The following is a 144,179-nucleotide window of genomic DNA, read 5'->3' on the forward strand; positions in this document are numbered from 1 at the left end:
TCCATTGAGTTAATATTCCTTCCTTACATGTTTTTATACTATTTTCTTTTCTTTTCTTGCTTTGTAGAGACAAACTGATTAAAAACTAATGTTGAGGGGGAAAAAAGGAAATTCCATGTTAATAAATATTGTGAAATATTTATGTAAAGAAACAAAATAACCAATATCCTTTTATGACTATCTGTATACATAGTATCAAAATCACAGAACTAACAATACTTTTTATTTTTTCTTTCCTCAACTTTGTTTTCAGAACTCCCTTGAGTTCAGTTCTTATGTAAGCATATCATTTAGTAATATTCCTTTAGCAGGAGTCTGAGAATATTAAACTTTCAGTTTTTGACTGTCCAAACTATCTTTATTTTGTCTTAATCACTGAGTAATATTTTAGCTGGGTATAGAATTCTAGGACAAAAATTATTTCCTTTCAGAATTCAAAGGTAAGAATCTGACAGAATGCTATCATCAGTCTAACAATAATTCCTTTTATAGTGTTTGTTTCCTCTGTTTACTTTTAATATTTTATTTAATGTGGTATCATGTCCCTCAGCTATGCCTAACATGACTTGATTTTAGTTCTGTTGTTTATAAATCAATGTCCTCCTCCTTTGATTCTTTGAGGATTTACATTTTATTTATTTATTTATTTATTTATTTGAGAGAGAGACAGTGAGAGAGAGCATGAGCGAGGAGAAGGTCAGAGAGAGAAGCAGACTCCCCATGGAGCTGGGAGCGCAATGTGGGACTCGATCCCGGGACTCCAGGATCATGACCTGAGCCGAAGGCAGTCGTCCAACCAACTGAGCCACCCAGGCGTCCCGAGGATTTACATTTTGTAGATCACTCTCTACCCAGCTGTAATTGAAAACTCCCTCAGCTGGTAGGCAGAACATACCTACTTTCCATTTCTAGGACAAAGCAGTCCTTCAACAGTTCTGGCTTTACAGTGATTGATCAATTTCATCTATGCCTCTGGGCCAAATGTCTTTTTCTTGGTCGAAGACGCATGAAGCCTGTTCCTAATTACTAAGGTTTTTATGGTTTGGATACTTTACTGAGTGATTGGACCTCAGGTCTCTCACTTTTGTGGCTTCCTGTGCTCTCTGTATGTCACGGAACTGATACTTTTCCATCCAAAGTTTTGAACATATATATTAATTTAAAATAAATTCTATTTCGTCTTACCCAGAATTTCTAAGTGTTTGTAGGACAGGGTGGCTCTGTCATGTCATGAGAGCCTGACATATTAACTGAAAGCGAACACTATCTCTATACTTCCTATGAAAATAAAAAGAGAATGCTGAGCAAAAGTATAATCTCCATTTTGTAGATGTCTGAAGTCCAGCTGAAGATATCAGGCACTTAGAAGGCATAGAAGGAAACACAGAAGGAAAAATGTTATTAGGCGGCACCGCATAATGATTCAAGCAGTATAGATTAGCGATTCGGAGCCTTGGCTCTTAAGCTAGGATGTCTAGATTAGGATCAAAGCTCTATCATTTGACTAGAATGTGAAAATTGTTTGTAAAAAGGTCACACACTGGTTTCAAAATTAACCTATTACAAGGGAGATTTGGCAGACAGTAGCTTTCGTAATAAATATTTACTTTTAAACAAGCTGCACTATGATTCAAACCCAGCCCAAAAGTGAAGGTTGTGAGCCTACCTTTCTCTCACTATAATCACTCAGAGACTGGTAATTTCCCATGTAATGTGGGAAGCATGCTGGATAGGTGTCCAATTCAAATGTGAGAACTAATCAGATAAAGGACTTGTCAGAGAGGACTAAAGGAGCTGAGCAGCTGTGTCTGGAAACAAAGTTCCAGTGGCAGTCCAATAAACCAGTGAGAATCCTCAGGAATACATGTGGGAACCACGGCAGCAGGTAATGCTGGACTGGAGCCAATCAGTCCTTGTCCAAAAGAACCACTGGGAGATAAAAGCAGATTAACAGAGTATTTCCTTACAGTGTGTTGCTAAAAGGCCATGGACCAAGGAGATCCAGCCACTGGAGAAACAGAAGACATTATTTCACAGGAGTTGCACTCAGAAGAATCAAGCAAAGGAATTTTGTATGAAAGCAAAACAAGCTTAACAAATCTGCCAGTCCCAGAGACTTTGAAGGTATTTTACAATAATATCAGCCAAACATTAACTTTCTGCTTCAACATATTTCACAATAATATCAACCAAATATGAACTTTCTGCTTCCAACATTACTGTGGCAAGTGGAAAAGGAGGTAATAAAAAAAGGGGGAAAAAAGGCGAACCCCAGCCTTTTCTAGTACTACTGGTTCTCCCTTATACAAGTGTTTGTGAAGTTGTATTACCTAGGGTGAAGAAAGATTGCCAGATTTTAATTCAGTGGCAAGAGGAAAATATTTCCTAGCTGAATGAAATTTAAAGGGACAAATGTAAAGATTTTTCCACACTTATTTCAAAGGCATTCCTTTCTTCTGAATCTTCTTTAATACAAAATGGCTACCCACTATTAATTTTATAATTTCTTTCCCAACCCAAATTTTGATTTTTTAAAAAATCCATAATATACAAATAGGAAGATGAGTTATTCATTACAAGTATGGTGACACTAACACTGTTTTTCTAAACTAAGGAGCTAGGCCTGTCTTCTTTTATTAGAGGCATTAATTCAAGATATTGTATTCTGTAATTTAATTTGCTGTATTTCACAATGTTTTCCCTGGATCCAGGCATTATTTAGGAGTGTCCTATTATTATTGTCATTATTGTTTCTATGGATATTTGAGTATTAAAGGAGAATTGAGCTAGAAACCTATATATCATTCTAACATTGCCATATATAATGAATTACAAATAAATTTCCAAAATACGATTTCCTGAAAGACAATCATGCTGTGCTGTTTTCAGTCCTGAATATTTTACTTCCTCCACTTGAAGAAGTCACTTTTGAAATCCTACAGCTTTGCATTAAGTCTTATATGTAGTCAAAACTAGGAGTTTTCAAACTGTTTCCAGGCAAGCCTTAGAGCTCCACAACTTGCTTCACATTCCAGTCCCACTCCAGTCTCTGAGTGGGCAGGAATCTGGACCTCAGCCCTGTTTTACTCAAAATAGATTATTTTTGATAAGCTTCATATATAATTTGGTTCTTCATAGGTTTTTATCTGAAAAAGGAAGCATTCTTTCCTAAGAAAGAATTTCAAACCCACCAGTTTAAAATGCATATAACTCTCTTTGATCTCTCCCTATGAACTGTTAAGAACATCTCAAATATAGTCTTAGAGGAGGTCAAATAAGAGTTCCACACTTTCTTAAATAAAGCAGTCACACAATAGCTCAAATCAGCACATTTTGAGTTCAAAACTCTCTGCCCACCACAAAGACAGATATACATCTTAAATCCAATGACAAACCAAAAGCCAAATCCACTCAATTGTTTGCAAAATGTAACTCATCATCATCATCATCAGGTTCCTCACCAAGACAAATAAGATATCCTGAAGAAGAAAAATTTTGTTGTATGGGCAAAAAGCACTGTGGGAAATTCTCTGGAGTAGCAAATTGGCTCTTAAAACAAACTTTATTTTTTTAATGAAAAATAATGCCCACTAAATTCTTCATAAGAAAAAATCTCCAGCTCTGAAAATATTTAAGTATTTTATTCTCTGTTCTCAGAAAAAAATCTGATGTTTAGTGCTTAGAATACAAAGATAACTCACATAACACAAAAGATAACTCACACTATGTGAGAAATATAACAAAGAAATGTTAGAATAGTTTTGTAGTTTTATAAATTCCAAACAAATGCTTGCCAGAGCCCGTTACAGATAATGGTAAATGGTAAATAGTACATATTTACCTAAAGATAAAGATGTTATGCTATCATTGTCTATCCTAAGATCATACTATCCAAAGAGCTAACGATACAAGGAAATTTGTATCAAATATGTATCAAATACATCAAAATATATCAAAATATAAATCAAATATAAAAATATATTATCTTCTATTACATATCTTCAAAATCCTAAATAACTTTATAATTTCTGCATAATTCCCATCATTTAGGTCCTCCATCTTTTGGTTTAGTAACATCTTACTTTAAAAACCAAATATTTGGAAAGAGCACTCACTGTGTTAACCAAACTAAGAGAAGAGAATCTTGATTTGGGGACCATTCCTTAGAACTGGATATGGTTAATTCTGATGCTTCAGAAACAATGTCAGAATTTTCTAAATTTTAATACTCTATTTCAGGGTTTTCTAAAACATATTTGAAAATGACATGCCATGTGTTTTCATTTTTTTAGTCGGAAAAAAAAAAGAAAATAAATACTGAATTCTCCAAGTGCTGGGCTCAGTAGAGGAAGGGGAGAGGAGGGCCACTCATAGTGAGAGTGAGGTGTGACTTCCAATTTAGGGTTACCTTCTGGGCACCTACTGGTTTACTCTGTTGGGAGCTCTTCCTAGGCACCAACATAAATGTGTCCAGCTGCAAATATCCCCCAACCAGGGCAGGCTGTACTGAACTGTGTTGGCTTTTTCCTTTCTTTTTTCTATTTCTTGCTTAATTTTTCCTGCTTCTCTGTGTCTGGGCTTCATTATGGATCAGATGTTTAATGAAGACTCAGTCCACAGCAACAGTTGCTTCATCTTAATTCCTCTCATACTACCCAGCGCCCTATCCACTTTGGTGTTTGTACATGGACTATATTACTATTATTTTAAAAATTGTTCTAGTCTATAGGGTAGCTGTTAAGAGTAAAGGCTTTGAGTACAAGTTATTCTTGACTGTGGGTGCAATGTTTTACAGTGAATCTCTAGAGTTTATTCATCTAGCTTAACTGAAACTTTATGCCCATTGATTAGTAACTCCCATTTCAGCTGCAGCTCTTGGCAACCACTATTCCCCTCTGCTTCCATGAAGCTGACTCTTAGATATCTCATATAAGTGGAATCATAAAATATTTGCCTTTTGTCCATACATAGATGGCTCATTTTACTTAGGATAGTATCCTCAAGGTTCACCTACATAGTTGCAGAATGTAGAATTTCCTTCTTTTTGTATGAGTTTGACAAAATTCATAATACTGAAAGTGTTTTGGAACTAGATAGAAGTGGTGGTTACACAGCATTGTAAATACACCAAATGCCACTGAAATTATTCACTTTAAAATGGTTACTTTTGGGGCACCTGCTTGGCTCTGTTGGTTAAGTGTCTGCCTTTTGCTCAGGTAATGATCCTGGGGGTAGGGGTCCTAGAATCCAGCCCAGAGTCAGGCTCGCTACTCAGCTGGGGGTCTGCTTTTCCCTCTACTTCCCTGCTGGTGTTCTCTCTCTCTCTCTCTCTCTCTAGTGAATAAATAAAACCTTTTAAAAAATGGTTAATTTTATTAGACAAATTTCATCTCATGGAAAAATGAAGAAATATTAAAAGATTAAAAAGAAGAAACATTAAAAAGATTTTTAAAAAATCCAAAAGGTGTGGATTTTACTGTATGTCTGTTATACCTCAATAAACATGACTTCAGCAAAAAGAAAAAATATTAAAGTCTTTAGGGTCAGATGACCCTGGGTTCAAGGTCTGCCTCTGCCATGTGTAAGCACTCTGTGAGCTTGGGCAAATTATTTAAATTCCCTGCTGTTCAGTTTCCTCATGTGTAAAATTGTAATACTAATACTGTTGAGGATATGTGAATTGTGGTGCAATTAAAATGGCATCATGGTATTTAACCAGAACCACAAACCCAAATCCTCCCTTAACGCACTCACCTCTCCTCACAAAGTCCTGAAATTTGCACAGAGCCAGCTGGGGTTTCAGGCCCAGACTCCAGGGCAGACCCTGATGATGTAGGCTGAAAAAGTGTGTTTTTCTTTTCTGACCTCAAACAAAAAACAGACTTGTTCAATTTATATCTACCCCAAAGTCTAAATTCCAATGCCACATTTCTATGTTGGAAAAAATAATAATAAAACTACACCTCTTAATGACAAAGGGAGACGAATCCATTTCATTTGGGGATAAATGGATTTGGGGATAAAGGAGATAAATCCATGTGTTTCAAAGCTTGGAATGGAGCCAGCCCAGGCCACTATCCAAAACATGGTTACTGAATCAGAACGCATAGAGAGCACTTCTAGCTGTTAACTGTTCTATGCTGGTGTAGATCCTTACACATTAGGACTGAGAGGTCCAGTACAAAACCTGAAATCTGACAGGTCCAAATTTGGATATTTTCTTGAGGTAGGGTAACTTGACCTTGATCCCAATTCATTTTCAGGGAATGACTACAGACAATATAAAAAGGGAACAGAGAGGAACCCTGCCTGCCTTTCTTTGAAAGCCAGCAAATACCATCTTCATTGGTTCATTATAGTCAGTGAAATTATCTATGGAAAGCACAGATGACAATGCTGAAAATAAGCCCAGCTATTATAAATAGGGGAAGTATCTGTTGAATTTTGACTATGTCATTTTGTTGAACTGTCTACTCTGCTTTCTTTGTCTTCACTGCAGATGGCTGAGTTTGGGGCTGCATCATGACTTTGTAGGGGAGTCCTGCATTTTCACCCCTTTAGAAGCATTTCCCTTTGAGCCTTGTGCAATCAGGACATAAAGGTAGAACGCTCTGTATCATTACCTTCAAAAGCTCACAACTGTTCTAATTGCTTAGCAGGACAGGGACTATGCAGAGGGCTTGAGCACTAAGACAAGCTGTTATGAAAAGGGTTGCATATATCTTAGCTCTGTTGGTTCTTTGAAAATCAAAAACTCTGACAATGCACCCTAGGGAGGCAACTGTGCCTGTGCTTTTCAGGCAGATGAGCTTAATACTTGCCACACACTGCCTTTCTGGAAATGAGACTGTATCTCAAAAGAACTGGCTCTTGTTATGAATCTCTTTTCTTCCAAAGAAGAGTGAAGAAAAAAAATGCTATCTTTGAAAGAGGATTTTAATACTTACTGTCACTTAACATGTTTGGAAATGTAGGACTGACTCCATAGTTACTGATCATTTTTTGACCTAAGTGTTGGGCAGTACAGTTCTGAAAGATGTCAACTTAAATCTGAAAATGCCTACAATAGAGATTTTCCTTAGGCGGGACCACAGGATGCATGAAAAACAATAAACAATTCCATTCCTGATGCTCTTTTTCTATAAAATCTAACTTCTAACTAGGTAAACATTTATTTTGGACATATAAAGACTACTTTACAAAGAGGCGTCTGGCTGGCTCAGTTGGTAGAATGTGCAACTCTTATCTCGGGGTTGAAGTTTGAACCCTACATGGGGTATACAGATTACTTGAAAAATAAAATCTTATATGCCACATATTAGTGAAACCATATGATAATTCTTTCTCTGCTTTAAGCAACAGCACAGAGGACCATAGGGGAAAGGAGGGAAATCTGAAGAGAGAGAAATCAGAGAGGGAGAAGAAATATGAGAGACTATGGACCCTGGAAAACAAACTAAGCATTTCAGAGGGGAGGGGGGCTGAGGGAGGCAGTAACAGGGGGATAGGTATGAAGGAAGGCATGTGTTGTGTTGAACACGGGGTGTTATATGTAACTAATGAATCACTGAACACTATATCAAACACTAATGATGTACTACACAGTGGCTAACTGAACATAATAAAAAAAATTTTTAAGTGTTTTATTTTTTATTTATTTATTTGCGAGAGAGAGAGAGAGAGAGAGAGAGAGAGAGAGAGAGAGCGCGCGCACAAGCAGGGGGAGGGGTAGAAGGAGAGGAAGAAGCAAACTCCCTGCTAAGCAGAGACTGACTAAGCCACCCAGGCGCTCCAAAAAATAAAATCTTAAAGAAGAGAGAAGGTTTTACAAAGATGTCATTTGAGAAAGACTGAAAGGAGCAGAAAATGTAAGTATAAACTGATACCTCAGAGATACTAAAGCCTCTTGCTGCCGCTTACAAATAATCTCCTAACTGAATTTTGGTTTCTTTTCTCTTTCTTGTGAAACTTTGACTTTCTCTCATTATAGACTTTGGAAAGACACATGTCTGACCAGTCAGTTACTTACACTTTGGGTTTTAAAAGTTCTATCACACTTACTTCAGCTTGCTTAATTGAAAGTCACTAATGTCAGGGCTTCTTACTGGTTTTCATAATCGCTTAATTAGTCTGCTCTGTTATGCAAGAGAAATTAATCTTCTATTTTTTCACTCTTTATGTTCCATATTTCTTGATTTATCCAAGACAGAAAATATATACCACTTATTTTTTGATGTACATAAATTTTCTACTCAATTCTATGATAACTTTTTGCCTATAAGAAAAAGTTAACTTATCAACCAACTTGATTATTAATTCAGTGAACTACCTCTACCCTTCCTCATCAGTATTCAACTAACATTCCCTCACTTCTTGGCCAGGGCCCACAGTTCAACACTGCTCAGACCGTTCTAAGAAAGCAATGATGTATCTTTAAATATGTTCAATACCTTTATACAATACTTCTTAAAATTATTTCATGCTGATTGTGAGAAACACAGAGCATGTTAAGTAAAAAGGAAATGGTTTTTAAATGACAACCCAGAAAATTCAGATTTGGTGTTCTGTGTTGCCATATCCAAAATATTTGCTTAAACTGCCTTTTGGACACAGCATATAAATATGCCACTCCTTTTGTGTCACTTTTTTTCCTTCTAGCTTCCAAGAGACAACCTAGGAAATAGTGTATTGCCAAACATTTTCCAAAAAAGGGGAGAATGTATGTAACATCATTGCTCTTATTTATTTAAAAATAAATAAGCCTCAAAAATCTTTGATCAAAATTACATTTGAATGGTTTAAGACAGGTTTGATATCTCATATAATTTGTCTGTCTTATTTGGATATCTATTCTCAGTCTTGTATAGATATTAAAAACATGTCTTAGAGGAGCATTAAGTCTGTGAACTGAGCAAATGGGTATGAAAATCTCAACCTTTAATGTAAGTACTTCATAAGCATGAAAATGTGGCAAAGAAATCTTCTTTCAAGTTGAAAAGGGTCGAATTCTTTAAACTGTCAACACAAGAAAATGAATGACCCTTATATAAGAATCCAAGATTATACAATTTTTTTAATCGTTGCATAGCCATTTGTTGATATGTTTCATCTATTCAGCGATTCATGTTTCGGATTAATAAAAGAGAAACCAGCAAAGAAGAGAAAGGGTGGGGGGAGGAGAGAATATCAGGTACACACACACACACACACACACACACACACGCACACGGAGAGAGAAAACAAAAACCAAGTCTTCAAATATCTTCTTTGGAGTATCACAGCGTGACTGAGACTATCTCTGTTTAGCTGACAACTGTTGAACAACTCCAGAGAAAACATTCTACTTGGCTGTAATCAGGTCATGTTTTCTCAGGCAGCAGAGAAGAGTGGTTATCTACTCATGAGACCCACAGATCTGGTTTCAATCTTGAGAGGCTATTTAATCTCTCATACCTAAGTTTCTTCTATATAAAATTAAGATCATAATTCCTACTTCATAATCTGTTATGGGAATAAATGAAATGTCATATTAAAATGGCTTAACATAAATCCTAGCACTTGTAATTATTTTATTTATGCATTACAATTAAGTTCCTACTGTAACACAAGTTGTAAGTCTTAACGGCTATTCTGGTCCCTGTTATCAATGAATAAGCAAGGCTTAACAACTACTAAGAATAAAACTAAATATACTAGAGTAATTGACTATGTGAATATCAACATAGATACAGATGACATATATGCAAAGAGACAAAGTGAGAACAGAGAAAGATGCCTTCTGGAGTGGCAGTGTAAAGAGCCTTGAGGACCCTCTGCACAGAGGAACAACATAACTGTTAAACATTTCTGTGGGCATTTTTTAAAATAGTAACAATTTAAAATCTTTAAAAAAGATAAAGTTATCATTTGTCCAACAATTCCATTCTAGGCATATCTGTGAGAAATAACAGTTCTAGCTACACAAAAGTTTACCAATATTTATAACACCATTACTCATAATAGCCAAAAAGTAGAAACACCTTATGTGGCCAATGACTGATGAACAGATAAATAAAATATGGCATATCCAAACAATGGAATAGTATATAGCAATACAAAGAATGAAGCACTGATGTATGTTACAACATGAATGAACTTTGGAAGCATTAAGCTAAATGAAAGAAAATTCATTAAACTAAATGAAAGAAAGATCACTATATATATATTTTTTAATTTATTTATTTTCCATGTCTAGGAAATGTCCAGAATAGACAAATCTATAGACACAAAAAAGATGTTTGCTAACAGCTGGTGAATGGGGAGCAAGGATAAGTGGGATGGGCAGTGACTTACTAAGTTTACAGCATTTTTTTATACTAAAAAAATGTACCAAAATTAGATTCTAGTGATGATTGTATAACTCTATAAATACCCTAGATGTATGTATGTATGCTTTATTGTCACTTTCTAGGCATCCCTTTACTATAATAAATAATACTAACTTCATTTTATCTGTCAGTCAAAGAGACAAAATAGAACAAATAAAAACTGATGAGTATCTGTACTTAGATGTGCAGGATTAAACAGGTAACTATTTACTGCAATACCATATTAAAAATAATATTTAGTATTTACTGTTCTAAGTAATTTATGTGTTATTTATCACTTATATTCATAGCAATACTTAGAGAAAATCCTATTAATATCTTCGTTTACAACTAGGGACACCAAGGCACAGAGTTATTATTTGCTCAGTCACAATTAAGCACATTTTTAGTTATTTTAAAACATTTTAAAATAGAACAAGTAGATTGAGAAAGAAAACCCAAACACTCAAAATAACTGGAAAGACAAACCAAGCAACTGTTATTATTTCCTGCTTATTCTTTTAAATATAAGTAAATTTTCAAATATACATAAATGTAGTAAGAACAGTCCACTGAATCCCCATTCCTCCATCATCCAGCCTCTACTTCCATCAACTCAACACCTACCTTGCTTCATTTTACCTTTTACTCACACCCCCTTGAATATTTTGATACAAATCTCACTGATATCCAATACTTCTTCCTTAACATTTATTAATTATCTCTCAAAGATAGAAGTGTTTTTAAGATAATCACAATACTCTCTAAATACCTGAAATAAACAATATCCTTTTAGTACCATAAAATGTACAATTACTGTTCAAAATTCTCTAATAATTCCTTTTTTTGACCGTTTGCATGAACTGGAATCCAAGTAAAGTATGTATGTCACAATTGGTTAATGTGTGTCTTAATCTACAGATTTCCCTTCCATCATTTTTATTTTATTTTGTTTCATTTTATTTTATTGCAATTTATTTGTCCAAGATACCATTCCCTATGGACACAGAGCATCTCTTCCAGAATGTGTTTTACAGACAACATCACAGTGGTATATTTCAACAGATCTCTCTCTGCACTGGTACTCTCTGTACTTTCTGTAGTTAATTCCAGAGCCTTGACCCCTTTGGGGGTGGTGGGGATTTTTTAAAATAGAAAAGTACCAGTCTTTTTAGAGAATTGAAAATGGAAAGAAAAATCTACTGTCCGTATCAATTAAGATTAACATAAAAATGAATAAAGAAAAAAAATTGCCTGAATCCAACATCCAAGATAATCTCTAGGATGTGGAAGAACAGACTAAAAAATAAATATAATTAAGTAATTCCCGAAGCTTGGTCAGAGTTTACAGAACCAATCAACAAGGATGAAGAACATTCCAAGCCTTAATTTGAAATATTTCAAACTGACTCACAAGTTACAAATAGGTACGAGGCTTTGTTCTTTGTTCTTTCCTGGTTTGTGTTCTAACATTCACTACTAGAGTTAAGACCAGATCCATTTGTCACACATTGCTCAGTGACACTGTTTAATTTCTATAAAGGAGAGCATGAAATCAACTTTGAAAAGTAGTAAAGACTATTGGCAATAGGAGCAATTCCAAGCTTTCCTGAGGAAAGAAGAGACTAGAGTAAGATAGTTTTTTGACAGTATCACAAAATGAGATTTCTTTTTAACTTTTGAAAAATTATAGGACAAAGAAAGTCTACTGCCACTTAATTCTAAATCCAGTTGTGTAGACTGCATTGTAAGAAAGAAAACCATCAGTTGTAAATTTTGTCATTTCCCATCTTCATGCCTCAGAGGCAGGCAACTCCTAATTTTAGGCAACCTGCATGTTGTTAAGTCTCAGATTACTGGCTTCACAAAATGGCAAAAGACAAAAGAAAGTGGGATTAAGACATGATCTAGGGGGAAAAATACACTTGCAGTATATGAGTGGTTTTGCAAGTCATGGTTATTTTTTCCCTCTCCTCATCCAAGTTTCACGTGGAGCTCTATTCATGCCATCTCTTTTAAAAGTGGGTTGGCAAGATACAGATTTCTATGCAGGTTTGTATGAAAATCGGCTATCTATTAAAGTCTTCCTTCTACTCTCTACCATGTTCTTTCATTTGTGTGCTTCATGTTAGAAGATGACTCTCAAACTTAATTCTGCCTTTTTATTATACCATTAGGAAATGCTTTACATTTTTTAGTAGCATGGAGCTCTCTGCTATGTGAACCCGATTAGCTGTGTAAAATTAAGTCCATATTCAACTTTTTATCCTGAGTACATTATAGGTACAAGAGGGCTTATAGTTAGAGCTATCTACAATTTTGATGGAATAAAATCATTACAGAAAAAGTACAATATTCCAGGACATGGAATTCTTCATTCAAAACATACGATGGCTACTTGAAATGGTAAAGATAGTAGTATTGTAGGCCATCTAGCCTAGATTTAAATCTCAGATCACTTTGCCATCCACATGATTTGGCATGTCTCTTACTCTGAGAGATTTCCTCAAAAGTAAAATATGTAAGGAAATATCCTGTTTTTCAAGCAAGGTATTAATATTTCTATGCTTATGAGTACCTCTGAAGATGTGGCCTGAATTATACTTCATAGGTGATTTCCATAAGTGATTCTGATGCATATGCAGATGTGGTAAATACTGCTCCATACCACTATTTCATTACTGTTTTAGTATGTGTCCTTGATAATTGAAAACATTTCCATAAGCTTACTAATCATTAAATTTTAGTTTTTTTATGGTACCTAACTGATGTGCTTTAGCTCATTTTTCTATTCAGCTCCTCTATGTATTTCATTGATCTCTAACTGTTCATTTTATGCTAATAATATTAACCCATAGCATACGATCTGAAAGTTTTTTCCAATTTTTTGCTCACTTTCTAATGATGTATTATGGTGAAGTTTTTTGAAATAATGTTCATAAACATTTGGTAATCAATAGTTGTTTTATTGGTGTTTCTATTTTCGTGATCAGAGCATTTCTGAACCATGAGATCACATTCATATGCCTGGGTGGCCCAGTCGTTAAGCATCTGCCTTTGGCTGGGGCCATGATCGAAGGGTCCTGGGATCAAGCCCCATTTCTGGCTCCCTGCTCCGTGGGAAGCCTGCTTCTCCTTCTCCCATTCCCCCTGCCTGTGTTCCTTCTCTCACTCTCTCTCTCTCTGTCAAATAAATAAACAAATAAATAAATAAAATCTTTTTGAAAATGTATATATAATATACAGCAGGTAACATACAATATAAACTACAACATATAGACTGTCAATCCTAGCTTTGCATGGTACTGCAGGACCACAAAACATGCAAGATGAATCAGAGGAAATAATACTTAGGGAAAATTACAATTGTTACCTTTAAAGTTTTTTTGTCAAAATATAAAAACTCCCTTATTCTTGGCTATAATTATATAAGAGAATGAGAAAATAGTAAAGCTAATACTTGCTTTACAAGTATTAGCTTTACTATTTTCTCATTCTCTTATATAATATATATCAGAAACAGTAATTATAATATATATTATATATTATATATATAATATATATATAATATATATTATATTATAATATATATTAACTTATTATAATATATATCAGAAACATTAAGACTGGAATGTTTTATTTCTTTGTTAAAAATAATTGTATCAAGAGCAGACTGAATAGTCCTAGCCTTCTTGTATAACATAGGACTCTGAGTATCTTTTCTACACTGTGGTCAATACTCATCCTCCTTCCTAGGTTTGGATTAGCTTCCAACATTTTTTCCTTTGTGCTTCCAGTATTATGAACTATCTCAAAGAATCCTTTTAACGTGAACGTTTTGCCAGTGTCACCTGCTTTGGGATACTTATACCCTTTTTCATTACAATTACTTTCTTTTTTTTTTTTTTTTACCATTATCACTTATCATCTTTAGGCTACCTTTTTATTTTCTTGACCAAATTCGTCTTTTGATTATCTACTTTTGTAGAATGTCATTTGAGTTCATCACTGGGAGACAGAATGAAATGCAACTAAAAACTTCCATCTCTATGAACAGATGTGTAATGACAAACTACCTATAAACTCTGAAAAGAAGGGACACCATTGGTCACTGATCACTTACGTGGCGATGTGTTAATCTGTGTACTGGAGAGCTAACAGTGAAGATTGTACTTTATGCCATTACAGTTGTAACTAAAATTTGAACTGTGCTGTTGGGTAACAATTAATGTATATCAAACAATGAAAAGTGAGGGCTGCCTTTATGTAATATAATAACCAATAGCTTATTTCTTTCAAAATATTATTTATTACATGTCACTTTATTAAGTAGGACTTAAAAATTAATTGGCCTTCAGAGACCAGGTTGGTACTGTAAGAATACCAGTAACACAACAGAAAGTTCATGTGAGGGATGCCTGGATGGCTCATTGGTTAAGCATCTGCCTTTGGCGCAGAACATGATCCCAGTATCTTGGAATTGAGTCTGGCATGAGGATCCTTGCTCAGTGGGGAGCCTGCTTCTCCTTCTGCTTGTGTCTCCTCCTGCTTGTGCCCTCTCTCTCACTGACAAATAAATAAAATCTTTCCCCACTTATTTTTTTTTAAATATTTATTTATTTATTTGACAGAGAGAGAGAGAGAGAGACAGTGAGAGAAGGAACAGTGGGAGAGGGAGCAGGGAGCCTGATGCGGGGCTCAATCTCAGGACCTCAAGATCATGACCCCCCAGTGGAAGGTAGATGCTTAACAACTGAGCTACCCAAGTGCCCTCCCACACTTACTTTAAATAATCCATACTTTTTGTTATATTTGTGAGGACAAGGAAAATTGTTATTTTTGTAGAAGATCATCTTTTTAAAAATATAAATAAAAATTACAATTTTATTTTTAGACATATCCAAACTTATTTATAAAAACACAAAGTTTTAAGCACATGTTATGAATATTTTCCTAAGTATTAATTCTTACTATTATTGATATGGAAAAACTTTTTTTTTTTTTCCTATTTGAACTCTCTTTTAGTTTGAATAATTCTCAGTTGCTTTTTTTTTTTTTAAAGATTTTACTTATTTGACAGAGAGACACAGAGAGAGAGGGAACACAAATGGGGGGCGTGGGAGAGGGAGAAACCAGCTTCCAGAGTCCCAGGACACTGGAATCATGACCTGAGCTGAAAGCAGACGCTCATTGATGAACCACCCTGGCACCCTAAGATCTTAGTTGCTTTTAATGATAGTTTTCCAGTTAGACTGTCATTCTTCTTTAATGAACATTTAATTTATATTTTATCTAACTGTATTAGGCCTATTTTACTGATAACAAATATCCTTGTCTAATTCTTAACTCTCCTGAGAATGTCTCTAATGTTGGAGATTTGAACAGTATGTCACATCTAGGACCTTAATAAAACATTAGTCAATTATTATTATGGCATTTTATCAAGTAAATATTGAGTGTCTGGCAAGTATCTTTAAGAGCATGATGGTATATACAAATGGATTTCCTCAAATTAAACTATCCTTGCAATCCCAGAATAAACCATACTTGTACATGTATTTTTTTTACTATATAGAACATCTGATTAGTCTTGTATTTGCTGGGTATTTGCATTTTTAAGAGCTTTCTTGGATTACTAAAATGTTTGTAATATAATAAAACAGGTAAGTATATTATTTATTTCTTCCTTAGAAGAATTTAAAAGAGAATTTCTTCCCTGACAATTTTTTTTTTAAGATTTTATTTATTTATTTGAGAGAGACAGCATTAGTGGAGGTGGGGGGGGGTAAGAGGGAGAGGGAGAAGCAGAACCCCCACTGAGCAGGGAGCCAAAAGAAGCTTGATCCCAGGACCCTGAGATCATAAATCTGAGCTGAACGAAGATGCTTAACTGACTATGACATCCAGGTGCCCCTCTTCTCTGACCATTTTAAAAAATCATCTAACAACCACCCCAGAGCATTTTTAAGTTATAATTTTGTAGGATGTTTTAAATTCTTACCATATTTACTGTCCTTGTCAAACATTTCTATCTAATCTTAATAGCTGTATCACCTAATGCCTGAGTTATCTGTTTATCAGAGTTTTCACTTTTGCTTACGTTTTATAACTTTAAAAATCATCTGAATCATTTAATACCCTAAATCCCAAAATTTATATATTGTACTTTGACTTTTTTTGGTCATAGTTGCCAGAATTTTCTATCTTATTAACTTTGCCAAAGAACTAAAATTTGGAATTAATTTTAGTGTTTTTTCCCCTCTGCTGTAATTCATTCACTTTTACTTATATTACCATAAAATGAGAACATGTGACACGCTTTGAAAAAGATTTGAAAGAATATGTATATGAGAGGTGGCTGGGTAGCTCAGTTAAGTGTCTCTTGATCTCAGCTGAAGTCTTGATCTCAGGGTTGTGAGTTTAAGCCTCATGTTGGGCTCCACCATGAATGTAGGGCCTACTTAAAAAAAAAAAAAAAAAAAGTAAAATGTATCTGATAAGAGACCTATGCCTAGGCTATAACTCCTACAACTTAAATATAAGAACTAAACAACCCAATAATTTTTTAAAAAGCAAAAGATTTGGACAGAAATTTTACCCAGAAAAAAAAATGATATAAAGATGGCACATAAGTATATGGGAAGATTTCCAATATTATTACTCATTACGGAACTACAAATTAAAATTATAATAAAATACCACTACATAGCAATAGAATAGTTTAAATTCGAAAGACTGGCATTACCAAGTACTAGAGAAGATGCAAGTTGGGAATAAACTGAACTCTAATACATTGCTGGTAGGAATACAAAATGGTACAAGTGAACTCTGGCCTCTGACTCATTCTCTTTTCCACAATAGATGGTGCACATTTGCAACTGAGTAGCTTTTTCAGTCTTCTTCCTGCCTTTTTATTGTTGAATATGTCTACTAGGCATGTCCATAGGATTCTCAGAAGGAATCTGATCCTGCAGAAAGGTCTAAGTGATGAATTTATTAATATTAGCTTTATAACATATAAAATATGATCTAACTTGGTGATTATTTCATGTGCACCTGAAAAGAATATGTACGCTGTTATTCACTGGGTTGTTCTGTAAACATCAATTAGATTGACAGCTGACTGTATTAGTCAGGTCATCTATATGTTGACTAATTTTCTGCCTGCTTGTTCTACCCATCACTGAGAAGTCTGGAGTCTTGAACGGTCACTGTGGATTTGTCCATTTCTACTTCCAGAGCCATCTGGCTTTGCTTCATCTATCTGAAGCCCTGTTGATAAAGACCTACTTCTTGGAGAACTGACCACTTCATCATTACATGGCGTCACTTTTTATCATAACTTGACAATTTTCCTTGCTCTTCATTCTACTTTGACTGAAATTAACACAGCTACTTCAGCTTTCTTTTGGTTGGTATTTGTGTGCTAAATCTTTCTCAAACCTTTTCTTTTTAACACATGTACCTGTTTATATTTAGAGTGTCTTCTTATAGATAGCATATAGAGGTATCTTGCTTTTTTATCCAGTCTGATAAATTCTGGCTTTTTAATTTCTAAGTTTAAATTAATCATACTTAAAGCAATAACTGATTTCACTTAGAATGAAATGTACCATTTTCCCCCAGCTGTTTTCTAATTTTTCCACTTGTGTATTCCTTCTTTTATCCTCTTTGTCTGACTTCTCTGAATTTCAATGAACATTTTAAATTACCTTATTTTATTTACTCAATTGATTCATTCTTTGTAACTCATTTGTTAACAATTTCAGTAACTGTGTTGGGTTTTACAACGTAAATATTTCAATAATCTGCATCTACCCTCAAATAACATTATAAGGTTTCCATGTATTGTAAAAGCCTCATAATAGTGTCTTACAAATCACTCCCTCCCATCTTTTATGTTATTGTTGTCATACATCTCACTTTTTAAACTATGAAGATACAATGCATCATAATTATTTTTGCTTTAAATATTGTTATCTTAAACTGTCTTAGTTTTAAAAAGGCTTTATTTTACCTTTACTTTCCTATTTTTGGTACTTCTCATTTTTTGTTTAGTTCCCAGTTTCTAACCTACCTTATATTCCACCTGCTTAAAGAATTTTCTTTAATATCTCCTGTGCATTACTATGCTATGAATATATTCCTTTAGGGTTTTTTGCTTGTTTTGTTTTTTATTTTTCTTGTTTCAGAAGTCTTTACTATTGAAGAATATTTTCAGTGAGAACAGAACTTTGGCTTGAGAGATTTTTTTCTTTTGGCACTTTGAAGATGTTACTCCTCTGTCCTTTTGTTGATACGGTTCCAGATGAGCAGTCTGCTATATAATTCTTAACCCCTGTTCTTCTGTAGACATGTGTCTTTTTTTATGGCTATCTTCAAGATTTTCTCTTTTAGTTTTCAGCTTTGAATATTATGTGTCTAATTGTGGATTTTTTTAGTGTTTATCCTGGTTGGTGTTCTGTGAGCGTCCGGCATCTGTGGTTTCAGTCTGTCATTAATTTGGGAAAATTCTCAACCATTATTTCTTAAAATATTTTTTCTTCCTAGTCTTTCCTGGTTTTCTTTCTGAGATTCCAATTACTCAAACATTCCAATAACTCAATTACACATTAGATTGCCTGATAGTGTCCCAGCTCTCAGATGTTCTATTCTTTCCCTCTCTCCCCTCTCCATCTCTGCCTCTCTCTCATGTCTCTCTCTCACACACACACACACACACACATACACAGACACACATATTCACACATTTCAGCACAGGCAAATTTCTACTGACCTATCTTCAAGTTCACTGATTCTTTCTTTACCTCTGTTAAGTCTTTTAATGAGACTTTTTCAAGCATTATCTCTGTTACCAGTAATTCCATTTGATTCTTTTTTAAAATTTCTATCTGATCTGCTTAAGTTTCCTATTTAGTCTCATATATTTGACTTCTCTCAGTGGCAAAACATGTTTTGCTTTTTTCTTTTTCTTTCTTCTGTTCCTCTGCCCAAGCTGGAGTTGGTCCCCACCAGCTCTCTCTGGTGAGTTTTTGTTCTCGTTCCCTCTCAGATTAAGGCTTTCTTTCAATCTCCAAAGGAGATAGAGATGTGTCCAGATGGACTTTGTAGTGGCTACAGCTGCTCTCTACCAACCAGCACCACAGGATACATGTTTCTTAATAATCTTACTGGTCTTCACTATGAGCACCTGATGTAGTTCCTGGAGGAAAAGTCTGAAAAGGGGTGTGAGACACTTTCTCAGAGCATTCACACTTTCATACTAGCTTTCAGCAATCTTTTACAAGTTTGTAGTTGTACTTTTCCCTGGCCTAAAGGACAACAAGTAGTACTTGCCCCAAATAAGCACATGCTGTGATTCTGTTTCTCCATGCAGGCTCCCATCTCTTTCCAGAATTTGTGTTAGGTTTCTGCGCTGTGATTTAAGTTCTCAAGTAGGTCAATAATATTATTAATTTGGGAAAATTCTCAGCCATTATTTATTAAAATTTTTCTTCCTATTCTTTCCTGTTTTTCCTTCTGAGATTCCAGTTACTCAAATATTCCAAGAAGAAACACAGCTATACAGCAATAAAATGAACAAAATATGTTTATATGGATATAAAATTGATAGATTTCAGAAATGTATCTTCAAGTGAGAAATGAGATCTATGGAAAGGTACTTAGGGAACAAATCATTTGAAGTATAGATTGCAACAAATACATACATAAGATGACATTAGATACCTGTTTTTGTTTCATGTAAGGATCTATGTAGCACTAAAAACGTTAAGGACTGGGAGGTCACATACAACTTATTTATACATTTTATAAAATTAACACGTTGATTTCATGGATCTTTCAAGACTGAGTTGATTTCTAGGAAATGAAACACCAAGAAAGAGATTACCTCAACTTGTATCCCTCCAGCTACATCCTGAGTGCCTAGAAAGTCCATGTTTTCCTTTTCCATTCTCTTGATTTGGCTTGGAATCTTCCATGTTCTTCCACCATTCTTTGTCTGTCCTTAACCAAAAGCCAACGGTTCTAATTTCTTACTAATATCCTGACAGGATTCCTAAAAGTAACCTGAATCAGCTGCTGTCTCCCAAAACTATGTTATTTGCTCATGCCAGTCCTGCTAGCCAGAACATATTCTTCCTATATTGACAACTGATTTCTCCATCTTTGATGTCACATTTCTTGAACCTGATCTTTTTCAAAGTGTTTTTTTCCTAGTAAACATATTGCCTTTCCTTAAAACATCGATGGTTTGTTTATATCCTCTATTTTATTCTCCTTTGTTTGATAATACATTTCCTACTTCTCTTCTTTTATAAACCCTTCTACTAAATAACACATTATTGAAAATCTGCCCATTTGGATGTCCCCTCTTTCCTCTGTTGTCTCTCTTTAGGCACTAATGAACTCCTTGTTCAATACTCAGTGATGCTTATTGACACCATTACCCTTTTAGGCTCTACAGTTTGATATTTAATATTGAAAAGAAAAACTAAATGAAATGAACTCAGCTCTTGATTATGGTTTTTCATGATGCCACATTGTATTAAGAGTTAAAATAATACAAATTTTTATTTTTACATGGTGGTGGAACTGACTACTCCTACATTTTATGGGAAAATATTTTCCATAGAAACCATACACATCATAGTTTACATTTTACAATCAAGATAATTCAGGTTTGCTTCTCACTTTGAGAAAATTTCATTTGCTTCAGTTCATTTACATGATATTGTCAGCTTAGAATGAGTAAGATATAATACATACAATAAAATACTGAAACCATTTCTGTCTTGGTTTCTGTTTAATGTTGAAAATACAAAACAGGAGGCAGTTTCAACCCCACACTCACACTTCCCAGACTGTCAGTTTAGGCTATTGTCCAAACTATGCTGTAAATTCAAGCTGACTTAGGAGCCTTTGGACCATTGCAATGCTCTTTCTATCCAATTTGCAGAAACATTCATGCCTAAGGCCCTTAGCCTGCAAAAGCTAATTTGGGATTGATGTGACAGGAATTCTAAGCTTTTGCTGGAAATGTAAGAAATAAAACATGCAATGGGAGCAAAGAATGGAAAAGATTAAAGCAGTATTTACTGACTTTCTCTATATTGCCTCCATATAAAATCTAGTTTTTATTTTTCTTATAGCTTGCTTTAAATTTTGTTTAACCATACAAATTTTGATTTTTATATATAAATTTTATTTAAATATTTGTTTTTGGCAGTGGCAATCAACCGAAAAAAAATATAAATACTGGAATGGCAATGTAACACTATAATTGATACTGGCTATTGAGTAGGAAACATAAATTCAAAGCAGTAGTCTGAGTTTCACGAGCTGTGTGACCATGGCCAAAGTATTTAAACAATCCTAGACTCAAATTCTACATCTTGGAATGGGAACTACAATAATACCTAAGTCACAACATTGTGTAAATTTATGCTGAAAATTCTCTACCTCACTTCCCTTTCCTTCACACACAAAACAATTTTCAACTTTCTCACTTGTGGTCTGTACCCCCAGAGGACTGATCCCCAAGGATTCAATTACATGGGATCCCTTGTCTTCTACCTTTTAATTGGACTCAGTTAAGGAGAGATATGGCAAGACATCTAAGGATAGAAAAAAATGGATTAGGGTAGTTCCCCTTTTGCTAAAGACAGAATGTTTGTGTCCCCTCCAAATTTATATGTTGAAATCCTAATTCCCTAATGTGATACTATTTGGAAGTCGGGGTTTTGGGGAAGTGATTATTAGGTCATGAGGGTGGAACCTTCATGAATGGAATCAATGTCCTTATAAAAGAAACCTCAGAAAGCTCCCTTACCTTTTCTATTGCACAGTAAGAAGGCTGCTTTCTATGAACCAGAAGGCAGATTCTCTCCAGACACCAAATCTGCCAGCACCTTGGTCTTAGATTTCTCATCCTCAAGAACAATCATAAATCAATTTCTGTCATTTATACGCCACTCACTTTCTGGTATTGTTACAGCAGCCCGAACTGACTAAAATAACCTCTCCAGCTCTAACTTGGCACTGTGGTTCTAGCAGGGATTGGGTCCCATTACTTCTCCAGCGCCTGTTAGAAGCTCTCCCCTAGTAACAGATCTTCTTGGATTCCAGTAGCATCACTTTCTTTCCTTGTCCCTTTACGTTCAGGGGTAGTAATGCTGTCCTAGTACTGCTAGACTCTAGGTACCTCCGCATCATTCATTTGTTCCCTAATTCTGCCCATACTTTTGGGAATAATTTTTCCATCCCAAAAATAGCACTTGTAAAAACAAGACCTAGCTAGTTTTGTTATTTGGGGCTTTGATAGATATAAACTTCATAATTTTATGAATAACAAACATGTTTCTCCTCAAACTTTGTCTATTTATTCAATACTTAATTTTTATTCAGGACCATTTACATTTCTATCACTCAGATTATTTACATTTCCTCCTTATGAATATTTTCTATTTCTTTTTTTTTTTTTTTTCCTATTGAGAAGCAGTAAATAAAACTAAAAAACAGACCTTTAGGTAAGAAATATCATGGGTTTGGGCACCTGGGTGGCTCAGTGGGTTAAGCCTCCGCCCTAGGCTCAGGTTATGATCTCAGGATCCTGGGATCGAGTCCTGCATCCGGCTCTCTGCTCAGCAGGGAGCCTGCACCCCTCCACCCCACCGCCTCTCTGCCTACTTGTGATCTCTCTCTGTCAAATAAATAAATAAAATCTTAAAAAAAAAAAGAAATATAATGGGTTTGCAGAAAAAGGAGCTAATATTTTTTATTATTTTTCATGCCTTATCTAATTTGAAGATTCAATTACTCTTCTTGAGCCTGAAAAATGCTTTGAGAAACACTTTTTAGGGGACAGTCTATGATCACCACACACATAGTCGCCCATGTCTTGGATCACAATTTATGAAAATAGTCCTAATGATTTTTCCTACATGATCTCACACATTGAAGATCATTCTCACTTTACAATTATCCCATCAATATTTTTCAGTCCTTTTCACATTGCTTTTTGAGACAAGAGTAGACAGATCTAGTAAACATAGGTGCCCTTGGCTCCTGTGAAACCATCCAACATCTCCTCCAACTCTCTGGTTCTACAGAGGCAGAATAAATTATTTTCCTAGATCTTTAAGAACTGTGAACTCTTTCCCCCCTCTTACATTCTCATAACTAAAAATAAAGGCTGCAGAAAAGAAGAATTAGAACTGTCATTTGAACTACAGGCTTTCAGAGCAGCAGTGCTGTTTTAGCAGATGCCAGTGCCTTGTATTAACTGTGACAGAAGTTGCATGTCCTGAGCCAAATGAGAAAATAAATGTTTACTATCCAGCTGGAAAGCTGAAAACCAAAGGCAGGCAGGGGGTGGTAGGCAAGTAGATGGAAAACCATGGATGAACACAATGCCACAATCAGCTCAGTAAACCTGTGCACATCTACACTCATACAAATCAAAGTAACTCAACCAGGCAGATGTTCTGGATTTGTTCCTGTTGGGAGTCAGCATTTATTTATTTATTTATTTATTTTGAGGAAGCAGAAAGAAACTAGCCTAAGCTTTATCAAAGTACGAATTCTCCAAATGTATACTCTGTGGTCCCTCGAACTTCCTGGTCTGAAGTTCTTACCTCTCTCAGAAGAGACTAAAATTACTCTGGGAACAGTGATATGGCAAGTAAAGAATCCTCAGACTACTAAACACACATCATATAGGGTGTACTAGGACTCTGTCATGCTTCTGGATCCTTGCGGACCAGTATTAGAAGGAGTCACTGTAGTCCTTATTTAATAACTAAGTTAGATCCGGGGTGTTCCTATCATTATTCAAAGAAAAGCACAGTGATGGAACTGCTCCAATGGAAGCAGCAGAACTGCTCTATAGAATATCTAAACCAACGAGGTCTCCGTGATTCTTCTAGTTTTAAACAGCTCTTGAGAAACTTGAAACTCCCAGAAACTTCAAGCCAACTCCCAAATATTTGTCACACATGGACAGACAGAAGCTCTAAAAATAACTTTCCAAAATATGAGGAAGAATGAAACATCAGGCCAATTATATAAGTATATAAATTAAGGTGACCACACACTTGATAGAAACCAATACCCAAATAAAAGCAAAAAGTGTAGTTACTAATAGTTATGTCAAGACAATTGGTATAAACCATGTCCATTCTGAGCAAATCAGGATGTATGATCACATAAGCATATTTCAACATGGCTTAGACTGTGGAATATGTTGGAAGAAATCACAGAATTGAGAATAGAAATGCAGGCAGTGACAAATTATCAAGGAAGGGTCCTGAGCACCAAAGATACTTGGACTTTCTCTATAGATGCTGGAAACCATTCTATAGTCCTATTAATTTGACAGAGTAGATGCCCTATCATTGTTTTCCTTTTTATAAATCTAAAAATCAAGAGCAAATTTATTTGTTGATTATATCAGTCTCTTAAGTGTTTTACGTTCTAGAAATTTATTGCACCTACTGCACACAAGACATGGCACTTGGGTGAAGAGAGAAATGCAAATGATCATGATATAGTCCTTTACCTCCAGGGGAAAAAAAATGATTTTATTAAACTAACTAAATTAACTACAATGCAGAATAAGTTAGGTAAGACAGTACAAGAAGGGTCTCTGTTTTCCATCTTTGTTTTCTACACAGTATGCAGTATAGGACTCTCTAAATAAGGACTCACTAAAATGTTTAGTTGAACTACCTATGTGAACCCTAATTATTGCATAAGCACAGGCATTCCCAATAAGAACTATAGTAGATATTAGAGTAAAACACCTTATTTGTAATCGAATTGTTTGCAATATATAGCATCCACTTAAAAACCAGCATGCAGACAGCTGATTGGAAATTGTATTAGCTCAGTCAGTTTTCTAAAAAATAATTTTTTTTTGGTGGGTGGGGTTCTATTTTCCCATGAAATCTAGCCTACAGGATCAATTGCTTCTAAGTGCATAGGCATAACCCATTTCCTAACACAAAGCAATTTAATGTGGGGGAGTTTCTTGTGCAAGCAGTTTTCTGAGAAATATAATAGGATACAAAGGAAGTGGAGTTGATTGTTCCTAAGCAGTATGTAAAAAGCATGAGATTGTTGTACCTTTGGGAACAACAAGATAAACATACCTGTCATCTGAAATTATACCTGTCACAATACAATGAAATAGTACACATGGATTTTTCCTCCAGACTACGATACTTAGCTTTTTCACTTCTTTATAAATACTACTCTAATACCTTGATTTAAAATATGAACTTCCAAATTTCAAAGCTTAGTCATGTTGCTAGTTGCTGAAAGAAAAAATAATTAAAATGAAGGGAAAGTCATCATTATAAATTAAACAAATACGGTATAGCCCAAATACAACCCAGTTATTTATAGAAATTTGAATATGTAAGAGCTTGAGGTATTGACTAAGAAAGTGTATAGTTTCAACCCATATATTCAAGGTAGGTGTTAGTCTTGTCCTTCAAAGGTATGGCTATTCATAAAGCATTTTATGATGCTTATAAATAGTATATTAAAGTTGGCATCTTCTTCAATTCAACTGAACATATCACAGATTTGTACCAAATAGATCAGAATTTTAATGTTCCCAAGTGGAAAGTGGACATCTTTTAAAACTTCATGAATCTACTTATCCTGATTTAATGCAGTAAGTGGTAATACAGTAAAGCAAAAGGTTAACAAAGTTATAAAGTTTACACTGCTAAAGAATTTGCAGGACCTAGAAGAATTTGGTTATTTTTAACCTGATATGTGAGATTTTAAAGTCATACAAATTCCTCAGAAGATTCATACATTTAATGTAGCATTATCATAATATATATCCTTTTTCCACTACTGCATTCCACAGAAAGTAACATAAACTAAGAAACTGAGGTTAGAGAGAGAGAGAGACCAGAAAATTGATCTCTGACAAAAATCAAGATTAACCTAGAGGTCTTTTGAATCCTGACTTAGGATTCCACCAATTAGGGATGGGTATGCATATGTGTGAGAGAGAGAGAAAGAGACAGAAAGACTTCAAATTGAATATTAAGGATCAAATGCCACCTAAAGTCTAAAGAGCATAATAATAAATTTATTATTTATCGATTACAATTTTACTTCCATTATTACATCTAACCAGCTATATTTTGGTTGTTTTTTTGTTGTCGGGAATGAACATCTGAAACTATTATACGTGCATGACTCTTATAATATAATCCCAATATGAAATCCAATAATAGTTTCCATTTACTTAACACTAATGGCTATAATCAAGATGATATTTATCATTTAAAATAATCTTCAAAAATCAATATACAGAAATCCATTGCATTTTTTAAATTTTATTTTATTTAAATTCAATTAATTAACATATGGTGTATCATTAGTTTCAGAGGTAGAGTTCAGTTATTCATCAGTTGCATATAACATCCACTGGTCATTACATCACGTGCCCTCCTTAATGCCCATCACCCAGCTACCACATTTCCCAGAGCCCCCCCTCCCCTCTAGCTACCCTCAGTTTATTTCCTATAGTTAAGAGTCTTTTATGGTTTGTCTACCTCTCTGATTTGGTCTTATTTTATTTTTCCCTCCCTTCCCCTATGATTCTCTGCTTTCTTAAATTCCACGTATGAGTGAAATCTTGATAATTGTCTTTCTCTGACTGACTTATTTCACTTAGCATAATGCCCTCTAGTTCCATCAACACTATTACAAATGGTAAGATTTCTTTTTTTTTTTTTTTTTGGTGGATGAGTAAGATTCCTGTGTGTGTGTATGTGTGTGTGTGTGTGACATCTTGATCCATTCATCTACTGATGGACATCTGGGCTGTTTCCACAATTTGGCTATTGTGGACACTGCAGCTATAAACACTGGGGTGCAGGTACTTTTCCACAATTAATAGTAAAGTAACAGGAAGAGAAATTAAGAAAACAACTGTACCAAAATAATAAAACTGTACAACTGTACCAAAAATAATAAAATACCTAGGAAAGTTAACTAAGGTGGTGAAAGATCTATACTTTGAAAACTATAGAACGCTGCAGAAAGAGACTGAAGATAACACAAACAAACAGAAGGATATTCTACATTCATGTAATGAAAGAATAAATACTGGTAAAATGTCTATACTACCCAAAGCAATCTGCAGATTTAATGCAATCCCTATCAAAATACAAACAGCATTTTTCACAGAACTGAAAGAAATAATCCTAAAATTTCACGAAAGACCTAGAATAGCCAAAGCAATCCTGAAAAATGACAAAACTAGAAGTATCACAATCCCAGATTTCAAGATATACTATACTAGTAATCAAAACAGTATAGTACTGGTACAAAAACAGACACACAGATCCATGGAACAGAATAAAGAACCGAGAAATATTTGATTTAATTATAAGGTGAATTAATCTTCAATAAATGGGGCAAGAATATGCAATGGGAAAATAATAATCTCTTCAACAAATGGTGTTGGGAAAACTGGACAGGGACACACAAAATAATAAAGGTGGACCACTTTCTTACATCATACACAAAAATAAACTCAAAATGGATTAAAAACCTACATGTGATGCCTGAAACCATAAAAATCCCAGAAAAGAGCACAGGCAGTAATTTCTCTGACACTGGCCATAACAATATTTTTCTGAGGCAAGAAAAAACAAAAACAAAAACATAAACCTTTGGGACTAGATGAAAAAATCCTTCTGCAAAGCAAAGGAAACAATCAACAAAACTAAAAGAAAACTACTGAATGGGAGAAGATATTTGCAAATAACATATCTAATAAAAGATTAGTATACAAAATATATAAAGAACTTACAAAACTCAACATTAAAAATATCAAATAATCCAAGTTAAAAATAGGCAGAAGACCCAACACTTCTCCAAAGAAAACTTCAGATGGCCAACAGACACATGAAAAGATGCTCAACATCATTCATCATCAAGGAAATGCATATCGAAAACAGCGACATATCACCTCACAACTGTCAGAGTGGCTAAAATAAAAAATACAAGTGTTGGCAAGGATGTGGAGAAAAGGGAACCCTCATGCACTGTTGGTGGGAATGCAAACTGGTGCGCTGTGGAAAACAGTATGGAGGTTCCTCAAAAAAATTAAAGATAAAATTACTACATGACCCAATTTCACTACTGGGCATTTACCCAAAGAATATGAAAATACACATTCAAAAAAATACATGCATCCCTATATTTATTAGCATTATGTACAATAGCCTAATTATGGAAAGCCCAAGTGTCCATCAACAGATGAATGGATGAATAAGAGGTGATAAATATATAAAATGTAGTATCACTCAGCCATAAAAAAGAATGAAGTCTTGCCATCTGCAACAATATGGATGGATCTAGAGGGTATGATGCTACATTAAGTCAGTCAGTCAGAGAAAGATAAATACCATATGATATCACTCACATGTGGAATTTAAGAAACTAAACTGGGGTGCCGAGGTGGCTCAGTGGGTTAAAGCCTCTGCCTTCAGCTCGGGTCATGGTCTCAAGGTCCTGAGATCGAGCCCCATGTCGGGCTCTCTGCTCGGCAGGGAGCCTGTTTCCCCCTCTCTCTCTGCCTGCCTCTCTGCCTACTTGTGATCTCTGTCAAATAAATAAATAATTTTTTAAAATCCTTTAAAAAAAAAAAAAGAAAGAAACTAAATCAATGAACAACAAAAAAGAGACAAACAAAAAGACTCTTAAATACAGAAAACAAACACGGTAAACAGAGGGGAGACACATGGGTGGATGGGTGAAACACATGAAGGGGATTAAGAGTACACATAGTGTGATGAGCACCAAGTGATGTATAGAATTGTTGAATATTGTTCACCTGAAACTAATATAAAACTTTATGTTAATTATATTAGAATATTAAAATATTTAAAAATAAATCATTTTCAATATATATAATATAAATATAAATTAAAATGCTTTTATATATCTGTTATTTTTATGATGACCCAAACATATATGTGTACCATTTTTCTCCATTCTAACCATAAGAAAAATGGCTTCCTAAAAAAACATCTTTAAAAAGCTTAAGCAAATAACTGATGCGTTGTTACTTTTTAATCAAGGTGACAAATAAGTTAATGGCTCAAGACAGGAAATGCCAAAACTTCATGGAAACCACCCCCCTTACACTCTAGCAAGAACAAGGCAACTCACACCAACTGTCTAAATAGTAGATTAATAAATTAATTAAATAGTACATTAATTAATGTTCTCAATGGACTTCTTACCCCAAACCCGTAAGTCAAGCCAGCATTTGCCCAACAGTTAGGATTTTGGTACATGCCTGTACCTGCTGAATCTACCTTGGTGAGCTTGGCCTGAATTCCTCACCTCCTTCGTGGGGCAGATGTCTACCACAGATGGCTTTCTACCATGTCTGGTGAAGAAAAGGCCAATTCTGTGTAAGATTTATAAAGCTGTATAAACATAGTTTATTAAGCTCTTTGGGGTGAAAGGCAAAATACAAATGTAAGATATTAAAGAGCTTAATCCAAAGCACCTTCTTATATCCTCCGTCAAGCTGAATAAACAAAAATGCAAAAGAACATAATACATCACTGCTGGAATATTCATCAAAAATACCACAACTTTTCCATTTTTGGTTGATTCTATTTGTACTGCCTTAAGTTCCAAAGATTTCCAAATATTTGCTGAAATGTAATGCCACCTCTTCTCTTCACCCCACCTGTCACTGACTTAATCACCTTCCATGTGTTACCATAAACAAAGCTATGCGCCCTTGCTCGATAAGAGTGATACCAAAGCCTTCAGCTAGTAAGAGAATAATTTCATACTATAAACACCCTCTCCAGATATCAAACCTCAAACGCAATAATTAAATTTTTAAAGGTCTCAAAAAGAGGGGTGGAATATGTATATATATTACTCAAATGGAATTAACTTTCCAGTTTCCTCAGGACTGGCTGGAACATGGTAATAATGTTCCTGCTTCTTATGTAGATTTGACAGTCAAACCTGGATGGTTTTAGGGCCAACCTAAAGCCACTGGTAAGAGTTGTCATCCCTTATAAAACAAGTAACTTACCTTTAGTTAGTTCAGAAAAGCCCTGGCACTGCCTAGGCATAATAGGTGTATTTTAGTTTGAGGAATATGGGACATATTCTGGTATACTGTCAAGAGGGGCAGGAGACAGATTTAGTGTAAATGAGGTTACCGGTAATATCTGCCTGACAACAAATAGGTTCATGGCATCATAATGGTCATCATTATCATAGCCTACACACATGACAATTTAGTATGTGCTAGTCACTGCACTAAGCACTTTACATGCATTCTTTAACACAATACCCCTACAAAGGAGATAGTAATATTATAGATCCCATTTCAGAAATTAAGTGATTAGCCAAAGGTTATACTCCTAAGACAAAGATGAATCTAAAGGTTTTGTAAGGCCACAGAACTAATCTAGGGTTGATTCTTAGACCAAACAGATTGATAGATACTCTACCACTGTCTAGACTCAGGCCAAAGGTAATACTGACAAATGCATACATAGCTCTTTGGCTGAATTTCTGAGGCCAATGGTGGGCTCAGCAATTCTACTTACTGGGGCTAATACTGGGGTAAGGAATCTTACTGAGATAGAGAGAGACTTCCGCTAGAGGACTTGTCTTTCACTTTGAATACCATATAACATAAGATGGAGAAAATGTCCATTGTCCATATGCAGGAAGTATGGATGCAGGAAGGACAAGTGTTATGGATATTATGGAGGAGGAGCAAAAGCTTCCATAGCCACCCACGGGTACCACCGAATGTCTGAGGCACTACTGCAGTTGCATAGGAAAAGCCTAATCTTCAGCCACATCTTGGCCTGTGAATGAACCACACATGTTACAGTACATTACCCCTCAGGAATCCCAATGAAGACATTTCCCCTAGCTCTAACAAGTGTGTTCTTCTCTGTCTTTCTTAGGTCGCTTTCATTATTCCATCTTGTGACCCTGCAAGACTTGGGAGATTCAAAAATTCCACCTACAGGCCAACTAAGCTTCAGAAGGAGTCCTAGTTTGACACCTGACAACTATATTGAGTGCACAGATAATGCTGTTCTGTGGTTTACAAAGACTGGTTCTGAAGGTTGGGCTGGTTTTAGCCTTTCTTCCAGAAGTGGAAGAGCATATGTGGTGTGGATGAGCAGAGGGAAGCAGCTTCAGAGGGTTGTTCTGTTCATGGGATTTTTAATTAATGTTAAAGAAGAGTACTGTGGGGCGCCTGGGTGGCTCAGTGGGTTAAGCCGCTGCCTTCGGCTCAGGTCATGATCTCGGGGTCCTGGGATCAAGTCCCGCATCAGGCTCTCTGCTCGACGGGGAGCCTGCTTCCTCCTCTCTCTCTGCCTACTTGTGATCTCTCTGTGTCAGGTAAATAAATAAAATCTTTAAAAAAAAAAAAAAAGAAGAGTACTGTGTTATGCTCTCAAAACTAACAAATCAAGAGCAGCACACAAACAACTATTTTACAATCTAGAATAAGAAAATTTGCCATAAAAGGGGAACAAAGGGCTATGTGAGTTTCTAAGGGGAATAATTAATACATACAACATCCTTGGTGGATATGGCAGTAAAGAAGGGCCTTCAAGATCTGATGCCCCTTTGCTTAAAGGTCATGATTGGGGGAGGTTTGAAAATAGAATGAGGAGTGAAACTATATAAGCCTGGGCTGAAATTAAAACATATATAGGAACACAAACCTTAGAAACAGCCCTACGGGGTAAAAAATAAGTAAAAGGATTGTACTGGAAATGTTCTACACCATGGAACACATGTGGAGGGAATATAACCTCCTAGGCAAACATGGCTCCTCATGTATCTTCCCTCTGTTCTTTCACACTGCTGGCCAGAGGACATAATTCCCCAACACATTTGCATGTAAGCCCCCTTCCTATAAGGCATGACGAAGTATCTGTTGTTCTCACTATGTTGAACATTCTTCAAGGTTATGGGTATCTTGCTCATCCCTGTAATCCTAGCACAAAAACAGAACTGAGTACAGAACTAGCATTCAAACTAGCATTCATTTAGATGAATAAATGAAGTACTGCACACATAAATTGGATGGTAAATCAGCAACCACCAAGAACAAAGGTGGTGCAGGGGTTTAGGGATCCACATTTACTCCATATTTGACACTTGCTCTTCTCTGGCCCTAGACTTGGTACTGTTGGACCTCTAAGATCTAACCTCCTCCATGTCAGGGCAAACTCCAGGGTCCGGGAATGACAAGAGAGCAAGAATTGGGCATATGGCTTTTGGTTTGATATGTAATATCTCACCATCTCAGTGTCATGGTGTTAACCCTCTTCTTTTTAAAAAAAGATTCTATATATTTCTTTGTTTAAGGAAATGAGAGGGAGAAAGAGAGCATGAGTCAGGGAAAGGCAGAGGAAGAAGGGTGAAGCAGTCCCAAAGGGGCCTGATCCCAGGACCCAGGAATCATGACCTGAGCTAGAGTCACCCAGGCGCCCCTGGTCTTCAACCTCTTAAGACTCTTTTTAGGTCTTCCCTGAAAAGCTTGGTGAGAGAACACAAAACTAAGTTACAAGTTACAGAAGCCTACTGGACAGAATAATTCAAGCACAAAATGTGTTGCAGACTTGAAAGAAAAAATAAGAGAAGGGACAAGGTGTTCATAACAGTGAGAGAAAACAGATCTTAACGATTCCAATCTACGTCCTTCATCTTCATGATCCGGAAGAGTAAATATTTGTCTGAGAGTGTATACACAGTGAAATAACTGAGGTGGAGGACAACTATTTGTCTGAGGTGGCAGCTTTGCTCATTATACCAAGAATTTTCTTAGCTTTAAAACCTTTTTTTAACATTTATGGTAGATGTTTGTTTTCATCATGTCCAGGTAGTAGTTGACAAAAACCATTTGGATGATATACTTATGAAAATCTACCCTTGGTCATATCTATTTACAGATACTTGGCATTCTTGAGGTCCTGACAAAGCCATCTCTCTCACAGGCTTTTTAAGGTTGGGTCAGATTTAGTGTAAGCTCTACTTCTTAGTACAGCAGGCATTCGTTATCTCTTGTCATGCAGAATGTTAACTTGGACCAACCCTCCTTCTGGGCAAGTAGTTGGGATATTTTTTCTGTATTCCATTGGTCTATTATTAGAGTTCTTTGTACTTTTAGAAAAATTGTAATAACAATTGTTTTTAAAAGACAGATGTGAAGTGTAAATTGAAATGTAAGAAAACAAATACCTTAGTTCATTGGACAAAGTTGGATATATGATTAGCAGGCCCAAAGCAACAAATATAGTTCTAGAACATTGTATATGGTGTGGCCTCTCTGACCCAGCCGTCAGCAGGGAATTCTATTCTGAGTTGGTTTTCTAAGAGGAATATGTTTAGTTCTCAACTATTCACCTTTATTCACCCTACTCTTCATATCCAAAGGTATTATTTGCAAATAGGTAGCTATGGTTACAAATTAAGGAGATCCATGTTTATGGAAAAATTCCTACTACAAATATACTACTATATTAGCCACCAACTAATAATACTTAAAGTGACTAATCATCTCTTTTGAACTGAGATTTTTCTTTTATTCTTTAACACTGAGTGAGTGCTTTCTGTATAGCAGGCACTCCTCAAATTGGGTTTATGCCACAAAAGGATGGATAAAGGCCCAGAGCAGGTGAGAAGGGTATCTCTTCCATAGGAAGCCAGGAAAGAATTCCCAAACTCCGACTACAACACTCATATTTTTATTAAAATAGCACACAAAAACAGGGAGAAGATATTATTAGAGGCAAAGATTAAATAAACCAGACATACTGAATTCCTGTATCTAATTAATATAACTTACCTACAGTTACACATATCAACTCATTTTCTGAGTTGTATCTATTTCAACTCTCTCAGGACTACTGCCTTTAATACTCTTTACCATTCCTAAAACTGCATATGGCAACCCCTGTCTAACACTGGCCCTCTTCTAAAATAAAAGCTTTGTAGAGGCAGGGATTCCTATTTTATTCACTCATGTATGTTATATTCCTAAATGCCTGACAAATAGTTTGATTTGGTAAATATTTGTTAAATCAGTGAGTAAACAAATAAGAAAATAAAAATAGGATCCATGAATTATTCTTTTTTATATTTCCAGACTTAGCATAGTGTCGGACACACACAGTGGCTACCCAATTATTGTTGATAGGATAAATATATGAATGAGTTGAATGAATGAATGAATGAATGAAAACACCTGTGCTCTGACCACCTGGCTACAGGCAGGAAGTTCCACTATCCCTTCCTTGGACTTCAGATGGCTGTCACAAATCCAGGTTGACCAGGTATAACCACTGATTATAAATTAAAGGTTCCCAGGGTTAAATTACTCTGCCAAAGCAACTCACAGAGTTTAGAAAAATGTTTTACTTACTAGATCACTGGTTTATTATAAAGGATATAACTCAGGAATTTCCAGATAGAAAAGATGTATAAGGCAAGGTATGGAGAAAGGTCTTGGAGCTTCTATGCTTTCTGGAAGTGGCTCTTCCCTGCTTTTCCACATTATCACCAACTTGGGAAGCTCTCCAAACTCAATCCTTTTGAGTTTTTATGAGGACTTCATTTAGAGGCATGACTGATAAAACCACTGGCCATTGGCGACTGATTAAACTTCCAGCTCCTCTGTCATCCGTACATACCTCTAGAGGTTGGTGTAGGAAATAAATTCCAAGTTCTGGTCCTCTAATCATGTGGTTGGTTCCCTGGAAACCAGTCTTCATCCCTGGGTTACCACTGAGCTTTCTGAAAGTCATCTCATTAACTTAACAAAAGACACCGTATCATTCTTAACAGAGGAAATTCCAAGCCTTTGAGGAGCACTGGCCAGGAATGTGGTCAAAGACCGCATACATATTTCTTATTAAAAATCACAATATCACACCTCCAAACAAAGAAGATTCTTCTGCTATAGCCTTAGAGGAGGTAGTTATTCCTCCTTCAGAGAAGAGTCATTTGAATGTTTCGTTTTTGATCAATGTTTGTCCCCACTTCATGTTTGGCTTGTTGGAGTTGATTTTGTTAGTTTCAGAAGACTATTACCACCATGCAGATGTCTGAGTCAGATAAGTAGAAAAGATAATCTGCACAATATTTTTTTACTTCTCTTAATTTAAAAATTTACTTAATTTATGTAAGGTGCTCAAGAGGGAAGAATTAGCATAAATATGAGAAAAGGATTTGGAAAGATCAGCAAGGAGGAACAGAGATTAACAAAGGAATTGTATCCAAATAGAATACAGGTTTTAAAAATATTGTGTTAAACTTGTGAATCTTTCACATACTGACAGAAAAGCTTTTTGCGACTCAGTTTGAGCAGCTACTCTTCCATTCTAAGCATGCAAAGAGGGAAAGGAATGTTAAAGCTAGTTTTTAAAGCAGATATTCACTCTGGCCCAAGACAATGGAGGTTAGCTTCTACTAAACTGTGATGAGAAACAATTTTTATTGGTGTCAGATGCTGTACTTTCTAGGTCACCAGTCCCTTGGATAATCAAATTCAACTAACATATTAAATGAGCCCAGAATTAATCATGGAAGTCCAAAAGTGAATCACTGAGGAGGACATTTAAATGAAAGGGAAGGCTTAAAGATTATAGTGGGCAGGGCATATAAGAGCAAGGATAATCACATTCTATTTTAAGCAAAGATCATGGAAATTTCTATTTGTTTGCATTATGGCAAAAATCAATTAGCCTAAAATTGGAATATTCTTCTGTCAGACTAAACCAAGCCAAAAGGAAATCATTACATTTGACATCACTAATAAAACAGATAGGTTTTCAATTAACACTTAGTTTTCTCTAAAGAATATAACCTCAGAAAATCATCCATCAATAGATAAGCCTGTACTTCTCCCCATGTACGGATTTCTGTGCCACAGAAGAGAAAAATCCAAGTGAGATCATTAAAAAGAGACAGCAGGTATGTATTTCCATTAGTACTAATGGAAAAATAGTATTACCAGGAAAAGAGTGGTTTAGGAGCTACATGGCCCAGGTGTGAACTCTACTTAGCCCCTCACTGTGAGACCTCAGACAAGTTACTTCAACTCTTTGGGTCTCAGTTGTCTAAAGTTTAAAAACTTACAAACTGATCTCACAGTATCTACTTTCTAGGATATTTGTTTGTGAGACGCTAATAATAAAAAGGTTATGTAAGTTCCAATTATAATCCATAGCAGAGAGTAAATAGTTGATATCTCATAGTTGAGGATGAGAATGGGGATGAGGGCAATTAATTATTTTTAATATAGCACCATAATAATAACTTTTATTCATTAGACTGTCATTTAATATACCCACACATACTAATCTGCACTAGCCCACCACCCCCTACTCTCCACCCCACCCCACACCCCTCTGACAGGAGCCCAGTGTCTTCATGCTTCTGACAAGATGCCTACCTCTCCCTCCCAATAACCCAGTCCTGACTGCCTTGAGACTAACACCACCATGATCACTGTGCGCTTTGTACCTGTTTGCTTCAGTCACCAAATGAATCCCACAACTCCCAGGTACCCCTCAACGTCCAACTCTAATTCCCTAGATGGGCACCTGAGTGGCTCAGTGGGTTAAAAGCCTCTGCCTTCGGCTCAGGTCATGATCCCAGGGTCCTGGGATCGAGCCCCGCATCGGGCTCTCTGCTCCTCAAGAGCCTGCTTCCTCTTCTCTCTCTGCCTGCCTTTCTGCCTACTTGTAATCTCTGTCAAATAAATAAATAAAATCTTAAAAAAAAAAAAATTCCCTAGACATTCTTTACGCCTCAGTCCTCATTTCTACCCAACTCTGAAATCCAGCCATGCTTCCCTCTGAAATTCATAGCCAGCCATCAGCAAAATTCCCTATATTCTTTTTCTCCATTTCTCTTCTAATATTCTTCTCTACTGAAACCTGACTTTTCCTGACAACGCTACCAATATCTGTTTTGTCTTTCACTCTCTCCCTATCACTGGGACTGTGTACTCCTTGCTGCTTACAGAACATAGTCTTTCTTTCTTCTCTAAAACAAAAGCAGGGGCGCCTGGGTGGCTCAGTGGGTTAAAGCCTCTGCCTTCGGCCCGGGTCATGATCCCAGGGTTCTGGGATCGAGCCCCGCATCTGGCTCTCTGCTCAGCGGGGAGCCTGCTTCCTCCTCTCTCTCTCTGTCTGCCTCTCTGCCTACATGTCATCTCTGTCTGTCAAATAAATAAAATCTTAAAAAAATAATAATAATAAAACAAAAAAAAATAAGACAAAAAATAAAACAAAAGCAAAACAAAACAAACTTTGAATCTCCTGTAGTCAAGCTATACAACCACCATCACTCCTTGTTATAACCATTTAATGTCACCAAACTGTCACTCATGCTTATTCCTTGAAGATTTTAGTTTCCAGCCGACTGTCACTTTCTGCAAATATATACCAGATGATTCTTAGTGGTTTAAATTTTCACACAGATGATTATTCTAAGACCCAGACTCTTAATTCCTTAATTCTCTAAAAGGAGTTTATTTCCCACTCTACCAGAGCCACAATTCATGCTCATATTCCACACTTTTTCATTACCCAAAACTACAACCTCCTCATACCTCATTTTCAAGTATCCTACTCTCCATCCAATATCTCTCATCTTTCTAGCTCCTTCCATCTAGTGCCACAACTCCCACAATTTTTCAACCCCACCAGTACCTATAATCTATTCATCCAGCCTTTTTTTCACTGCCCTTCATTTTCTTCAATGTTTTACTTCCCTCTCTAACCAGTTGAAATATCATGATCCAAATTAAAATGACCCCTTTCATCTATCTGAAATCTTTTGTCCCTCTTGACCTCAATTCACTTTGTTAAATCCAGTGCTTTTGCTATTCTGCACGTGAAATATGGCTAGAGAAAAATACAAACTTGCTGGCTAGTCTCACTTACAACAGGTATCCATGAACCTCACATGGACCATTCATGGCAACCCTTCCACATTTCCTCACACACAACTGTTTTGTAAGTTAACCTCTTCTAAAACCCCTAAACCCCTAAAACCACCTCCTCAATATTTATTATGTTCAGCTGATGACCGTGCTTTTCTTTCAGCAGGAGAACAGAAGAAGAAACCAAGGAGGATTAGTACAATTTCCCACATCTATTCACTCACCTATATCTGTGCCTTGCTTTCCTCCCTGTTAAAATAGTTGCAGCATCTAAAACCCCAGGTGAGGGCTCGCATTCCACCTGCTCTCATCCTCTCTCACCTATTCAAAGACATCATTCAAGGGTTCTCCTCTTCCCCTCCTGTATCATCAATTTCCCTTCACTAGAGCAACACCCCAGAAGGACACAAACCTAATGCGATTTCTACTGTCTTAAAAAAATAATTTAAAAAACCCCTTACTTAACCACTAATCACCTTTCGTTTACTATCTCATTTCTATATGATACTTTTAAAAGAAGAAATTTATCAAATGTTGTCCCTATTCATTATCTCCATTCTTTAGTTCTCTTGCCTCTCAAAAGCCTAACAGAATGAAGAGTTTCCAAAACACCACGAAAAGTTTCAAAGTTAATCTTTTTGGTAAATTCAAGGGTCATTTTTCAAGATTCCTCCCACTTGACATTTCAGTAAACTGTAACTCCTTGTTCTAACTACTCAGGAAAAAAAAAAAAAAATTAGAGCCATCCATGTCTTCTCTCATACCCACATCCACATTCTCCCTCATACCCACATCCAACCCACCATTAAATCCTGTCAGCAGTTCTTTCCAAAGATATGTGGACTCAAACGTACCACATCCTCAGCAATCCCAGAGTCCATCCCATCATCATCGTCTATGGCTGGATTGTTGGCAAGACTTGCTGACAGTCTCCCTGGTTCTATCTTTGTCCTCTACGGTCTATTTTCTAGAGGGCAGGAAAACTGACCCTCGTAAAATGTAAGTGATTTCCACCCACCCACCCACCCCCTTAAAGTCATTTATATCAGGGATTGTCAAATTCCTGTCTGCGGGTCAAATCCCGACCGTGGACCCCAGCACAGAATGATTTTTACATTCTTCAGGGGAAAGCAGAAGAAGCAAGAGCATAAGTGGAAGAGGAAGAAGAAAAAGGCAACGGAGGAGGAGAATAGAGGAAAAACAGGAAGAGGAGCCTATGTGAAGGGATCTTATCCTGCAAAGCCTAAAATATTTGCTGTCTGGTTCTTTATTTGCTGTCCCCTGACCTAAACAAGCTGTCTCTCTCTTACCTCTACCTCTTTGACTTCCTCTACTTTAACCGTATTAACATTCTTGTTCTCTTTTTTCAATATTCCAAACATGCTTCTGCCTCAAGGATTCTGCACTAGCTACTACCAATTCTACGCCTTCCTCAGATATCCATATATGGATGGGCATCTTCGACTACTTCCGGTCTTTGTTTAATGCCATCTTCTCAATAAGACCTTCATTGACTGCCCTGTTTAAAACTGCAACACTTGTCTCTAGTACTTCCTATATCCCTTCCCTGCTTCATTTTTCTCTTGGGCACTTACTTTTGGTTTGAAAACTGGTCCCCATCACAGAGGGCATAGAGAGACTGAAGAAAGCAGCAAACCACCCTAGACTGGGAAGTGGCAGGTTGAGTAAGAAAATAACTTATATTCAAGGCTTGTCTTGAGTGCTAGATAGGCAGATCTCAGCACCCACTCATTGGAATCTCAAAAGTTTACAAAGAAGCCTTAACAAGGTCTAATCAGGTACTCAGTCCAGATGGTCTCGACAACACTTGTTCTCTCAAGGCTACATGTGTCCTTGAAAATGGTCCCCACAGTGGGTGGACACACATCTAAAGACATGGGAAGGGATGCGGAGCCTCTGACGGCCCACTGGTGGTCACATTTTCTTGATGACCTCTTCCAACAATCACTAGTTAGCATGTTAAAAGTTTAATTCATATTTTACTGGCTGTCTACCCCAACTAGAATGTAAGATCCACAAGAAAAGGGATGTGCATTCACCTCACCCACAGTAAGGTACCCAGCATATATGACAGTACCTAACACATACTAAGCACTCAAAAAATATTTGCTGATTCAAAGAAATAATATGTTGTGAACTCTGCTAGGTTTTGGTCATATAAACATGCATTTTCTCCGCCGTCTTGTGGCCACTGTTATTAAGTGAAAATGCCAAAGTTTTCTCTTGATTTGCAGTATACTTTGGTTGTTTGTTGTTACCATAACAAAAACTTACTCTACTATTTACCTAAACTGAACCCAGGGTGAGAGGCAAGCATTCTCAGCAAGGATAATACAGGAGTAAAACGTTTTACTGCACCCTTCAGCACCTGCTTCACTTTGTTCAATCCTCTCACAATAAACTGCCCCCCCTTCTATTCAGATATGCCTGCTCTTCTCTCCCCTGTTCACCTCCTCTCTTTTACTTCATATCAAAAATATTTATGGGAAAGAGGATGAAAGAACTAAAGTAAGAAAGAAAAAGCATGAGTCAATTAAAGGTTTATTCAATCAATAAATAAAACTTATTTACAAATGAGGAAATAAAGAGTAAAGTAATGAGAGTGGGTAAAAGATCAAAAAAGTGAGCCAGAAGGCCGCTCCCATTTACTAATCACTATTCGCCCTGCATAAAGGTGCTGGCATGGATGGTAATGCTGGGATGTGGGGCCTGAGAAGGATGTAAGTAAGGTTATTTTGGAAAGCTTGATTCTCACATTGATCAAGTAAAAACTGTTATTTTCATTCATGACCATCAATTCCATAACTACAGATATAAATAAAAAAGGCTATAAATTGACGTTAATCTGTCCTTACGTTTGTAGCAAAAATCAAAGCACATCTTCTACTAGAGATAAATTTATAGAGACATCCTTGCCTATGATTTTCAGGACAATGAACAGTGATCTCAGACATCAGAGACTCCTTTCCATTCAAAATCCCACCAATTAATTCTACTACTTTCCATTCCTGTGAAGCAACAGTCTCCTAGACTTCTATGGTTACATTCTCCTTTTCGTTCTCTGGATGATTCTGACTTTTGTCCAGGTATGTCGGAACCTGTAACTGTCAGTAATAGTCATCAGGAAACAGATGAAAAGCCAAAATTAGACAATTTGAGGTGAGTTTAATGAAGGCCATTTTCAAAGCCATGGGCAAGGTTTAGGGGGGAAAAAATACAATGATGCAGTACCCCAGGGTTATTGAGAACAGGTTATTGAGAACTCTTAGTCTTAAAAAAGACCAGAGACAGGAGTAATTAACAGAACTCAGAGAGAGTACTCTAAGAAGAGGGCCACCTTAAAGGAACTATAGCCTTCAGTAGAGGGCAGAGTCTACCCACAGGGAACCTGCAGGAATTTCCTCTCAATCTCCAAATCTCTTGTTGGTGCCCCCTACTGATAAAATCCAAATAGAAGCCATAGGACAGAGAAGACTAAGGATAGAGTCTATACATGTCACTGTCCCAGGACACAGAACAGGAAAGAGAAGCATGGGGATGCATCTGGAGCATTAAATGTCATCATTGGTTAATTGTAATCTCTATGTTAAATACTTTTCGCAGACAGTTCCCACTAAGTCAAAATGCTAGGGGTCACAGAGAAAGAACTAGTATGTTAAAGAGACAGCATACATCCTCCTATTGCAAAAGACATTTAACATGTGGGATCAGATTCTCATTCCAGGTAAATCCCTATGAGGATTTCTGTAATTTTTTCAGGTTAAAAGTTAATCATGACTATGTTCATAAATCTGTTCATAGACAGATGACTAACAGGGCATATGAATCTTTATTAAATAACCCTCATTCTTTGCATCGAAAACATGAACTCAGTGGGTTTCTGAACTGGAATGACAACTCCCTCTGTTCCTTTGCTCCTTCCAACCTTGCTCTGTCCCTGTTCCCATTCCAGGTCACTGTTCAGCGTACTAATGCCAAGCTTGCTTTTACCCAAAGTGCCTGTTTCGTATGCTGTCATATATATACTGCCGGTTGGATCTCAGCCAGTGGAATTAAATGAAATGGTTTTCTGTCAGACTGAATACTAATTATGTCTTCATGCCAAAGCTAGGTCTGCATAATGACATCATTTGCAAGTAGGCTGGAGGCCGAGGCTCAGATAAAGTTTGCTCTGATATTTATGGATACAAGCAAGGTGGTGCGAGGCTGTTTAGTCTACCTGTTTTGTGTTGGTTTCTTTGATAGATTCGGCTTTGAAACTCCAAGGTCTTCCCTGGGCAACACTGCAGATTAAGTAAATACTTCACAGCCTAAATCAGCTGCACTCCCATTTCATGGCTTCAAATCCACAACTCAATTTCCCAGGGAAGCCTTTGGGATACTTATTTTTTTGCCTTGCCAAGGGCCTTATATCCCCTTCAGGTCACTCATACATACCTAGCAGGATAAAATATCTTGTTTTCTAAGGCAGTATGGTTTCTAACTATCGGTAATTTTGAAATTTTCCCACTTTGTGCACTGTCTGAAACTTGACCTCATCAGCCTATCAGAAAAAATATCTTTCACCCTTCAAAAGAGGTACACATATCTTTTCAGCATTCATTGTGTCCAATTAGCTAAATTACTAATAATTCCATGCTCTAATAACAATGGGAAGAACTCTTCCAAAGACCTCATTTTTCTCTCAATTGACATTTTAATACTTTTTCTGTAAGAGTAACCATACTCAGGGAGTAGAAGGACAAGGAATAGATTCATGTTAAGGGATGCCCACTGGGAAATTTAGGTTAGGGGAAAACATTTGTTATCTATCCCATTCAACACACCCATAACACAGTCTTTGAGTTGTATCTTGCTAGGTATATAAAGCACAGACTAACATATATGAATCCTGTTCCAACATCTCATAATTATATGGAATTGTGGAAAGAGAATCAGGCAGGTTATTTAAAGTTTCACTTTTAGGTCAATCTATATGAACTAAAGAGGTGTAGAGCTTGGAAAACCATTTAATTCTTCTGGCCATAGAATGATGAGAATAAATAATCACAGATTTATATGGGATCTCAAATTGTCTTCTCCTCTAAGGCTTTAATATATTCGTATTGAAATAATTCCTTTAAAGTCTAAAAAATTTACTGCTATACAAATATAATTGCTTTCTATTGCTGTCAGAGAGTAGCCATTATCTCTGAACATTATGACAAGTTCCACTGATTTTTAGAGTGCCAGTAACAAGTCAGAAACTCAAGACACTGGTAATTTTTTAACCTAAATATTTGGCCTACAATTAGAAAATTCTTTTTTCCAAATGAGTGACTTGTACTACTTATCCTCCCACAAATGCCCCTTATATAGTTTATATCTATATTTAACTGAAAAGGCACTTATGTTCCTTTTTACTTTATCATGTAGAAGCAGGCAAGAAGCACGGTAAACAAGCAAATGTCAACAAGGTTCAAGGCAGTGAAATATAAAAAGTCTGAAAACACTGAGGTCAAATATACAGACCAGAGTCCAGGGCAACTCAGTGGCAATCCACCACTGACTCTTTTGTCAAAAATTTCTTTCTTTTATTTGCTTTCTTTTATAACCACTATAGCTACAAGGTGTGACTCCCGTGACCGTCCTGGAGTTGAAAAGCCCCGAACCTTTAAAATTCATGTTCTGATCCATTTGGAGAAAAAGATCATCTTCATCTGTCCAAGACCTTTGTAGCTGTGTTGGATAATAATCCATCATGAAAGTAATCATTAGAAGATTTTTTTATTATACCTCAGTATGTAACATACACTTGATTTGCTATAACTGATCTTTTTCTTATAGAGTTTTAACCCCTTTATTTACTAGATTTTTTGAAAGAGGAGCCAAGATGCTAATCAGAGCTAAAAAGCTCCTTAAAGTTTGTGTGAAGATGGTATACATACTTATGTTTGTTTTGGTGCCCATATCATAAAAGGAATTTTTTAAAAACTAAAATATCTTCAAGAAAGGGTTGGCCAACTAATAGTAAGTGAGATGAAATGAAAAATAGCTCATCATCAAAGACAACCTGAAAACAAACCATCTTCATACACTTAAAGATCCAATGAATAGAAATAAAAATATCAATATAAGAAAAATCCTCCTGATCCTTTATGCTGTCTTCTGATGGCATGAACTTCTTGGGGAAACATGTTTCCCTGCCTCATTGCTCCAAAAAAGAATTTACGGTTGGAATCAAGGATAAATAAAATATTGGAAATTTTTATGAATTAACAGCAGACAAGAATACATAGAAGATAATAGGCTCCTACTGGCTTTATGATTACATGTCAGGGTGTTATAGAAGGGACTTCCATGTAGAAGGCTGAACAAAATAATTCAGAAGAGTCACTGAATCTGAGTTAAAACTGAGTTAACATCTGGGGGAGCCTGAATAGCTCAGCTGGTTAAGCATCCAACTACTGATTTCAGCTCAGGTCATGTTCTCATGGGTCCTGGGAGCAGCCCTATGTGGGGCTCTGTGCTCACCTGAGGGCTCTGCCTGAGATTCTCTCTCTCCCTCTGTCCCTACCTGCCTCTCTCTCTAATAAATAAATCTTTTAAAACAAAACAAAATAAAACTGTGTTAACCTCTTGATACAAATGAAGAAAATCTTTCTTCAATAATTCTGACCCAAGATAATCAAAATTTTACTATTTGCTGACACCCTTTCCAGTCAGTACCTCCTGTCTATTCTGTCTATTCTCTTGAGGGAGAACTAGTTTTGATAAAGTTCTTGAAACTGAGCCAAAATCTACTGCAATGTAATTTCTCTTCACTATTCCAAGCTTTATAACCTCTGGAATGGCCCAGGTAAAACCTACTCTTTTTGAACATTAGCTCTCTCAGGTTTGGAGACAGCTATTATGCCCTAGTTAATCTTCTCTTGCACAATGGTTAAGAGTTTGGCTTTGAACCCAAAGAGTTGGGTCTCAATCCCATATTCACAATAAAATAGCTTTTCCTTCCATGCAAGTTAACTTAAATGCTGAGTGTCCTTAGTTTTAAATTGAGAAATAACATCTATCTAAACAGTTTATTGTAATGCTCTGAGTTTCCTCAGTTTTAAATGGAGAAATATCTACCTAAACAGTTTACTATAACCATTTTTCAAAATGATAGAAAAAGGTCAATAAATAAGCATAATACTTGCTGCATAGCATATGTTCAGTAAAGTTCCTCTCACATCCTCTAGATATCTGACATTTTCCTTAAATGGCTATATTCTGAATACCTTATTAACACTTCACAAACCATCACTATAATTCTAAATTCTAGAGACTATCAAACCTTTTTATAGGTGAGATGTAGACATTTATAACAGTGGTTTTTGAACCTATATGATTCAACACCTCTTTTTATAACAAATATTTTGTAATGCCCTCTTTATAATCCTTGAAATTCATTAGTAGAAAACTAATCTACCTGCAAAAATGATTTCAAATAATTAATATTTGACTGTATCTGGATTCATCCCCCTGAAGCCTTGCCCCCACGACCTGCGCATCATAACTGCTATAGGCACAGCATGGCCTACAGTATGGTTGAGTGTGGCTAAGCCCCCGAGCAGCAGCAAGGTTTGAACTCAGTTGGCCTGGAGCCCCATGCAGCTCTGAGGATGGCCATGGCCACGCCAGAGGTGATGAGCTGCATGTGCAGATCTGAGCCTGCAGACACTGTCACCTTTGACTACTTTAGCCCAAAGCACCTCATTTCTGACCCCAGCTCAGGAAAGCAGCATGATCAGGAGGAGCAAAGCTTTTGCTGAAGCAAAAGTGCTGTGAACCTGCAGGCTGACCTCACACTCAACACTCTAATCAAATCTGGGGAGATCCAACCTGATGCCAGCATGATGTTAAACATCTCAGGGCACCATTGCACTCCTTGGCCCCAAAGCTACCATTTCAGCTCCTCTGCAACTATGACTATGATAATGTGAGGTAGGGCACGGACACTGCAGTTCCCAGGAGAGTATGGGGAGCCTGGAATAGTGGGGGACACCCACCCGCCATCTTCTTTCCCCTGACAAGTCCACCAGCAGCACTGACCAGCTCAGGCACCTCTGCAACAAGTGAGACTTCCCTTTATAGCTCCTTCTCCCAGTTCTATCCAGCATCTTTAAGCATCCAACCCCATCCCCCCACTCCCCCCACCCCACATCTCTAGCCAGGAGTGTTCAGGCTCCATGGGTATCACTTCTGTTCAAGGCTGCCTCCTACAGGGGATACAACACCAGACACGTGCTATGTCAAGACAGCATGAACCCCTAAAGGGAATCTCAGCGGACTGTGAAGTGAACTCTTCAGCCCTGCTTCTCCAAGGCGGGGAGGTCTGAGCATCAGCAAATGGTTGGGCTTAGGATAAATGGCATACTGTTCCTCTGGGCAAGGGAGAGCCACCCCTGTCGTGGAGCCAGCAGTTCCCTGTTCCTTGGAGACTGTCACTGACAATTTGCCTCTTGAAGGGGGCGCATCCCTGTCCCAGCTCACAGTGTCAGCTTGCAGCCTTTGCAACTCTGAGCTTGACTGGCACCTACCTGGTACCCTCCCTGAAGCCACATTTTGCCCAGGTGCCCCAGCCTTCCATGGGTACTAAGAGCACGCTCTACTTTGCACTGACCAAAGAAACTGATAGAAACTGGATATAAACTGGATACAGCCCCTCAGGGAGCTTAGGACAAGATGGCTACTCTTGATGGGAATGGAAACCAAAATGGATCCAGCAGACCTGGGTTTGACTTCGATGAGCCCCTAGAACATGACTCAATGTCCTCAGCAGAGAAGCCTGAAACCTCAGCCAAATGTACCCGTTACAAGGCCATTTCTCTTCAGTACCTGAAAACTAACAGAATACCTCTTTAAAGAGACATCCCACCCCTCTCCAAGGCGACTCATAACCCAGTGAGAGAAAGAGCAAAGAGAAACAGCACAAACTCATATTCTAATTACCACAGCCTCCCACCCCCTCAGGTGGGTGGGTGAAGATGAGAGAACTTCCAGGCATCCAGAGCCTCGGGAGGTCGATTTCCCCAAAGACCTGCAAAGGCTAGAGAAAGAAGGCCTAGGCCCAGAACCTGTGAACCAACTTTGGCAAGACCAAGTCATCCTTTTCCTCTTTCCAGAACATTCCTAGAAGTCGAAGAGGGCAAGGCAGCCCAGAGCCAGGAGGGGGAGCCCAGGAGGGCTACCTGGACGCCCGCCCACCCACGCAGTCCACACCCACACTGAGAATTCTGGAAGGAAAGCTGTTCCTGATCACAGGAGCCGTGGTTCTCTGAACCCACTGAAGCCCTAAACAATGGGGAGCAACACTTCAAAAACGGGAGCCAAGGCCGGAAGAAGTTTCCTGGCAACCATGTGCTCAACAGCGGAGGAGGGGTGCTGGCCATGGGCCTGGTCCCCCACCCTCGCCCCACTCCCATCTTGAGACCAGACACTCACCGGCTGCCCCGCGGGGGCCACCATCAGCTCTTCAGTGAAGGAAGGAGGAGGCCCTGTGACGAGACCACAGGCCCGCGCGCCAAGTCACCCGCACTGACGAGCACTCGGTCGCGCTGACCAGGACAGCATTAAGGGCGCACAGGCCCAGGCACCCCGGGACCCCCGGACCACCTTCTCTTCACGTTCTCTTCACGCGCCAGCTCCAGGTGCCCATCGGCTTCTGCCTCGCAGCGCGTACTGCGTGAGCTGCACCACGTGACCCAGGTGAGGCCGCCCCCGCCCCCCACCGCCGTGAGGGTCTGCACCGAGCTTGCGCTCTACACCCTTCCCCCACGCCCTGGCCCCACCCAGCAGAAGAAGGCCTCCTGCTCGGAGCCACAGGAGGTGTATGAGGTGGGGGTCTCGGCAGAGGCCAACCCAGGGGGGCCCCTGGGCTCATAGAGGGTGGGGCTGCGTTTCCAGAAAGTGCGGTGGCCACCTAGGTGAAAGGGAATGTGGGAGGTTGGACATCCTGGCCAACTACCTTTAAAAGGACTAATTCCAGGATTACCTGCATTTTGTGAAAATGAAATGAGCGCTCCTCATTGCGCAGCAAAAGCTGGGCAACAAGCTCAAACCCGGAAAAACCGGGAGTAAGTCAGCTGTGTGCTGGAGGTTCTTGCCTCGGATTTCATTCCTAAGGCAGGGGCCCTGGCTCTGCCCCCACAGCTGGCAAGTGAAATGACGCCCGATGGGGGATGTACTTTCAGTGGTACTTTACCAACATGAACTTCCTCTAAACTTTAACCTCTTCTGAACTACCCAACCAAAAGATTACCTTTATGTCAACCTGATTTAATCTAAAAATGTTTGATATAAACCAGCGTTTAAACTACATAGGTTATTGGCGGGCAGCTCACCCCTGGGTGGCTCAGTCAGTAGAGCGTGGGACTCTTGATTTCAGCTCAAGTCATGGTCTCAGGGTGGTGGGATCAAGCTCCGTGCTCATCAGGGAGTCTATTTGGGATTCTCTCTCTCCCTCTCCTTCATCTGCCCCTCCCTGCTTTCGCTCTCTCTAAAATAAATCTTTTACATATATATAATATAAGTAATAATAATAAATACACACACACACACACACACACAATATCAGTTAATGGGGTTATTCTGGATAAAAGGTAACAATTCTATCCTGGAAGAAACCAGGGTTTTCTTTCTCTCCCTTCATGAATGATCCGTGAGAGCTTGGATGCTACTGGGAACTTAACCCCTTTCTATTAGTATTTTGTAGTAGAAAGATACTTAATGAAAGTGTGAGAACTGTTGGACGACATCTGGTTGTTTAGTTTTAAAAGGCAGAGGCAACATAGATCAGTATGTGTCACCCCCAGGAATGTATCCATATTCTTTGCCTGTGGGCATTGTACCCTGAGGACAAGTAGAGTACTCATTAAAAGTTTTAAAGCCTTAAAAAGTAACATAGATAGAGAAGAAAATTGTAGAGCCTTGAACATTGTTAGTATTTATATTTTTAAGAATGAAAAAGATCATTAAGTTTGTGTGCTAACCACATATTTTATTCTATTTTGGAGTAGACATAGACAATTATGTTTGAGTTACGTATTTTGTGAAAACCCTAATGAAATGAAGAATTCTAAAGATAGTTTAAAAAAAGTTAAAATCCTAAGTGTAATATAAATGAGACTTTTTTTTTAAAAAAAGAGCAGCATATAATGCGTACTTCAATATGCAAAAGATTAAATGGCAGACATAACAAAGAAAAGAGATGATTGCACCTATACGTAAAATCTCCATTAATACACCAACATCAAAAGTCAGCTGATATAGAAGTGAATAGTATGACTAGCAGTGACATAATTTTCTGAACTTGTAGATAGCTACCAGTAAAGTTCTGTTCAAAAACCAAAATATAAGCTCCCTTTTTACACATAGTATATACCTGAAAAATTAACACCTTATAATCATACTTTAAGATTTTATATTAACTGTAGTTGGGTTTTAAGTCTAGGTGATTCTAAACAACGTTTGCCCATAATAATATCCTGTGGGACATTTCATGGTAATAAATGACAGAAGAAAACTCTTTGAAGTCTTGACCTGGCTCATGTATTATTGGATACATAGCATGGCTGGGTAGTAATGCTTCCTATGTAATAATTCCTATGGAATTATTTTAAAAAATTATACACACACACACACACATATATATATACCCACAAATTAAAAACAAAATAAAACTCTACTAAGAATCACTGTTTTAAGGGTTCCAGATCTATCTGTACTCCTAATCTTTATCTGAGCGATTTTTTTAGGCCAACTAAAGTATCATTTCAGTGACTTCTTGGCAAGTTGTGGATTTTGAATCACTCTTTAGAGAAATGTCCTCAATTTTACACTTTACAACAAGCCATATCTGCCATATTGAGGTAAATTACATTAAAACTCAATTCCATAACTTATATTTATTTTTGCTGAATTTCATTTTCTCTATTTCAGTCTGTCTCTTCAGTCTATCATTTTGAATCTTGATTCTGACATATCATATTATCTCAGGTTGATTTTCATCACCTGCAAATTAGATAAGCATTTTTCATCTGTCTCTATTCAAGTTGCTACTAAAAATGAAGAAAAGAGAAACAATGACAAAGGTGTTGGAACTTGACTAGAAATTTCCACCAAGTTGATATAGCTCCTACCCTTTTATTTTAAGTATATGGCTAAAAGGGATCCATGAGAAACGTGGTCAATAATCTTGGTAAAACTAAAGCAGACTACATCTATAGTATTTCTCTTATATGTGAAGTTGATGTTACCAGCTACATCATAATTTTAGGGCACAATGCTCAATAAACTTATTTTGGCCTTTAGTGGCAATAATCCCCTTTTCTAAATTATTTCACAGGCTTAATTTTAATAACTTTAAGAATTCTGACATAAATACATACAGCCTTAAAATATTACCATATTAATTTAGCTACTATAACAGGTAGGCTCCGAAAACTCAGTGGTATCATGCAATAGAAGTGTATTTCTTTCTCCAAATTCAATCTGCCATGGGATTAGAGGGTTCTGCTTCACTAAATGATTCAGAAAATGAAGACAAGGTAGGTCATCTGTGAAGCATAGCTCCCAAGCCTATCCTGAATTTGGAGATATATCCTATAAGTGTATGGGTTAGGTCAGGACGTGGCATATCTCATTTCTTTATAAACAATTCACTAGCTAGAACTCACAGGGTCACACCTAACACTAAGGAAACCTGGAAAATGCAATCTTGCTGTCTGCCTAGAAGAAAAGGAAATGGATTTTCGTAAACTAATGGTCTGTGCCAATATCTTTCTTCAACCTGTGCTAGAGGGGCTCCTGCTCTGTGCCCCCATGCTTTGGGCATCCCCGTGTTTTGGAATGCCTTCCCAAAAATGTTCTAATATACTTTCTATGCCTGGAACTCACCAGGGCCAGCAGAGTTCTCTAGGCAGTGCACCTCGAGCCTACACTTGGTCCCAGGTGAGTATAATTGGAAGCATCAACCTCAAAACTTTCTAAGTCCCATTCCAGTAGCTCAAGCCTGCCAGAGCCAGTAGTACTCTCTAGTTGAGGTCTCCTGAGTCAATATCAGGGGCCATGTGGGCCACAGACTCTGCTTCCACCTCAGGTATTTGACCCTCTAATGAGACTATGGGATTGACTAGATACTCCAATGGGACTGGACCACCAGAATAGTGCTGACACACTGGTTTGGGATGACTTTTATCCCATGAGAGAAGGCAGGAGACGCTCAGATATCTGGGCTAACAATGGTCCGCTGTAAGCCCTTGGGACCTACCCTGAATAGGTCCCTTTATGGATTCTTACTCCTCTGTGTTGGACCATGGTTATGCCTCAAGTCTGTAGCAGCCAAGGGCAGCAGGGAAGGCAGCAGCCAATATTTATTGTTAGGATCTCCACCGTCAGTACCTAGGAGGTCATCCACCTTCTTCACAAGTTCTGCACCATGTTCCAGGCAGTCTCTAAGGAATGGCTGTACTGAATACCTCTGAAGGCAATAGGATGTTTACTCCACAATGCCAAAGGGATTTTCTGATTACTTGATGTGGTGAGGTTATACCTTCATCAGTCAGGATTATACCATGCTCAATAAGGGATGGATATTCCATGCATGAAGGGATCCATTCTTGCTTTGAATACTGGGTCTTTGCCTCTCTTCTCCATTGGTGGCAGTGTATGGAAGGCAGGGGTATGGACAACATAAAATGCGATCACATTCTAGGAGTGCAGCCTAAAGAGTTCAAGAGAAGATGCGGTTGGAGAGGTGTTGTTTTATGCTCTCAAATCATAAAGTTAATATGACCAGAAAAATAATTGTTTATATTTTCCTTTGTACTCTGCATAATATTTACCTTTGTGGTTATCATCAATGAAGCACAGTAACCACTTTTGAGTCATTGGGAAACAATATTCATGGGCTGCACAGTGAAGATGCTGTCCCATGGTCAATAACACAACTGGCATTAAATAAATGGTATTAGGGAACAGCAGGAACAAGAAGATCATACTGTTTCCATACAAGCAGAATTCTAAGGGCCATGGTATTGTATTACTACCCTTTTCTCTCAGTGGGGCATATAAAATATCCAGGAATGATGCTTTTGACAATGAATTGCATTGACCCATCAATAAATTTAGAGAGTTTTTCATTTGGACCGTTTTAATTCCTCAGGACTATAGGATGTTGTTCCTTTTTTTTTTTTTTTTTTTTAAGAGACGGGGGTGGGTAGAGGGAGAGGAAGAGAATCCCAAGTAGGCTCCACACCCAGTGCAGAGCTTGCCACAGGGCTCAGTCTCATTAAGATCATGACCTGACCCGAAATCAAGAGCCGGATGCTTAACTGACTGAACCACCCAGGTGCCTCTGTTTTTCTTTTTATGTAGATCTTCTATAATTTCTTTCAATAATGTTTTGTAGTTTTCAGTGCATGCCTTGTGTTTAAGTGTTTCTGAAGTATTTAGTTTTTTGATGCTCTTTAAAGTAATTCTTTTCCCAATTTCTTTTCCAGATTGTTCATTACTAGTATTCTGAAATACAACTGATACTGGTATATTGATTATGTGTTCTGCACCCTTGCTAGACCTGATTATTGTATGTTTAATATACATTGGGACTTGTTTTCATGCTCCAGGAGGGAGTTTATGACTCTGCATTAGCCTTTACTTCTTGTTCCTACAGAGCCTCAAGGTCAACCAAAGGTGAAAGCTTGGGGCCCTCTCAGGTCTTTCCTGGACATGTGTATAGCTTTGCACATGTTCTCAGTTCTGTGTATGTATGTGACCTTCTAGATTCCCAGGAATAAACTAGAGCTTCTCCAAGCTTCTTTGGGATGGCTTATTCCCCAGGTTTTATTTTCCTTTCAAGGTTTCCCATCAGGCTTTTCATAGCCCAACTAGTAATGCTTCCTCAAGCAGCTTCAAATTAAACATTGACTAATGATTTTTTTGTTTGTTTTTGTAAAATGTCTTGTAGGTAGCTCACTTAGAGAGAGCTCTAAGTCAGGTAAAATAAAAACATGATCTGAGAATGAAGCTTATCCAGAAGGGTCAAATGTGGCAAATCTGTGGGAATGGGCTTTAGGGGTGCTCCAAATTTATTCTTCTGTACCCTCTGGATGCTAGGCTCTTGGTTTTCACAGCTACTATAGTTGTTTTTCAAAGCTACTATGGAGCTGGGCAGAAGGGATGTGAATAGGACAAGTTAAAAAAGCCAGAAGGAAAAAAAAAAAAAAAAGGAGAATATAAATTAAAAAAAAAAAAAAAAGCCACAAGACTCCCTGTTTACTAAGATTCTACTGTTTATCTTGAGTAAAAACATTACTCAAATTGCTTCACATTGTTCCAAAATTCTGAAACTGCTGATTTTAACAGTTTTTGCCAGTGTTCTTTTTCTTATACGGAGGAGGAGATTTTCAGAAAACCTTACTCCAACATTCTGGAAATAAGATAAGCCACACATACAATGCTTAGAAAGAAGTGAGAGACACACAAGTATACATACGATGTGAACTGATGTATACAATGTTCAAAATCAGGCATAACTAATTATGATATTAGAAGTCAGAATAATGACATAATCCTTTAGGGAGAAGCACAAGGAGTAGAAGCCTCCTTGGGGAAGGCTTCTTATGTTCAGTTTGATGATTTAGATGCTGGTTATGTCCACTTATAATATTCAAACCTGCAGATGTATGATTTGGGCATCTTTCTTTATGTATTTTACACTTCAGTAATACCATAAACATAACCAAGAAATTAGGGATAGGTTTCTGTATACTAGTTGAACAGGTAAAAGTCCAGTAGCTACCTACTGGTAGCTTCAGTGATATTTGAGAATGTTCTAGTACTTACATTATTAAGTGGTTCATGCATGTACTTTTAATAACGCATCAAATTATACATACATGTGACAGATATTCTTTCTTGTGCATCCAGTATTGCATAATAAAAGTTATTTAAAATACTGTCAGTGTTGGGGTGCCTGGGTGGCTTAGTGGGTTAAGCTGCTGCCTTCGGCTCAGGTCATGATCTCAGGGTCCTGGGATCGAGTCCCGCATTGGGCCCTCTGCTCGGCAGGGAGTCTGCTTCCCTCTCTCTCTCTGTCTGCCTCTCTGCCTACTTGTGATCTCTGTCTGTCAAAATAAATAAATAAAATCTTTGAAAAAAAAAAAAGTACTGTCAGTGTTGTCCAGTATCCTTTAATAGACTTGGAGGTTTGAAACTTAACAGCTGTCCACCTTTATTTGAATTTTTAGAGTATTTCCAATATTTTATTTCATAATGTTGTAATTAGAATGCATATAAATAAATCCTTGCATATACATCTGATAGTTTCCTTAGGATATATTCCAAAAGTAGAATTCAGGGATCAAAGTATATGAATATTTTAAATACACTTAATATATAAAAGGTTGTCTGTTGGGAACATTTTACAAATTAACTCATCATTCTCCTCAGAAACATAAGAGAGATTCATTTACTGCCTCCTTTCAAACACCAGGATGAATATGTACACAAAAATATATCAATATACTTGAGGCACCTGGGTGGCTCAGTCAGTTAAGCATCTGCCTTCGGCTCAGGTCATGATCCCAGGGTACTGGGATCGAGTCTGATATTGGGCTCTCGGGGCGCCTGGGTGGCTCAGTGGGTTGAGCCGCTGCCTTCGGCTCGGGTCATGATCTCGGGGTCCTGGGATTGAGTCCCACATCGGGCTCTCTGCTCGGCAGGGAGCCTGCTTCCTCCTCTCTCTCTCTGCCTGCCTCTCTGCCTACTTGTGATCTCTCTCTGTCAAATAAATAATAAATAAAATCCTTAAAAAAAATGATATTGGGCTCTCTAATCAGTGGGGAGTCTGCTTTTCCCTCTCCCTGCTCATGTGCTTTCTCTCTCTCTTAAGTAAATAAAATCTTCAATAAAAACATTATGTTTATATAAAATATTTATGTATTCTATGGAATTTTTTGAAGAGTTTATTAATTTATTAGAGAGTGTGCATGCATACACACACATGTACATGCACATTAGCCAGGGAGGGACAGAGGGACAAGCAGACTCCTTACTGAGTATGGAGCCCAATGGGAGGCTCCATCCTAGACTCTGACATCAGGACCTGAGTCAAAGTCAGATGTTTAACCAACTGAACCACCCAAGTGCCACTATTATATAGAATTTAATTTCAAGTTTTCAATATTTTAAAGGAAAGGTGTTATCTCGTTTTATCTTGTATTTTTTTTATTAATAGCTGTGTTAAATATTTTTCCTATGCTTTTTTTTTAATTGGCTCTTTTGACTTCTGACCCCTATTTATTATCTTACTCTTATTTGAGTGTTTTCTGTTTTTCTTGTTGATTTGTAAAATCATTGAGCATTTTTTCTAAAGTCTATTATCCATATTTGACTAAACCTAATATTTAATTTTCATTGATACTTTATTTTTTTTTTAAAGATTTTATTTATTTTATTTGACAGAGAGAGAGATCACAAGTAGGCAGAGAGGCAGGCAGAGACAGAGGGGAAAGCAGGCTCCCCGCCGAGCAGAGGGCCCAATGTGGGGCTCGATCTCAGGACACTGAGATCATGACCTGAGCCGAAGGCAGTGGCCCAATCCACTGAGCCACCCAGGCGCCCCATTCATTGATACTTTAATCTCAAACATTGCTTGACCACGTTTAATAAGGTTTCAACTACTTCTATTTCACTAAGGATCTTTTCACTGATGTTCAGAATGCTGTATGGAATAGTTTTCTCATTTCCTTTCCCTTCTTAAAAATTTTCAGCCTCAATACCATCAAAAGTAATGGAGCTCTCACAGAGTTCTGTATGTTGTGACCCCTTCTGTGTTCTTAAAACTACCTTTGAAGAAGATGCCAAGGAATGAAAACAGGACTTTGTGCGCTCCTGTCACTCTCCTGTATTCTCTAACAGTTGTATCAACATCTAAATCTGTCTTGGAGACCATCAGCAACAATTCCACCAAGCCCTTTATGTTTGTTTGTATCAGTTACCACAGAAAATACAGGCCCACCAGATACCCTCATTTAAAGATTGTTCTGCCTATATGGCTTACCCACTCTCACATCCCACCCAAAACCTCAAACTGAAACACTGGGCCTTTTAGACCAAATGATGAGTCAATAGAAAAATCCACTGTGTCCTCAGCCTCTTCTGTGAACAGTCCCAAAACATGACTCCTCCTGGGGCTGCTTCTTCCCATGCCATTCTTTCAAGAGTTGCACAAAGATCACTATTCTTCATTTTTCCTTAAAACCTATGGTTGTAGGGATTAGCTTCATTAATTCATATTTTATTAAAGGGATACCCATGTGTCCTGTCGATGAATTATGTCTTCTCCCAGTTTCTTCTCATACATATGTAGTCAGTGACTAAATGCCATACACTCAGCCTCTCTTTAAGACGTTGACTTTTCTTTTCTTGATTATCCAGTTCAGTAACCTTCCACTTCTTTCCTGGGACATTGTAATGTATATCACCCTGCTTCCAATTTTTCTTCCCCTATTTTTTCCACACTTGAAAAATATGATCCCCTCATCTGTTTTTGTTTGAAAACAGATTTTATCAAGCCCCTGACATAAAACTCAAATGTGACAATTTCATCCCTAAGTACTTAATATGCACTCTATGCCAATATTAGATAAACACCATGCATGCAATACCTAAACCACCCTTTAGTAATCTTTGAGGGACATAGTATTAACATCAAGAGAAAGATTAATGAACTTGTCCCCAATCATAGAGTTATGAGTGATAGAAGTGACAGGTGCAATTTAAACTCTGATCTGCATCCGGAGACCAGCAAAGACTGCTGAACATACTGAAAAAAAGAAAACCTTCACTGGCTCTTTATTCAAATCTAAATTCCTAAATTGGGTATTCAATTTCAGTCATCAGATGCATACCACTTATCCCTTTCAAGTTTAAGTTTCTCTTTGCAACCTTATTCTTCCTGCAATAAGAGCTCATATAAATGCAATAGGTACATAATATTTCTTTAGGCTTTCATTTCTACATCAGTGACAGCTATGCGGAGTAAATAATCTCTGCGAACACATCCAAATCTAACATTATATGATGCTATAGTACTTTTCATGCTATAAAAGTCTCAAACTAATGTCTCTGCCTTACTAAAAATATGAAACAACAAACAAGCCTTGACATTCCTTTCTTTGGTTCATATTTTACCCTTTACCCAGAAATTGGGTCTCTATAACCCTCTATAACGCTCCAAATCTTTTGCTAGTCTTCCAGAGTATGCTCACATGTTACTTTCCCCATAAAGCATTGCCTAACACCACAAAAATAATTACAATATACCTCTCTCTCTGTATCCGCTATTTAGCTGTTGCTTGTCTATAGTTCTGGACACACCACCTCACATTTTAATTAGCTTCGTACTTTCCTTTCTCAATCATTGGATAAAAAGTTCACCTACTTAAGCAACTATATTTTATCTAGCTTACTATTCAGCCTACTTTGCTATGATTATATCACAAATAATAGTCACTTGGTAAATTTTTAATAAATGAATTGATTACCAACTCACTAGCTTGATTCACTTTCACATGTGCTTAGCTAAATGGGAAATGAGTTTAGCATAGTGGTTAAGGGCTCATATGGTGTATATTTACATCCTGACCCTACTACTTATTTAAACTCTCTGAGTCTTATTTTCTTCCTCCATAAAATGGTGAAAAGAACTGTACATAACTCTGAGGGTTTTTGTGAGAATTATTTGAGTCAATTCATAAGAAGAATTGGAAAGTATCTGTCATGATTTAAGCACTCAGTAAATGTTAACTGTATTACTGTACATTATAAAACAAAAATAAGGATTTCAAAAAGAGATCTAAAATAATTTTCAACAAATGTACTTTCATATGCTTTGTATGGGACTTCCTGGCAGGTGAAAAATAACAATAAACTTAATTAAGGGGTGACTTTTCTGGTCAGCGTAAAGGACAGAGCAGTTTTAATCCTGGCAAGAAGAAAGGTCTGGAAGCTTTTCATATTCAATCATTTTCTTTAACATGAATAAGTCGAGTGCTCCATTAGTTCTGGAGAGGAGAGCATAATAGAATCAGTTCTATAATGGGGGCATTAAGCCCTCTTACATTATAGGAAATTATTGAAAAAGGCTGCCAGGCTCTGATTTCCTTGCCAAAATATGGCTATGGATATTCAACAGTAGCATCAAGCCTAATAAAAACTTTTACTTTAAATAGCTAGAAACCCAAATGGCAGCATAGAATGTGAACGTCAGTCTTGAGCAAGAATCGGGCTGAAAGGAAATAGATACAACTCTGTCTTAACGCAGGTGCCTATAAGTAATCCCACTTACCACCTTCTGTAGATGCTTTCATTAAGATGAAATGGTATTTCCATTGTTTGTCTTCTATTTACATAGCAACTATACATAAGAAATGAAATTTAGGGGTGCCCAGGTGGCTCAGTGGGTTAAAGCCTCTGCCTTCAGTTCAGGTCATGATCCCAGGATCCTGGGATGGAGCCCCACATGGGGCTCTCTCTCTCTGCTCAGCGGGGAGCCTGCTTCCTCCTCTCTCTCTCTGTCTGCCTCTCCACCTACTTGTGGTCTCTGTCAAATAAATAAATAAAATCTTAAAAAAAAAAGAATTGAAATTTAAGTCAACAACATCAGCAGTCTATGTAAAATAGTGACATTTGTATCTTTTAATGCCAACACGAGAGAGGATCAACTCCATCGTAGAAAATTGAGGAAAATTTAGCTCACCATTCTTTTTATTACCTTTCTTGAGAATTAGCTTATTTTCCTCCTAGTACGCTCTTTATTACCACTCCATTTCTTAAAGGCACTAATTTGCCTGTCCATTATATACTGTTTTCCAATTTGAGAGGGATAATTTTGAGTCAATCTAACACCCACTAGGAAAATTTTCATAGTGGCATTTCCTGTCTGCCTCAACCCTTTATTAGTGATACTCTGTCCAGGGCTTACACCATAGAGTAAAGAAGAAGGCAGATCACTGTCCAGGGACAGAGAAGCTTCTCTGCAACAGTGTCAGAAATCCACAGGCATGGAGAGTATGTTGAAATGACTTCTTCTAGCTTCAAACCGAGGGACCAAAAGCAAACAAACAAAACAACATCAACAACAAAACAAGACAAAACAAGAAACAAAAACAAACCATAAGTCATTGACAGGGTACATGGGCCTTCTTTAATAAAATACAAGTTAGTGAAGCTGATCCCTACAATCATCCTTTCTTTCTCTTCTGATTACTTCGACTGATTACTTGATGATCACAATTCTCACCCACACTGTTCATATTCCCATTGACAGAAATGAAAGAGAAACACCAGGGTATTTCCAGACAGAGTCATTCCCTAGCTGGATTTCCCAAATAAATTTATATCACCAAAGCCTCCAGATAACTAACACCAGCCCTCTCTCCCACATCACATATGCATGAGCTATTGCCCCACACTTCGGCCTCAGTGCACTTTTATCAGTCCAAACATCTCATTATTCACAGATACACTTTAAATATAAAATTCAGAAGTAAAAGTAAAATTATGCAACACTGCTACAAACGCGTATCTTCCCAAAAGCTTCAATCCAACAGTTCTCTTATTTAACCTTGCATTTCATTTAACAGTCTGAAAAGCTTTTGATAACAGTGTCCCATGTTCCCTTTGTGTATCTCTTAAGCAAGAACCATCACTGCCTTTTCAGATTTGTTCTTCACTAAGCATTATCAGATCTTAATAATTCAAAAAGCAGGAACAATAAAAAAAATCAATTAGAGAGGCGCTTAGAGATATGATTAAACTGAGATAAATGTAGAGAAGTTTAATCCCCACTTAGTATGAGACATATCTTCCCAAGAAGGAATGTAAGAGGTAATCCTTAACAATGTCAATTCATGCTAACTATGTCCCTTTCTCTGTTTTATGACTTCCTGCCCCTCACTTGTCCACCCCCAAATCACTGGCTCTAAAAAAGTCTTTACTTATTAATAAAGGAAATCTGGGGTGCTTGAGTGGTGCAGTCCAGTAAGCTTCCAACTCCTGGTTTTGGCTCAGATGGTGATCTGAGACCTGAGATCGAACCCTGTATCAGGCTCTGTGATCAGAGTGGAGTCTGCTTAAGACTTTCTCCCTCTCCCTCTGCTCCCTGGCACCGCTCCCCCCCAACCCATGTGCTCACACGCACGTTCTTTCTCTCTCTCAAATAAATAAAATCTTTAAATAAATAAATACATAAATAAATAAAACCTAACTTGAGACAGTGATTGGGAAGTTAGAACAAGTAAGAAGTAACAATTCAAAGGAGACTTGAGCCCCATGCACACAGATAATATCATGTTTTATGATATACTAAGGATATGTTTCTATTAAGTGGTGAAATGCAAAAACAGAATGTAGAATTAAAGTATTTTAGTTTATTTTATATTTGTTCTTGCATCTGTGTTATTACTCTCTTAAAAGGCAGAGACTGGAGAATGGAGAAACAGTGCTATAGAATACTGTAGAATTAGAGCTAGGGGTTAAGAGTTGCCTTTGGGCAAAAGAAATCATATTTTTATGTAAAAGCTAGATCCACGAAACTTGGAAATACAGTTCCTTTCCTTCATGTAGGAAAAGTGACCTAAACTAGTTCAAGCTAGGTCTACAAGACCCTTCCTATAATGACCTCCAGTCACTGAGACAGGGATGAACAGAAACACAGAAAGAAGGAATCTCAGTCCACACACTGTGTGCCTCTTCCTCCTTCCTGCCTACCCTTCTTCCCTCCTTCCCTGGGTCCTCCCTCCTTCTCTGTCTCTCCTTCCTTTCTTCCCTTCCTGTGTTTCTATTTAGCACCTTTATTCAACTGGAGTTTTGTCTCTGCCAAAAGGGGTCTATGTAGATATCAAATATAAGATATTATATGCATGTATTTCTTGGTTTGCAAACTTGAGAGTTCCCCTGGTGAAATCTTAAACAGGCTTCTCTATACAGGTGACAGGGAGAGACAAGAAAGAACAGACCTGGGCACATGGGTGGCTCAGTGGGTTAAGCCGCTGCCTTCGGCTCAGGTCATGATCTCGGGGTCCTGGGATCGAGTCCCGCATCGGGCTCTCTGCTCAGCAGGGAGCCTGCTTCCTCCTCTCTCTCTCTCTCTGCCTGCCTCTCTGCCTACTTGTAATCTCTGTCTGTCAAATAAAATAAATAAAATCTTTAAAAAAAAAAAAAAAGAAAGAAAGAACAGACCTTCCCTAGATTAGTAGGTGGAAAGGAAACTTACTTACAAGACTTGTCTTGGATGCTGCAAGAGGATTAGATCTCTGCACCTGCGCTCCAGAAGATTAAAATTTTATATAGAGGCCTTAATGGGATTGGGTCACATTTTCAGTCCAGATGGTCTCAACACCTTGCTCTCTCAATGCTAAATCCTTGAAAATGGCTCCCACTGTAGGACAGTGGGCAGAACATAAATTCTAAGGATAGACAAGGGGATGAGGAGTCTACAATTGCCTGGGTCCAGCTCTTTGGTCAACCAGTGGTCACATTCTCAGGATGACCTCCTCTGACATTACTGGGGGTAGAGGTGAGGAAATTGACCACCAGATGATCAATATGGCTGGACCAAACACGAATCCACTAAGGCACCTGTCATCAATCCTGGTCCCTGAAGAGCTGATCACACCGGCTGCTACAGAAATGCTACTTATTTCAGTTTACATGGCACCTTCGGGTCGATTGTACCATGTCTCTCCCATCTTAGTATGAAGCAACCATTCTGCTACTTAGACAAGGTGCTAGGGATTAGGAGATGTAAGCTTACATGAAACCACCTGCACCCAGATGCATCTGCCTGCCATTTTTCTCCAAGGTCCTAACATCTTCCCTTGGAGCTTTCAGCAGGAAATGACTTCAGTCTTGTTCTCAGATCCCAGAGAACTCGTGGGGAATTCTTCCTCATATTTGGCTGTATCCAGTGGGATAGCCAGTCTGGAGAAATTGAGGATTTGCCTCCAATTGATTCTACTTCACTCTCCCAATTCTCTTACCTTTGTTGGATGTGCTTTAGTTTTCCTCAGCAGCTAGGCTTTTAAAACACAGCTTGGAGAGAAAGTCTTTTGTTATTTGAATTATATTGTTTTATCTATCCCTGGAGACAAGGAACATAGAGTGACTGAGCCATTTTAATGGTGGAAGGGTAATGAGGTAATAAAAAAAGAAAATAAGTACTACAAAAATTATTTATTTATTTATTTACTTACTTACTTAATTATGTTGGAGAGAGTATGCGAACTGGGGGAGGGGCAGAGAACGAGAAAGAATCCTGAAGCATACTCTCCACTGAGTGCAAAGCCTAAGATCATGACCTGAGCTGAAATCAAGAGTCAGCCACTCAACCGACTAGGCCACCCAGACACCCCAGAAAACAAGTACTTAAAAATGAGACTAAAGATCGTAAAATTCAGGTAGGTCTGTAAAGCAATTTGAAGTTACGCTATCTTTCCTACAACAAATAGTTTACTCTTGTTTTTCTTACAATTTTTTTTAAGTAGGCGCCATACCCAGCACAGAACCCAACACAGGGCTTGAACCCAGAACCCTGAGATGAAGACTTGATCCAAGATCAAGAGTCAGATACTTAACTGAATGAGCCACCCAGCCACCTCGTGGATGTTTTACTCTCTAGCTAGGGCTCCTGGTTAAGTTCTTTTTATGGCTCCCTGTAACAGATGCTTTCTTTAGGACTTACCGTCTAAAAACAACTGCCCCAACTTCTGCGTGCTCTGAACACTAAATATGAGAGTAGGGAACCCCGGGATTAACGAAGGCTTGCCTTGTCAATGTCCCCTACTTGATCCTATGACTTATCTAGATTGTGTGGAAATACTAAGACATAACTTCCGTGAAGTCTGGAACCTTATCTTTTTTTGCTTATTACTGATTGCCTGCATTTAAAACAGAGCCTGGCTCATTGTAGCTGCTCAACAAATATTTATGGGATAAATATTATAAGATCCCTCTTTTGTATGTCTATCCCTAAAGATATATTTTAGTAATTGCTGCTAAACATTATTATTTCAAAGCCCTCTGAGGTACCAGGTGAAAAAGATAATAAATGAACAACATAAAAAAAAAAGGTAGAAAATTACTTGAGGAGTATAAGTGGTCAGTTGGGATGAGGACAGGGATAAAATTTCTCCTAACAGCCCAGGGAACTGGCTCCCTCCATGACAGCCTAGAGATCTATAGATTTCCCTCAAATATCCAGTGAACTCTGAAGATGCCCCAATCATATAACACATGTGTTGGAGGGAAAAGCCTTTTTCAGAGATTTTAATCAATCCAAATAAAAGCAATAGCAGCTACAGCCCCTCCTCTACCTCCAATATATTCTGAACCATAAAGACAGAAATAGGCTTTCCATGGGGAGGGTTCACTGAACTGACCATTCACAAATGTCGTCTAAACCTGCTCCATTAGTACCTCTCCATATTATATACTGGAAAGAGAACACAGGAACAGAGTTGGGATCCAAGTGTGTCCTAGACGAATTCCTTATCTGAATCTGAGGCCCATGAGTTTTCTTATTCAGCAGATAGATCTTGCATGTGATACTGAAGCTTACCTAGTAGCTGAGTACTTGATCACTAGTTCCTGGTACCAACCCTGGTTTCTCTTCTCCCCTAACTTTTCTCCAAACGTTCACCTGGCATGACTCAATAAAATATCCCTTTTAGTCACAAAATTAAATTCACTTCAGTAAACTTAAATTTTTAATGCCAGAGGAGTGAGTGTTTTTATTTTTCCACTAGAGACTGTAAATGGGATATTTTTATAGAATATATCTCTTGAGCTATTGCCCAATATTACAACTAGAATGACTTTGCCAGTGGAGAATGAAACATACATCCATTATTAGTTCTGTAATAATGCTAATACCATGAGCCAAACTCAATAAACCTAACCAAATATGGATCTACAGAGTAATCTCCCAGATATGGAGTGTTACACACAATGATTCATTTTAACATGCAGCAATGCAGAACAAGCTCATGCAATGAGGTAGTTATGTTCCAAGGATATTGCAGCTTTCATTAAAATGCTTTGTTTAAATGAACACATGCAAAATACAGAGCTATATTTCTCATGACTGGAGAAGACCCAAAGCCATACAGTGCTACAAAACAAAAGATTTAGCCCATTAAAGATCCCCAAATTAATCAAAGCACTTTTGAGAAGCTTGGTTACAGAGTGCACTTCCTGAAAGCAGCCTGCTCTCTTGTCACCTCAAGCTCTGCCGATTTTGCTGTTTTTTCCTTGGAACAGCCTTCTGGTCATTCTCCAAATGGATGGCTCTTTCCCTCTATTAGAACTCAGCTGATATACCAACTCTCACATGATTTATCTAAGCTTCTGTCCCCTGGCCATGCTAGATGCCTGTCCTCTGAGTTCCGAATCATTACTGAGTATACCACTCTTCTAGGATTTACCAGAATATTGTACTGTGTGTTCACTTATTGTGATGCCTCACTATGTCCATAAGCTATTTCAAGATAGCAACCATGTCCTTTATTTCTCTGGTCCCTGATCTTGTATGTAGCCTGGTATATAGCCATGGTATACAGCCATGTGTTGATACCTTTCCTTGGCCAGATCTTTCTCATAGCTGAGTTCTCAGTTTAAATATGACTTTCACCAAAAGGTTTTCCTTGATTCAGAGTAAAAAGATAAAGAGATCACAACCACTAGGCAGAAAGCAACACTCAGAAGAAAAGGCAATGTATCCAATTTATGGATTGTTAAAACACACAGGAGGAAAACATTTTTTTTAAGTATAAAGTATGAGAAAAATTTCCTGAAATAAAAGAAGACCTAAAGAGTCAGATTCAAAGACAAGACAATTGAAAGCAATGTGAACTAAACCATATCTCAGTGAATTTACAGAAATCTTAAAACAAAGAATTTCCTAATCACCCAAGCAGTATGTGCATATAATTCAGAAAGAAAACTGAATAAAGCTGACCTCTGACTTTTTCCAATGTTAGATGCCAGGATATTGATCTACAACGTGTTGGGAACAAAAATATGTAATTCAACAATTCTACAACTATTTTAGTTTGTATTCCAACTGGAAGATATTTTTCATAAGCTGGAAAACATTTTCCTAACCAAACAAAAAAAAATCAGAAACTATAACAGTAGTTTCTTTATTTCACTCCTATGCGAAGATAGAAAATCCTGGGAATTGAAAGCTGCTTTAGAATACAGAAATTTTAATTGATTAAGTAGTTAAATTATGGAAAGAAAGGGGCTCCTGGGTGGCATAGTTGGTTGAGCATCCAACTCTTGGTTTCAGCTCAGGTCATGATCTCAGGGTCTTGAGATTAAGCCCAATTCAGGCTCGGAGCTTAGCAAGGAGTCTCTTAAAGTTTCTCTCTCCCACTTCCTCTTTCCCTCCCCACATGCTCTGTCTCTACAGTGAATAAATACATCTTTTTTTTTAATTATAGAAAGAAAGTTCTGGCAGAGAGCATTAAATCTGAATAAATGTGCAAGAAGATCAATAACAATAATCCTAATAAGGATAGATAGATATTTTATAAATCCCTAAAGAAAGCTGTGTATTTAATAGAAATAATGAATTGTTGGTAATGGACTAGTATTAAGATCATAGACATGCCTTTCAGAAGTGGAAAAAGAGGACAAATGAGGTTATATCAATGAACTAACTTTATTATGGGTTATGAAAGGAGTCAGTATATTTGCTTTTATGTTTGACATTACACACATATATGCATACACATATGTAAGCCCATTTATATTTGAAATATAGCTTTAAATGTACCACTTTCTTAAGTTATATAAGCAACTATCAGTAGAATTATATAGTTTCCAAGTAAGAAGAGAATATAAGGGGCGCCTGGGTGGCTCAGTGGGTTAAAGCCTCTGCCTTCGGCTCAGGTCATGATCCCAGGGTCCTGGGATTGAGCCCCATGGCAAGCTCTCTGCTCAGCAGGGGGCCTTTTTCCTCCTCTCTCTCTGCCTGCCTCTCTGCCTACTTGTGATCTCTGTCTGTCAAATAAATAAAATAAAAATATTTTAAAAAATAAATAAAAAATAAAGATCAAGTAGCAAAAGACAGAAAACTAAAAGAAGCAGCAAAGAGGAATAAAAATATTATTTCAAATTATTAATGCCTACTATTAATTATTATTTTAAATGTATTAATTTGAGCTACTGAATGCCTACTATGTATCAGACATGGTATAAAAATCTGGGAGTGTATAATACAGATTAAAAAAGACACTTTCCTCATCCCCAGGAAATTTAATAGTCCAAGAGCTTATACACGTACATATACAACACAGCCACACACAAACACACACACACACACACACACACACACACACACACACACACACACACATTCAGACTTGAGATTACAATCTTCATTGTTTTGAAGGTTGCCTTTTTAAGTTCCAGTGCAGCTTCAGGGAAATCTACCTGTCAATATGGTATTTATAGGGAGCACATGGTCATCCCTCTCAGAAGACATGCCCATCATTTACACTAATCAATCAAATCCTTCATTCATAAATATATACTAAAAGCAAATATTCATTGCATATTTAAGATAAATTGCCTACATAAAACAATATGCAATAAGCTAAGCAAAACTGATCCTGGGTGAAATAGGCAATTTAGACCCAAATTGATAGATTTAAGATAGATTTAAGACAATATTGCATCCATAAGCTAGACAGGATGCTATGACATAATATATGGCAAATAAATTTATAAAATAGAGAAACAGAAAGAGGAGACAAAGAGGAAGGGACAAAGGAAGAAAGATTAGCAAATACATGAAATAATAAGATGGATGGTACTAACGTTCAAGTTGGTAATTTGAAAATTAACATTTATAATTGTGCAGATGATAGAACCAAAAGAAATGGAACATATGTTGAAAAAGTGAGAGACAAGGAGAACTCCAAACAGGTCAATGTCCACTTCTTAGAATGGAATGACACTAGCCAATACAGTAGCCACACAGAGCTGCTGATTGCTTTAAATGAGAACACAGGCAGAAACCCCTTCAACCTCGGCCGCAACAACTCTTGATAGACACATCACCAAATGCAAGGGAAACAAAAGTAAAAATGAACTATAGGGACTTCATCAAGATAAAAGCAAACGCTGGATGTCCATTGATAGATGAATGGATAAAGAATATGTAATATATATATATGTATATATATATATACACACACATACACATACATATATACATATATATATTTAGCTAATTGAATTTAAATTAAAAAAAGGAATAATGTGGTCAGTCTGAAAGGAGATATGTCATAATTGTAAACTACACAGGATATTTCTTTTTTTAAAAATATTTTTTATTATGTTCAATGAGCCAACACATAGTACATTGTTATTTTTTGATGTAGTGTTCAACAATTCATTAGTTTTGTATAACACCCAGTGCTCATCACCACACCTGCCCTCCTTAATATCCGTCATCCTGTTACCCCATCTCCCCAACCCCCTCCCTTCCATCACCCTCCCTCAGTTTGGTTCCCAGAGTCCAGTCTCTCATGGTTTGTCTCCCTCTCTGATTTCTTCCCATTCAGTTTTCCCTCCCTTCCCCTGTGGTCCTCCATGCTATTCCTTATGTTCCACATACAAGTAAAATCATATGATACTTGTCTTTCTCTGCTTGACTTATTTCACGTAGCTTAATCCCCTCCAGTCCCATCCATGTTGATGTAAATGGTGGGTAGTCATCCTTCCTGATGACTGAGTAATATTCCACTGTATGTATGAACCACATCTTCTTTATCCGTTCATCTGTTGAAGGGCATCTCAGCTTCTTCCACAGTTTGGCTATTTTGGACAATGCTGCTATGAGCATTGGGGTACATGTGCCACTTCTTTTACTACATCTGTATCTTTGTGGTAAATAACTAGTAGTGCAATTGCTGGGTCATAGTGTAGCTCTATTTTTAACATCTTGGGGAACCTCCATACTGTTTTCCAGAGTGGCTGTACCAACTTGCATTCCCATGAACAGGCTAAGAGGGTTCCCCTTTCTCCACATCCTTGCCAACACTTGTTTCCTGTCTTGTTAATTTTTGCTATTCTAACTGGTGTAAAGTGGTATCTCAATGTGATTTTGATTTGAATTTCCCTGATAGCTAATGGTGATGAACATTTTTTCATGTGTCTGTTAGCCATTTGTGTCTCTTTGGAGAAGTATCTGTTCATGTCTTTTGCCCATTTATTGACTGGGTTGTTTTTTGGGTGTTGAGTTTTAGAAGCTCTTTATAAATCTTGGATACCAGCCCTTTATCCATAATGTCATTTGCAAATATCTTCTCCCACTCCATGAGTTGTCTCTTTGTTTTGTTGACTGTTTCCTTTGCTCTACACAGGATACTTCCAAAGCTTACTATAAATAAAAAAAAGTTGGTTCATATTAAAATTCAAGAAGCAACGAAAAAAGGTGAGAGAACTAGAGAAAACTCTTGAAAATTTAATGTCTCATTAATAATGTTAACGTTGTTTATATAGTAAAATTGTTTTATATATTAAAATGATTTTTGTTAGATGAGGCTAAATACAATATTTAAATTCTTTTCACTTGTTTCATTTTAGTTTTTTTTTTTAATATAAGTACTTGAAAACCTGAAATTACATACGTGGCTTGCGTTATATTTCTATTGGACATTGCTAAAACAGTTTCAGAAACAGAGGATGAAGAGAGAAAAAGGGACCAGAGATTACCAAGAAAGTCAGAGGATATTTCCCAGAGCTCATGAATGACAATGTTCACATTGTCACATGGTTTCCTAGTGCTGAGAAAAATAGACTCACAGCAAGACATATACTTTTGAAATTTCAAAACCCCAAGAATGAAAACAAACTATTAAAAGCTTTTTAAAAAATGATATAATGTAACTTACAAAAATAAAAAAAGCAGCCTGACATCAGACTTATCATCATCATTACTATATGTTAAATATAATTTGTTTGAGCATGCTTTGGCTTTAGAAATATATACGGAGTTAAACTGTCGATCAAATATAACATTACAGTAAGACATTTTTAGTAAACAAGGACACAAAAATTTACCCAAAAAATTATCAAAATTCTACTTGAAGGAAATTCAGTGGAATTTTTTAAAAGAGGAAATATTTAAAAGGGAACAACATGGGATAGAAGAAATAGTAGGAAATAAATAATGATATAGATCAAAAGAGTATGAGCTGCAAGATTTAAACCCCTGTATGTGTACTGCCCACCCCAAACTCTGGCCAAAAAAAATGAAAAAAAAAATTCAGAATGTCTGCCGATGAGACTTAGATATCAGTATTTTTCAAAATTGTCAAGGCCACTGACGAATGCAACTAAGTTTGAGAATCACTGATGATTCTAAATAAATTCAAAAGGAATATAAAGGTAATCCATTTGAAAAATGAATCTTCAAAATTCACTTTTGAGCAGTCAGCTGTACCTAATGATTTAATATTACAACCACATTACATTGGTTCTGCTGTGTGTAATATTTTATCATCATGAAAATTCTTTACCTTTTCTAATGGGCAGTCAGAAGATGCCATATAAACTTGATAGATTAAAAAGAAAAGAGACCAAGGTAAACAAGTGGGAAAAATGTCCCAGAGAATAATTATGAATTGGGGGGAAATTGTAATTTTTAAAAGGCTCCAATTAGTTTTTCAGCTGATTTTGAAAAGTTGGTTCATCTCAAAAATCAAGAAGCAATGAAAAAAGTCCAGAGAACCCAAGAAAACTCTTGAAAATTTAAAACATGAGTAGTAAACAACAACAACAACAACAACAAACCCTATGAGTGGTAAAGAAAAATAAATACATGTTTTAGAATAATGAGAAAATCAGGGCCACATGGGTGGCTCAGTGGGTTAAAGCCTTTGCCTTCGGCTCAGGTCATGATCCCAGGGTCCTAGGATGGAGCCCTGAATCAGGCTCTCTGCTCAGCAGGGAGCCTGCTTCCTCCTCTCTCTGCCTGCCTCTCTGCCTGTTTGTGATCTCTGTCTGTCAAATAAATAAATAAAATCTTTAAAAAAAAATAATATTGAGAAAATCATCCATAATATGAAAACAAAAACACAGAAGGGCGCTTGGGTGGCTCAGTGGGTTAAGCCTCTGCCTACAGCTCATGTCATGATCTCAGGATCCTGGGATTGAATCCCACAACAGGCTCTCTGCTTGGTGGGGAGCCTGCTTCCTCCTCTCTCTCTCTCTCTCTATCTGCCTGCCTCTCTGCCTACTTGTGATCTCTCTCTGTCAAATAAATAAATAAAATCTTAAAAAAAACAAAACACAGAAATAGAAAAGACAAAAGGTAAAAGCCAGAAAATTAATCCAGGAGAACACCTACCTAAAAGAGAAAAGAGAAAAATGCCACCAATATTATTAAAGGACAAATAACTGAAATTTTCTCAGAGTTTCCAGATTGAAAAGGCCATCCACACAAATAAAGGAAGACTAGCTCTAGGAATATTATTGCAATATTTCATAACATCCCAGATAAAGAAAGATCCTAAAACCACAGGGAGAAAAACAGAAAGAAACAACAATCCAAAAAGAAATAATCAAACTGATGGCATACTTGCCATCAGTCACCCTAAATCCAAGAAAACAATACAGCAATGCCTTTGAAGTTCTTTCAATAAATGAAAATAATTTTCACCAAGAATTCCATATTCTACCAAATTATCAGTCAACGGTCATCGTGGGCTAAAAGTAATTTCAGATACATAAGAACTTGAAAAATTTCTCTCTCACACATTCTTCCTTATGAAGTTGGCTAACAAACCAAGGAGTAACCTAAGAAATAAGAAATGCAATAAATAGTATTTTCACAGGTCCTATAATGTCAGTGCTGTTCAATATAGTTTTTAGAAATTCTAGTATCAATCCAGAGACAAATCACATACTCTAAAAGGACTTCATGATAGCTATATAACATAATATAAATAACATCAACTTTAGGAGCATTAAAACAAAAGTAGAAATGGCCAAAATTATGAGGTAGGACTGCAGAACAAGTAAAAGAAGGGTGGAGGCATTAATTTCCTTATCTTCTAAAGCGAAGTATCAAATATAGTGGTATTTATTTGCCAATAAAATGGTAACTGTGTCCCAGTCACCTGTAGTAGTCTCTTTAGTTTTTCCCAAATAAGACACAAGGAAAGGATATCCTGTAACATGGAGAGGTGGGGTGAGATAAACAGAAAACAAAACAAAACAAAACAACTGAGCAAGTGTCATTAATATGTGAAGCAAAACAGTAATGTCAACTGTACGGATTAAACATCTCATGCCTCCATGCCCAAATTTACCTTTGACAATGATGGTGCACCAGTATTTGGTTGTTCTTAAAAATGTTAATGCCACCAGTTTATTTTAGTCTGTGAAATTTCCCCCAACTTCTAAATTAAAATAAGTTCCCAAACTGAAGATATTATCCAACCAAAACTATTCATGCAATTCAATTAGAGTCATAATTGTATTCTATGAGAAGAGATGTGTGTTTTTTGAGCTTCCTTTATCTCATCCAAATCAGTGTTATGTCTTGTTGATCTGTACTAGACAACAGGAATGAAAGTCTTCTACAAAGAGATTCCTCCTCAAAACATATCACCTCAAAACATAACTAATAGGATTTGTATAATATGTTTTGAGTGGTAACACAGTAGAAATTAAATCTGTTTTATAATACTTTTATTGACATAGAGTGTCTCTCTTTGCCTTATTTTTTTTTTTTTTACTTCTACATTGTCTGATTAATAATATGGACACCTCTTTTCTTGTTTATATTATTGACCTTTCCTGTCAGTTCTTTCTCTATATTTGTGTTATGTATCTTGAAAGTGTCTCGTGTTGATATTAATACAATTCCAAAAAAAGTAGGTTCTACCATTTAATATTTTGTCATAATAGTTATACTTGCCTAAATTTTACACTTAAAATTTTATACTCCTTTAATTTTTCCTTTGTCATCTACCTTGTGTTATAGTCTAGGTTTTATATACTTCAATTCCTCAGTGATTAGAAATTTTGATTTCATTTTTAAAATAAAAAACTTAAAAATTGTCAATTACCAACTTAAGGACTGTCAAATGTGTGCTTGAGCTTCCCATAATTTTGTGGGATGACAAAGAAGATGCATTCTAATTTTGTTTCTTGCATTGTGGAACTGTATTTCAAATAAGTGCAATTTTTCCCAAATACTCAAGTGGCTGTTTCTTGTTAGCTACAAAAATTCTTACTACCAACCCTACACCATTCATCTGTCTTTAAATTTCATGGTTATCCAACTATACAAGAATTTTTACTTTAAATAAATTTAATTAACTGTAGTTCTTCTTGACCATATATGGTATATCTCTTGAACAAGTCCTTTGTTGAGGTCTCTCTCATTTGCTGATAGCTCCTTCATCTACATAAGGTTTCTAAGGATAGGCTACCCCATTGTGTATGGTTCCCAACTGCTTATTTATGTTCACACATGCCCTATTTTGTTCCAGGAATTGCTTTTTCTAACTAAGTGCAGGAATAGCATCTCCCATGAAGTATAAATAGTATACAAGGTACAAAGAAAAAACATGAATGAAAGTTCAGAAGACAAATCCTAAATTTCTACCAAGCAGCTGCTCAGTATTGGGTTTCCTTTAAGTCAAGTGTATACAGTATTTTGTTGACTAAACTGATAATAAGATGAACTTAATGAACTAATTGTGATTTCTGCATAAAAGCTGATCCATGTATAACAAACAGTAGATATTTTTCCCAGTCAAATTGTTGGCCATCACCCAAAATTTCCAAATATAATTGAATATCCTTTTCTTTTATTTATCATTGTTTGTTTAATGAGAAGTTAGAAGAGAATATGGTAGAGACTGTTAATCTAACTCCATCATATCTCAGATGGGCTGAGGCTCTTCTTTAAGTATAGCCTGATGTATATATAATATTTAATTATCTTGGGACATAGAGTGGGACACTAGCTTTGTGAAATCCATAGTAGCATAGGAGCAGAGGAAATACTCACCTAAAAATAAAACTGGAAAGAGGACAACAAAGCAGAGACTGAGGAAAAAAATATGTAAATAAATCAGAGAAATGGCAAATTCCTAAAAACTGTCACTGAAGGATAGAGGTTTACTTTCCTTTCAACAGTCCTTGATGGACATTGAGGGTGTTCTAGACCTGAAATGCATCATCATTACAGTAAGTGTCAGTGGTTGGAAAAGTAAAGGATATTGGATAACTCATTGACCTCATTAATCACTTAACAAGTGCCAACTATTAGCCAAAAAGTAGATATAGTAAGCCTCTGGAGTCTTGGAGTTGCTGAAATTACAAGCATTCAAATAAAATAATCTGATGTAAAAAATGTTGCTAAAGGTAGCCATAAAAACAACTAATTGTAATTAGGACAACTTAGCAGATTCCAAACCTCACAGTTTATGTACATTTGAAGATGAAAGCTATATCAAAGGGCTTTGTAGGCAGAGGCCATTAAGATCTAGATGCTTAGAGGTGGCATGTCAATATTTGATCTTTCAGTTAAGGTCAATACTCTCATCCATTTAATGGAAAATTCTTTGATCAGCAATTCCTTTTGAAAAGATTTTGAAAGCAGAGTTTTTCAAACCACCTATTTAGTGAGAATAACAAAATAATAATAAGGACAGCTGACCCTACCTTGTCCAGCTTAGTGATGCTAAGCCCAAGATCTGGAATTCAGAATCATTTCTGGCAATTTTTCAGAAATTGGTGACACTCCACTTGTTCAAAAAAAATCTTTGATGGTTACGGTAATGGCATCTGGTAGTATGGGAAGGCAGGAAGAGAAATACAACCCATTTAGTGAAATTAGCTGCACCAACCATGGCTACTGAGATGGTGAAAGATGCTTTCAGATTGCTTTCAAATCCTAGCAGAAGCTGCTTCTAGATCCTCTATATTGTTGTGTTCCTTTTTGGAAAAAGGTGTCCAACAAATTTTTTTAAAGAATTATATTCTGTAAAAGAAGTCATGTTGATGAAAATGAATTGGTGAGAACACAGTAATCACCGCTCTTACAGAACAGTAACGAATCTCAACATAACTGTAGTTGAGATAAACAATGAGGTCTTGTTTTACGTTCATGGGTACTGTGCTAAGCACCTGGAGTAGAAGGACAGTAACTTTAGCTCCTGCCTGCCTCTGGCTGGGTCAGGCTCTCCTCCTCTACTTCCATGTTACACTTCACGGATCTTCACCACTGCACTTACTGCGTTGTGATGTGACTGTCTTTATGCATCTTTCCCCTTCCCCTAATGCCACTAAACTGGATCTCCTTGTGAGTGGGGGCTGAGTCACAATCATCCTCTCAACACTCAGCACACCATCTAAGGCTATGCCTCAAATATAGTCTGTCTCTCATTCCATAAGTAACTGTTGAACTAGGACAGGAAATCATAATCTTGTGGTAGAGACAAAGAATGCAACAACAGTAACCATAATAGAAAAATAAGGCAGTGATTAGTGCCATAGTAAAGGTGAAACTAAGTACAAACGGCTCTTTAGAGTTTTTTCAAGCCCAGAAGTGTAGCTCTGGGCAAATAGATTTCAGAAAGATGTTACTGCATTTTCCAGACATGTCACTGAAATAGTTGGAGATATTCAGTACTGTGACTTCTTACTGAATTTGGGAAAAAAAAAAAAAACAGAAAAAAATTTTTAAGTGAGATAAATGAAACATAAGAGGGGAAAACATTCAAACTTGTGAAAGCAGTAAGTGAAGTCACCATGTTGAAATCCATCATGGCACAAAAATTCTTGGTGTATCCAATTGAGCTCGTAAGTATGAATATTATAAAAATAATATATGTTGGGAGAGAAATATGCTACTATATTTTTATAACCCTAACTAACTTCTTTTTTTCCCCCATACAATACCAAAATTACTGGAATGAAGTCAGAAGACTTCTGTCTACTATTTCATGTACTTTGTCATCCTTTAAACCACAGAGAAGCAACATTCACTTAGATTTCCCCAGGAATTATCTACTAGCATAATCCTTGAGTGAATTCTTCCCCTTAAACATCTGTCATAAAGACTGCAATCAAATGGAGATAATGTATGTTAAAGCACTGAAGGAAGTTCAAAATATTATACAAATGTGTGTTATTTTTATCATAATTTGAATGTATACTAGTCTCTCTGATTACATAATTTGGGCACTATTATAGACATGGAACACAGGGTCAACAACAAATTATAAACAAATGTCTAATCTCAAACTGTTAGTTTGGTTGGCTGGGATTTTACAGTATTATTATTATTTCTTAGCAGTAGACTTATTCCACAATCCAAGAAAAGTCCACAAGAGCAACCCCAAGTTTCATCTTTGAGTATGAAACCAAGTATTAAACCATAGTTCTCCTTCTTGGTTAATTAAAAACCTTTTCTTTGCTTTAGAGAGCAAAATATATATTCATTTGGCTCTGAAGGTGCCTCCTCTTGTTCCTTCAAGGAAGATACTCTGATCTCTTGACCCATTAGAGACAATGGTCTCTGTTTACAACTTCTTCAATATTCTGTATATAAACATGACCCTGGGAGATCAGAAAGTAATGACATCATCAGAGATGAGCAGTCTTTGAAAAAGGGTAAGAATCCAAACAAAATGGGTATAGGCCAAAGAAAGGACAATATAAGGACCAATAAACAGAATATGTGTCATAGATAGAATCTATGAGGGCATAGAGATACTAAACACAACACACACACACACACTCCACTGGTCACTTTTGGGAGATACTAGAGAACTGCTTCATTATTTTATGACTGACATATAAAGGGAAGTGACTATCTACCCTACTTTTCTTATGAAATCTGTACAACATGGCAACACAATAGTTGAAGGAGAATGTTTCTTTTTATGTAAGTTCCAGCTAGTAAATGGAAATGAATGATATAATTAACATGTGAACATCATACAACCTCTAATGGAATAATAGGTTTATGCAATGATTTTCAAGGGCTTCTAATGTCTCAGAAAGAGAGGCAACCAAACATCATATACCTCCTGATGGCTAAACACAGCCTAGCACCACCTATGAAGTAGTCTTGTGAAAGTAAACAAATAAATAGCAACATGAATCTAAACGAATCCATACATCTCACTAATGAATTGTAGGAAATCCCAGAGAAACACAAAACATGTTAAGTGATACCATGTGGATGCAGTCAGAAAATTCATATTGTGGGAAAAACTACAAGACCAAAAAATATATATATGGTCCCTTTAAAAACAACATACCACAAAAGAAAACACAACACAACACACACACACACACACACACACACACACACACAAAATGACAGAGATGAAGAAAGTCTTAAGAGACAAGAAATATACAAACCAGTTGTCATACGTATACTGATTCAAAGAAACAAAATGGGGGTGGGGGAGAGAAAGAAAGGAAGAGAGTGGAGGGAAAAGGAATGAATGAATGAATGAATGATGAAAAATGCAAAGAAAAAATATGTAAAAGGTTATAAAGGATAATTCTGGAAATATGAACACTGCTTGAATATCTGATGACACTAAGGAAGTATTGATAATGCCTTTTAGTTATGACAATGACATGGTGGATTTGTTAGAATGAAGAGATCTTATCATTTAAAATATATAATAAAATGTTTAGAAATAAAATATGATTTCTAAACTTGACTCAAAAACAATGCAGGTAGAGTAAGTAGAGGTACAGAGTAAACAAGATTGGTCAGGTATTAATAACAGTTGAATGCAAATGAATTGTCAAAGAATGATATATTGAATTTATTATACTGTTCTTTTTGCTTTTGTATATATGTAAAAATGTTCACAGTAAAACACATTTTTAAAAACTGTAAGACTGTAGTCAAGCATCTGAGAAATAGACGCTAAAAGCTTCATAGATCATGGCCCTTAGTGAAATATCCTACTTTGGACACACAGGTGAAAAACCAGAAGAAATCAACATCCTCTCCCCAAATGGCCATAAGAAACTAGAGAGTCAAGAGCCAAGTATTCCCTCTTGTCCTCTGGGAGCATTTCATGTTCATTTTTGATCCAAAGATATCTTTAATAAAATGGGATGGTTGATAAAATCTAAAAGGAAATTAACAGAAATCTAGGTAAGACAATTCACTTCTGTATAATTCTAAGTCAACATAATAGATTTTGGAAATAACATATGCAATAGGAGATAGTATATAATAGGCAGTAAACCCAAAAGAAGTCTACTAGAGAAGTCTACCAAAAAGAAAGTGAATATTGCAGTGAATTCATAGCGAAGTATCAATCAGGACAGGGTAACATGTCAGTACCAGTCTAATCTCTGTCAGAACACACCTCTGTATCATCCCCACTGAAGGTAGTTTACCATATTGGAAAGGTTCTAGAAAGAACCTTTCCAAACATCATATAACATATAACCTTTCCAAACATCTAAACCAAAAAGGTTTAGAAAGTCTGAAAGACCTGCCATGTCAGAAAAGTTTGAAGTAAAAATATGCTTATTTTAGCCGAGAGAGGCTTCGGTGGGGGTGGGGGCCTGATAGGTCCAGGCAGAGGACCTATTTCCATTGTCATAGAAAATGAGTGTCTCCTCCTTGTTAGGTCCAATGGGAAAGGATTACAAGCAGCCCAAAGCCAGAAACCATGGAAAATTTCTACTACAGGTTTTGTTGCCAAAAATATCAGAGGTCATCTCTCCCTGGAGGCATGCTCATATGCAGTGGACAACCTCTTTGTCTTGATGTCATAAAAGGAATGATATTCAAGTCCTTATGAAGAACTATATCATAATCATTCTGCTTATTTGGCTCCCTCCACCCCCTTCTAAATTGGCAGGTACTTCAGGGATTATTACTAACCTATTTGTATCCAAATCACAGCTTCTATTCTTTAAAATTAGCCACCTTTCCCTCCTCCTGCCTGATGTGTTCACTGTTGTCATGATGAGAGGCTTGGAGTATAACATTTGATCCCAGATAGGCGGTTGTTACCTAGTTTGAGCTCAGCAAGAGGAGATGGGTGATGAGAAAGGAAGAAGCTTCTATATATACACACCTAAGCATAAATGATGGGGAAGGGAAGAATCAAGATAAAGAACATGGCAAGTAAATTGTAGCCATTACTTTTAAAGTTTTTGAGTGGAAATAAAAGGCTTACATTGCAGTAGGTGTAAGTGGAAACTCTACTCTGGAGATTTAGGTTTCTAATTTACAGAAAAACATTAGGAACTTTGAGCCCTTGGGTATACTTTTTCTATGTCTTTTCCGGGATCCTGCATTATTCTTTGTCACTCCTTGACCTAAAGATGATGGGTGACTACTGTCAGTCCTCTAAACACAAAGGAATAAAATTAATGATATTGACTAACATTGACGTTATTCTGACAGGATGGATTTCCTGCCCTCAAAAGCCCTTTGAATGTTGTTTTGAAATGTGTAGCATCACAATTGAAGATTCTTTTTCCCTTTTCCCCCCAGTACACTAAACTAAGCAATTTGCTGAAATGATAGATACCACGAACTTTCTTCCCAAGCAGGATTCATTCTGTTTTTATATTACTCTAGATATTTGGCCAGATGTTACGAATGCATGACATGACTAAATCTAATAAAACCTAATGCACACTGGAGACAAAATATTAGACTTCTATTTATGTAAAGTTATTTCTTTAATCATGTCATGCCATCACTAAAGCTAAACTAACCCAAAATGAATAATATAAACAATAATTGAGTTTTATAAATGTGTTTCAATTTCAGAGCAGAATTTAGTTTTATCTAGAGACATCAAAAACCAAGCTCTGGCTCTCCACTTTATTAGGTATGTAACGTTCGTGTAGTTTCGGTTTCTCAGTAAGTAAAATAGACATTCAGAATGGGATCACCTTCTTGGTCCCTCCTAGTTTCAACAGTCTTTGAAAGTGAGTTGAAAAATCAGAGCTAAAATGCATCCTATATATTTTTAAAAAATGAGTAAAAAATGTCATAGAAACACAATATGTGGAAAGATATTAGATGAAAATGTACCCAAAAGATAAGACCCTGCTTTGGGGGAGGGAGATGGAGAATAACTCACACATAATTTCTTTTTCTTCTGTTTATTTTTATTTGTCTTTTCTAATGGGGAAGGCACACACCTTTTCCAATATTTAAAAAGCAATATTTACTGCAGGCTACTACTTTATCTGAAAGTGTGATATATCAAATGTTGTCAGCACAGAAAATAAGGTTTGTTTCCCATATGCTCCTTGTTTAAGATAATGTTCCAAGCAGAGCACCACAGCTATACAGTGTTAAAGAATAAAGTTAACAATATTTGTAGTGTCATTGGGCTAGTTATGAATAGGAGAATCGGAGGCTCAAATGGATCAAACATGTCATTTAGGTATCACAATATTTTATGTTATAATTTAAGCATGTAACACTTAAGTTCCCATTCAAGATATTTAGCTGGATTAAAAATAATAAACCAGTATGTTTGGCTTTTAATATATCTGTCTATATCCCACATACCACTGAGGCTTATCATGGGGGTTGATAAAGCAGGATTTTGTTATTTCAAATATTTATTTGGAGTCTGAAAATTTATTTCTATGTCTATATCTGAGGTCCAGGACTCAGTTCCAAATTTGCCATTAAATAATGCACAATGCCCTCAAGATGAGTGAAGAGGTTGGTAATACATCTTATATTCACATTGCTTTAGTAGAAAGGAAAGGATGGTCAATTCTTCTGGCAGAGACGGCGATCATCAAAGAAGTAATAGAGGATGTGATGCTTGTACTGAATCCTGCCAGAGAATGACTATTTCAAGGCAATGACAGATTCAGAGTCAAATTTCACAAAGATGACTAGGACAAGCAGTATAGAAAAGGAATTGAGGGGCTGGGGAAAGAAAGATAGATAGATAGATAGATAGAAAGAAAGAAAGAAAGAAAGAAAGAAAGAAAGAAAGAAAGAAAGAAAGAAAGAAAGGAGGAAAGAAAGAAAGAAAGAAAGAAAGAAAGAAAGAAAGAAAGAAAAAAAGAAAGAAAAGAAGGAAGGAAGAAAGAAAGAAAATAAAACATAAAATATTAAAAATGAACCCGAGGCTCAATTTTATATTCCTCTCATGGTACTCATCTCTCAACTGAGAGATCATATCAGTTGGAAAATACATAAAGAATATTTCCTTATATTTTGCCCAACTTCCAGGATCCATCCAGCAGACATAATCATTCCATGCTGGGACTGGTTCTCTTTCAGCATGAGCTTCCAAACTGTAGTATTAACAAAACTCATTGAGCAAAGATTTCCCATTCCTCTCTTTCCTTAGAATTCAGGAATGACTATAACACACGGAAAAGTGGAATATTCTGTTGTAATGAAGAGGATTCTGAAGATGAATCTGGGCAAACTTTCTATTTTACTCTCTGTGGTTGAGATAGAACATCCAATGTAGGAATGTAGAGATAGGGAATGTTCTGGACTGTCTGAAGGAACATAGGTCATGAAAAGCGTAATCATGGAATCACTCAGAAGAAGAAAAGTAGTAAGGGAAAACACATCAAATTCATGAAACATATGCTTTCAGAGAATACAAATGAAGGCCAAGAATAGGGGGAAAAAAAAAAAGGAAAGAACAATGACAGAAAGTAGACCAGATAAATTAATGTTACATTTTGAGGTGAGTCTGCTCATGCTAAAGACTGGCAGTAAAGATAGGATTCTGAGGGCTCCAATTTGTGGCATGAGGGCAAGAGGACACCTGAGCCTATGTGAATGCATCTAGGACCCCTGCAGAAACAGTTTAGTAATAAAAGCCCTGGAATTAGTAGAAATAACAGAAGTGGGGCCACATCAGGAGAAAAGATCCAGAAAGCTGCCGGAGAAGTTGGTGCATAACAATAGGAAAGACATTAACAAGACTTGGAACGGGAAGGTGGGGGGGGCGGGATTAGCAGCAGGACCATTGTGATCACAAAATAGGGCCAGTCTCATCTGCATATTTGATAGAAAAAAAAAAAGTAGCACCATATGCTAGGGTTTGGGGATAACTGAGGACTCCCTACATGAACTTGGACAAATTCATTTTACCTTGTTTGCTTCTGCACCAAACAAGGAACATAATTATATCTTCTACAGCAGGGCTGTTGCGTTACCTCAGGTAGAAGGAGGGAAGGCATTGAGACCATAGATGAAAAGCTCTCTCACAGCCCAACTTATAAGTCAGGAAGAGGATGTGTGGTCCCCCAGCTGCAGCCATTAAACAAACCCTGTTCCCAGCACAGAGCTGAGGTCACAGGCTGAACTGGGTACACAGAGAAGGACTTTGGCAGCAGCCAGAGCTGCATGAATCAAAGTTGTGAAACAAAACGACCATCAGCTGCATTCAAGCCCCATTGTGGAAGAGAATCAATATTTGACAAACATTTTGCGGAGGACACAAATTAGAGAAGAAAAACACTTAAAAATATTTCACAGGAGCCCAACAGCAAGAAATAATATATGCAAGGAAATGGTCTTAAACATCTCTGACGACATTTCTGGGCACAAAAGCTGGCAAACTCATGCTCCGTAAATGAGAACGTGAAGCTGGCTGTGAGAGGGCTCTGATATTTATGATAGATCCTGCATTATCTATATCAAATACTCCATCACAGTGAGAGGCTAACTATATCCAACAAGCAGTCCAGGCAAAGCCCTGTGTTTGCTGATGCTTATTCAATAAACAGGTATGATACGTAATTCTAATCAGTATGAAGCAACTGCATGTAGGCATTCAATGACTCTGTCATGGGCTGAATGTACAGCAGGAATAAATATGTCTTGGTAATTCACTGAAGAATAAAAATAACTTCCGCTTTGGTATGTCATTCAGACGCTTAGTATATTCCACACTATGACACATGTTATTCCTTTTTTTTTTTTTTAAGATTTGTTTATTTATTCAAGAGAGAGAAACAGAGTGCATGCATTCGTGAGCAGGGGAGGGGCAGAGAGAGAGAGAGAGAGAGAGAGAATCCACAAGCAACTGCCCACTGGGTACAGACCCTAATTTGGGGCTCGACTTCTCATCCCTTAAATCATGACCAGGATACCTGTGTGGCTCAGTCAGTTGAGCGTCTGCCTTTGGCTCATGTCATGATCCTGGGGTCCCTGGATTGAGTCCAGCATTGGGCTCCTCCCTCAGTGGGGAGCCTGCTTCTCCCTTTCCCTCTCCCCTACCCCTCGTGCTCATACTCTCTCTCTGACAAATAAATAAATACATAAACTCTTTCAAAAAAGGGAATTTATTAAAAAAAAAAATCAAGAATCTGACGCTTAACCGAGGAACCACCCAGGCATCCCAGATACATTTTATTCTTAAATTAGGGGTCAGCCAACTTGTTGTGTAAAGGACCAGAGAGTCAATATTTTAGCTTACAGACCATATAATCTCTTTCTTATCTGCTCAACCCTATAGTTTTTGTATAAAAACAAGGCAACATGTTAACAAATGCATTTGACTGTGGCCCAATTAAACTTTATGGCCACAAACAAATGACAGGTTTAACTTGACTTACCGTAGTTTGCTGACATCAGTACTATTGTGTAAGCCTAACCATCCCCAGGGCCGCAACATGTCAAGTGAATATCAACACTTAATAGCTTTAATAGCTTTGTCCTATCTTTCATTGCCTGCCCCACACTCTCCAGATTACTCATCCTGTCACTTGATAGATCCCCTGTTTTAACTCTGCATAGTTAATATGGATGTGAACTTGTTATTTTCCTATTTATTTCCTGTTTCCTGTACCTTCTCCCCAATCTCCAAGAATATATAAACATAACAAAAGCAAAGACCTTGAAATGATCCTCAGTCCCTGGAACAGTATCTGGCACTCAGCAGAACTAGTAAATGATGTTGGTTTATATCATATACTAAGATATTGAGGGGTTTTTTCCTCTTATCTCAGACTTTTAGCTAGCTAATAGGCAACTGAAATGCCCATATTCTAAAGAGACATCAGCATATGTAACCTCATAGGATTTATTGCAATGTGGATGAAACTCATCCCCTTACTACCCACACCCTAGAGAGAGAAAAGACTGGATATTCAATGGGAAGTCAAAGAATCAAGGAACCATAGGCTTGGGGGTGGGGGAGTATGTCTACCATATTTCTGTCCTACCTTCCTCCAAACAAAGTGAAAGTGGCTCCAAGAGATCTACCCTTCAAGATAATGGGAGGTCTGGAAGAAAAGAGGACAGATGCCCCGTTCCCCAACCGGATTATTACTGAGCTTCAGAAACTCACAGGCCTAAGCCCATGTATTGTGAGAACTGTACATTTGATACTGAAACTTGCGGACAAAGAATGTCATAGAGACTAATGCCTATGTCTAGCCCAGAGTATTCTGGAAGAGGATGTTTTTGAGCAACCTGATGGCAAAGCAAGAAAAGAGGGATTTGATGTGCACTTCTGGTAGTTGGAAGAACCAAATGAATGAGACCAGGCTCAGGATGTCTTAAACACACCCCGTGAAGATGCTGTTTGGTGAGAGTGAGCCATGAGAGGACAGAGACTAGACTTTTGCTTGATTTTCATCCAACTTTGTTTTGCTCGGGCAGGACCTGAGTGGAATAGACAACTATACCCAGTCAGAGAACATATCCTCCATGTCAGAAAACCACTGAAAAGAGAGAACTTTATAAAGGGCTGACCACAGGGGGCACCTGGGTGGCTCAGTGGGTTAAGCCGCTGCCTTCGGTTCAGGTCATGATCTCAGGGTCCTGGGATCGAGTCCCGCATCGGGCCCCCAGGGAGACTGCTTCCCTCCCTCTCTCTGCCTGCCTCTCTGTCTACTGTGATCTCTCTCTGTCAAATAAATAAATAAATAAAATTAAAAAAAAAAAAAAGGGCTGACCACAGAATCCCAAAATATATACTTAGGAGATAGGCACTTTTTGTGTGCCTTGTTACCAGATAGGTACACAAAACCCCAGCCAGGTAATAGCTTACCTCCTTTTACTACCACCCATCTGTCCTCTTAACCCAACATAATCTTGGGGGCTGGACCATTGGAGGAAAAGTGAAACATAAGAAAAGGTAAGGGGACAGATTGTACCCTTTCCTATGCATCCCTAGGGCCCCAAAACGGTGAGAAGTAGAAAATGCAATCAGATTTTCAGACTCTACTTTTAAATCATATAGAATTAGATTTTGGTATCTGAAAGAGAGTTTTTAAATGACCAAAATGAGATTCTTCTAATAACCCAAATGATTAGAAACCATGGAATCTGTAATGAAATGTCATCAAATAACATGAAAATGAGATCTACAGAATATTTAAATATGGTGATTGCAGAAAAAAAAATGAAACCAACAGCACATTAAAAAGATTATCCACCATGACCAGGTGGGATTCATCCCTGGGCTACAAGGATGGTTCAACATTTGCAAATCAAGCAATGTGATAGAACAAATTAATAAGAGAAGAGAGAAGAACCACATGGTCCTCTCAATTGATGCAGAAAAAGCATTTGACAAAATCCAGCATCCGTTCCTGATTAAAAGGCTTCAAAGTATAGGGACAGAGGGAACATTTCTGAACTTCATAAAATCTATCTATGAAAGACCCACAGCAAATATCATCCTCAATGGGAATAAGCTTGTAGTCTTCCTGTTGAGATCAGGAACAAGACAAGGATGCCCACTCTCACCACTCTTGTTCAACATAGTATTAGAAGTCCTAGCAACAGCAATCAGACAACAAAGAAAAATAAAAGGTATCCAAATTGGCAATGAAAAAGTCAATCTCTTTCTCTTCGCAGATGACATGATTCTTCATATAGAAAACCCAAAAGACTCCACCCCCAAACTACTAGAACTCATACAGCAATTCAGCAATGTGGCAGGATACAAAGTCAATGTACAGAAATCAGTGGCTTTCTTATACACTAACAATGAAAATACAGAAAGGGAAATTAGAGAATCGATTCCATTTACCAAGAACCATAAGATACCTGGGAATAAACCTAACCAAAGAGGTAAAGGAACTATACTCGAGGAACTACAGAACACTCATAAAACAAATTGAAGAAGACACAAAAAGATGGAAGACCATTCCATGCTCTTGGATCGGAAAAATAAACATTGTTAAAATGTCTATACTGCCTAGAGCAATCTATACTTTTAATGCCATTCCGATCAAAATTCCACTGGTATTTTTCAAAGAGCTGGAACAAATAATCCTAAAATTTGTATGAAATCAGAAGAGACCCCGATTCGCTAAGGAAATGTTGAAAAACAAAAATAAAACTGGGGGCATCACGTTACCTGATTTCAAGCTTTATTACAAAGCTGTGGTCACCAAGATAGCATGGTACTGGCATAAAAACAGACACATAGACCAGTGGAACAGAGTAGAGAGCCCAAGTATGGACCCTCAACTCTATGGTCAAATAATCTTTGACAAAACAGGAGAAAATATACAGTGGAAAAAAAGACAGTCTCTTCAATAAATGGTGCTGGGTAAACTGGACAGCTGTATGTAGAAGAATGAAACTTGACGACTCTCTTACACCATACACAAAGATAAACTCAAAATGGATAAAAGCCTTCAACGTGAGACAGGAATCCATCAGAATCCTAGAAGAGAACATAGGCAGTAACCTCTTAGATATCAGCCACAGCAACTTCTTTCAAGATATGTCTCCAAAGGCAAAGGAAACAAAAGTAAAAATGAACTTTTGGGACTTCATCAAGATCAAAAGCTTCTGCACAGCAAAGGAAACAGTCAACAAAACAAAGAGACAACCCACAGAATGGGAGAAGATATTTGCAAATGACAGTACAGACAAAAGGTTGATATCCAGGATCTATAAAGAACTCCTCAAACTCAACACACACACAAAACAAATAAACATATAAAAAAATGGGCAGAAGATATGAACAGACATCTCCCCCAATGAAGACATACAAATGGCTATCAGACACATGAAAAAATGTTCATCATCACTAGCCATCAGGGAGATTCAAATTAAAACCACATTGAGATACCACCTTACACCAGTTGGAATGGCCAAAATTAGCAAGACAGGAAACAACATGTGTTGGAGAGGATGTGGAGAAAGGGGAACCCTCTTACACTGTTGGTGGGAATGCAAGTTGGTGCATCCATTTTGGAAACAGTGTGGAGATTCCTCAAGAAATTAAAAATAGAGCTTCCCTATGATCCTGCAATTGCACTACTTGGTATTTACCCCAAAGATAGTGATGTAGTGAAGAGAAGGGCCATCTGTACCCCAATGTTTATAGCAGCAATGGTCACGGTCACCAAACTATGGAAATAACCAAGATGCTCTTCAATGGATGAATGGATAAGAAGATGTGGTCCATATACACTATGGAGTATGATGCCTCCATCAGAAAGGATGAATACCCAACTTTTGTAGCAACATGGCCAGAACTGGAAGAGATTATGCTGAGTGAAATAAGTCAAGCAGAGAGAGTCAATTATCATATGGTTTCACTTATTTGTGGAGCACAACAAATGGCATGGAGGACAAGGGGAGATAGAGAGAAGAAGGGAGTTGAGGGAAATTGGAAGGGGAGGTGAACCATGAGAGACTACGGACTATGAAAAACAATCTGAGGGTTTTGAATGAGCGGGGGGTGGGAGGTTGGGGGAACCAGGGGGTGGGTATTAGAGAGGGCACGGATTGCATAGAGCACTAGGTGTGGTGCAAAAACAATGAATACTGTTATGCTGAAAAGAAATAAAAAATAAAAAATAAAACCATTTTTGTTTATACCAAAGTTGAACTCATTAAATAAACTCAAAAGCATTTGTCTTTTCTTCCCCAATTTTACTAGCCATTCAAAAGTCAAATGTATGTGTGTGGCCAGCAACATACTTAGCCCAGGGAATGTGGAAGGAAACTTGACCTTCTGATATATCCTCCTTCCACACAGTGTCAGTCAGGCACATGGCTTGCTCACCTGCGGGATTGCTACTATCTCTTTCTTTTTTTAAAGATTTATTTTATTTATTTATTTTAAAGAGAGAGAGGTGGAGGAGGGGCAGGTGGAAAGGCAGAGAGTGAATCCCCAAAAGACTCCCCACTGAGCATGGAGCTCAAGGCAGGGCTCAATCCCAGGACCCTGGAATCATGACCTGAGCTGAAATCAAGATCCCGCCGCTTAACAAACTGAGCCACCTAGGCACCCTGCTACCATTAAGAAATAAATAAATAAATAAATAATATTTCTGTTCAAAACCAAGCTTTTCTCCCTCCCAAATAAAATACCTCTCCCAATCCCTCTATTGTCCCTAAAGCACAAGCTTTAAGAATTGTCATTTTCTTGGTCTCTCTCTCCTTTGCTCCCTAGAGTCAGCCGTTGTCTTTCACTTAGCACTTCTTCCACGTGTTTCTTCCTTTCAACCATCACAGTTGCCATCCCCAGCCAGGTGGGCTGGACTATGGTGATGAGCAACACTGGTTTTGCTCACCAACTAATGCCCACTGCTACTGAGTCATCTTCCTATATGAGTGCATACTATCAAACTTTCACCAACACTACTTCCTGCTGCCAAAACCTGGCTGCCAAGCCTTGCACTGACAGCTCTTTGGAGCCTGATAAACTGGTATATTTCCTATCTGATTACCTCTCACGACTGTGTGTTGTGGGGCCAAGGGCAGGTTATCCCGAAATGTGCCACTTTGACATATTGTTTTAAATTAGATTTACTTAAGAAACAGCAAGTGCCACACTGCTCTGACCTCATTTTTTCCTCCAAAATGCAGAAAAATCATTTTCCCATAGGAAAGGTACCATCTCTGTACCAAGAGGTAAAGAGACATCCTTATCACCAGAGATAGGGAATTCAGGGCCAAGAAAATTGTATAAACAAACCTTGTCGCTTTTATTAATTTATTACCCCGGCCCAAATTCTGTTTACTAACTACAGCTCCCAAACATAAATTTTCTTTGTCCTGTCAATTCCTCACAGATCTATTGTTTCTTTGTCTAAAAAGTATGAAAGCTGCCTGCCTTGGTCATTTCCTTGATCTCAATGTTATTATTGGGTCTCTGTGAACATGTAATTAAAAAAATTTTCCCCTTGTTAATCTGTCTCACATTGATTTAATTCTTGGAAGGCTAGAAGAATCTTGAAGGATACCAAATATTTTTTCCTCTCCAACAATGTAAAACAACCTTTTACCTATTTACCTTTCCCTAAATGTGCCTTTCCTTCCCACATTCTAACTTTGCCCACTGCATCTCTCTCTGCCTCTGAAGAGCCTTTTGAGAAAAAGTACAGCCATGAGACTGAGAGAAATATTCCATACCTACCTAAAAATCATCTGGACTGAGAGTCCCATAAAAAGGGGTAACATTAGAATGCATTACATGCATTCCTCAGGATTCCTCTAAACTTTAGAATCACAGAAAAAGGAAGCTAAATCCTAAAAATAATTCCTCAGGAGCAGTAGTTCCCAAGCATGCTATGATTCTGATTTGGTGGCTCCAGGGTAGAACCTATAAATATCTAGTTTAAGAAAATTACTAATTAATTGTGTTTATCAGACTGGTATGGGAATCTTGGTTATCTGCCCAAAGGTGATTAGCCCTGGGGCCTAAGAATCAGTGAATAAAGAACCCAATATAGCTCACCACCCTGGTATTGTCCGTAATTGTTTTCATACCATGAGGAAGATCATGCTGTTTTTACCTAGCCATATACTACATCTCCTAAGAAACATATAGCATCCTTGTAGCTTACATTACAGGCTTTTTTTTTTTTTTTTTCTTGTAGATCAGGCACAAGTGAATAATCCAAAGGAATTTAGTCCATTTGCATGTCTACAAAGTTCTAATCTGAATAAATTATTATTTCCCTTCTGAAGAGAAAAAGCAGACATTATTAAGTACCCCCCTCCCCCCCAACACACACAGTAACTTCGGCACGTAAAATCCAAATCTAACAGAAGGACCAATGAGAAGAATTTTCAGCTCCATGACAAAGTGGAAGGGGAAGAGGATTAAAGGGCCTAATCAGAGTCAAAATTCCACCTAACTGGGAGAATGGTCCCTGGCTAGAGACCATTCACCCTTCATCTTGTGAAGTCAGCCAAGACACTGCCACAGAGTCACGGGCTGTTAGAGGAACAGCATCCGTGAAGGGGCATCTCCAGAGCTAACAGGTGTCTCAGCACCACAGCAGTAGACTGAGAGCGTAGAACAGACAGTATGCGGAGCCTTCCCTTTACCTCTCCACCTTCCCACCCCCGTCTGTTAGGTAGGACAGGAAGTTCAGAAACAGCTCAATGAAAAGCTTCTCTACTTTTCTCTCTGGAGAGTGCTTTGTATTTCAGCTAGGCTATATTGTATTAGTGCTGTCATAATATTGTGGTAACTGTCATAGCACTTGGTGATTAAAAAAAAAAAAATCAGTTAGGCAATTTTGCTCGTGGCTGTGAACCAGGTGAGACTAATTAGCGCTTAAGAAAACCAGACTGTTCTCGCTATTCTTGATGAGTTTGCACCAAGAGATGTTCCTCTGCTTCCCTATGGAAACAAAAGGCCAAGTTTTACTCCTTTGGGGAAGCAAAGGCCACACTCCAAAACAAATTGGGAAAATAAGTGTCCAGTGCTTTTATTATTAACAAAGACCAAACATACTTTCATAATGGATTCAAACTCAACTATTTAAAAAAAACAAAAACTAAGACTGACTTAAGTAAAAGTTGTTTTCTTAAATAAATAGAAGTCCAAAGTTAGTTCCACAGATGATTCAGTGGCTTAGTAATATCAGGGCTTTGAGTAATCGTCTCTGAAATGACCTCACCTTTCCCTCATGGTCACAAGAGGGCTGCAATGTTACCAAGCAATAGATCTTCATAGAGCAATATCCAAGGTAGAAATAAAGAGGGTAGAGAGAAAAGCAGTATTTGTACCCTCTCTCTGAGGGAAGAAAATTATCCCCAAGAGACCCAAGATTCCCTTATGTCACTATGAGAATTAGCCACATGTCCTTCCCTAGTCAAATTACTGGAAAATAAGAATTTGATTACCACAAATGGCTTAAATCAATCATATTCCATATCCTGTGGCTTATAATCTTGCTGCTAGAACAAGGACTAATTGGGTAATGGTCCCTTCCGTAGGAAAATGATGATATTTATACAATTAGCAAGGCAGTGTCCTTCACCTGATATGGGTTACAAGGGGATAAGCGACGCTATCTACTTACACCATTTAGTTTTCATCAATAATTGTTAAGTGTTAGCCCAAGTTTTATGATGTTTGAAGTAAATAAAAGGTCCACCACTGGAATGTTGAGATAGAGTTGCCAGGAACAATTTTTAGGATACAGCTAAACTAGGAATGTAAATAGTAGAATGCCTGAAATTGCACTTGGAAGGAGTCACTAATGAAACATCTTCCCCATTAACTTCAAGACACCTTAGAGGATGTAGGGTGTCAGAATTTCAAGGGGGAGAAGTTATTTTCTGGAAGACATCAACAAAAGGTTACAAGATAATAGAAACCTAGCTAGGCATGCTAGTTCCCTTTAACAGAAAAAGAGCCAAAGAGCCTCAGTATTGAGAAAAGCAGAAGGTATCAGGGCAGAGAGAGAGGAAGCACAAGTCCAAAGCCTGTACATGAAAATAAGGAGATAGGACACTACAACCATACCCCACTCTCCTACCAGTGGCTAGGAAAGCTCTGACCTACCATGAAAGGGAAAAGAATTAAATGTTTCCTTAAAAGATGAATGGGAAGGTAGGTGGTGTTGCAATCATCTCCATACGGCAACAACCATAATTAGAGCATCTTAGCAAATTCATTCTTCACGAGGCGTGACCAATGAGTTTATTAAGACCAGGCCCTCATAACATTAAAAATAATAATAATAAAATTAAGCATGCTGAAATTAAAATAATAAAGATACCAGGCCCCCAAAATTATAGTTCTCTAAGCCAGTGGTCTCCAAGTGTGGTCCACAGAACAGCCACGTGACTGTCACCTGGGAACTTGTTAGGGATGCAGATTCTCAGGCCTCATCTCAGCTGTCCTAAATCAAGCTCTGGTGATGGAGCCTGCCCATCTCAGCACTCTAAATGACTTTTCCAATGCTTGCTAATGTTTGAGAGTCATCCCCAATTAAAAGTATTTTAATCAATTTTTAATACTAGGCCAGAATTGGAGAGTTGAACTGACCAGTTTGGCTCTAATTGTTGATTTGGTTTCGGTTCTCATTCCATAACACATTCCCCAACTGATATTTCCATGCACTAAGCTGGTTTTGCATGTGACCTACCACTATATTGGGAACTGAATCTGGAGATGAACCTGCCTAAAAAGTAGTGGTTTTACATTAAAATGAGCTCACTGTTGCACCGTGAGAAATCATCAAAACTAGAAATGGTCAAAGCAAATTAAGTAGTAAACAGTTCCCTAAAATACATCTAAGAGTGGCCTTTCTCTGTTCGGCAGAAACAAATGAACTTGTTTTTCCCGCATTTTCTTGACAAGATTATTTAAGAAACTTGGGTCCAGCTACCTTGTCTCTTTAAGAATTCCTATGTGAGTTCTTGGCTGTGCTATAGAAAGGGGGATACTGTGCTTATCTCCTTTCCCCAGGAGAGCATAAACCAAGGCTATCATCAGTGCCAGATTTATGCTCTTCTCCAAAAAAAGCCATAGTTAGGAAAACCTATTTTCTTCTCTCCCAATAATAATGCCTAAAGATAAGGATAGTTAGCTAAAGTAAGTACTTACGTGTTACAGAGCTTAATTTTCCCTCCTCAAAACTAGGATTTTTTTTTTTAAAGCAATGAAGATTACCCTACAACTAAAATATAAAATGCACCCCTAAATGTGAGAAAACTTCAGCATTGTTTCTCTTGCCCTTGGCCCAACTGCTCTATTTAACTGATTTTTTGGAGATATCTTTGGGTATTGGTGGCCGATAAAGATGGTATTCAGAAACAGCTCTTCAATGATTCTGATGTTGACTTCTATCACTTCTTATTTCCCTACTCCTACTTCTCCCCACCCCCTTGCCGTCCTATTTCTAGTAGCTAACAATCACTGGGCAAACATGGAATCCGGAGAAACACAGGTCCCAGTTGCAATACAAAGGACTCCAGGAAAACAGTCCAAAGGAGAAACAATGAATCCCATCTGAAAGCGAGATTTTAGAATCAACGATCACATCTCTTCCAGTCTAAGGAATTCAAAGACAATGTCTTGTATACAAAACCTCTATCTTTAGATACACAACCACAACAATTCATCTTCGCCTTACACATCCTAAAGTTCTAGGGGGCAGCTAAAGGAACTAAGACTTGAAGACGAGTGGGGAGAGAACTAAGACTCAGGGGCTTCCACTGAAAACAAATGGACTGTAAGAGCTGACTGAGGGGCAAGGGGAGAGGATGGGACACCAGGAGACACAAGTTATCATTCTAGCCAAAATATGAGTTGTTGAAGCTATGGTCCAATTTCAGATGGATTGCCTTGTAGCTCAGAACTGTTGTGATCTGTTATGGCTTCTCTTAGAGCTTTAAGAAGTCTTATTCAAACACTGAAACAAGGGGCACCTGGGTGGCCCAGTGGGTTAGGCCCCTGCCTTTGGCTCAGGTCATGATCCCAGAGTCCTGGGATCAAGCCCCATATCAGGCTCTCTGCTCAGCAGGGAACCTGCTTCCCATGCCCCCCCCCCACCTGCCTCTCTGCCTACTTGTGATCTCTCTCTCTGTCAAATAAATAAACATAACAACCTTAAAAAAAAAATAAAACTTCAAACATTGAAACAGAACAGCTACTGACTATGTGCATCATTTTTTTGGGGGGGGGTAGTGAAAAAACTCTTTCACAGATTTCTGTGAAAGCAGATTTCTTCAGTCTTCTGTACCATAATGTTACAAAGAAAGCAGCAATAATTACAGTTCCAACTCTAAAAGCCAATTGCAACTACAGTACTTCAGAATCAATTGTCCCAAGATGTGCATGCAGATTATTTCAAGCTGAAAATAATCAAGGTCTCAAGAAACAAGGAAGAAACTTTAACCTTCTGTCTAAATGCCTAAAACAATTTAGATAGAGGACCTGCCCCAGGAAAAGAGTTATCACCATCGAGAGCTACAGCATAAAATGAACTAGGTATATGGTAGACAGGGAGGAACCTAGGAAGGTCTGTTCGATCAAAGTTCAGTCTATGTTCCATTTCTTCTGAATGGCCAGAAAACATTTGTTTATCAAATATTTACTCTTTTTCATTTTCCTGTGAATTGTTTTCCTTCCATTTGAAGTCCAGACCCCTACCCACCTCTCCTTAGTTCAGGAAGACATTTTGCCCGTTTTTGGACTCGTGTTTGTGTGGATTCTCCATACGTACATACTTAAATTTGATTTTCTCCTGTTAATCTGTCTCATGTCAATTTGATTCTTAAACCAGCCAGAAGAATCTTGAAAAATAAAGGGAAATTTTTCCTCCCCACCATCATACAATTTTTGGTTCACCTTTCTCCCCGTGGCTTCAGGCCAGTTTTAGTGAGGGATAGGACTTTGTACAAGTCTCACAGCAGTTACAAATTCCTAAAGCAAGCACTATTCCTAAATCAAATTCCTAAAGCAAGCACTATCTATATAGAACATTTAAGAAAAAACTTTAATCGCTTCAGATTATAAGATTCAAATTATAGAAAATTATAGAAAATTAAAGAAGTAAATAGACAAGGCTTATATCAAATGACCAGGCCAAGGTAAAAAACAAAGGAAAGAATGCAATAGAGGGCAGAAAAAAAATTTCATGTGAAAAGCAGTTTCTTCTTTCTTCCTTTCCTAAGAGAAAAAAAAGGTCATTCTGATACTTCCATGAACCCAGTGCTAAATTTATCCGAAAAAGAAAGAATGGCCCATGTTAAAGAGAACTCCAAAATATTCTACATGTTACTTCAAGCCTGAAGTTCCGCTGAGCTAAACTAAAACTCTAAACATATTCTATGGCCAACATAAGACAATCAGTTGATTATGGGGCTCAGTACTCAGAAATCGGAGTTCAAACTAGATATTTAGAATCTTACCCTGAATAAGTTGTGGTGGGAAGGGAACTTTCCAAGATAGGTAAAGCTGCTCTGAGATTCTACCCCTCATACTCATTGCTTTGACCCTCTTATAGCTAATTGTAATCCTTTATCGGGTTGATCATCTTTTCTCATCTAGAAAACAGGTGCAAACTTTGCTGAAGTGATACTAAAGGTTAAACTTGGAACACTAAAGAAACAAAGCTTCTAATAACCTTTAACAAGCTTGTAGTAAGATTAAATTGGGGCAAAATAGCAGATGTCACCTGTAATATGACAGATTTAGGTATCGCAAAGTTATACTAACTAGCTTTGATTGTTATTCCAAAGCTTAGTATTAGTGAATGAGGTATGATTCAGTGGAAAAAAGTATCTATCAATTTATCCTTTCCTGAAACTACTTGTTAATTGTATTTATTCTAGACCAGAATTTCTCAACCTTAGATGCATGTTGGAATCACATGGGAAGCTTCAGAATTATTTTTATTAACATCTGGGTTCTACACTCTAAAGTTCATGATTTAGTTTTTTGGGTTAGTGTCTGGGGTAATCACATTTTTAAGAGCTTCCTAGGTGATATGTCATGCAGCTAAGGTTGAGAACTCTCCTCGATTCTTTAATTAGGAAATAATATGGTTTAAGAGACATGGGCATTGATTGAAAACCAAATTTTCCAGTTGTCTTAGTTATTATTAATAACTACTTATTATGTACTTTAAAAAGACCTACATATTATATTAAAATTATCATGTAAAATGCTTAGTTCCTTGACATAGATATAGATGGTTAATGTTAATTGTGGTCACAAAATAAAGCTTTATTCTTCCCCTGCCTGTTCTAAAACCTGAGAAAAATCTAATTCTTTTTATATAGCCTTAAAGGTCTACTTGTTTCTTAACAACTTTCTACATTTTTACTAAATTTGCCTCTATTTTGACATAGTAGTTTATACCTGAAGTTGTTGAGTGTCACTGGCATTCAAATGCTCCAATAGCTATACTCATACATTGCTTGATCTATTGAAAGAGCAAGTCTTTTTTAAAGATTATTTATTCATTTATTTATTTGAGAGAGAGAGAGAGAATAGGCCAAGGCAAGAGCAGAGGGAGATGGATAAACAGACTCCCCACACAGCAGAGAGCCTGATGCAGGACTCGATCCCAGGACCCCAGGATCATGACCTGAGCCGAAGGCTGACTGAGCTAACCAGGTGCCCTGCGAGCAAGTTTTGTTTAAAGAATCTGATACTCAGCTGATCCTTCAATAGTCTTCAAATGACATATAATATAGATCTAGAGAATAATTTATAGCTGAAACTTAGATTGGACTCAGACATTTAGGATATTAATGCTAGATAACCACAGAGAAGCAAGAAAAATAACTCACCACATTGTTAATGACGCCAGATGATCTAAAAGCATCAACTCTGAACTGAAGAGTATCTACTTTGAGCCTTGGTGACATGAAGGCTGAAGTAGCATCTGACTGGCTATCCAACCCAGTAACTAGATTTTTAAAGAGCACTGGTTCATGGATTACTTTGCATTTGGAACTGACAAGGGAGCTTCATGTAATTTACTTATTGAAATGAATAAATAAGGGCATGTCAAAGAATAGATTCTGGGGCGCCTGGGTGGCTCAGTGGGTTAAAGCCTCTGCTTTCGGCTCAGGTCATGATCCCAGGGTCCTGGGATCAAGCCCCACATCGGGCTCTCTGCTCAGCAGGGAGCCTGCTTCCTCCTCTCTCTCTGTCTGCCTCTCTGCCTACTTGTGATCTCTGTCTGTCAAATAAATAAATAAATCTTAAAAAAAAAAAGAATAGATTCTATATTTAAAGTTAGCATGGTTACACATAAATCAATAAAGAGCCTTAGAGAAGTGTGACTCTCAAGGTGGACATTCAGTTGAACACAAATAATACCTCTAAGTATGAAGCTAGTATAATTCCTCTCAGCAGTCCAAAACCTCTGTATTGAGATATCTCTCATCCATAGAGCTACTGGCAGTGAAGGGCAGCCCCTAATTTACTCACACCTCCATCTACCACTCTTCAGTCGTATGGTGAACTTCAGTCTCTGATGAGAGGACACAGTGGAACTAAATGGAATCCAGCTGGGTTGGATGGTTTTGCTGTTATATTATAATATATTAATAGTAAGCCAGTTGAGTGAGGTGAAGTGAGGAATCAGGGCAGGCCAGGAGGAGCTATGAGACACCTTACCTGAGATAAGAACATTTCACCAGCACAACAGATTAGTTCTCGTGATATTAGAGTTGTTGGCAGGCAATGGATTGTAGTGTAGAATTATGGCATATATCAGTGTATCAGGACTCATCTAGAAACAATCAGACAAATATTTGTTACTTCAGTAGGATGATTTCTTGGAAGGAGAGCTAGTTATGTTGTAGCATGTGCTCTCTCTCCTATATATATATACACACACACATATATATAAAACTTTCCACTATCTTTTAAAATGAAGAAGCTTTACATATAGCCAGCTGGTATCTATATGTTAATGCCATATGAAACTTACATTCTACACTGCTTTCTCCAGAGACTCTTAAAAAGGAACTGTGCATAAATCAAAGATTAAGGATATAAATTAGACAAATCTACGTTTTAGTCTTAACGTTGCTAGGTCATTAGCCGTATGCTCTCAAATTACTCAAACTTCCTAAACCTCAGTTTCTCCCCCCTATAACATAATGAAAAACAGGATTTGCCTCAAAGGGCTGAGGAAAATTAATTGTTAGCACATTGCATCCTATGCTCTATTCTATGGGTAATTTGTCCTCATAATTATATTATAAAACTTATAGAAACTATTACTTCTAGCTTGATCTATTTTAATGGAATAACTCCTTTTCAAGAGAAGAAAACACAAAACTAAGCACCTTAAATGTAATTCTCAACATGTTCCACCATTTCGTTAGAATCGTGGGAGCCAGACATTCTTCAGATCACCTAAAACGACGCCAACAGAGGCAGCACAAGAGTTTGGGTCTTCAGCTTCGGTTAAATCACTGACATTATAGATCAAAACAACATGACAGGGGCGCCTGGGTGGCTCAGTGGGTTAAGGCCTCTGCCTTCGGCTTAGGTCATGGTCCCAGGGTCCTGGGATCGGGTCCCACATCGGGCTCTCTGCTCTGCAGGAAGCCTGCTTCCTCTTCTCTCTCTCTCTCTGCCTGCCTCTCTGCCTGCTTGTGATCTCTGTCTGTCAAATAAATAAGTAAAATCTTAAAAACAACAACAACATGACAACTTGCATTTTCACACAAATATGATTTGTTATGCTTGGCAAATCTAGTCTCAATTCTCAAGTAAAGTCTGTGGGCTCCCCCACAGCAAAATAGACTTCATGAGGTCACGTATTACACCAGCATAAGGCCCCTCACTTCAAAACACACCAAGAATGCGAGTGTTGATTCAGCCATGCATCTCACATTATCTTTTGCACAGAGAAGTTGATTTGGTAGGTGAGGAGAGTAAGGTAGTTAAGTAGTTGGACCAAACTCTCAAAATGACTCTCAAAAGCAACTAATAAAAGCTGCTGCATCTTTCAAACAAAAGTACTCTAGGCTTTGCTTTACCCCTCCTGTTAGCTTAGTCAAGTGAACAGCATACTGACAAACACGCAATGAGGAGTCCTACCTGAATTGTACCGCTGCATTTATGAAACCCATCTTCAAAGACAGCGGTATTATTTACTGAGTCTAAACCAGCTGGGTCAAGACTCAAATGGGATGGGTTAACCAACTGCCCTTTCCTAAACAACTCTCTGGTTACCACCATCTTCTCTTCCTTACACCACTCTCTATTAGGCAACTGTAAGGAGGCAGCCCTGAGAAGAGGAGTCTCCTGAGGGGCCCAAGAAAGAGAAGAGATAGGAGAAGACTCATAAGTGGTCTTGCTATCTCTAATTGGGGACTGGGTAGAAACAGGACCCAAAATAGGAAAACCCCAAAAAGCAATGTACCCCAAAGTGTGCACTGCCAATCAGACTAACAGAAGCCCCGACAGGTGCTGCTTGCCCAACTCATCTGCTTGCTACAACTCGCTTCTTAACAATCTAGAGGATGCGACCTTTAGAGCCCTGCCAAATCACTTGGCGGGCCCTGAAGTCAGGTTGGAAATAATGGAAGCAAGAATAATAGTCTACATCTGGAATTCAGCCAGCCTCTCTGATTTAACAGAGTTGTAAAGAGGAAGGCATCAAATGTTGAACGATTTTCATTTTTCCTTAAGAAGGCATATGTTGTATTTCTTTTGAGAAGTTTGATGAAGATTTGAAGGGGGTTACTACTTACAAAGATTTAAGGTATACTTTCCTGTAATCAACAGCTGTCTTAGATGGTAAATTATTTCATTAAATGGAGTTTTAAACCAAAGACATGAGAGTTTAATTAGGGACTCTTCTTGTCCTACTGAAGTTACCAGGCAGCTGTGCTGATTTTTTTCTTTGCCAGGATTTTCACAAACTCACAGGGGAAGAGACTTTGAAAGGAACATTGAACTTACTGTGAAGGGAGACACAGCTACCACTCTAATTGGCCACTGGTTGTTTTCCAAGCCAGCCAGGAGCACTGGCTGGGTAGAGGGAAAGGTCCAAGAGAAGAAAGCAGGCATCCTGGCTAGTGATAAAAATTGCCCCATACACTTAGAACCTGGGGATACCCCCTTCCACATTTTGCTTGCATAATTTTTAGCACCCCATTTATTTAACCCCTAGGTCACTTTTTCCTGTCTCCCAGTATTTCAATTCTCTGACTCCTGAATTTCTAGTCTGACAACTCTCAAATATCACTGTGAACAGATTTTTTTGCAAAGTTTTTTAAAATGCAGATTGTTCCCACTCTTGCCCCGAACGTGGCTCAAAAGTTCTGGATATCTTTGGGATATCCAGTTTAGTAAGTTCCCCCCAGGTGACTGGATGCAATTGAGATGTTTCCTGGTCCCAGTGTTTCTATTCTTTCTGCTGTGTCATCATGATTTCCTCTGTCCTGGACATACACTTCGATTCATCTATTACCTGCTTTTTCTAATTCCCGTGTTTCAGGGATCACCTGATAAACTAGGAATCTTTGATTGAAAAGACTTTAGGGCATATTAACATACAGAAAGAAAAGCAAAACCCAGGTAGCAGTCACAGTCCCTAAAAGGATGCTTGCATTTTTACCAAGGAAGGTCAGACCCATGTCCCTCCAGATGCTGGGGAAGCCACCCAATTCTGGAGACTCTTGAAATTTTCTCTAGGGAGTCTTTACAGTACCAGAAATTTAAGAGAGAGGTGGCTCTATCAGCTAGACTAAACCTTTGATCACAACACTATGAAGGGCCTTTGAGATACTTTAGATCTTATGGGTCAGAAAAGCAGCACCCAGAGAGATGAATAGAATTAATAGAATCACGACAAATTCATTAGTTGGTGGTTAGTGACATTCCTGAAGATAAAATCCAGGTTGGCTGCTGTCTTTCTATAAGTACGGTGTGTAGGGGGAGGGGGAGGAGGACTGGATGCTGGAAACTCTGAAGAACTTTGTTGATGCTTGAACAAATCTGGTTTTCCTGGGGTTGAAGCCAATTTGTTTTGTGTCCCTTCCACTCCCCACCACCATATATAGGCCTGCAGAGATCCACACAGGCCTTCAAAGACTGGAAAAAGGCAAAGGGGTCTGAAGAACATCGTGCCTATAAAATCAATTTGCTATGGCATTGCCTGAAAAAATGTGGCTTTCTACCTAACAACCTAACACAAAAAACTGAGGTCCAGGGATTGAATGAGGGAACTCAAAATCACCCCATGTGTTCCGGATCAGAATTCTGTAGAAACCCCCATCCAGTTTCAAATGCTTAGCTAATTGACTGTTGTTGCCTTTCTTGTCCAACATAGCTATGGTCATGCTTGAGTATTCCCCAGAGACATAAGTCTACTATTTCAGATATTTTCAGGAGGCTTTTCTCTAATTGAAAAAAATTTTCATAAGAATAAAGAAAATTTAAAAATAACAATAAAACTAGTGCTATTTAAAGCTGTGTGCCTCAGCTATGAAGTCTCACTTTGACTTTGCTCTCCTGGCTCTTCAAGTTAGCGCCTTTGAAAGCAGCCCACCAGCTCCAATCTCCTCCCCTAGAGGCCAGTTTTCTTGTAAAAAGTGTGTGTACTATTGTATGCACCAGCCAAACGTAAGCAGTAAATGCCATCTGACTTTGTCTGGTATGTCTGTGGTGTGTGTATCTGCAAGTGTGGGTATATGAAAGAGAGACAGAGAGAGAGAGATTGAGTCAGCTTTGATTTGAGTGTCTTTTAATAATTGAGACTCTTGAAGAGGAAACCTCCATATTATAAATATTATAATTAATAAATACATGAAAATCATCTCAAAACCAAAGATGTCTTGGGTGAAACACTTGCCCTGCTTTCCGTTTCCACGGGTGGTCATTTCTATCCCAGCCCCACTCTTGGTCTCTTGACTCACTCCTTGGGGAGGTAGGGAGACTTTTCAGATTACTCAACCAGAGCATAAAAGCAGAGCCAGGCTGGTGCACCACAGCCTGTGTCACTTGGGAGCGTCTGTCCTGAGAGGTCTCCCTGCTTCTCTACGGTAGAAATCTTCCTGTGTATTGGCAGGCCATTCTGTTCAATTCTAGAGTTTAGTATTAGTAAGCTAAATTGGGAACAGATCTCAAGACTTGTTATTTTTCATTTGTTCCATTTCTTTTTTTTTTTTTTTTTTTTAGTGTTTCCAGCTACACTGGATTTTTCTGAGATGTATTTCATATGGAGTACAGAAAACCTCCAGAAAGCCTGTGGGAGACAGGGCAGATCGACACACAACTCCTGCTCATCCAAGTGGAAGAGAAAGTCTGGTCCTTGATTACATGGCAGCTGCTCCAAGATTGTTCTTGGGCCACCTGGCTTAGTAACTCCTGTCCACTTCTTTTAAATCCCATTCTGGAGCCTCACCTAGGATCTACTGAGTCAATATTGGTGGTAGGGTCTAGGGATTCACATTTTTTAAATTGAAATATAGTTGTGGGCGCCTGGGTGGCTCAGTGGGTTAAGCCGCTGCCTTCGGCTCAGGTCATGATCTCAGGGTCCTGGGATCGAGTCCCGCATCGGGCTCTCTGCTCAGAGGGAGCCTGCTTCCCTCTCTCTCTCTCTGTCTGCCTCTCTGTCTACTTGTGATTTCTCTCTGTCAAATAAATAAATAAAATCTTAAAAAAAAAAAGAAATATAGTTGTGATGAGCACTGGATTCGTATGTTAGTATTGAATCACTAAATTGTACCCTTGAAACTAATATTACACTGTGTGCTAACTGGAATTTAAATAGAAAATAAAAAAAAGAAAGAAATGTAGCTCATATACATATTATTTTAATTTGGGGGGTACAACATAGTGACTCAACCTTTATGTACATTATGAAATGATCACCTCATCTAGTTAACATCTGCCACTATCTAAAGTTGTCACGTTATTATTGACTGTATTCCCTATGCTGTACTTTGGAGCATATACTTTTAACAAGCTTCACAGGTTATTCTCTTTTATTCAAAAGCTGGAGAACGACTACAACAGAAATAACTTCTTTACTCCAAAACACTGTCCTTACATAAGAACACTTGAGGTCTCTACTGGGGCACCTGGGTGGCTCAATTAAACATCTGCCTTTGACTCCATCATGATCTCTGTCTCAGAATCCTGGGATAGAGCCCTGAGTTGGGTTGGGCTCCCTGCTCAGCGGGGAGCCTGCTTCTCCCTCTGCTTCTTCCCCTCCCCCCAACACCTGCTTTCTCTCTTTCTCTTTCTCTCAAATAAATAAATACAATTTTTAAAAAAAGAACCCTTGAAATATCTCAAGGAAATGTCAAAAGCCCTCCTAAAACAGGTATTTCTTCCAGCAAATCTGTCCTGATTAATACATTTAAATAAATAAGCAAATAAACAATTATAAATAACATATAAACATAAAATTAATAAATATATAATTATATGTTAGATATATAATATATAAATTAGTAACATAAATAAATACATTTTAAAATAAATAAATTAAATACATTTTCATTTTCTATCCCAGCAGTGTTTCTTAGCTGTACGTTAGGTATAAGCTAATATGGGTCTGTGGAATCTCCAAAATACATTAAATTTTGCAAGTATGTGAATATATGCATTCTCCCAGAAAGAGTGTAGATTTCAATATTCCCAGTGTTCTACAATCCAAATTATTCTTGGAGTTGCAACATTAGAAAATAACGTCCATCCAGAAAGACTGATTTGTTCTCAACCACTCTTTTGGGTGCCAAAGCACAACAAAGTACAAGCCTTAGCAGTTAAACTTTTGTTGAAGAGATTATTTGTCTGCATGTTAGTTCTCTGTAATTAAGCATACTTTGATTAATTTGAATTAAATATGCCTACATCTTAACTCCCCATGTTATTTGCCTTATACAAAGAGAGAACAAAAGAACAGGAAGGTCTGAGCTCCTTTTTCAGTGTTAGCCACCTCTGTGGAGCATAGGTGTCTTTGCTTTTCTGAGGAATAAATTAACTCTAACATTTTCTCTAATGAGAGTCACAGATTCATCTGATACCAGGTGCAAAAAGAAATCTTTGAAACTCTCGACAGATTACGAATAAAGGAGGACCCCAGGGCACAAAGCAGATGCTGTAAGTAATCATGGAGACAGAAATTTTAATCAGTTCTTCTGTTTTTCAGAGACAATTCTGTTTCTTGGATCAATAGAAAGTTGTTGTAGTGTTGAATTGCCCAGGTGTGGCAATATACTGTCTTACCCTCCTAACCTTGGGGAGCTTAGAGCCTCGCATCTACATCTTTTTTATAAAGTCATCTAGAAAAAACTACTTGTTTATTTTTTAAAATAATAATCTTATTAACATATAATCTGTTAGGCTTTGGATTTAAACAAGGGGATTTTGGGGGAGCTTTTAAGGGGTGGGGAAGGTTATATTACTTCTTCCAAATTCTCAATATGGCAAAAATATTTAATACATGAAGCTGATGAGTATCATAGGCATATACATGTAAAACAATTTCTATTTTGTACATATTTGATGTTACTTCCTTTCCCTTAACCATGTTGAATGGAAGACTAAACATCCTTTTTTAAGGATCTGAATTTCATTCTAATGGTATAGTAGGCAGTTTCTAAGATGGCCCCCAATGATCCCCACCTCCTACTAACTATGACCTTTTGTAATCCCTGCCCTTGCGTGTTGGCTGAACACAGGGACCTCCTTTTAAATGATAGAATATGGTAAAATTGATAGGATGTCACTTCTAAGATTAGGTAACAGGGGACAGCGACATCCATCTCTTTCTCTCTCTGTCCCTGCATTAGAGGAAGCAAACTGTCATGTTGTGAGTAATGCTATAGAGATGCCCACATGTTCAGGAATGGATTTCCGCTCAGCTACCAGTAATGTTCTGAGTGAGGCCTGCCAACAGCCATGTTAGGCTTAGATAGAGGATCCACCCTAATTCAGTATGGAAAGGACTGTGGTCATTTGATTATGGTTAAAGCCTTATGAGAGACTCAAAGCCATAGGACTTGACTAAGCTGCACCATTATCAACAGAAACTGTAGGTACAAATTACTTGTTGCTTTAGGACACTTAGGCCTGGGGTATTTTGTTACATAGCAGTAGTTAACTAAAATAAATGGAAAGAAAGCATAATTCACCATCATGAGGAAGAAAAAGTTCTGTTTCTCCAGACAGTGGTAACCCATTCAAACTTGTTCTATAAATCTGTGGGGTTTACAACAAAAACTATTACAGAAGCGTTGAAGTTGAAAGAATGAGATGGACATACAAAATCAGCGAGGTAGCTTTTCCAAGCAGCACTTGTATTACTACCCCACCTGCTAGGAAGTAAATGATGATAGTTTAATATTTACTAAACTGTTAATATGTACCTGACTCCATATAGTGCTTTCTATGGATCATCCCATTGAATCTTCACACTCACTTCAAGCGTTACTACTATGGACATTTGACAGCTGAGGAAACAGCGATAAAGACAGGTTAAATATCCTTCCCAATCTATAGAGCTGGCATTTGAATACAGAGCCTCCTTTTTTTTTTTTTTTAAAGATTTTTAAAATTTATTTATTTGACAGGCAGAGGCAGATATCACAAATAGGCAGAGAGGCAGGCAGAGAGGGAGGAGGAAGCAGGCTCCCCGCCAAGCAGAGAGCCTAATGCGGGGCTCGATCCCATGACCCTGGGATCATGACCTGAGCTGAAGGCAGAGGCTTTAACCCACTGAGCCACCCAGGTGCCCCTGAATCCAGAGCCTCTTAAAACTAAGCTTGTACTTTGAGGCAAAGCACTCTAAAGTGACCTAGAGAGGACTAGCATCAAGTGAACACACAGCTTTCTTTGCCAAGACCATTCAATGATAATGGGAAAAATCATTTTTCAAAGTGCAGAAAATCCTAATTAACTCTAGTAAATGAACCTGTGATTGCTTCAGTTCACTCATAAAAATACATACAACAGCAAAAAGAAATATATTCCATTCCCATGTAACATCTTTGTGTACTACAGTTGTAGTCACATGCATCCAAGAGATTTCAGAATTATATTAACTGGTGCATAGGACATTTATGTAATGACATTTAAACTTTTTTTCCTTCTCTGGATAAAAAGAACATTTTTGACCAGAATTATAGAATCATAATTGAAAGAGAATAGGTCTTTTCAACAAGTCCAACAATTTTGACAAGTAAGAAAATGGAGGCCTTTATTTGTGGATAGCCACATAACTAGTTAACAGTAACAAGACTCAGAACCAGATCAACTGAATCATAGTTCAACTTATAGCCCAGTACTGGGTTACTCCAGTAAAATTTATACAGTACTGAAAATTCATCAATTTCATTTTTTTTTCCCAATCAAAAAGTGGAATCACATTAACCAAGAATGAATTATTAAGCTTTCTTTGGAGGCCAAAATAAAATTTAAAATTTATATCAAAAGACCAACAATAAGGCTAACAGCTAATTATTCAAGAGAAATAATGGAATTTTGACAGTAATAGAAAGTTATCTTTAAAGTGCTTAAAAAAAAATACTTCCCAACATAGAATTTTACATTCAGTAAAAAAATCCTTCAAAAATGAAGATGAAAATTAAATTCTTAAGTTCAGAAAGCTAATAACTTATCACTTGCAGGAATACTGAAGAGAGATTTTCAGGCAGGGAAGAAATAGTTCTAAGCAGAAGCACAATCATGTAAGAAAGAATAAAGACAGAAAAGACTAAATAAACTGGTTTAAAAAAAATGAGTCTTGACTACATAAACAATCCTAATAATGACTTCAAAGGTCTAAAGTATATTTAGTATAAAAATGTGTGACAGGAATAGTACAAAGAGTGGAGATGATAATTAGAGTGAAAGTGCCCTAAAGTTTGCATTTTTCTGGTACTTGGTAACAAATATATTTAAGGTGGATCTAATAAGTCAAAAACACATGTGTAATCTCTAGACTAACTACTAAAAGAATGATAACACAATGTATAACCATATGCTAAAGAGAAGGGAAAATTGAGAATTTTAAAATATTTGATTATTCCAATATTTATTAAGAAGTTAATTTGTTTTTTTAAAGCCTTATCATAATTAAATAAGCCCAGATGCCTTCACTGATGAATCCTTCAAAAACATTTAAGGAATTAATAATTTCAAGGAGGTGTTTGTTTTAACATTTAGGACTCAATCAACATAATTAACTATATTAATAGAAATAAGAAAAATATATTCATCTCAAAGGTGCAAAAAAAGTATTCATTAAAATTCAATGAGCACTTATGATACTTTTGGCAGACTATGAATAGGAAGTTATCTTTAAAAGTAACTTGCAGAACTTATAATACTTAACGTTGAAATTTTGAAAGCTTAATCTTTTAGATCCTAGGTGAAATAAGGAACCCTCATTATCATAACTTCCATTTAACCTTGTGCTGGATGTCCTAGATAGTGCAATAAGGCAAGAAAAAGAAATAAAAGTAAATGGACTGGAAAGAAAGAAATAAAAATGTGATTATTTGCAAACAACATAATTTTTACACATAGAAAATCCCCAATAACCTGTAAGTTATTAAAATTTTTAAATGAATTCAACATAATTATGAGACCACACAAACACAAGACCACTATTAAAAAGTAATTGTTTCTATAAACTAATAACAAATAGAAGATGAAAAAGTTCAAAATCTGAAATAAGTCTATCAAATAACATCAAACACTTATGAACAACTCTAATAAAAGATGTACCAACACATCTTCAGAGAAAACTACAAAATATCAAGGAAGTTTAAAAAGATCTAATGAATAAAAGATTATATTATGCCATGGATTAGCAGGCCCAATATTATAAACATATATTTTTATCCCCAGGGGTACAGGTCTGTGAATCGCCAGGTTTACACACTTCACAGCACTCACCAAAGCACATACCCTCCCCAATGTCCATAACCCCACCCCCCTTCTCCCAACCCCCCTCCCCCCAGCAACCCTCAGTTTGTTTTGTGAGATTAAGAGTCACTTATGGTTTGTCAGAAGGCCCAATTTTACAGAAATGCCAAATACCCTCATATATATTTATTCAGTGCAAAACCAACCACAAACCCAATAATACTTTTTTTTTGTCAAACTGACAAGGCAATTATAACATTTACATGGAAATCTAGAGTCAAGAATATTGAGGGCAATTTGGAAAAAGAACTACAAAAGGAGGACTTACTAACAGATATCAAGAATTCCGTTAACGTGTATTGAGACTTATGTTAAAGCTATTATAATGAAGACACTGTACTACTGACACAATGTAAGCAAAAAGATCTATGCAGAGACCTAAAACAAATCTCCACAAATTCAAGAAAGGTGTTGACTACAGTTCAGTGGGGGAAAACTTGCCTTTCCAATAAACAGGGCTGGAAGAATTTGCTATTCTTATGGAGAGGCATAAACATCATACACAAAAATAAATTACATATAATGCACTCAAATGTAAAGTAAAGCAATACATTTTCTTGAATATCAGAGGATATCTAAATAGGGCATTAAAAACACTAACTAAAGGAAATATTGATTAATTACATTCCAATCAGTATTCATAATTAGACGATTACTAAACTAAAATCATGACATCTGTTCTATTTGAAAATGAAAGGATAAGTCAGAGTGGTAGAACATCTTTATAATATATATGAAAAAATACTCAAATCTAGACTGTATAAATAATGCATCAATTAGAAATTGATTGGCAAAGGACCCGAGTAAGTACTTCTCAAAAGAAGATATACAATTAGCCAATAAACATATGAAAAGATGCTTAACAACAGTGAGTCCACACTCCCTTGAATGGCTAAAATTAAAAGTGATCCTGAGAGGGTACCTGGGTGGCTCAGTGGGTTAAAGCCTCTGCCTTCAGTATCCTCTTCGATATCAGCCACAGCAACTTCTTTCAAGATATGTCTCCAAAGGCAAAGGAAACAAAAGTGAAGATGAACTTTTGGGACTTCATCAAGATCAAAAGCTTCTGCACAGCAAAGGAAACAGTCAACAAAACAAAGAGGCAACCCATGGAATGGAAGAAGATATTTGCAAATGACAGTACAGACAAAAGGTTGATATCCAGGATCTATAAAAAAATACTCCTTAAACTCAACACACACACAAAACAGATAATCATATAAAAAAAAATGGGCAGAAGATATGAACAGACACTTCCCCAATGAAGACATACAAGTGGCTATCAGACACATGAAAAAATGTTCATCATCACTAGCCATCAGGGAGATTCAAATTAAAACCACATTGAGATACCGCCTTACACCAGTTAGAATGGCCAAAATTAGCAAGACAGGAAACAACATGTGTTGGAGAGGATGTGGAGAAAGGGGAACCCTCTTACACTGTTGGTGGGAATGCAAGTTGGTGCAGCCACTTTGGAAAACAGTGTGGAGATTCCTCAAGAAATTAAACAAATAGAGCTTCCCTATGAACCTGCAATTGCACTACTTGGTATTAACCCCCCAAATACTGATGTAGTGAAGAGAAGGGCCATCTGTACCCCAATGTTTATAGCAGCAATGGCCACAGTCGCCAAACTGTGGAAAGAACCAAGATGCCCTTCAACAGATGAATGGATAAGGAAGATGTGGTCCATATACACTATGGAGTATTATGCCTCCATCAGAAAGGATGAATACCCAACTTTTGTAGCAACATGGACGGGACTGGAAGAGATTATGCTGAGTGAAATAAGTCAAACAGAGAGAGTCAATTATCATATGGTTTCATTTATTTGTGGAGCATAACAAATAGCATGGAGGACAAGGGGAGATGGAGAGGAGAAGGGAGTTGAGGGAAATTGGAAAGGGAGGTGAACCCTGAAAGACTATGGACTCTGAAAAACAATCTGAGTGTTTTGAAGGGGTGGGGGGTTGGAGGTTGGGGGAACCAGGTGGTGGGTATTAGAGAGAGCACGAATTGCATAAAGCACTGGGTGTGGTGCAAAAACAATGAATACTGTTACACTGAAAAGAAATTAAAAAAATAAAAATAAATTTAAAAAAAAAAAAAAAAAGCCTCTGCCTTCGGCTCAAGTCATGATCCCCAGGTCCTGGGATCAAGCCCTGCATCCAGCTCTCTGCTCAGGAGGGAGCCTGCCCCCCCCCCCACCCTGCCTGCCTCTCTGCCTACTTGTGTTCTCTGTCTGTCAAATAAATAAATAAAATCTTTAAAAAAAATGATCCTGAGGGTATCGAATATTGGCAAATATATGAAGCAACTTAAATTCATTAACTACTAGTGTATACTGATAAAACCTCTTTCAAAATAATTTGACATTACCTACTAAGGTTGGGCATGTGCATACTCTATGCATACTAGCTGTTTTATTGCCACAACTTAGCAGCTTAAAACTATACACATTTATTTTTTATACTTTTAAGATCAGGAATTTGAGAATAACTTTGTTGGGTCTTTGGTTCAGGGTCTCAAAAGGTTGCAGTCAAAAGTATCATCTGTTTTCTTTCTCTTTGTTGTCTGATTGCTGTTGCTAGGACTTCTAATACTATATTGAACAAGAGTGGTGAGAGTGGGCATCCTTGTCTTGTTCCTGATCTCAACAGGAAGGATGCAAGCTTTTTCCCATTGAGGATGATATTTGCTGTGGGTCTTTCATAGATAGATTTGATGAAGTTCAGGAATGTTCCCTCTATCCCTATACTTTGAAGCGTTTTAATCAGGAACAGATGCTGGATTTTTTTTTTAAGATTTTATTTGTTTATTTGACAGACAGAGATCACAAGTAGGCAGAGAGGCAGGCAGAGAGAGAGGAGGAAGCAGGCTCCCCGCCGAGCAGAGAGCCCGATGCGGGACTCGATCCCAGGACCCTGAGATCATGACCTGAGCCGAAGGCAGCGGCTTAACCCACTGAGCCACCCAGGCGCCCCAGATGCTGGATTTTGTCAAATGCTTTTTCTGCATCAATTGAGAGGACCATGTGGTTCTTCTCTCTTCTCTTACTAATTTGTTCTATCACATTGATTGATTTGCGAATGTTGAACCATTCTTGTAGCCCAGGGATGAATCCCACCTGGTCATGGTGGATAATCTTTTTAATGTGCTGTTGGATCCTATTTGCTAGGATCTTGTTGAAAAAAAAAAAAAAAAAAGTACCATCTGGAGACTGTGTTCTTATCTGGTAGTTCAACTGGGGAAGAATCCACTTCGAAGCTCATTCAGGTTGTTGGAAGAATTTGTTTCTTTGTCACTGTATAACCAAGTGTTCCTGGTTTTGCTGTCTTCTTTTTTTTTTTTTTTTCCCCCCCTGGAAACTAGCCTCAAGTCTTAGAGGCAAGGGGGTGCTTTCTCAACATAGTTGCTCACTTCATCAAGCCAAGTAGAACCTCTTGCTCCACTCTCTTTGTATGTACCATGACATAATCACAGGAGTTACATATCACCTTTGCCATATAATGTAACCTAATCAACGGAGTGACATCTCATAACCTTTGCCATATTATATTGATTAGAAGCAGGTTATAGGTCCTATCCTCATTGTGGGAGTGCTGGAGATAACAGAAAGACATGCATACCAGGAGGCAGAAATCACTGGGTGTAATCTTAGGGTCCATCTGCCATATTGTGCCCAAATAATTTGACTACTGGACTTGTTATAAGAACATTTGCAGCAGCATTATTTGTATATGTCAAAAACTATAAATGACCCAACTGTCTATCAACAGTACAATGTATAAATAAATCATGGTATACTCTAATAATGGAAAATACACACCAATGAAAAAATAAACCATTGCTTCACTCAAAAATATGGCTAAGTCCCTCAGACAAAATGATGAGCCAAAGACACAAGACACATGGTATAATTTCAATTGGCAATAATTGCACCTCAGATAAACCTCATTGGCTACGATACTGCCACTGCACAAAGCTGACACATGGTATAATTTCATGTATATACAACTCAAAAGGAGACAAAAATAGTTATAGAAATAAAATCAAAATTTTATAGAAATTTAAAAATTTAAAATTTATAGAAATAAAGTTGTGGTTTTTATGGAGAATGACTGGGGATGGCCATAAAAGAGGGTTCTGAGGTGGGAGAAATGTTTATATCTTGGTCTGAGTGTTGGTTACATGGATGTGTACGCCTTGCAAAAATGTATCAGTGGGGCACCTGGGTGGCTCAGTGTATTAAGCCTCTGTCTTCAGCTCAGGTCATGATCTCAGGGTCCTGGGATCGAGGCCAGCACCGGGCTTTCTGCTCGGCAGGGAGCCTGCTACCTCCTTTCTCTCTCTGCCTGCCTCTCTGCCTACTTGTGATCTCTGTCTTTCAAATAAATAAATAAAATCTTTTTAAAAATCTATCAAGCTCTATGCTTAGATTTGTGTATTTACTATGTATATCCTATACTTCAATATAAAACGTCTCCAAATCTCTCAATTATTTTAAGTCCCTATACAAAAACATCAACCATTTCTGATTCTTCATCTCTTTAAGACTTTCCCTCCTTAAAGTTTTCTGAGAAAAAAAAAAAAAATGAACAGTAGACTTCATGAGTGGCCAATACGTGACTTGGGAGAAACAAAAGGAAGAGGCAACTGGCTACAAGCTTCTCTCTCCTGTTGCCTTGGATCCCTTGTTTCAGGCACGAGGATTTCTCTTGTCTCATAATCTTCATTCCCATGTCCCAGAGAGTCCATGACCCCATAGTTATGGTCTCCCACTTGGTTGTTCAGCAAAGTGACCATTCAACCTAAAGCACTATGACTAGTCTTCAAGAAGAACAATATTATCAAAGGATGAAACAAAATTTCTCTTTAGAGGCTTATGGATGAATGGGAAGGAGAATTGTTAAGTGTTAGGAAACATGAATTAAATACCATAAATGATCAAGGAAGGAAACAATTTATATAGAGCATACAGGACTGTCTTCTCAAAGGAAGTGTTATGCAAACTGGTATTCAAAGATGAGTGGGAGATTCTCTCAAAGAGATGGTTTTAAAGAGACCTTTAACATCTACTACTTGCTGGGCACATTTCCAAATGCTTTATATATGCGCGCACGCATGTATGTGTGTGTATGCACATATATAAGATATATATATATATGTATATATATATATATTAATGTACTTGATTTTCATATCGTTCTAAGAGGTAGGCACTATACTGTCAACTGTACTTCGCAAATGAGGAAATCCACAGACGTAAGAAGAATTTGCCCCAGGACACAAGCTGGAAGCAGATACATAGGAGTTTGAAGAGGAATTCTGCAAGTCTGTGCTTCTAACTGCACTGCAACAGCAATGATAAAAGCACCTGCATCTAGGAGAGTCGAGGGCCAGCATCAGAGCATGGCAGTGCGGTGGGAGATGAGGCTGGCATGGGATGACAATGTTGTTCCACAAATGACGTTTTGGACTTGATTAAATGGGGAGCCATGAAATCACTTTAAGGTATTGAGTCATGATACGATTTTTATTTAGAAAGATTATTTTAGCAACAACTGGGATAGGAGGTAGTGACATTACTACTAAAGTAATAGTCTGGGCAAGAAATAATTAAGACCTCTTGAAATAAAGCAGTGAGGATAGAGATGAAGAAGAGCTTCCAGTTGTGGGCAGCTTTACCTGGAACCTCTGACAGAAATTATAAGTAGGCAGAGTCAGGCAGAGAGAGAAAGGAAAGCAGGCTCCCTGCTAGGCAGAGAGCCTGACATGGGGCTCAATCCCAGGACCCTGAGATTATGACCTGAGCCAAAGGCCGAGGCCTAACGAACTGAGCCACCCAGGCGCCCCTAGATCATTAGTTTTTAATCCAGAGTCCACAACAGACTCACTGGGCAGGTGTTCAAGATTCATTTTCCCTCCACCCACCCATTCTAATTTAGTAAATCTGGTGCAGTGCTCCAGCATGTGTATTTTTTTTTTTGAAAGGTCCCCAGAGAATGCTGTTACACCCCCTGATTAAGAACAACTGGAACAAAACTGGAATTTGATCTGGTTCTATATTCCTCCACCAATGAATACTCGCCCACCTTTCCCAGAGTGTCCCCTGCTTCAGAAAATGAAGAGTCATGTCGGCACTAATTTCTGCACCTGAGATTGTCTCTAAGTCTAAACTTTTATCTGGGGGTGTCCTTTTGTGTCTGCCTATGTGCCCAGGGATGATCCTATCCTCTGATTCATATGCCGTATGACCTTTGGATGTTTGTGGTCCATGCAGCAAATAAAAACAGGAAGAGTGGCACATCTACTAAATGTTTATTTCTGAAATGTATCAGATAATGGTTTCAGAGTGAATGATTCAGTCTCTAATAATAACACTCTATTAACTGATGAATCCAATTTAATCTGAATTCATGGGAATATTCAAACAGTTTTATACTTGTCAGTACTGAAATTTAAAAAGCAAACAAACCAGCAACAGAAGCATGGCAGGCATCTGTACAAAACATAGTGCCAGAGTGGCCTCATTTCATACCTGTCCCCTTCCATCACCGGATTCATCTTTCAGGGCTTCCTTCGGCCATCTGAGTCTCTTTCCTCTAGGCATACATCCCTGTCTGCTCTTGAAACATGCCGATATAACTACCCATTAACTACCATTCCTTTGGTTGCTGAGAATTTCAGAAACCCTACTAAATCTGGGGCATATTCTTCTTCCTCAGAAGCTCTCTGGAACTTTTGGCATAAAGTCCAAACACCCCGAAGGCTTAGAATAAGGTGACTGTGTTATTTATCCTCCAGTTCAAATGATTTGAGAACGAAAAGGGGGTGCTAATGATAATTAGAGTTGGAGAACAGGGTACACCAGGACAGCCTTGTCAATAGGGATCTCCATCAGCCTCCACAGGAGGCAATCCATGATCTGGCCCCTCATTACATAACCAGCACTTCATTAATATCTTCCTTGTGTCAGGCATGACACATACATTCTTTCCCATCACTACAAAAGTTGGACAATGCTTTGTTACTATTATTTCACCTATGAGGTAAAAAAGAAATCCAAGAGTTTGTAGAACCTCTTACAAACAGAAAGAGGCAGAATCAGAAATCAGAAACTGATCTGTTTGGCTTCTGTGTCTAAACTTTTCCTCAGATGTATGCTTTCCTTAACAACCAATAACTTTCTAAAATAGAATAAAAGAGGATTATTCAAACCCCCATGTATACCAAAGCCTGTTTCTCAAAAGTGCCTATATAGCTGTTTTCCTGAAGAACAAATCATTTGTAACAAAGCTCAAAACACATTTGGATAGAAGTGTATAAAGTAAAAAATAGGAGTTCTCCCCTGCTGCTACTCTCAACTAACACAGTCACCTTCTCAGAGGTAAATGTCTTTGGCAAAATCCCATTTATACTTCCAATAATTTTTAAGATGAAAACAGAAATGTGGGTTTCTCTCCTTTCCCACTTCACTTGGGATGTACCATGCCAAGAACTTTCTGAATGCTTAAGAAATCTAGACAAAGATATAAACTACTTCTGCGTATAAATCTGCTGACCAACAAGATAGTTCACATTAATTCTTTAAAGATGAAAGGACACTTAGCAATACACTTAGGACAGTTGAAGAAACAACATACATTTCATGCTTAGTAATTTTGTTCCTGAAGTTGGCAGCTTCAAAGGGTTCAAACCATAATCACCAAAGTCTGCTCCATTAGGTAGAAGTTGAAATATATATTTTTGACTCCTGGACAAGGGTGATCAGGAAGCCCCAACTCCACCATGAATAACCTGGGTCATCACACTACTATTCACTATATCACACTATTATTAACACCATTATTATTTCTGACTGGCAGATGCACACCTTCTTGCTATGTTTTTACATGGGAACAAACCCTTTTATGTCTCCCCTTAGAAGAGCATCTCCCCACCCAACCATCATGACTTTACCTGAACTTAATTACTTCTCAAAGGCCCCATCTCCACAGACCGTTTCACTGGAGGTTAGGGAATCAACCTGTGAGCTTGGGAGAGCACAGCACAGTTCAGTCCATAGTAGTGTGCTCATCTCAGTCCTTTTCCTGATCTTGAGAGTGAGCCTGCCCACCAAAATCATGAGTCTTCTTTTGTTCCTTCATGCTATAGTCCTCCTGCACCAGGTGGGATAACTTGCCTGATTCTTGAGTTTGGTATTAATTCCATTTGGTTTATAAACCTAAAGCTAGGCCCTCCATCCTGGTCTTTAGCTCCCATAAAGGTGATATTCTGGCCATATTTCCAGAATTAACCAACACCACTAATTCACCCTTCCTCCAACACATATAAGGTGGTGAATGTCTTCAGCCATATGCTCCAACTGAGCATTTAGGTTCTTTGAGGGTATTTTCCCCTCCCTATGAGCACATTCTCACATCTCTCTCTCTCTCTCTCTCTCTCTGTATGTGTGTGTGTGTGTATGTGTGTGTGTGTTGGAGAGAAAATTGGTGGTAGTGCATCCCTGAGTTCATCCTGTACATAACTGTACTTGGCTAGTACTCTGCACACACACCACTACTGGCACACCCATGGGCAGCAGTCCCACAGTGTAGCACGAACTTGCCTTTCATGTAATACATCCTCCACAACACATGCCTCTGTAGCAATGAAAGACTCTGTGCATGACTCACCAATATTCAGGGGGAAGGTCACAGGCAGAAAAACTGAGTAAATAAGGCACATCCTTCAAAGAAAGGACACAGCTGCCAAGAGGAATCTGAAGGGTCAATCCTATCAGTAAGGATGCGTTCAATCAAAAGTCACAGAAAAACCTTCACTCAACAGCTTAATAAATTAAGAAATATTTTTATATCAAATAATAAGATGGGGGGGGACAGCTCCAGGATTGAACAATTCCAGCAGTTCATTTGAATATCAAGAACTCTGGATCTCTTTCTCTGCAACCTCTCTGGTGTACCCACCACAGTAGTCTCTCTCATGATCACCAAGTGGTTACCATGCTCCAAGCATCTCATCCTCCAGACATGACAAGATTCAGTGGGAAAGAGGGGCACGTCTTCTCCTGTGTATCCTTTTTAAAAAACAAAAATTCTTTCACCCAAAGTCCCTCAGCCAACTTCTTACATTTCAGAAGCCAGGACATCCTCATGTTCCCCTCCCTGAACCTTCCAGTGAAAAAAGGTAATGAAATTACTACAGTTCACTTAGGCAAATCAACATCTATACCTGAGATACAATGAAAAGTCAGGATCTGACCAGCAGGAAGGGGGAAAGCCTATTGGATTGGCAACCAGTAGTGTCTGTTACATTTCCTAGTCATGAAGGATGGTGGATGGATAATGTAAGAATATATTGATTTTGGTAGAATGGTGGCTAACTTCTAATCCCCCACCCTACCCCCACTCCCCTCATGTGTGCCTTGGGACTTCAAGGTAGATTGGAGACAAGGACTAAAAAACATTTGGGATGTTATCAACTGCATCAGCATATTGAGATAGGAAGGCAGTGATCACATTTAATTAAATTATGTAAATCCTTTCCCAAATGGCTGGTGCTCTTGTTTCCTTTCATAAATGGATAAAATGAACAAATAAATTATAGGACTACTCAGATTTCCTTGGGAGCTGTCGCAGGGTCCTTGCCAATGAACATGGAGAGGCAGATATAAAGCATTGACTTTAATAGAATTTCAGTAAGACAGTGGCCCGGCCAGCCTATACTGAGATTTAAATTAGATGTGCTGCTGCCAACACAAGAGAAAATCAGTTTGCTGTTCTGACAGCTCCTTTGCTGCAACCATTTATGTAGAATATACACAATTATTCAAGAAATGTTGGCGGTGATGTTATTCATATTAATTAGATAAGAGCCATCTGATGATGCTAAAATACATCCTATTTTCAGCTAATAATTAAAGACTATTGCATAATAATCAGGCTCTTGAAACATTTCCTTAAACATTTCAATTTCCATTGACCATATTAATTATGTTTAAGTTATAATAAAAATATCTGATGTTCCTGCCTTTTTTTTTAGCTATGATGTTAGGAGCCAATTTGTAGATTGCCTAAAAGATAAAGGTGATGGGTTTCTAGGTAGCGCTCATGGTGTGTGGAAGGCAGAGTGATATGGTGTAAAAGTAAGATTTCAGGAGAGAAGATTGACCTCAGGTTTCATCTTTGCTGCTCAACTCTTCCTTACATGGGTCAATCAATTACTTCCAAACTGCTCGCCTATAAAGTGAGAATTATCTATTGCGTAGGTTATAAGACACTCTGTGCAGTTCCTGGCACATAATAGGTACCTGGGGATAATAGATATTAGCATTTATAATGGGTTTAAAAGCACTTACATACACTGTGTACTAAGCTAAGTAATCTAAATGTAGAAAAACAGGTAGTATCAACATTATTTTTACAGCCATATGAACTAAATTTTCTAAATTGGCAAGAATTTAGACCACACATTCAAAAGATTAAACTTAGAATCTCTTGTGATGGTTAATTTTATACATCAACCTGGCTAGACCACAATGCCTAGATATGTGCTCAAACATTATTCTGGATATTTCCATAGGGATGTTTTTAGATGAGGTTAATATTTAAATCAGTGGACTTTGAGTAAAGCAGATTGCCCAGCAAAATGTAGGTGGGCTTCATCTAATCAGTTAAAGGCCTGAATAGAACAAAAGACTGAGGTCTTTGAGCAAGAGGGAATTCTGCCAATGCATGACCCTCAGACTTCAACTGCAGTGTCAGCTCCTCTTGGGTCTTCAGCCCACCAACTCACTCCGCAGACTTTGAACTTGGGTACTTCCATAATCACCTGAGTCAATTCCTTAAAGTAAATCTGTTCTACATATAAACACATCTTATTGGGTCTGTTCCTCCAGAACCTTTACTAATATACAACCTCAGGCCAAAAAAATCCTATTCTGTGTTAGACCAAGTCAACACTTAACAATATACTATTAGCATCATGGTCCCTCATACTAGTTCTGCTAGGTTCTGCTCCTACCAGTTATATTCCTTGACAGTGGATAAAAGACAAGGTAAATTCTGTGTACCTTCCATGGGAACAAGTCATAACCTCCAAGTCTCATGAATTCCCTTAAAAAGGAAAATTTAGTCTTTGCAATACCAGATGTTTATAGCTCTATTTACTAATTTCCCCAATATATATATCTAAATTAAAATATCCATTCATTTTCTCTCTACTTCAGAATTCATTTAGGCTTCCTTGTCAAAATGTATTGTCCCAATCTCTTAGGTTCTCCATTGTCTCCTGCCCTCTATCTACTGTCTCTCTATCTGTCTATCTATCTTCTGGTGTATGCCAGGGCTGTTTCTATTAGTTTGTTTGTTTGTTTGTTTCTTTCTTTCTTTCTCCTTTCTTTCTTTCCTTCTTTTTATTTATTTTATAGAGAGAAAGAGAGAGCATGAACAGGGGAGGGGCAGGGAGAAAATCTCGAGCAGAATCCCTCCTGTGCTTGGAGCCCAACATGGGGCTAGATCTCATGACCCTGATATTGTGACTGGAGCCAAAACCAAGAGTCAGGTGCTCAAACAACTGAGCCATCCAGACTTCCCAAAGTTCTTTTTTTCCCTAAGGAAGAGAGGAACTCAAATAGAGTAGAGAGCCCAGATATGGACACTCAACTCTATGGTCAAATAATTTTCGACAAAGCAGGAAAAAATATACAGTGGAAAAAAGACAGTCTCTTCAATAAATGGTGCTGGGAAAATTGGACAGCTATGTATAGAAGAATGAAACTCAACCATTCTCCTATACCATACACAAAAATAAACTCAAAATGGATAAAAGACCTCAATGTGAGGCAGGAATCTATCAAAACCCTAGAGGAGAACATAGGCAATAACCTCTTCGACATCGGCCACCGTAACTTCTTTTAAGACATGTCGCCAAAGGCAAAGGAAACAAAAGCGAAAATGAACTTTTGGGACTTGATCAAGATCAAAAGCATCTGCACAGCAAAGGAAACAAGTCAACAAAACAAAGAGGAAACACACGGAATGGGAGAAGATATTCACAAATAACACTAGAGTCAAAAGGCTGATATCCAAGATTTATAAAGAACTCTCAAACTCAACACACATAAAACAAATAAACATGTCAAAAAATGGGCAGAAGACATGAACAGACACTTCTCCAAAGAAGACACACAAATGGCTAACAGACACATGAAAAAATGTTCATCATCATTAGCCATCAAGGAGATTCAAATCAAAACCACATTGAGATACCACCTTACACCAGTTGGAATGGCCAAAATTAGCAAGACAGGAAACATCATGTGTTGGAGAGGATGTGGAGAAAGGGAAACCCTCTTACACTGTTGGTGGGAATGCAAGTTAGTGCAGCCACTTTGGAGAACAGTGTGGAGATTCCTCAAGAAATTAAAAATAGAGCTTCCCTATGACCCTGCAATTGCACTACTAAGTATTTACCCCAAAGATACTGATGTAGTGAAAAGAAGGGCCATCTGTATCCCAATGTTCATAGCAGCCACAGTTGCCAAACTGTGGAAAGAACCAAGAAGCCCTTCAACAGATAAATAGTTAAAGAAGATATGGTCCATACATATAATGGAATATTACGCAGCCATCAGAAAGGAAGAATACACAACATTTGTATCAACATGGATGGGACTGGAAGAGATTATGCTGAGTGAAATAAGTCAAGCAGAGAGAGTCAATTATCATATGATTTCACTTACTTATGGAGCATAAGGAATAACATGGAGGACATTGGGAGATGGAGAGAAGTGAGTTGGGGGAGGGGGAGACAAACCCTGAGAGACTGTGGACTCTGAGAAACAAACTGAGGGTTCTGGAGGGGAGGAGGGTGGTGGGTTGGGTGAACCTGATGGTGGGTATTATGGAGGACACATATCGCATATGGCACACTGGGTGTGGTGCATAAACAATGAATTTTGGGACACTGAAAAAAATCAAATTAAATTTTAAAAATAAAAATAAATAAAAAAAGAAGAATGTGTAATTTCTAATGACAAAAGTGGGTCCATTTATCTAACCCTTACAGACAGTAATACCTACTCTTTTGGAAGTAGACTATAGCAGAGCAAAATAAAGTTTATGAAGTTAAATTGGGTTACTTCACTGAAAAGACAGACCAGGGGAAAAAATGGTTATTTTTTCCTTCTTACTCCAGGGAAGAAGCTAAAGGGCTTAATGTTTATCTAGTCCTGGAAGTTTATCTTTTTGAACTCAGTTTATGTCCATAAAAACACAATTCATAGTAAAACTGTGTATCCTGGCTAGGGTAATGGTGATAAATGCAATTCAGATGGAGACAAATGCAGAGAAGTAGGTCAACGGTCAGCTGCACTTTGAACTGGTGCTCAGACTGTGGAACTACAAGCCTGTGTGATAACCAGGCCACCTGTGTATTAACAAGGTCCCTTGACCTTGGTATTTTCCCTTGAATATAGGCTAAACTCCATGAAATAGTCTTTTATTTGGGAATAACACATTTGTGTTCCACTTTACCAGTAAGGATGAACATAGACACTCATGCAAGACCACAAAAACCGCATTTTGAAATATCTATCAGAAAAAACTACTCAAGGTGTGGACTTGGGGAACTATCTCTCAGACCATCTGAAATGTATCAACTGTTTAGGTATTAGCTTTGGGGCTTATCAATACCATATTAACCTTTTGAAAATAGTGTGAATACTCCTATTCCCAAGTTTTACTTGCAGCAGGCAAAATTTTAAAGATGTTCCCCCAAGATTCTGTCCCCTGGTTATTCAAACACTGTCTAGGTAGGGCTGTGAAGGGGTTTGCAAATGTAATTGAGGTTACGGATTAAATTAGGGAGAGGAACCTGTCTTATCTGGGGGAAGCCCAATCTAATTACTTGACCCCTTAAAGCAGAGGAGTTTCTCCAGCTAGAGGCAGAGGAGAGTTGGGGTAGAAGAGATGAGTCAGAGACACTCAAGAAGAGTCTCAGAGTTGCCCCAGGTGACAGCCGGCAAGCCAACCTGGACCTCATTCCTACAACCTGATGGTGGGTATTATGGAGGACACATGAGTGAGTCTGGAATCAGGTTCTCTCCCAAAGCCTCCTGACAAAAGCCTAGAGCATTGAGAACCTTGATTTCAGTCCTATGGGACCTGGAGTACAGCTCTTTGATTCCCCGGGTTCTTGACCTACAGAACTGTGAAATAATAAATCGGTGTGACTTTAGCTTCCAAGTTTGCGTCTTCCACTCCCTCCATTCATTCTCTCCTGTGCAGAGTAGCAAATGTGGTGTTCCAAGGATTCACAAGAGGGTCAGTCTTTGCTTTGCAGATGTATCTTACAAATTTTAATTAGCCAAGAAAAATTATCCAAATTAGTATTTTTCCCTAATAGGTGATTGGTGAAAGATTATGGTGAATAATCTTTCACTTCAATAATCTTTCACCAATAATAGATTGGTGAAAGAAATAAGCGCTCATTTATATTGAGAAGGTGCAGCTCCAAATTCTCACTCTGCCACTTACTAGTTTCTAAGGGTTTGGACACAACTTAATCCCTTATAACTTACTTACCACGTGGGAAAAAGGGGAAAAATATACCTACATCACAGTGTCATTGTGAGCATTAAAAGCAGTTTTAAAAAATGTATCCCTTATTTATGAATGATTTTTAAGGATTTTTTTTTTTTTTTTGACAGATAGAGATCACAAGCAGGCAGAGAGGCAGGCAGAGAGAGACAGAGGAGGAAACAGGCTCCCTTCTGAGAAGAGAGCCCTATGCGGGGCTGATCCCAGGACCCCAGGTTCATGACTGCAGCCGAAGGCAGAGGCTTTAACCCACTGAGCCACCCAGGTGCCCCTATGAATGATTTTTAAATGGTTTTTAAAGAGACAAAAGGATAAGACTCTATTAACTAAATTCATCATTTTGTTATTACAGAGGCATTTATTGTAAAACAAAAAATAAGAAAAACAGGATGAGACAGATCTTTAAAAATAAAAGAAAGAAAGAAGATCAAAGCATAATTGGACATCTTAGAATAGTTCCTCTTAATAGTTTGGAGTATATTTCTTTCCAGACATTCAATTTTTGCATCATATAATGCATATGTAATAAATTATGCGCATTATAGGATTGCAGGAAAACTTAATCATGGTTTTTCTTTATTTTTACCACTATAAAAAGATGAGGAAGAATGAGAATGGCTTCACTTTTTCTTTTCCAGGGAAATCAGAAGTTGAGTCTCACAGATTCCATTTGCCAACCTGTGACTTCTCTTCCAATCTCCTAAAAAGAAAAAATTTTCCCTTGACAGGGAAGAGAGGGTCCCCTCGGTCCCTTGTGATGGGGCTCCTCCTAGACAGTGGAGAACAAGGCTTGGCACCCAGGACTGCAATGCCTGCTCGGAAGGTCTGAACCAGGTCCTGCAAACATCCTACTCTAAAACAAACAAACAAACAAACACACACAACCCTGGTGACAATGTCAGATTACCTGCCACCTATAAACAGCAGTGGAATTTTAAAATGTGACATTTCTTATGTCCGGAGAGTGGAGGAAAAAAATCTTACTCATGTAATAGTTTCATAAAAATGCTATAACCTGCATTTTTTCATTGGATATCAACATTTTTCAAGCCAGTAAACAGAAAGGTATGAAATCATTTTAATAGCTGCACATTCTTTTGGATAGATGTTCCATAATTTTTTTATTAATAACATATTTTTGGACATTTCATTTAAATCCAAATTTTCATTCTTGTAAACAACTGTGCTGTCAAGCTTCATTGTCTTTAACATAATGAAAAAATACATCAAGGTGACCTGCGCTTTACAAAGACCAAAGCTGGGAAATGGAGAGGCATGACTGACGGAAGTCACAGCGAGGCCACTTACCTGCATCGCAGTGAGGAATGGGAGGTCTTTCCCTTAGGTCTGTCACTGACATGTGGTCTCATCCAGCTTTGTCATATCTCATTCTCTGTGACTTATTTTTCGGGGCTCTTTAGTTTGGTTTTCTCAAAGAGGTGGCATCTTGAGAGCAAGGCAACAAATACATCACTTTTTGTAGACCCAGGCTTTCTCCAGTGCTCAGCAAAGAGTAAGTGTATAAACCTATAGAATGACAACTACAATTACACAGGTTTTCCCCACTGTCCAGAAGGAGAGTGCACCTATGAAAACCTCTGTAGGCTGAAATGGCATAAAGCAAAGAAGCCATTGCCATTTATGTATATGGAAAAAACTTTGAGCATTCCTAGACCCCAAAATCACCTCTCTTAAGCTTTTCTGATATCTTAGTATAATCTCGTTGCGTATGGACAAGAGAAGCCGAGATAAAGCAGGCGCTCACAGATGGTTCACAGCTCCAGGGGCTTGATGCTGAGAAGCTGGGCAGCTTTCCTGGGGAGGGGCGTGGCGGGATGGCCTCACTGTGCAGGGTATGCACTGCCTCTATGCGGGCTAACCGAACTCTTGTTTATGCTTTTTATCTTTTTTCCCTGAAAGAAGAAGTCCTCTCCAGGTTTCTTTTGATTAGCGAAAACAGGTGCTAATGTAAGTCCTTCATAAAAGCAAAGTGACGATGGAATATTCCTCAGCCATCAGAAAGGATGAATGCCCACCATCTGCGCCAACGTGGATAGCACTGGAGGGGATTATGCTGAGTGAAATAAGTCAGGCAGAGAAAGTCAATCATCATAGGGTTTCAGTCTTATGTAGAATGTAAGGAATAGCACAGAGGAACATAGGGGAAGGGAGGGAAAAACTGAGTGGGAAAGAAATCAGAGAGGGAGACAAATCAAATGAAATTCTTGACTCTGGGAAACAAACTGAGGGTTTCAGAGGGGAGGGGAGGGGGAGGGGGAGGATAACGGGGTGATGGGTATTAAGGAGGGCATGTGTAGTGATCAGCACAGGGTATTATACACAACTAATGAATCATTAAACACTATAACCAAAACTAATAATGTACTATATTGGATAACTGAGCACAGTATAAATAAATAAGTAAGTAAGTAAGTAAATAAATAAATAAATAAATATAAAGCAAGAGATACCTGCATATGTTTTGTTGGCTAAATCCATGTTAAGATGATGGGACTGCTTTATATTTTATTTATTTTTTTGAATTAACATAAAATTTATTGTTTGTTTCAGGAGTACAGGTCTGTGATTCATCAGTCTTACACAGTACACAGCACTCACCATAGCACATACCCTCCCCAGTGTCCATCACCCAGCTACACCATCCCTCCCTCTCCCCTCCCCTCCAGCAACTCTCTGTTTCTTGAGATTAAGAATCTCTTATGGTTTGTCTCCTTCTCTAGTTTCATCTTATTTCATTGTTCCCTCCCTTCCCCTATGATCCTCTCTCTTATTTCTCAAATTACTCATATCAGTGGGATCATGTGATATGTGTCTTTCTCTGGTTGACTTATTTCACTCAGCATAATAACCTCTAGTTCCATCCACGTCGTCGCAAATGGCAAGATTTCGGTTTTTTGATGACTGCATAATATCCCATTGTATATATATATCACATCTTCTTTATCCATTCATCTGTTGATGGACATCTAGGTTCTTTCCATAGTTTGGCTGTTGTGGACATGGCTGCTATAAACATTCGGGTGCACGTGCCCCTTCCAATTACAATGCAATTGCTGGGTCATAGGGTAGCTCTATTTTCAACTTTTTGAGGAACCTTCACACATTTTTCCAGAGTGGTTGCACCAGCTTATTCCTACCAACAGTGTAGGGGGGTTCCCCTTTCTCTGCAACCTCGCCAAGATCTATCATTTCCTGACTTGTTAATTTAAGCCATTCTGACTGGTGTGAGGGGGTATCTCATGGAGGTTTTGATTTGTGTTTCCCTGATGCCAAACAATGTTGAGCACTTTTTCATGTGTCTGTTGGCCATTTGGATTAGACTTACCTTTAAAATGGTATTATGACTTGTGGTCCCAAGACCACAAACCAGTGATGCTTCAGTGCTCCTTCCAATATCTAAGAGATGATTCTGTGACACGTGTTTTGCCAACACGTGTTTCAGGAGTACAGGTCTGTGATTCATCAGTGTTTTATCAAGGCAGCTGGGGTACAAACGGACCTTCTAGCACCAGCAACGATGTACAGTTTGGCTCAGGAGGCTGTATATCTGGGTTTTTTAAAATTCTTCCTCTTCTCTTTCCCCAATAAATTCAATAAATACATGTGATATAATGTGATAGGCCCATGGTTTACTATATTTTATTATTCAAACATTTTTGTTTTATGTATTATCAGTTCCAAGTGGTTGATTTATATGAAAGTGGTTACTTATATGAAAGTATGTCTCCAAGCGGAAACTTCATATACATTTAAATAAGTCCCCATGTTGAGCAAAAATTTATTTGGAGGAGGGAAATCCCATGTATTGAATATGGGCAACAGTGTGTTGATACAGGGCGAGAGCAAATCAATGAAATATTTCATCCCATTGTTTGCTGGTCAGATGTGGTCCCATTCTCCCCTGGCTGGTACACTTACGCTTTTTTACTGGAATGGCTTGTTAGCTAGAAAATTTCAAATGGACAGCCAGTGAGCACTATTCGCGGGCTTCTGGCCTCTTTACCCCCCGAGGGTGAGCAGTCACAGCAAGTTCTCAAGATTGGACAGTTACTAATTATCTCTGAATAGATAAGAATAAGGCCTGAGTATAGAATCTAACTTTATCATCAATAAAATATATCCTATAAAACCACAGTCTTGCTAAAATGTCTTAAAAGTTCCATGTATGAGAAGAGAAAAGCAGCCAAGAGAAAATCAATAGCCTCGGAGGACCAGACTTGCAAGCCTAGCACTGCGAAGTGATCCCACCGCTCTCCAGCAAAAGTGACTCTCCGCACCTCACCTCTTTGTGTCCCCTTAGTGGGGTCTCAAAAGTCCATCTTCACACACATTCTTCAACGGATGTGGAAGTCAGGAAAAATCAGCATTCTCCCTCTCCCTCTGGACCCGTTATAGGTGCATTTTCTGTTCTCAAACTGAGGAGAGCTTTGAAAGGGAGAAAATGTTCTAAAGAGGAAGTAATCCAAAAGGATGTGTACAGCACGGAGAGAGGTGTGAAACTGAGCCTCAATTCCTGCTGGAATAAAGAATAGAGAGAGGACCACCACCTCCATATGCACAGGCACACCGGCACGCAGGACACAGCACGCACGAGAGTGCGCACACAGTATTTTTTTTAATCTCCAATTTTATAGAAGCCCGGATGATGAAACAGTCTTCCTGAGAACATATCCACAAATCACTGTGCAGCCACTAGTAGCTTAGAGCCCCACAAATGTCATCTTCCTGATCTGTCTCCCAAAGAAGCAAAATTCATAAACTAATACAAAGACCAGCATTGAGGGTGACTATAATTATGTGGAAGATTAAAAAAAAAATCTATTATTTTAATTGACTTGTAGGATTAGTGGAAGGAGAGAAAGAAGATACTGCATATCTACCTGGAATGCCACATATGTGCATTTGATCTCCTTTGACCTCTTAGGCCTTTCACATGTACGTACTTGAATACCACTGGAGACCCAGTATGTTTTGTCAGGATATTCTCTAAGGGGTTGGAGATTGAGTCCTATAGCATGGTCAACATATGCCTATTGAGTGATTGCGAAACACATGATACCAAGAAAAAATTCCACCGAACTATGTGATTCCCTGGTTTGTCTCAGGGTAGGCAAATAAAGGGGACACGGAAAAACTTACTTGGGGCCAAATAGAATTTTAGCCTTCTATAGAAGGAGGGGCCAAATTAACAGATGGCCAGAGTGAATTTCATATTAGTAACATATATAACAGGTATATGTTATATACAAAATAGCATTTTATGCAGAAAAGTTGGTTTCCGTATTAACTCATGAGTGAGATATCTTGTAAGCCTTCAGACAAAAAAATTAATATGTGATGTGTTAGATTCTGTTCCGTGAATCATTCAGTATGACTGTAACTGAGCATGACAAATGGAAAGATGCTGTCATTCTTCCTATTTTCTTCTTTGCAGATGAAATCTTTGTTTCAAATTAAAAGAAGAGACCTGCCCTTGAGATTCTGAGAACTGGTCTTTGGAGTAGGTGGACTGCATCGTACAAAGTAGATTCCCAAGTAGGAAATTTTTCCTGTGCTATTTTGGCAAAGTAACATATCCAGAATTATTTCTTCTGCATGTCAAAGCAGCATGGGGCACCTATATGTTTTGTTTTGTTTTTGTTTTCTGGTAATAACGTTTTGTGGGGAGTATTGCATACTTCCATGAAAAGACATGTCATGTCTGTTTGTCTCTCTTTTTTTGATGTTAACAATTCTTAATGACTGCCTAGATCCATTATTTCAGTATGGGTTGCAAAAATAGCAATATTCACTTCTGTCATTCCTTCTTTATTCACTTGCTCAAATGCATCTACGAAGAGAAAAAAGTTTTTCCTATCAACATTTGATTACATTGAAAGCATAATGCATAAAGGAAAGACAGCAGAGGGTCTCCTTCTCCCTCTGCCTCTGCCCCCCCACCTGCTGGTGTGCTCTGTCTGTCTGTCTCTATTTGTCAAATAAATAAAAATCTATAAAATAAATAAAATCTAAAAATTTAAAGAAGAAATCATAATGGAAATTAGAAAATACTTCTAAGTGAATAACGACAATTGTGCTGCATATTAAAAATACATTAACGTAGTTAAAGTTGTTCCCAAAGGAAAAAAGTGATCCTCAAAATAATATTTGAAAATTTCAAAAACCTGAAAAACAGTAAGCTATGCATCCAGTAAAGAGTTAAAATAACAGAAAAACTCCAAATACAGGGGAAGGAAAGGGATTGTTACAGTCTAAATATTTGTGTTCCCCCAAATTCATATGTAAACCTCCTAACTCCTAAAGGGGATGGTATTAGTGAGGCCTCTGAGAGGAAGTTGGGTTACAAGGGTGAAATCCTCAAGAATGGAATTAGTGCCTTTATAAAAGAGGCTGCAGAGTGATCTCCCTCCCTTCCATGATATGAGGTCATAGCAAGAAGGTTCCAGTTCTGCAACAGGAAGAAGCCCTTCACCAGAAGGCAACTATGCTGCTGCCTTGACCTTGGACTTCCAGCCTCCAGAACTGAGAAATGAGTTTGTTTTTTTTAAGCCACCCATTCGGTAGGATTATGCTATAGCAGCCAAAATAGATTAAGACAGGATTTTTCTTTTAAAGCTGCAATTAATGAAAAAAAAAAAAACCCACAAAAATACAAAGATATAAACTGCCAAACCAAGCAAACACAGACACTGAGACAATTTTGGGTTGTACGTGTGCAACATGATGAAGTTAATGAAAAAGTACGATTTGCCAATATGTAAAATAAGAAATAAAAATAAATTGAGGATAGCTGAGCTAATATATTTTCATGAATTTGAAGCCTAGTGAAAGAGGGACTAGTCTTTGTCTTCTTACCCTTAAATCTGGAAATGTGGTCATTCAGACCAGAAGCAGTGAAAGGTCAGCCCTGGATGGGAATCGCATTAGTGTTAGAATGTGAGATACCCAGGGGAAAGCAGGAAGACAGAGGATGGCCAGGGCAGCAGGAGGACTCCAGGTGTGGGGAGAAAAGCCACTGAAGGGAACATGTTAAAGATACACTTTCCACAACCTCTGGATAACATGCAATAACGTACCATATTACGCAGTGGGCAGATTCCTGTTCTGTGGTCTGACAAGATTATAGATGTGAAATGCAGAGCTATAACTTTTAACATTTTCTCCTTATTCAACCTCCTTGTCTTTCTTCTATGCTTCCAAATTCCAAATCTTGAGAAAAATAATTGTCATATTGTTCCCAGTAGTTGAGGTAGTTGGCAAAATAGATCTCTGAGAAGATGAAACTTTCTAATCTGATCCTGGAAAATGTTGAATACGGCTTACTGTCAAGATGAGTTACAGCCTTTAGTAACTAAAAGAAGAAATCATGAAGAGATGCTAAAAATCTTCTGTACCGAACGTTGCATTTTATTAATGAGCTCAGTGAAATCAGTCCAAGAAACCACAGAGAGATTTTTTCCCCCTAATTCAGCTTTATTGACTTCTTTAGATTCAAAACACTAATATTTATGTGGCAGAAATTTCCCATTGTCTCTTAAAAACTGGTTTATTTTGTCTCATATGAGAGATGAGGCCATGCAAATAGTTCAGTGAATAAGCATTTTGCACATATTTTGGAGTGGTAAACATATTCATCTGGTAGCACCCCTGCCTTAGATGTACTGTCAGGAGAATACTGGATAATTCTCATGCTCAGAAAGAGCAGATACGTGCCATCCTAAACAAAAGATAGGGATTGAAAGAAAGATGGAATAGCTATTCAGTAAAAGAGAGAAAAGGAAAGAGAGAGAGTTTGAGATTGCCTGGGAAGAGATGTGAACAAACAGTTCACCAAAGATATGTGGATGGCAAAACCAAAACAAAACAATGACGCCTCCCAAGGTGCTCGCCATCTTTAGTCAATCAGGGGATTGTGAATACAAACTGTAGTGAGTTACTACTACATGTTCATGGAATGGCTAAAAGGGAAACCAAGTGTTGGTGAGTGCTAAGGCAGCCGGTGATGTGGGGGGCAAAGAGTGGAGCAACGGGGACAACAGAATGTACTCGCTCTCAAAGGGAGGAGAGGGGCCAGACCCCAAGGGAGACGGTGGCTGGAGCTTCTGTCAGGCTTGGCCTTTGAGGGGTTTTTGAAGGATGCGAGAAGGTTGTAGCTGTGCCCATGGCGGGCAGTTGGTGGTTGTATAAGAAGAGGGTCAATTCTCAGCCAGGTAGAGCAGAAGGTGGCGGGTTTTGTGAGGGTCGTGGTCTGGGGTTCGTCAGGGATGTGGGTGGTGGTCTGGCCAGAGAAGAATATGTTTTGTAGTTGTGGTCTGTTCTCTGAAAATGTGAGGCACCAAGACCCAAACCCAAGAGTTAGGGCCAAGTACAGACACCAGTGGGTTTTGTCTATAAGGCTGGCTTGGGGGAGAGGGCGGAGGCTCTGCATATTCCCTTCAGCGAGGATGTAGAACAGCTAGATCTCACCTACACTGCTGGTACTGTATGGTGACTTAAAAAAAATAATTAAAAATTATATATAAAAAAAGGATGTAAAATGATACGGTCATTTTGAAAGAAACTTCGGCAGTTTCTTATGAAATTAAACATTTGACTCAGTAATTCCACTTCCAGGTTTGTACCCCAGAGAAATGAACACATACATCCAAGAAAGACTTGTACAACAACGTTTATGGCAACTTTACTCATAGCAGCTTAGAATGAGGAACAACTCAAAGGCCATGCATGAGCAAGTGAAAGAATAAACAGATTATTCAATGGAATGCTGCTCGTTAATTTAAAAAAAAAAATGAACTGCTGGTACAGGCAATGTCATGGACATATCTCAAAAAACATTCCGGAAGCCAGATACAAAAGAGTACATATGGCATGACTCCAATCCTAAGTAACTATAGAAAATGCAAACTGGGCGCCTGGGTGGCTCAGTGGGTTAAGCCACTGCCTTCGGCTCAGGTCATGATCTCAGGGTCCTGGGATCGAGTCCCGCATCGGGCTCTCTTCTCAGCAGGGAGCCTGCTTCCTCCTCTCTCTCTCTGCCTGCCTCTCTGCCTACTTGTGATCTCTGTCAAATAAATAAATAAAATCTTTAAAAAAAAAAAAAAAAAGAAAAGAAAATGCAAACTAACCCAGAACAGAAAGTAGATGGGTGGTTGCCTGGGGACACAGGCCAAGGGGTATTATGTGCAAAAGAGCATTAGTGATGAAAATATTCTGCACAGTGAATGGGGCAATGGCTACATAAATGTTGACATTTGTCAAAACTTAACAAAATTCACACTTAAAATGGGTGAATTGTAATTGAGTGTGAATTATAGCTCAAAAATACGAAAAAAGTTTTAAACACATACGCACACACCAAAGGCACTTGGGAAGAATGAAGATGATGATGAGGGAATTAGAACAAGTATTGTTTGTTTTGAAAACATCTACAGATGCAATAATTGTCATAAAGTTTTAGGCGATGTAGAAAGAACAGAAGGGGAAGGAGCCAACTCTTTGGTTCTGAAGCAGATGGGCAGAACACACCCAGTATGTCCCCAGAGGTTTTCTCCTTGGTTGTTCTGATCAACAATTTTATCATGACTTAGGTTCTTTTGCCTGATATTTTATAATTCTGTATTCTTCAATAATGTATTGAAATTTATTTATCAAAACTACAGAAAACTTATAGCTAGAAAGGACAGGCAGCTAATACTTTAGATGACAGGTTCAGGATTCAAAATCATCTTGACATCCAGGAACACTGGACTAAAACCAACATGACAAAATTGGAAAGGACAAGCGTCTTGAAATTGGGCTTAAATATATAATGCTGCAAATACAGTTTTGAAATAAGTTGACTTCCTTGAAGAAAAGAACTTATATTTTCCAAAGGAGAAAAATTCTCTGTGATAGATTATATATGTGCATATGATCTCATTTATTAAAAAAAGTTTTGGAAAATGCAAACTAAGCAATAATGACATAAAACAGGTCAGTGGTTGTCCTGGGTCAGAGGTAGAGAAGACATTGACAGAAAATGAGCATCAGGGAACTTTTGGGGTAGTAAACACATACATATATGTAATTTGTGGCTAAACAAACAAGTCAGATTGTCAAAGAATGACTAAAAATTCTATGCAATATTAGACTACATGAAGAAAAGTCAACATCCAGAACTTTCCAAATCATAGCCTTATTGAGCTCCGAACCAGTAAGACCACACTTGAAATATTATGTTCCATCATGAATGGCAAATTATAAGGAGGCTACCTATAAAAAAGAGACAAATCTGATGAGTGATTCTTTGAAACATGTCACGGACTAGAAGACTAAAGTGCAGGGAGTCATAGTAGTTTCTAAATATTTAAAACATTGCAACTTAAAAGAGAAAGAAAAACAAAAGTGTATTGTTTTAAAAATTAGGATCTATATAAGTTACACAGAGGTGGGAATACCTTGACATAAGAAAGGAGTTGGATATAGCAGCTAGTTCATGATGGTCTGGACCATCTCTTTTTTTTAAACTATGCTATAATCCAGTAATCACACTACTGGGTATTTACCCAAAGAGTACAAAGACACTAATTCAAAGGAATACACACACTCTTATGTTTATAGCAGCATTACTTGCAATAGCCATATTATGGAAGTAGCCCAAGTGTCTATCAACTGAAGAACTGATAAAGAAAATGTGGTGTGTTACTCAGCCATAAAAAAGAATGATATCTTGCCATTTGCAATGATATGAGTGGAGCTAGAAGGTATAATGCTAAGTGAAGTAAGTGAATCAGAGAAAGACAAATATAATGTAATTTCGCTCATACGTGGAATTTAAGAAACAAAACAAAGGAGTAAAGGGAAAAAGAGAGCAAGACAAACCAAGGAACAGACTCTTAACTATAGAGAACTAACTGATGGTTACTGGGGGGGAGGGGTAGGAGGATGGATTAAATGCGTGATGGAAATTAAGGAGTCCACTTGCTGTGATGAGTGCTGGGTGATGTATGGAAGCATTGAATCACTATACTGTACACCTGAAACTAATATTACACTGTATGTTAACTATACTGGAATAAAATGAAAGAACCATCTCTTGATGTACCATATAACTTGTTCTTGGAAGTAATTGTGCAAAAGATGTGAGACAGAATTACAGAGATATCCCTATAGGAATCCTACCACTGGGGAAGAAGTGGGAGTGATGTCACTGGTTAGAAAGCAGAGAAGTAGAATTTAACCCACCTTAGTGGTGGAAGATCTGGAGAGGCCAAAAGAAAGGGCAGGGGAAGGGAGGGAAACTGGCAGGGAGAGGGGAAGATGGCATATGTAACGGTGCCATGATGTGAAATTTTGAGGAAAAAGAGTCAAATATGTGTAGCATCCCATGATTCACCAACCTTTCTAAAATGCAGTATTCTGGTTGGAGACTAGCACTCAATTAGCCCGCATAGGTAAGAAAAGACTTGATAGTAGGATGGATAGTTTAACACTTGCCTATACTGAGCCAGAAGCTAGAGTCCACACTGTAGGCTCAAATGCCTTGGTCCCTTATTCATACCATTTTAAAGGGAGGTAATTTAAGGGAAGACAGACACAGGATTTTCCCATGAAATTAAGAAGGAAAACAGTTCTGTGAAAAGAAAAAGAAGGGAATGTAGGAAGAGTGTTGAGGGAGAAAGAAAAGACTGTGAAGATCAAATTTATTGTCAAACCTAAATCCTAATTTGAGTTTGATAAATTTCATGCTCTGCTCTAACTTGTGTGTGTCATGGAAAATTGAGAGGAAGTAACTGATGGGCTAATAAAGAATTTGCGGACACTAGGATAATGTCAACTATCACAGCAACAGCTGAAGAGAGAAAGAAGGGATCTTCTAAGGAAGGGCTGGTCTTTGAGTTGATACCATGAATAGACTCCAGGCACTTGCCAGACTCCAAGTTGATGCTGTGAGAAAGAGAGAGAGGGGACACAGGCATGTCTGAGGTTCTTTTTGTCACTCTATTTGTGTTTCTCTGTGTTTGTTAAGATGGATGCATTCTCTGCTTCAGTGAACACAATAAAGTAAGTGAAAATTAAATGTTGACTTGGTCTGATTAAAACATAAGTCTATACACAGCCCTGAGAGAGAGAACCAGAGAATGAGAAGAGAGATTTACTAAATATTTTATATGCAGAGATTTGGGTTCTAACTATCCTTATAATGGGTTGAAAGTCACAAAGTCATAGGCATGACAGTTTTACTTTAAGAGCAAGTTACATCCTATGCATTTAAAATTCCAGAAGCTGAACTTACTAAAACCAAAGGAAATTAAGCCCTTAGAGCTTAAGGCAAGAGGCCAAAAAGTCCAAGCTCTTCCTACTGCCTTTTATAGAGAGGAAGAAGTGGAGGTTGTAGTCATACAACTGTATGCTCAAATAGCTAAGACGTGTATGAAAATATGTAAAACTTCAGCCTCAGTCAAATAAATGCAAAAATATATGAGATATTATCTACATAATGGGTTGGTAAAAATAATGACCATGAATAATATTCATTGGTAATAGGGTATGGCAAGATTGGCACCGAAGAAAAAAAAGTTTGCAGCTTTCCCAAGTACAACCTCATATGTTATACATATGTTTCAATCCAGTCATTTCTGGAAAAATAGTCTAGGGACACCTGGGTGGCTCAGTTGGTTAAGCAGCTGCCTTCAGCTCAGGGTCTTGGGATCAAGCCCTGTGTTTGGCTCCCTGTTCAGTGAGAAGTCTACTTCTCCTTCTCCCTGGGCCCATCCCCTCCACTCGTGCTGGGTTTCTCTCTCTCAAATGAATAAATAAAATCTATTAAAAAAAAAAAAGAAAAATATTCTAAGGAAATTAAGAAAGAGTACAGAAAGGTGAATACAAAAATGTCTAAGAAATGTCTCATAAGAGGGAACTGTATTCAATAAACTATAGTTCATTCACAAAGTGAAATGCTAGAAAAACTGTTTAAAAGGGTGAGTTTATCATTACATATAATATACCATTTTGTATTATTAAATGAAAATGAGATTGAAATGTGTTGACAGCATGCTATGGTATACTATATATTTCATATCTTCCCTCTTGGGTAAATAATCTGTGCCAAACTCTATGTTTGTAACTGTTAATTATGTCTGGCTAAAATTATGTCCATTTTAACTTTCTAGTTCATAAATAGAGGCTTTCACTTAATGAATTAGGAGCTGGCATTATTTTGTAATCTGCAAAATCGAGGACATGATTCAATGCGGTGGACTCCAGTATTCTCTAAGTGAGGGTGTAGTCACACAAGCATGTGGCAGAAGCAGAATGCAGGTGAAGGTTGTCAGAGTTGAGAAATCTAAGCATCTCTGAGGCTACATAATTGGATAATCACGTGCATGACAATTGCAAGAGATTGAGGGGAAGAAAGAGAGTGAGTTCTATTATGAATTTAACAAACAATCCAGAAAGTGATGGACAGCAAGAAAGGCCATAGGGCCGCCTTGAGGTGACATGAATCTCAAATGACTGAGGCTTCTGCTGTGAAGTTGGAAAAGTGATGGTCAGGAAGGCACCCCAGGGGGCTCAGAGAATATCCACACCGCCAGACCCTGCTGCTCAGGGGTTGAGTGGCCTCCAAGGGCAGGGCTACCTGGGAGGCCCTGCTCTCCGGGGAGATCTAGTCAGAAGGGCCCTGCAGGGATATTTCAATTCAAATCAATACTTATTGAGTCTTTCGCACGTGCCAGTTACTGTGCTAGTTTTTGAAGAACAACTCAATGCCCACAGAAAGCACTAGAGAAACGGTCTGAGCAAGGAGAGGAAGTAAGGGGAGAAGCAGTAGATAGTAGCATAGGGATAAAAGCTCATCATCAAGATGTCTGGTCTGGATGGTGAAGAAGGATGGTGATGGTCATAAGATTCCTATCCTAAAGGGTGCCCTGTAGGATGCAGGGACAAGTGCAATAACGAATAACAGGTTTGAAAATGCCAAAGTACTGAATCAACAAAGATGGAAATGTCAAGGCATAAACATATCCTAAAAGCTAGAAGGCCAGATTTTGTACCTGGCTTTATCATTCTCTAGAGACTTGCTACTCAGAGTGTGGTCCACAGACCAGCAGCACCGGCATCTCTTAGAAGCTTGCTAGAAATGCAAAATCTTCAACCTCATTTCCGATCTATAGAATTTGCTTTTTAACAAGTTCCCGAGGTGATTCACAGTCATGTTAAAGTCTGAGAATTATTGCTCTAAAAGACAGATTCCCAACTACTCATCCCCAGCAGGTGGAATGAGAGGTGGAGTTACAAACAGGTCCTAGGAATTACACATAAGCCTGTATCCTCTTCTGTCTATGCAGCAGTCTGTTGAGCTGCCTATTGGTGGGAGTGTGCAGGGCTAGAGAAACTCATTTCCTCTGTGATTCTTTAGAAAAACGGGGTGGGGGGTGGCTATTAAAAGAGGACGCCAGAAAAACCGAACTACAAGGCTGTGACTGCATACTCCAGGGGACATTTGTGCTTGAGTGGTGAGGGAGAGCCATAAGGACTTATGTCCTATATAAGAGGGAATTCTGTTTTATAGAGAAATCAGTAATGTGTACTTAGACCATATGCATGAGTTTCATAAGGCAGGCTGGCCTCTGCTGCAGCCAGAACCTTTAGGGACCAGCAGGCCTAGAACCATAGGATTAGAGAACGTTTCTCATCAAGGACTAGGAGAGCACTGGAAAGGGGGAGGGGCGGGGTTTCTTGCCCCACCTGTCCCATGGTGGACATTATGGCTCTGGCAATATAAGTCCACTCTTTAGGACTCAGGCCAAGACACAGTTTGTAAGTGTATTGTTAAGTACAGTATCAATCTGGGTGATGAGATGGGAGGACAGTGGGCAGAAGGTTACTCAAACTTACCTCCGTTTCTGAGAGGGCCACAAGACTTTGTCGAAGATTCAAACTCAGCCCACAGGAAGTCACTCCAAGCTCAGGACAGACAGCATGAAAGGAGCAGAGAAACCTACCCTTCAGAAGCCAACCTATGATAGGCTCCCTGTCATGTGCAGAGGAGCAGGTGATATTCCCACAGCTGCAGGAGAGAAGTAGGGCTCCACCCATTCAAAAGCCAGCTCCTCTTCTTCCCACCTTCTACTAAGGAATGGCCTTCTCGAAGAAATATTTGGGAGAATCTACCCCTTGGGGCAGTGAGCATTCACAGCTCATTGGACAGACACCTTAAGGTGGTCTTAAATTCCCAGAATCCTTGGAGAAGCAAAGTAAAAATCACTACCCTTTGTGTCCAGTAGAGGGCCAAATGGCATCTGGATGAAACAAAGTAATTGGACCTGTGTCAGATCTTTTCCTGAATCTTCTACATCATGAATCTTAATTATACTTGTCTTTTCTTTGACTTCATGACAACCCATCGAAGAACAACTAAATTATGCTAGAACAATAGGTAAAGAGTGACAGCCCTGAGTCATAGTCAATTCATTTTCTTCACTGAAATAATCACTGATCCTTGCAACATCAATTGGATTGAAATATGGAAGATTTGATTTGTTCCTGGAGGTTACTAAAATAGCTAAACCATGACATATCTGAAAGAATTATTCCTGTCATTGTAAAAACAGGTTCAGATAAACTGAGCAGTGATCTACTTCATTATTTGGCCACTGTTTATCACGATAGCTGAAATAAAAATTAATGACAGAACAGTTGATTTAGATGTACTATAAAAACAAAGCTTGGACGTATCTGCCATAGAGATGTGTTATTTTTCCAACTTTTATAAATAATGGATCGATTTGCTGGCAAAAAGTCTCTACAGGTCAACTACCTTATCAGTTTACAAACCATTCTACCATGGGAAAGAAAGGGAGAGAGATGTTTTTCCCAAGCAACGTTGACAAGCATGTATGTAAATACATGAACAGCTAACTAAATAAATAAACTTACGTTTTCATTTTGCAAGGCCTCCTGGAAAAATAGAAAGTGTGTATTATGTTTTATGATAGAAAGTATTGGCAAGTGTTCAGCCACTTAAGATTCTTCCCACTAGTTTTTCAATGCATTTTACATCTACCTAGCATTCTGGGCTATATACATAAACTAGAAGACCAATAGCCAAAACAGAACATGGTGTCTATCCAACAAGTGAACCAACTGGCAATTGTAACCTGCAATCATCCTTTTCATGCTTCCATCCCGAAAAATGTGTGTAGTCAGGGTCACTGATGGGGCAATAACAAACTGTTAGCCCCCAACAAGGAACAGAATCAGGATGTGCTACCCATTGTAAACATTTATAATGATATAAAACTCATATGAAATCTATTTTATGAATTCTATAATTGTAATTATTTAAACGTTAATTCTTTAAATATCAAGCACTATATTGCACAGATTTGTTGGAAGAATTATCAGTAGTATAAATGAACGTGAAGGTGCAAGTAGTGAAATAAGAAGAAATCATTTAGAGGCATTTAAAGGTTCAATTGGACAGTCATATTTATACCCTCTTATGCCCTTGTTTTTCTTTTGCTGAAAAAGAATTAGTAAAACCGATTTGCATTTGTATGAGATTGTAGTTTCTGAAATGCTTTAAACACATTAAACTGTGAATATTTTGAGTATGCTTAGAAGCAAACATCTATACAATGTCATATTTTAAGCAAAGAAGTAAGAAACTAGCTAAAAATTTTTTAAGACTCACGTAGATCTACCCTTAAGTGTCAATGGACAAAGAACTGGAAAAAAGGGTGAATGGCTCCCAACATCTAGAAAGACAACAGGAATCTTGCAAGCCAATTCATACACCAAATTATAAGACTACATGATTTACTGATAGATGATAAATCAATAGAATGACAGATCAACCAATCCTTTGATCAGTAGATAGATAGACCTCAACAAGAATCAACATAAGACATTTCATAACCCATTAAAGATTAATCTGATAATGACTGACATCATTATAAAATTGTCCCATGGCTTGCATTTGGGGGATGCTCTAAGACAAGGATCCAGCAAAGATACACAGACTGTCAGATTTTAAGACTGAACTGATATAAAGTACAAGCATGTAACAGGGCCAGTGTTTCCCAACAAGTACAATCTCCTTCTTGGAGGTTCCCCAAATGGCTAACATAGCATATGGACATTAAATAGCATCACTCCTCCCATGGCCAAAGTTAGTTCCTCTCTGGTCAATATGATTAAGTCAAGGAGCAAATCTCATTGTAGTGCTGTTGTGTCATCCAAAACTCACAGCAGGAGGCAGACTACCTTTAGTAAACAAACAAATGAAAAACAAAACAAAATAACAAAAAAACAGTATGGAGTTGTGTGTCTAACAGGCATCCGAACACACTTGTACTTCTTCCTGTGTTGTAAATCTAGAGGTTTAGATCAGGGTATTTCACCAAGGATTCTCCTGAAGGGTATGTCTTCCTCTGTGTGGACTTAAAATAAACCTCCACCGGGCGCCTGGGTGGCTCCATCACTTAAGTGTCTGACTCTTGGTTTCAGCTCAGGTCGTGATCTCAGGGTCATGAGATTGAACCCTGCCTTGGCTCCGTGCTGGGCTGTGGATCCTGCTTAAGATTCTCTCCCTCTGTCCCTCCCCACTCCCTCTCTTAAAAAATAAATAAGATAAAATAAAATAAAATAAAATAAAATGTGCTTCCACACTAACTCGACTTCAGAACTGTGTGATGTAAGGAATGTTCTTCGTTTTCGGGACTTCGTACTTCTGTGGTCAGGCTCCTTATCACATCAGAAACGCTTTAGTTTTGGTGTGCCAACACAGCTGGTGGTGATATTTAAGTTCCATTTGGGCTTTCTCTTCTCTCAGATTTCCACCTTCAGCCAGCCCTGATGTTACACAAGGTATACCTCTAAGGTAGGTTTCCTCTCATTTCTGCCAACTGGAAGTTGGTCTGGATGTCATACCACAGGATGTGACAATGACATATTACCTAACCAGAGAGAATGGTAACCACTGCACTTTAGACTTATTTATAATTAAAATAAAATGTAATAATATATTAGTTAATTAAAAGATGCTAATAAATATTTTCCAAAGGGCATATGACAAAGATAAGTATCAAGTGAGTTTTGTAGACTTGTCTGGTCAGCTTCCTGAAGTGCATCACTGGTTCATGGCCAACCTTGCCCTCAGAGACCATGGCCCCCCAGATCCCTTCACCTCAGTGAGTCTGCAGGGCCGCAGGCGCCATATTGAAAGGAGCCCAGTAGTCCCGCCCATGCTGCCCCTCTTCCTGAGTGATGTCTCCTGCCTCCTTCATGCCAGAGCCTCTGCTGGTGTTTGCTCCACCTTCTCTAGGAAGCCTGCTTCACCAGCCTTCTGAAGCTGTAGGCTTTCTCTCACTCTGGTACTTTACACGTGTTTCTAAATTATAGCCTAAAACTTTGTGCCTATTTGACATGTCAGTTTCCTGAAAAAACACCCTTCTTTCAGCGTGAAGTGACGGAGGACAAGCCAGTCCTGCTGACCTCATGCCCATTTCCAGCCTCAAACCGTGGCGAGGCACTGGCTTCTGGGAGCTGTGCAGCACGCACACGTTCAGTGGATGCATTACTGGATGACCTCCCTAATTCACTGTGACTGCCTGTCCCATGGGAAAGCCGGAAAAATCCCTTCATCTTTTATCCATGCTGAGAGGTAGGGGGAGGGTCTGGTTATAGGTTCAAGAATATAACTGAATGCATCTCCCAGGTGTATGCGTGAGGAATCCAGGATGAAATGAAGCCCTAGCTTCTTGTGCTTTAAAAAATCCTTATTATGGACTATCTCCTATTTTAAATGTTTAGCTGAGAACCCTGTACTACTTTCAGGGAATTTGCTCGTACTAACAGCCTTGCATTTGTCATTTAAATAGGACCCTCGATCATTTTCCCTTAGTTTGTTAATGGCTGTCACATATAAAATTACAACAAATAAGAGAAAGAGGTAGAAAATAAATGTTCAGAGGCAACACAGCATGGCAAGGAGAGGAGTGGAAGGAGGTTACCCAACACGGAGGTGGTTCCCCAGGGGATGAGGAATGTAGGGTAAGTCCCACCAGGAGCCAAGTGACTGTTCAGCCCACATATCATGTATATATGTATGTGTATAATTTTTTTTCTTGCAGGTGTAGTCTTTTAGAATTTTCGTGATTCACTGTGTGGTAGAGGCCTCTGCTGCTAATTTAAAATAGCATCCCTCTTTTTGCTGCATTCCTGCGAAATCTTCCTCAGCGTCTAGGTGCTTAAACCACAGGAAAATTTAACTTCAGCAAAGTAGGGGGGGCAGGCTAGAGGGGGCGCTTCCCAGGTGGGAAGGCCAATGAGCAGGGGAAGAGGGAAAGCACATATTCTGGTTCCATAAATAGAACAGTTCTTTTCTGAATTGCACTTAAACAGCTGTCAGGATGGACAGTGGGGAGCTAATAAAGAATTTTCATCAGGGGAGGGATATGAGCCCATTTTCTTTGGTGGAGGGTCCAGCTCGCTGCATCAATATTTGGGGGATGAGTTGGAAGGTGCTAAGCATGGGGGTGAAAAAGGCATAAGACAGAGATAGGAGAGAGTACAGGAGGAATATACTGGGGAGGTATTTAAAAAAAAAAATAGACAGTACTTAGAAAGGAATTAGAGAAAGATTAGAAGAAAAAAGTGTCCCGATGACTCTCGGGTTTTCAGCAACCACTTATACTGCGGACTCATTACTTATAATTTTTGACTGCAAGTCTAATGAGGCGTCTGCTGCTTTATATAATGCCTGTTCTGACATCTAATTTCAAGGCCTTGGATGAATCACACAGCCCTTCTGTACTTCTTGCTCATCAGATGAAAAAGGCAGTAACCTTCAATGATTTCTCCGACCCTGACCCCATTTCCCAAGCCATCCTCTCTCTCCCAACTAAAGCAAAGGGGGATTACTTCACTCATCAGAAGGATCAGATAATCTCGATCCTGGGAGCTCTCCACTCATGGAGGTGAGAATGAGGAAGAATACATCTTTGGGACAGTCTTGGGAGAGTAGGCATGGGATGAGATGTAGCCATAAGAGAGGGGATGCAAAAACGCTCTCCAGTTTTATCTGTCTGAGGACCAACTGATTTGGCGCAACACAGTATTTCCTGATGGGAATTAAAATGTATGTCTACAATATACATTATCAAGGCTCTATTACTAGGCTTTTTAACATGACAGAGTCAGGCCACTGTAGGATTGTGTGACCAGTGTCACCAAAACACTTGTGCACAAGTTTGTGGATAGGATGGGATTGAGTGAACCTAAACCTGGACTCCGGGTCAGCCTCGGTTCAGATGAGCCGCATCATTAGCGGCAAGTCATTTCCCACACTAAGACTGAGTTTTATTATTTTACAAACTAAGGAATCTTTATAAAATAAAGAATAAAATAAAATAATGCTGATATTCTGTACCTCAAAGAGCTACTATAAAATGTGCCTCATGCTCTAATTTTCATCACCTCTAGCAAATGGGAACCACTGACTCATTCAAGGTACAATAATTTAATTAAAATGTGTTAGGTCAACAGAAATAATGTGGTTAAAAAATGAAACTTATAGTTTCCTTCTTCTCGCCAATCCAGCAAACATCAGAGAGAAGGAAAAAAAAAATACAAAACAAAAAGCTTTGCTTAATAGTGAAACAGCATGTTTTAACAGATGCCGTGATTTACAACATACATCATAGGGGAAGCACTGCCAAGCAGGGAAAAGTAAAACTTTTATTTTTTCCACTGGGAATTAAAAGTGTGTTTCATTGCATTCTATGCCCACGGCTTTAGGCTTTCAACCAGGTGTTACAAAGCTGATCAAAGAGAGCACAGAGCATTTGATGACACTGCATTACTTCCCTGGGCCTTACTGCTGGACGGGGAGTTCAGAGTTGTGCCCTCTAGTGGAGAAACGCTCGGATTACAGGTTTCTTTTACTAGGAAGGACAGTGGATCTAGATCCTTTCTGTGTGTGTGAGAGAGCTACCTTTCCAAATGATTTGTGTCTTTCATATAGAACAATAAAGAAAATATAATGATGGTTAATTCCATCCTGGATGATGGCTTTGTGATTTCTTCTGTGTGATACAGCATAAAGAGCACAGGACTTGGAGCCGAAGGGCCTCAAGTCTAAGTGAGATCCAGCCCATCATGTAATTCTGTTAACTTAGGAACTCTCTGAGGTCCCAGTGTTTCGGCAATTATGTGAGGGTCACCTTCCATGCCAGGTGGTTGTGTTAATTAAATGAAGTCCTACATCTGCATGTGCTTTCTAAAATGTAAAGTAACAATTTCTGTTATTAGTAAAAATTTTAAGAAAATGTTTAGTTTCTCGGATACCTAAATCACTATTAATATGAAAATACATCTCTGAATAGTAGGTAAATCTGTGTATATTTAAATTTTAAAAAGCTTCTTCCACATTCCTCCACTTCATCAATCACCTCTCACATTTATCTGGCATTTTCTCTGAATTCAGAGCTGCACTATCAAGTCAAATATCTTAGATGAATTTTGAATGACTGACTGAAGAAACCACAAATCAACTGAAGAGTTAATTAAGAAATCTGCCAAGTTCCTGGACTTCAATAAAAACAAAAATTACAGTAGGTCACAAAAATCAAACAACTTAAGAAAAGAAATACAACCTCTAAGAAACCCACTTTAAATATGAAGGCACAGAGTCAATTAAAAGTATGGAAAAACATGCCATTTTAGCATTAGTGCCATTGAAGACAAAATTCTTTCCCAAAGAGTTTCTCTACAATTTACTTAACTTCTCTGTGGTAAAAATCCCTAATATATCAGTGACTATTTATGGAAGATCAAATTATGTATCATTTTATTTTCTTCTTTTTATTATTCTATATTAATGATATATCACAAACTGATCTTTGTTAAGATAAAAGCTTTATCTCAAACCAGTTAAAACTAACCGATAATTCTGAGAAGTGAGAAAGCGGTGGAAATTGACAGAAATGTTTGTCATTTTATTTAGTGTTAAAAAAGAATATTTACTTACTTATCTGAGAGAGAGAAAAAACTCACGCATGAGGGAGAGAGAGCTGGGGGAGGAGCAGAAGGAGAAAAATCTCAAGAAAACGCTGCACTGAGCAGGGAACCTCCTGCTGGACGCTGAGATCATGACCTGAGCTGAAACCAAGAGAAGGTCACTTTAGGGGCTGAGCCACCCAGGTGCCCCAAGATGTTTGTCACTTTAACAATCTCACTTAAGGAACAACTTGCCCTCTGCTCCCCTAATACTGCCTCCAAGAAGTACGAGCACCCTGCTACATGCAGACAGTAGCCAGGTGTACTTGCAAAGCCTTCTTCTGTTTCCCCAGGTGCATTTATATACCACCTCTGTCTACACAGGAACCCCACTCCCCCTCCCTCTCCCTAGCACATGCTTTTGAGATTAAGAACTTTTGCAATGAAAAGCATAGTCAGTAATCATGTAATCAGATATTTTCCTGTTTGAAACTAATCAATTAACATTCCA

The 144,179-nt window shown here is 38.0% G+C and overlaps 1 long non-coding RNA gene, 1 other non-coding gene and 1 pseudogene across 2 annotated transcripts; 1 reads left to right on the top strand and 2 right to left on the bottom strand.

Moving 5' to 3' along the window:
- Positions 1 to 41,452: 41,452 nt before the first annotated feature.
- Positions 41,453 to 47,683, top strand: LOC116569555 (annotated as a pseudogene).
- A 21,074-nt stretch (positions 47,684 to 68,757) lies between these two features.
- LOC116569603 lies at positions 68,758 to 104,577 on the bottom strand. Its single transcript, XR_004277098.1, has 3 exons — positions 104,498 to 104,577; positions 96,774 to 96,888; positions 68,758 to 68,839 (listed from the first exon to the last, which is right to left on the bottom strand). It is a non-coding gene; the product is annotated as an uncharacterized LOC116569603 (long non-coding RNA).
- Positions 104,578 to 110,904: 6,327 nt separating this feature from the next.
- On the bottom strand, positions 110,905 to 111,050 carry LOC116569711. The gene has a single exon (XR_004277150.1). It is a non-coding gene; the product is annotated as a U4 spliceosomal RNA (small nuclear RNA).
- Positions 111,051 to 144,179: the final 33,129 nt, after the last annotated feature.

This window comes from Mustela erminea, chromosome 11 (genome assembly GCF_009829155.1).
Source record: "Mustela erminea isolate mMusErm1 chromosome 11, mMusErm1.Pri, whole genome shotgun sequence".
Classification (NCBI taxonomy): domain Eukaryota; kingdom Metazoa; phylum Chordata; class Mammalia; order Carnivora; family Mustelidae; genus Mustela; species Mustela erminea.